This window comes from Odocoileus virginianus, chromosome 14 (assembly GCF_023699985.2).
Source record: "Odocoileus virginianus isolate 20LAN1187 ecotype Illinois chromosome 14, Ovbor_1.2, whole genome shotgun sequence".
In the NCBI taxonomy this organism is placed as follows: Eukaryota; Metazoa; Chordata; class Mammalia; order Artiodactyla; family Cervidae; genus Odocoileus; species Odocoileus virginianus.
In genome coordinates, this window is record NC_069687.1 from 43,288,924 (window position 1) to 43,433,102 (window position 144,179).

Sequence of the window (144,179 nt, forward strand, 5' to 3'; positions counted from 1 at the left end):
CATTACACACCTATTATTTATGTTAGCTGAACTGAAATTTAAAAATACCAAATATTGGTGGGGACATGGAGAATCTAGTTCTCATACAGGGCTAGTGGGAATGAAAAATGGTACAGCTTTTCTGGAAAATAATTTAGCAGTTTTATTTAAAAAAAAACAAAATATACATTACACATTTGAGCATTTATCCCAGAGAAATGAAAATTTTTGTCCACACAAAAACCTGCACATGATTGTTCATAGCAGTTTTATCTGTAATAGTCCTAACCAAAACAAAATGTTCTGCAGCAGGTGAATGGTTAATCAAACTGTGATAATCCAGATATATATATATATATATATATATATCCTATTCAGTTTGTTTTTCTAGAGAATCTAGACTAATAACCTACAGAATACTATCCAGCAATAAAAAGAGATGAACTATTGTTAAACACAGTAACTTGAATGGATCTCAAAGGCACAATGAAGAGTGAAAGAAGCCAATGTCAAAAAGTTATATATATGAATCTATTTACATGCATTCTTGAAATATGAAATTATACAAATGGAAACAGTAGTAGTGGCCAGGGGTTGGGAGGTGGGTATATAAAAGAGTAGCACCAGGGGAAATCTTTGGGGTGATGGAACAGTCCTGTATCTTGATTCTGTTAAGGGTTTCATGAATTGACACATGTGATAGAATGACAAAGGAATGCATAAACACTTTATATCAAACTCAGTTTCCTGGCTTCCATACTGTACAACAATTATATAAGACATAATCAATGGGGGAAACTGGGTTAAGTTTGTACAAGAGCTCTCTGTACTGTTTTTGCCACTTCCTGTGAAATCTATTTCAAAATTAAAAGTTTAAAAGAAAATTCTCTGTGGGATATCTCTTCCTCCATCTTTCTGTGCATTTCCTCTTTCCCTGGACAAGGCTTCCTCTCTGGTACTAGGTGCTGTGGGCTCAATCTTTTTTTAAAATTAATTTATTTTTAATTGAAGGATAATTGCTTTACAGCATTGTGTTGGTTTCTGCCAAACAGCAACATGAATCAGCCACAGGTATACCTATGTCCCCTTCCCTCTTAAACACCCATCCCATTTCCCTCCCCACTCAATCTCTTTCTTAACCCCTTTCCCTGATGTATTTCGTTTTCTTTTAATTGGCCTTAATGCAGAACCAAGGCATTCCCCATCCACCTGTTAATACTATTCTTTTAATAGATTGTTTTCACCTGCTTAATTTTAAAAGCAGGGCATTCTAGCTTAAAAGTTCTCTAAAATAGCACACCCCACCAAAGAACCTGCTTTTTATTTTATAATCCACAGTTAATCATTGTTCTTAAGGTTAGTAGCCCAAAATACAAACATGTTTCTAACAATTGCCTCAGAAGATAATTTTTGTTTTGGATGTCTAGTATCCATGGATTACGATTACAGGTTCAGGATCTACTGGGAAAAGACTGATATAAAATACTATGTTTCATAAGTTTTTCATATGAAAACACACATCAAAAAAAAAAATCTTTGCCAGGCCATGTGTCTAGATTTTTCATTTGGAAAATATGATCATTATAACTATCAACTGCAGAACATCAAACTGAATACAGTCCTTTCCTGAGGGCTTGCAAACTGAATCTGGCAACATTTTGGAAAAGTACTACTTTAGGTTCTCAAGAACCAACGGGCCCTCTGGCTCTTCTAGTGGGCTCAGCCCCTTATATTGAGTCCTTTGAAAAAATTATGAGTTGCAGGTGTTGAAATTCTCAAGCATTTTCTTTTGGTTTCTTCATTAACCGGTATGTAAACTAGTCCTAACAACAGACAAGGATTTTATTTTATGGGGCTGATATTTACACTTAATGCACTTCTTGCATTTTTCTTCCGTCCATTTTCCTTCTTATCTCTTGCAACCAGACGTTTCACCTCTTTAAAAAACTCCATTATTTAACAAAACACCTAACAAGAATCAAATTAACCCAACCCCCCGCCCCACCACTCTTTTGCGTTGCGGTTTCATGGGCTTGAAAACGAAGGAAGCTTGTCCCTTGCGGTGATCCGTCCTAGTGTCTGCCTGTAGCAAGATGGCGGCGGTCTCAATGTCAGTGGCGCTGAGGCAAGCGTTGTGGGGGAGAAGGGTAGCGACTGTAGCTGCCGTTTCCGTTTCCAAGGTTTCGACCAGGTAACAGGATTGTGAGGCTTCTTCTTCAAGCTTCTCGGGTCTCCCCACCTTTGCGGAGGTCTCTGCTAGCTGGGTCACGGAGAAGGCCTCGGGAAAACGTCCTTTGCTGACCCTTTCCTCGGGAAAGGGCGGGCGGATTTGGGGCGATCTAGGGGAGCTTGGCCAGACGAGTGGGGGCGTGCATGCGGGGAGAGGGGGAGGAGGACCCCTGGTTTCTTAGAACCTTGCAGTGCTGCTATGGGAGAGGGTCTGGGGTATGGGGTTGTCTCCGAAGCTGTGAACCGAGTCTGAGCCCCCAGAGAGGAGGCGGAGTCTCATTTTTCTTCCCCACTTTGCGAAACCGTCCATTTTTCACCTGTTTGCCCATCACTCCAGTTTTTACTGGAGGGTTGAATCTCTCTTTCCCTTACACGACTTTAAGTGGTAATTGACTGGGTTTCTGAACTGAAACATTTTATTTGTCAGGCTGCTTGGGAGGAAAACTTGGTTGGAATTCAATGTTAGTAAAAATACCGCTGCTAGTAATACTGGAAAGTAATTTTTTAAAGGCTGGTGGTAATGTCGAGAGGTTTCCCATCCAGAATTTTATTAAAGCCTCACTAATTCAGAGATTATTGTTCATTGTTTTGCACTGAAGCATTTTTGTGGTGGTGTTTTCTTTTTTGACTACATTACTTAATCCTCCATTTCCCCATTTTTCTGAATTTTCCTGATTTTAGTATAACACAACAGCGCACGTGCCCACACACATATTATCGAGCATTTTTATCTGCAAAAAATTTATTATTTTGTTCAATTGCTATTTTTATAGCTTGTTAGTATAAATATAAACCAAAGCTTTTGTTGATTGCTCTCTGCAGAAGTGCTTAGAACAGCGATGGAAAGACTGGATGGACAGAACTGAAGGGGGTGTGAGGAATGGGAGTGGTTAAAAATTGAAAAGAGTCTATTGAAATTAGTTTAGTGTTATATTAAATATAAAGGGAATACAGAGAGTTGGAAAGAGTTAATTAGAAAGGATTTTTGGAGATAAGTTTTATTTAGGTTTTGAATAGTGGATGATGGATGGGAAAGATGCCCTAGGTATGGTCAATGACTTATTAAAAGTCTTGAGCGGAATATATACATAGTACTGTTATTGTTGTTTAGTTGCTAAGTCGTGTCCAACTCTTGCGATCCCATGAACTGTAGGCCCCCAGCTCCTCTTTGCATGGAATTCTCCAGGCAAGAATACTGGAGTGGGTTGCCATTTCCTTCTCTGGGGATCTTCCCGACCCAGGGATGGAAACCGCATCTCTTGTGTTTCTACATTGGCAGGCGAATTCTTTACCTCTGAGCCATCAGAGAAGCTCATATAATATAGTGTCATTGAAAAATATAAATTTGTAATTAACTGGTCTACTTATGGGGAACTTAAAGAATGGAAAGTATTTCTCTAAGATACTCCACTGGTTAACCTAGGTCTAGAATAGAGGTGACCCAGGTTAGCTATTCTCTTAGATACTATGGAGATTAATTTTGCATTTCCAAGTAATTCACAGTAGCCCTAGAACTGAGAGCAAATTTGAAGGGTCCATGGCCAATCAAAACGTGGCTGTAGGGAATTCCCTGGTAGTCTAGGAGTTACAAGGATTTCCATGTAGCTCAAATGGTAAAGAATCTGCCTGCCATGCAGGAGACTAGGGTTCGATCCCTGGGTTGGGAAGATCTTCTGGCGAAGGGAACGGCAATCCACTCTAGTATTCTTGCCTGGAGAATCCCATGGACAGAGAAGCCTAGTGGGCTACAGTCTGTGGGGTCACAAAGAGTCGGACATGACTGAGCAGCTAGCACACACTAGTGCTTAGAACTCTGCCCTTTCACTGGGGAGGGCCCAGCTTCAATCCCAGGGGTGAACTAAGATCCCACAAGCTTCTGGGGCGTGGCCAAAGATAAACAAATGAAACATCGCTGTGCTATATGTCTAAGTCACAGCCATTTTATTAGCAATTTATAGTAGTTGAAGTTAAGATACTAGATTTTGGAGACTCTGGTAATTAGTCCTACTTATCCACATTTAAAGAGTTTCTGCTTGCAAATGTGTTTGTTGGAAGAGATTTGAAAATAAAACTTTAAATCATGTAAGATGAAATTTGTTTCAGGTGTTAAAATTCTTAAAAGTCAAAGCAAATTTTAAACACAAGTCAGATGATACATTTGTTTGCTTTCTTTAATTTTTTTTTCTTTTTTTTACCTAAAGAGCTTATGTTGTTAATTTCATCTTGAGGGAAATACATGGCACTTCTCTCTTACATACTATTTGCTTTTTATCCTTAAACTCTCTTTACATTATGACTTGAGAGTAAGGAAGAATTGGAAAGGTGGAGTGTGGAAAGAGACCCAATTAATGGGGAAATAGACATCTAAAATTCATCGTATTTTATTACTTCATTTGCAAATGATGTGACATTTCAGATCACTTGAGTAAAATGAGAGGGGAGAATCAGTAAGGCACTTGGTAAGGAAGGGAGCAGTGATCAAATACTGAAAAGAAAAAAAAAAGAACTGTTAGCAGAAGGAAAGAAGCAGTTAACTGCTACATTAACTTATTAATGTATGAATTTAACTGTAGTGTATCTGTAAAAAAAACCAAAGAGACCAAAAAACCAGACAACATGTACTCATAAGAAAGAGACAGAAACTAAATGGTGTAGTGGATTTCAGCTGATCCAGTTACTGAGCACCTACTCTAGAGAGAGTGTGTTTCCAGGTGCTTCTTATTTCCCTGTGCTGAACGAGAGGGGAGAAAACTCTGGATATATGGTCTACATTTTTCCTTACTTTCCCTGACTTTCCTAAGGAATTGTCCAGAGTAAGTTTAGCTATTTAGATATTACTTTTCTCCACAGGATCTTCCCAACTCAGGGATCGAACCCAGGTCTCTTGCATTGTGGGTGGATTCTTTACCAGCTGAGCCACCAGGGAACCCCAAGAATACTGGAGTGGGCAGCCTATCCCTTCTCCAGGGGATCTTCCTGACCCAGGAATCAAACCGGGGTCTCCTGTATTGCAGGCGGATTCTTTACCAGCTGAGCTATTAATCGGTTTATGTATACTTATCTCATCTGGCCCTGTTCTATCACTTCTCTCTATTGGACTGTCTTGTGTTTACCTCAAATATAGCTCCTTAGGTTCTTCAGAGGGTGTGCTGTTAATACTGGTGGGAGCTAAGTGTATGGGACCTTCCTTTTTGTGAGGCCTGTTTTGTATTGTATTCTTTTTCAGTGTTAGATAAGCCAGTATGAAATTGTGAGTTTGCAGGAACCTTCAATGAGTAAGAGGTACTAAGTTTGATGAGTTCTCTGTATACTACACTTTGCTGAGAAACTGTCTCAGCCCAAATTTGAGAAACACTTGTTGTTTTTCAGTTGCTGTCATATCTGATTCTTTGGGACCCATGGACTGCAGAACGCCAGGCTTCCCTGTCCTTCACTATCTTCTGGAGTTTGCTCAAACTCACGTGTATTGAGTCGGTGATGCCATCCAACCGTCTTATCCTCTGTCATCCCCTTCTCCTCCTGCTTTCAATCTTTCCCAGCATCTGGGTCTTTTCCAGTGAGTCAGCTCTTCGCATCGGTTAGCCAAAGTATTGGTGCTTCAGCTATCAGGACATTTAAAATCAGTAGATTGGCTTCTGCCTCAGATAAACTGGATAAACAAATTCCTCTCTGAAGGGCAGCTACTTTTTGCTGCTGGAACATATCAAAATCAAGTTTTGTGAGCTTGCAGTGTTTCTGATGTGTTTTCTAATAGGTTTCATTGTTTTGACTATTTTCCTCATTAAAAATACCCTTAATTAGTTGATCTGTTTTCATCAGTAGCAGACATATTTGTTGAATTCCTCTTAGGAGATTTAAACTCTAGTTAAATATTTTAACACTCTGAGCTCCTGCTCTAGAGTGAGTCTAGAGCACTCTCAGTTCAGTTCAGTCACTCAGTCGTGTCCAACTCTTTGTGACCCCATGGATAGCAGCACTCCAGGTTTCCCTGTCCATCACCAACTCCCAGAGCTTGCTCAAACTTGTGTCCATTGACTTGGTGATGCCATCCAACCATCTCATCCTTTGCTGTCCCCTTCTCCTCCTGCCTTTGCTCTTTCCCAGCATCAGGGTCTTTTCTAGTGAATCAGTTCTTCACATCAGGTGGCCAAAGTATTGGAGTTTCAGCTTCAGCATCAGTCCTTCCAATGAACACCCAAGACTGATCTCCTTTAGGATGGACTGGTTGGATCTCCTTGCAGTCCAAGGGTCTCTCAAGAGTCTTCTCCAACACCACAGTTCAAAAGCATCAATTTGTCAGCATTCAGCTTTCTTTATAGTCCAACTCTCACATCCATACATAACTACTGGAAAAATTATAGCTTTGACTACATGGACCTTTGTTGGCAAAGTAATGTCTCTGCTTTTTAATATGCTGTCTAGGTTGATCATAACTTTCCTTCCAAGGAATAAGCATCTTTTAATTTCATGGCTGCAGTCACCATCTGCAGTGATTTGGAGTCTAAAGTCTGCCACTCTTTCCACTGTTTCCCCATCTATTTGCCATGAAGTGATGGGACCGGGTGCCATCATCTTAGTTTTCTGAATGTTGAGTTTTAAGCCAGCTTTTTCACTCTCCTCTTTCATTTTCTTCAAGAGACTCTTTAGTTTTGCCATAGGGTGGTGTCATCTGCATATCTGAGGTTATCGATATTTCTCTCTGCAACCTTGATTCCAGTTTGTGCTTCATCCAGCTTAGCATTTCACATGATGTAGTCTGCATGTAAATTGAATAAGCAGGGTCACAATATGCAGCCTTGACGCACTCCTTTCCCAATTTGGAACCTGTCCATTGTTCCATGTCCAGTTCTAACTGTTGCTTCCTGACCTGCATACAGATTTCTCAGGAGGCAGGTAAGGTGGTCTGGTATTCCCATCTCTTTAGAATTTTCCACAGTTTGTTGTGATCAACACAGTCAAAGACTTTGGTGTAGTCAGTAAAGCAGAAGTATATGTTTTTCTGGAACTCTTTTGCTTTATTGATGATCCAGTGGATGTTGGCAATTTGATCTCTTGCTCCCTTGCCTTTTCTAAATCCAGCTTGAACATCTGGAAGTTCTTGGTTCATGTACTGTTGAAGCCTAGCTTGGAGAATTTTGAGCACTACTTTGCTAGGCTGAGATGAACGCAGTTGTGCAGAGACTAATTCTAATTAGTCTTAATATTAGAATTATGTCTTGGCACATAGTAAATTTTACCTAGATATATGCTGATTTTATTATTGGTTTGAATAGGCCAAATATTTTTCTTTTCTTTAATCTTATTGATGGATATCGTGGTAGATGATATTGTTATTTATAATATTTCCATTCCCTGTGACAGGATTATGCATCACTGCCCCGTTGGCCAAATGACTTGTTTTGACCAATGAAGTCTTAACCAGAAATGGCTAGGTCACGTCAGACACTAGCTCCAGGAACTTTCCCATGTTTTGCCATGTTGTTTTCTCCTCTGCTGTCCCAGGTGGGCTTTTTTCTTTCAGCCTAGATCCTGGAATAAAAATAACATGGGGGAAAGCAGAGCTGATTATTATAGGTTATATAAAATATAAACAGACTAAGAAATAAAGTTTGTTATAAGCCACATAGATGTTTGGATTGTTGACTACCTCAGCATAACAGCCTATAATGACTCTTACACATACACATGAAAATAAGCAGGTTTTGGTAGATGCACTGATATATCAGTAATTAGGCCACAGGCTTTTGGAGGGATGGATAAAGTTATAATTTATTTTTCTACACTTCATAGTACCTAGTGTAATGGGTCTTACAGTCACAAGTCAACGCTTATCACATAGATGAGTAAATACATATTCAGAGATGGTAAGGGAAAACAGGAAGCCATAGGTAGTGTTTCTGTTAATAGCCTCATCAGTGAAAGCCAGGTAGGCAATAACCTACATAAATGTGGATATAAAATATCTACAACACACATTCTTTTCTCATCATTTGCAGTGGTCTGAGTTTAGGATATTCACATAAAACCCTGTTAACTTCTGGATTGAAGTTGTCTCATGAATAGATCTTTTTTGTATTCATACATTTCTTTGAGAAGTGTCCTGATTCCTCTTTTGTTTTCAAATTTAAAAAAGACGTGGAAATAAATTTATTTGAGAAATTGTACTCACAGAACATCTGAGCTCTTTAGGAAAAATAGTAACTAAAGGTGATTATTAGACTTGCTATCTGCAAGCTACTTGAAGTTCTTAAAAGTTAATAATAATACATGGCACTTAGTGAAGAAAAATGAGACAACTTGGTTCCTGTATAATACATGTTAGAAGAAGTCTCTGTTTGGGAATAGGGTGAATACAGGATAAGAGCATTTCAAATGAAAAAGCTTCTAAAATATATCCTTTGGTGAACATTGAGAATCATTTTATGATGTTTATTCTGAGTACAAATTAATAATAGCAGCTAACATTTCTCACTTACTGTGTATTAGCCACTGTGCCAAGGACTTTACCTTCATTATCCCACTTCTCAAAGTAATCCTATGAATTTGGGTGTTTTTATTCTTATTTTTCAGATGAGGAAACATTTTTAAGTTTACATTACTAGGAAACAGTGACTTAGCTAAAGGAATATGTGACTTTTGCAGGAAGAAATATTATGTCTAATAATAGTAACTTACAACTTGTGTCTTCTCTGTTTTCTTCCTTTTAGCAAGATATATTTTTTATTTGAAAGACTATCTGATGCTCTTTACTTTCACTCCACTGTTCCTTTTATACTATGAGAGTCTCCAATTGAGGAATTGGGGCTTTTTTTTTTTTTGTGGTAAGGATCTTTCCCCTAAAGTTTGTTATCATTTTTGATAAGAGACTGTAGGTAACTTCATGACTATATTGTTTTTCCCTCTTAAAATACATGTAATGTATATTGAACATGGTATACTGAACATATTTTTCTTCCTTATCCTTGTGATCATTGGGGAAAAGTTATTGTATTCTGCTACCTTTAAAAACTATCAGGTGTCTGCTATGCTTTCTGAGTTCTTATGTTGGCTTTTTAATGGTGTTTTTATGTCCTTCCTTGACGGTCTGCTCCCCTTTAGCATTCCATTACTACTTTTCATTTATAATGGATTTGTATACCAAGCAAATAAACCTATTAGAATTTTGTATAAAATAAAATAGAATTAAAGCTTTGTTGGTGGCTGAAATTTACTTTATTGTGATTACAGCCTTGAACTTTTTAAAGGTTGACAGATAATACATATAATTGTTGTTGAGTCACTAAGTTTATCTGACTCTTTTGTGACCCTATGGACTGCAGCCCATCAGGCTCCTCTGTCCTATGTGAGCTCTTTATTATAACTTTTTTTTCAGTTTGCAGTATCCAGACACCCTGATGGGATCTTTGCAGTGATCATATTCTTCATAACAACTTTCATCTGAGTCTCTGGATAGTTTAGCAAACTATTCAAAGTCTTTTGTCCTTTAAGTAATGGCATGAGGACAATTCAGAATTTGTTTCAAATCTGTTACTGAGTATTTTAATAGGTTAAATATTAAACTTAAGTTATATTAAATATTTAAGTAAAATTAAATTGTATTAAATATTAAATAGTATTTAATAGATTAAAATACTAAGGTTCTTTAGAACCAGTTGCTCAAATGTGACCTTTTTTTCTTGACTTTACTGTCTAGACTTAAATTTTTTCCCTTATGGGATCATGCTCTAGTTCATTTGTTTTTAAACTAACTCTTGGTATGCATCAAAATCACCTGTTTTGTGCATAAATAATTCAGATGTCTTGGTCCCAATATATATTGGTTCACTGAGTTTAAGTTGAGATCTAGCTCTGTAGTGATTCTGAAGGGAAGGTAAGGCTGAAAACTGCTGTTTTTGTTTACAATTTCCATGCTATATCTTGAAGGACGTCAAAATGCATTTTACCTTAGGTGGAGATTTTTAAAAAACAGCAAAAATTCTTCTATTTTTGTATATTTTCCTGTTCTAAGTTTTATGTTTTCTACCCGTGTGTTTTATAGAGGCTTTTTCTAGGAGATACTTTCCTTTGAGGCAAAGCAGGCATTTTGATAATTTTGGAGAAAGCAGGCCATGTTACTCACTCTCCAGAGACTCTTGTTCTTCCTTTTGGAAGGGCTCAGGTTTAATATAGCGCAGCTGTTGAACTCTGCCCTTCAGAGTTTTAAGAAGAAAGTGTTTTATCCTTTAAAATGGAAATGACTTTTTTTGGGAGGTGGTCTTTGGCTGGATATCGTTCTCTAAGAAAGCTTTTCTAGAGTTCTTTTGTTTCAGTGATTTCTTAGAATTGTTTCAGATGTTTGAGAGCACTATCTCTGAGAGTAAAGATCTGCCTGCTTTTGTAATGTGTTTTGCTGTATCCTTAACAAAGCTAGATGAAGGATTTATTTCTTTGTGTTTTCTAGGACTCAAAAATATGTTCTTTTCTTTATTCAGCCACTCCATACATAAGTAAATGGTCCTTGAATAGCTTTACTAGACAAAAGATCCTGTTCTAGATGACTGTTCAGCAAGCCATATGCTTCTCCTAAAAATGTCAGTCTGTCCTGATGAGATTTAAAGTGAATACAGATGTTTTGGCTCTTTTGAGGACTACCACCCTTTGTGTGGAAAGAGTACTTTTTCAAGAAATTTCTTCACTATACTTATAGAAGTTTGCATGAAATTTATATTTGTAACTTTTGTCTTTTATGTCTAATGAAATTAGATTTAATTGGTCATTAATAATTTGAATTCAATGTCCTTAGTACAAATGAAATTTAGAGAAATAAAATAGGTCTTAATAAGGCTTTTGTTAAGGTTTTGTATTTATTTGGTCTTTTTAAAATTGGAAACTTAGAGTGCTATTAAGTATTTTTGTGCAATGAAAGGTGATATTTTGACACAAAGGAATACCTTTTTGATTGGGATACCTTTTTGATTTTCAGTGTCTTCTACTTTGGTAGGTTAACTGTAGAAGTTATAGTTCATAGATTCATAGAATGTTTGAGGTGGAAGAAAACTCTTGAATCATCCTGTCTGATCCTTTATTTAATGCAGGAATCCCCAGAACTTTCTGCTTCTTGATTATCTAGCACTTGAGGAATATATGGTGAATTTCTGGTAGTCTTAGAAAGCCCTCTGTACTTTTATTTAGACTTACTGGTAAATGAAGTTTCTCTTTAATACTATATGGAAAAATTGTAACCCTTATACATATGTCAGCCCTTCAGTTAATTGAAGACATTTGTCATCAGTCATTCTGCCTCTGAGTTTTTGCTCCAGGCTTAGCATGTCTAGTTTGTTTACCCCTAATTAATGACCAAGTTTCCTAATGCTTTACTACTTCTTGGTACTCCTTAGGATGTATTTCATTTTTCTGGTATCTATCTTTGAACTATATACTGTATTTTTAACTAAATGAAGTGATCAAATGTGGTAGTTTAGTTAATTGAAATCATAAAAGAGTTGACTCTTGATTGGATTTAACATTTTTTAATTTTTAAAATTATTAAGAAAAATTCACTGTTTTCCTTTGGTGAACAGTTTTTAGAATTTTAACACATGTATGGATTTGTGTGATTACCTTAGTCATCAGGATACAGAATAACAAAATATTTTACCCCAAAGACTTCTTCTCAACCGCTGTAATCTCTGGCAACAAATAATCTTTTCTTCATCTCCTTAGTTTTGTGATTTTGAGACTGTAATATTAATGGAACCATATGGTATACAGCCTTGTGAAAATTGGTTTCTTTCATTCACCATAATGCTTTCGAGAGTCTTCTAAGTTGTGTGTATCAATAACTCATTCTTCTTATTGCTAAATAATATTCCGTTGTTTGAATGTACCACAGTTTATCCATTTACCTCCGGAAGGTCTTTTGAATTAATTCTAGTTTTTGGCAGTTGTAAATAGAGCCACTTTCAAACATTTGTATACAAGATTTTGTGTACACATTCCATTTCTCTAGCATATATATCTAGGAGGGAGATTCCTGGGCCATAGGTAACACACTTTTTGGGGGGCTGTTCTGGGTCTTCATTGCTGTGCATAGGCTTTTTCTCATTGCAGTGAGTGGGGATTTCTCTCTAATTTTGGTGTGTGAGCTTCTCATTGAGGTGGCCTCCATCTGTGGGGTCACACAGAGTCGGACGCAAATGAAGCAACCTGGCAGCAGCTCTCATTGCGGAGCATGGGCTCTAGAGTGCAAGGGGGCGTCAGGGGCTGCAGTGCGTGGCCTCAGCAGTTGCAGTCCCTGGGCCTCAGAGCACAGGCTCCATAGTTGTGACAGATGGGCTTAGTTGTTCTGCAGCATGTGGGATCTTCCTGGACCAGGCATTGAATCAGCATCTCCTGCATTGACAGGTGGATTCTCTACCGCTGAGCCACTAGGGAAGCCTCAGGTAATATACTTTTACTTTATAAGATACTGCAAAACCATTTTAGTTGTACCATTTTGCTTTTCCAGCAGCAATGTATAAAATTTAGTTGCTTTGTATCCTTATTAACATTGGTATTATCAATATTTTTAAGATTTAACCATTTTAATTGGTGTATTTTAATTCATTGTATTTTTTTAAACAACTTTATTGAGACATAATTACCATATAATTCACTCATATAAAATGCACGATTTGATGGTTTGTACTATATTTACAGGTTTCCCTCATAGCTCAGTTGGTAAAGAATCTGCCTGCAGTGCAGGAGACCCAGGTTCGATTCCTGGATTGGGAAGGTCCCCTGGAGAAGGAAATGGCAACCCACTCCAATATTCTTGCCAGGAGAACGCCATGGACAAAGATGCCTAGCCGGCTACAGTCTGTGGATTTGCAAGAGTCAGACACAACTTAGCAGAGTTGTACAACTGTTCACTGTCAGTTTTAGAACATCATTCCAAGAAGAAATCCTGTGCTCATTAGCCATCACTATGTGTTTTTCCCTTTCCCTAGCCCTAGGCAGCCACGAGTCTGCTTTCTGTCTTTTAAGTTTGCCTACTCTGGGCATTTCATGCAAAGAGGATCACATGTTACTTTTTGTGACTGGCTTCTTTTAATGTTTTCAAGGTTTATCTGAATTGTAGCATGTATCAGTACTTTATTCCTTTTTATTGAGGGATGATATTCTTTTGAATGGACATACCATACTCTGTTTATCCACAAGTTGATGGACATCGGGAGTGTCTACCTTTTGGTTAGTATGAATAATGTTCTATGAACATTGGCTTCCCAGGTGGCCCAGTGGTAAAGAATCTGCCTACCAGTGCCGGAGACATGGGTTCAATCTTTGGCTCAGGAAAATTCCCCTAGAGGAGGAAGTGGCAACAACCTCCAGCATTCTTGCTGGGAAAACTGCATGGACAGAGAAGCCTGGTGGGCTACAGTCTATGGGGTTGCAAAGGCACACAGCAATACTGTGAACATTTGTGTACAGGTCTTTGTGTGGCACAGGTTTTCCTTCTTTTGGGTATATCCAGATTAGTTGAATTGCTGGATAATATGATAACTTTGTGTTTAGCCCTCTGAATAATTGCCAGACTCTTTCCAAGGACTGGCTGCACCACTTTACATCCCCACCAGCAGTGAATGGGGGTCTTCATAACCTTGCCAACACTTATTACCATTTTTATCATAACTGTCCTAGTGAGTATGAGGTGGTATCTGGTGGTTTTGATTTGCATTTCCATTATGGATAACTCATTGTGGTTTTATTTTTTTTATTTTTTATTTTTTTAGTTCAATATGATTTTATTTAAAAATCTGCAAAGCCAAAGGAGGGATCTGATGTTTTGTTAAAACAATTTTCACAGTATATATTTCAGCCTTTTTAGCTTTGTGTTGAATAACAACAGAAAAGGAAGTTTCTGTTCAAGACCCTCACTCCAGCACAGCACACTCAGCCAGGCACCCGGGATCAAGTGGCTGGGTGGGTCACCCTGGCCTGAGCTCACAGTGAATCCTCCCCCTTGAATGGAGCCCCAGTTCTTCCCCAGGCACACAGACTTATTTTCACTGATCTCCACAGGCCCTGAGAATCCTTCATCTTAAAGTTGAGAAAAGTGCGAAAGGATTCCTTAACTCATTACCTGTAACAAACCTAGCTACTGGTTAACTCCCGACAATTACAAGTATAAAATACTTGAAATGTATAAGATGTTCCACGTTGAATGGAACAACTTAAATTTTAAAAAATTAAGTCAAGTAACATGCTTTCATGTTTTAAAACGTTACTTTATAAAACTTACTGAGACAAGATATACAGCACTTTCTTGTATTTGGTATTACAAACTCCTACTGACGATAGCTACTTGATGGTTGAAAAAAATAAAAAAGAGAAGAAACCGTACATATTGTTTTATAAACGATGCCTGAAGGAATGTCATGTTGTAAATTTTGTTATTAAGATTAAGCCTGGGGAAAAAAAAGATCTACAAAAGCAATACCCATGTTCTTTTAAATGATGAGGTAGATTTTTTCCTATGCAGCAAATGGCAGATAACCGAAAATGCATACAACTCACAAATCTTCTTTAAAAAAAAAAACAACAGTTCAGGTTATAGTCACTTTCACAAATAAGACATTTATAAACCACGAGGTGGAGAGGTCATACTCGGGGAAGCTCCACACTTTATGTGTTACTCGGAGATTCGATAATCAGTCTTGGATCTATTAACTCTCTCCAACGGACGCTTATCTCTTGGGAGGCAGATACGGTCCAGAGGGTTATCACTAGACTGCTGACGCCCTTTCCTGCAGCTCTGTAGTTCTTTTCCTGTGCTGCCCTCTTCTCCTGCGTCACAGCATACTCCACTACCTCAGCTCCATTTTCGTTGTGATAAACCAAATCAAATTTCCCAGGTTCTTTCATGGCAGGTAAGGATGAAAGAATTTCTATGTCTACTTGCTCGGTCTCCGGGTTATGGCTTAATATTCTTCCTTCCTTGTAGTCAGAGACATCAGGAGAATAATCGGATGTTAGTTCCAAAAGCTTAAATGCAATCTTTTCTCCAACTTGAGGGGCAGCTGCTAACAATGGTAAAAGACAGTAGTCCTTCTTGTGTGTCTCTATGGGATTCTGGATAATGGTAGATGAATTTGTCACCATTTCATTCAACTGTTGTTGCTTCTGATAGTCGGCGTTTCTATTTAAAACATAGGGAAGAGCATGCCCTCGACCTCTGCCTCTCCCCTGCATACCCCGCCCCCTCGCTCCTTTCCAGGAAAGAAGGTCCTCTCCTTTACCCCAACCTCTTCCCAAACTGGCGGGGAGAGTCACGTTGGGAGGAGGACAGAGGACCTGTCTGCCACTGTTTGGGTCCGACTGCTTCCATCCAGCAGCGTTTGGAACCTGTGATGATGGCCCTGGACAATTTCTTCCTACAAAGAGGCCTACAGTCTTTAAGAACTCTGCAGTACACTCAGGGGTGCTCTTTGGCATCATGCATTGATCGTCTGACTCTGAACTAGAGTCTGAACTAGAAGATGATGTTCTGGAGGTCTTGCCCTTGAAAGGGGCGGAGGTAAAACCAGTTTTTGGAGCCACTTTGTTTGCAGCTGTGGTTTTCACAGAGGATCCGTCCTTTGACATGTCAGTCGAGATTTTCTGTGAGGAATGTCTGACCTCCAAGACGACGTTGCTGACACCATCACTAGTTGACTCATGATAAGACTCAGACTCCGAGGAGGAATCTGAACTGTCTTTTGTACGGACAACCGTGCCACCTTTCCGGTTGGCTTTCACAAGGCTGTTTCTAGCAGGAAGAGCTTTAGGGCTGCACTTCTGGATGGTCCACTCTTTCACAGACTGTGCTTTAGAAGACTTGGGAGTCTTGGCATGCTTTTTATATTCACGTTTCTCCTTCTTCTTTGGCAATTTCAGTCTCTCCATCATCAACCTCCACCACATCACACGTGGCTTTGTTCTTCCTCTTGTTTTTTTTAATCACACTCTGCTCTGTGGCGGCTTTGGGGTCTAGATCCAAGGTCTTCTCACTGTTACTGTTCTCATGCCTCTTCCAATGCTTCTTTGAATTTCTGTAATCTGGTTCAGTTTCTTCATCTTCGTCCAACTTAAATGCCCGCTTCTTTGCTTTTCTAGGTAATAAACGAGTACTATCCCCATTACTAACTGTTACAGGACTCTCAGCAACTCCTCTGTCTTCTAATTTAACTCTGAGGCAGTCGTTGTCTCATACCAGGCGCGCGCTCTTGGCTGGGGGCAAGAGTGCCCCCTCCAAGTAGAGGCCCAGGAGGGCCCCGGAACTGAAGCTGAAGCGCTGGCGGATCAGACTGATGAGGTCCGTGACGACTCGGCATCCGTTCAGGTCGATGAGAAGCCAGAAAGACGTGCAGTGCGGGGCGCCGGGCGGCGGGTAATCGAATTCTCATTGTGGTTTTAATTTGTCTTTCCTGATAGCTGATAATATTGAGGCCAAGTGTCTGTTATATCTTTTGCCCATTTTAAAGTTTTGTCTATTTTCTTATTGTTGAGTTTTGAGAGTTCTTAAAATACTCTGGCTATAAGTCCTTTGCTGGATATGTGGTTTGCAAATATTTTCTGCTCATCTGCAGCTTTTCTTTTCATTCTTTTTAACAGTATTTTTTAGAGATTAAAAGTTCTTAATACTGATAAAGTCCAGTTCACCAGCTTTTTTCTCTTATTTATTGTACTTTTGTTGTCGTATTTAAGAACTCTTGGCCTAACCCTAGGGCATGATTATTTTTTACTTTGTTTTCTTATTGAGGCTTTGAAATATTTTTATTCAGATCTATGATCATATTGAGTGAATTTTTATATAAAATGTGAGATTTAAGTTGAGGTTAACTTTTTTTCATACAGATGTATGTTTGTTCCAACACCATTTATTGTAAAGACTATTCTTTTATAATTGAATTGTTTTTGGACCTTTGTCAGTGTTCAGTAATATTTGTCAGGGTTTATTCCATTGATCTAAATCCCTTTGCCAATACCACACAGACTTTGATTACTGTAGCTTTATGGTTAATGTATTATAATTGAGGAGTTGTGATTCTTCCAGTTTCATTCTTCTTTTTCAAAAACTTTTTAGCTATTTGAGTTCCTTTGCTTGTCCTTCTAAAATTTAGAATCATTTTATCCATATCTCTGAAAATTCCAGCTGGGATTTTGATTGGTATTGTTTTAAATCTATAGATTAATTTGAGGAGAGTTGGACCAAAAGAAGGCTGAGCGCCAAATAATTGATGCTTTTGAATTGTGGTGCTGGAGAAGATTCTTGAGAGTCCCTCAAGATCCCTCCAGCAAGGAGATCAAACCATTCAGTCCTAAAGGAAGTCAGTCCTGAATATTCATTGGAAGGACTGATGTGAAAGTTGAAGCTCCAATACTTTGGCTGCTTGATGTGAAGAGCTGACTCACTGGAAAAGACCCTGATCCTGGGAGAGATTGAAGGCAAAAGGAGAAGTGGGTGGCAGAGGATGAGATTGTTAGCATCACTGTCTCAACGGACATGAGTTTGAGCAAACTTTGGGAGACAGTGGAGGACAGGGAAGCCTGGTGTGCTACGGTCCATGGGGTTATAAAGAATCAGACATGACTTAGCAACTGTACAACAACAAAATTGGAGAATAGTTGTCATTTCTAAAAATAAAATATTTATTTGGCTGTACTGGGTCTTGGTTGCCTGCAAATTCTTAGTTGTGGTATGTAGGATCTAGTTCTCTGACCAGAGAACGAACCAGAGCGCCATGCATTATGAAGTTGGAATCTTAACCACTGGGCCACCAGGGAAGTCTTGAGTTGTCATTTTTATTATGTTGGACCCTCCAATTCATATTCATGGATGTGTCTTCATGTATTTATTGATTTCTTTCATTGGTGTTTCATAGTTTTGAATGTGCAGATCCTATATGTTCTATTTATGCCTACATATCTCAGTTTTGGGGAGCTGTGGTAAATAGCCTTGTTTTTAAGATTTCAGTTTCTTATTGAATGTTGATATGTATAGAAATAGGATTCATTTTTGTGTATTTGACTTTGCAGGCAACCTTGCTAAATTCATTTGTTAGTTCTCTATGTATTTTGTAGATTCTTTGGGATTTTTTAAAGTAGGTAATCATGCATTCTATGAATAGGGACAGTTTATTTCTTCTGTCCAATCTCTGTACCTCATTGAGGTTGTGATTCTGTTAATAAGAACGTAGGACCAACATCTCAATGAATGGAGAAAAAGATTTCCTTGCTTCTAGTTTTTGGCTCTTTTAGGTTTCCATGTATACCACTTGGTACACGAGAAAACAAAGTAAATAGAAAAAAAATGGATGATTTACACACTCACACATTTCTGTTAGTTCTCTTTCTAGCTTCTTGGGACAGAATGCTTCTCCCGAAGTGCTCATTTCTGTTTGCAGTTCCATTAGGTTTAGGCAAGGGATCAGTCAGTTCAGTTCAGTCGCTCAGTAATGTCCAACTCTTTGCAACCCCATGGACTGCATGCAGTACACCAGGCTTCCATGTCCATCACCAACTTCCAGAGCTTGCCCAAATTCGTGTCCATCGAGTTGGTGATGCCATCCAACCATCTCATCCTCTGTTGTCCCCTTCTCCTGCCTTCAGTCTTTCCCAGCATCAAGATCTTTTCCAATGAGTCAGTTCTTTGCATCAGGTGGATAAATTATTGGAGCTTCAGCTTTCATATCAGTCCTTCCAATGAATATTCAGGACTGATTTCCTTTAGGATTGACTGGTTTGATCTCCTTGCAGTCCAAGGGATTCTCAAGAGTCTTCTCCAACACCATAGTTCAAAAGCATCAATTCTTCAGCATTCAGCTTTCTTTATGGTCCAACTCTCACGTCCATACATGACTACTGGAAAAACCATAGCTTTGACTGTATGGATCTTTGTTGGCAAAGTAATGTCTCTGCTTTTTAATATGCTGTCTAGGTTGCTTATAGCTTTTCTTCCAAGGAGCAAGCATCTTTTAATTTCATGGCTGCCATCACTATTTGCAGTGATTTTGGAGCCCATGAAAATCCTTGTTTTTTCATTGTTGAATTTTAAGCCAACTTTTCACTCTCCTCTTTCGCCCTCACCAAGCGGCTCTTTAGTTCCTCTTTGCTTTCTGCCATAAAGGTGGTGTCATTTCCATATCTGGGGTTATTGATATTTCTCCCTGCCAATCTTGATTCCAGCTTGTGCTTCATTCGGCCTGGCATTTCACATCATGTAATCTGCATATAAGTTAAAGAAGCAGTGTGACGATATACAGCCTTGATTTACTCCTTTCCCAGTTTGGAACCAGTGTATTGTTCCATGTCCAGTTCTAACTATTGCTTCTTGACCTGCATACAGATTTCTCAGGAGGCAGGTAAGGTGGTCTGATATTCCCATCTCTTTAAGAATTTTCCACAGTTTGTTGTGATCCACACAGTCAAAGGCTTTAGCGTAATCAGTGAAGCAGAAGGCAAGGGATACTAGAGGGAAAAATAATATGGCAAACTCGTCTCTGGTTGAGTGATACTTTGAATTCTGATAATCTTTCCCTAATCTGCTTGCTATTTACTTTACAGTGTTAAAATAACTTTTCCGTGTATCATGTCCAGAGATTATGATTGCATTCAGTGGGAGAGACAGAATAGAGTGTGCTTATTACATTTTACCACAGCCAGCCAGCCAGCCTAGAATGAATTATCTAGTTCTAATATTGCTCACATTTTAGCACATCTAAATAAAAAATCCTGTGGACAGAGGAGCCTGGTAGGCTACGGTCCGTGGAGTCACAGAGTCAGATGTGACTGAGTGACTTCACTTTCACTTTCGCTTTCCGCACATCTGAATGAATTTAAAAGATCTAAAGTGACTCCCAACAGTTCTTCATACAATCATACTCTAAACCAGTGTTTCTTAACTGTGGTGGGAGAAGGAACCTTAGAAATGGGCCAGAGAAAGGGTTTCAAAGAAAATACATGTTCCCTTAGTAGAAAATTATGACATTTAATAAACGATGGAAGATTGTTGCCCATGTTAATTGGCAGAAAAATACCTCAAGTCCTTGGTTTAGACCACCAACCAATAGATCTTAATTACTTTGAGAGGGTATAGAAGTCAGAGTTTTATTTTGAGTAACTGATGGAAGTTTTGCTGACTTTCTTCTAGAGATGTGTATATCTCTAGAAATACATAAAATTGAGAGTTGAGATTTCTAGGGGATTCATGGGTCCCAGGCTTTGTAGCCCTCCATAGAGAGCATTAGATCTTATGCAACATTTTCTTTATACTAGCTCTTGTTTTAGACTGTTCTCGGTTACAAGTTACAGAAACCTAGAAACTCAACAAACTAGCACAGTCAGGAAAAGGCAATTGACTTAGATCATCAAGCAATGGAAGGGTCAGGGTAACTAACTGGTCCCAGGGATCAGAGCTCTCTAATTTGTCTCTGTCATTTATCAACTACTATGTCAGGTTGTTTTTTCCTGATGTGGCAGATATAGCTGATGGAAGTGTTTTCAGGCTTATATCTCATAGTTTTATCATTAGAGAGGGACTAAAAATCCCTTTCTTTGGTACCAAGTTTAAAAATCTTGGGAATATTCAACTGAGTCAGATTAAACAGACTACGGGTTTACTATAATATAGCCATTGTAATTTTACTTATCCTGTTGTCAGGATACATGTTGGTTATCCTACATGTATCATGCATGTAAATTATAGGAACTCTGAAAGTCAGTTGTAATGAAAGCTGGGCCTCTTGAAGAAAAATTAAAAACCAGTAATATTTTATAGTATCCTTAGAGAACAAATAATGTCTGTATATATTGTGTAGACTGACCTCTTACCTTTTTCTTAAAGAAATCTGACACTTTGCTTGCTAAAAGTTTGTTCACTCATTCAATAAATATCTGTAATTATTTTCTAGTCTCCAAGATTGCATTTCTGCACTTTGCTAGAATGTGTACCCTTAGAACATCTGCTTTGAGGATGAACATATTATTATAGAAGTGTTCAAGCAGAGGCTAGATGATCATTTCTTAGGGTCTTATGGGTGGGCTTTGTCTTAGATTGGCATTTCCCAAAGAAGAGTATGAAACAAAAACATGGATATAGGTGGTTTATTTGAAAACTGACCTAGGAACTAGAAGTGAGGAGCTTTGGAGTGAGACAGGGAAGGAGGAAAAAAGGGTGATAAATGAGATTGCTTGCAGTGAGCAGTAAGAGGTTCAATTTCAATGGAATCATACAGAATGCCTTTCAGTATTCTCCATTTGAAAGCTGGAAAGCTCGGACATTTACCCACTGGTTCTTGGTCGCTTTTGGTTGAAGGTGTTAGCTTTTTTTGTGCTTTTGAGATATTATAGTGCTCCTTAAGACCCTGAGGCATAATGGGTTCACTTCAGTTGGAATACTGGAAGATGACATGAGTCTGAGCTTCTGGGGCTGTGGTTGAAATGAAAAATAGGTCAAGGAAATGTAATGTGAACACCAAAAGTATTGGTTATAGGCTTCCTTATAATTCTTTTTTTTTGTTTTTTTTTTGTTTTTGTTTTTTTTTTTCCATTTATTTTTATTAGTTGGAGGCTAATTACTTTACATCATTACAGTAGTTTTTGTTATACATTGAAATGAATTAGCCATGGATTTACATGTATTCCCCATCCCAGTCCCCCCTCCCACCTCCCTCTCCACCCGATCCCTCTGGGTCTTCCCAGTGCACCAGGCCCGAGCACTTGTCTCATGTACCCAACCTGGGCTGGTTATCTGTTTCACCCTAGATAATATACATGTTTCAATGCTGTTCTCTTGAAACATCCCACCCTCGCCTTCTCTCAGAGTCCACAAGTCTGTTCTATACATCTGAGTCTCTTTTTCTGTTTTGCATATAGGGTTATCATTACCATCTTTCTAAAGTCCATATATATGTATTAGTATACTGTAATGGTCTTTATCTTTCTGGCTTACTTCGCTCTGTATAATGGGCTCCAGTTTCATCCATCTCATTAGAACTGATTCAAATGAGTTCTTTTTAATGGCTGAGTAATATTCCATGGTGTATATGTACCACAGCTTCCTCATCCATTCGTCTGCTGATGGGGATCTGGGTTGCTTCCATGTCCTGGCTATTATAAACAGTGCTGCGATGAACATTGGGGTGCACGTGTCTCTTTCAGATCTGGTTTCCTTGGTGTGTATGCCCAGAAGTGGGATTGCTGGGTCATATGGCAGTTCTATTTCCAGCTTTTTAAGAAATCTCCACACTGTTTTCCATAGTGGCTGTACTAATTTGCATTCCCACCAACAGTGTAAGAGGGTTCCCTTTTCTCCACACCCTCTCCAGCATTTATTGCTTGTAGACTTTTGGATAGCAGCCATCCTGACTGGCGTGTAATGGTACCTCATTGTGGTTTTGATTTACATTTCTCTGATAATGAGTGATGTTGAGCATCTTTTCATGTGTTTGTTAGCCATCTGTATGTCTTCCTTGGAGAAATGTCTGTTGAGTTCTTTGGCCCATTTTTTGATTGGGTCATTTATTTTTCTGGAGTTGAGCTGGAGGAGTTGCTTGTATATTTTTGAGATTAATCCTTTGTCTGTTGCTTTGTTTGCTATTATTTTCTCCCAATCTGAGGGCTGTCTTTTCACCTTGCTTATAGTTTCCTTTGTTGTGCAAAAGCTTTTAAGTTTCATTAGGTCCCATTTGTTTATTTTTGCTTTTATTTCTGAAATTCTGGGATGTGGGTCATAGAGGATCCTGCTGTGATTTATGTCGGAGAGTGTTTTGCCTATGTTCTCCTCTAGGAGTTTTATAGTTTCTGGTCTTACATTTAGATCTTTAATCCATTTTGAGTTTATTTTTGTGTATGGTGTTAGAAAGTGTTCTAGTTTCATTCTTTTACAGGTGGTTGACCAGTTTTCCCAGCACCACTTGTTAAAGAGGTTATCTTTTTTCCATTGTATATCCTTGCCTCCTTTGTCGAAGATAAGGTGACCATAGGTTCGTGGATTTATCTCTGGGCTTTCTATTCTGTTCCGTTGATCTATATTTCTGTCTTTGTGCCAGTACCATACTGTCTTGATGACTGTGGCTTTGTAGTAGAGTCTGAAGTCAGGCAGATTGATACCTCCAGTTCCATTCTTCTTTCTCAGCATTACTTTGGCTATTCGAGGTTTTTTGTATTTCCATACAAATTGTGAAATTATTTGTTCTAGTTCTGTGAAAAATACCGTTGGTAGTTTGATAGGGATTGCATTGAATCTATAGATTCCTTTGGGTAGTATAGCCATTTTGACAGTATTGATTCTTCCAATCCATGAACACAGTATATTTCTCCATCTGTTTGTGTCCTCTTTGATTTCTTTCATCAGTGTTTTATAGTTTTCTATGTATAGGTCTTTTGTTTCTTTAGGTAGATATACTCCTAAGTATTTTATTCTTTTTGTTGCAATGGTAAATGGTATTGTTTCCTTAATTTCTCTTTCTGTTTTCTCATTGTTAGTGTATAGGAATGCGAGAGATTTCTGTGTGTTAATTTTATATCCTGCAACTTTACTGTATTAATTGATTAGCTCTAGTAATTTTCTGGTAGAGTCTTTAGGGTTTTCTATGTAGAGGATCATGTCATCTGCAAACAGAGAGAGTTTCACTTCTTCTTTTCCTATCTGGATTCCTTTTACTTCTTTTTCTGATAGGCTTCCTTATAATTCAAAAGAGTCTTTGTAACCTGTTATTTTGAGGGTGCTAATAATAATTTTAATAGCTATAATTTATTGAACACTTAGACACTGTGGTAATTTCTTTATGTATGTTATTTCATAAAAGTGAGTGATCTCATTTTAGGTGATCTATTGATAATTATTTTACAGTTTAATCTATTCCTGGGCTTCCCTGGTGACTCAGAAGATAAGGAATCTGCCTGCAGAGCTAGAGACCTGGGTTTGATCCCTGTGTTGGGAAGATCCCCTGGAGGAGGACATGGCAACCCACTCCAGTACCCTTGCCTGGAGATTCCCCGTGGATAGAGGATCCTGGTGGGCTACAGTCCACAGGGTCGCAAAGAGTTGGACATGACTGAGTGAATAAGCACAGCACAGGCTATTCCTAGGGTTGTAAATAACTCATATTTTTTAGAATTTGCTTTATTCACCAGTGTTTTGAAGGACATGACAAAGGATCAGGAAACTGAAGTCTTACAACTCACTTAACTGTAAATAATAATAGAAGTTCTCCAGAGGCGAGGACAATTTCATGCTTAAAGAATTCATGATGGCACAATACTCCTGTATTAGGTACCAGTTGACCAGTGACTGTATAACATCCCAGCAGACAAAGATAAACCTATAGAATTTTCTTCGAATTTGAGAATGTAACAGATACAGCTAGTGACCAGTAACCTGGGTGAATGAGCATATATTTTCCCTTCACTGATACTACCTAAATGATTTAATGATAGTTTTGAGAACTTTTTTCTGCTGCTACCTCTTAGGCTTGTGTTCCTATCCCACTGTTGTCTGTGGCTGATTACTATGGTAATAGCCTTGTTGCCCATCTTATTAACTTGTTTTAGCGTACCATCTTCGTGCATAGTTAGCTCTGGGATGCATACAGTGCAGCGGGGGTTATTTCACAAATTCCTTTTCCTTTAGTTGAGACTTAGAACATTGGTATTCTGCTGCTATTGAAGTTACTAGTTTAAGTATTAATGCATCTTAATTACTGCTTGTAAAAGGCCCCTTTTAGGACTCAAGTTTTTATTTTGGTCCCAAATTTAATCTTTTGGCTTTAAGTTCAAACTGTTGATGTGGCCAACTCTCTAAATAGTCTCTTTGCTAAGTGTCCTTGATTCTAGATTTGGGAAAAACTGCTTTCTAGAGATTTTCTGTTAACTGCTGATAGTAGCCATGCTGCCAGGCTATATTTTTAGCTTTTTCATACTTGAACTACTCTATTGGAGCCATCGCATCAGTTAATACAGTGTTTAGAAGCACACGTTTTAGAGTCAACTCGACCTACATTTGAATTCCAACTCTGACACTGGTTAGCTCTGTCTTTGTGCTTGTTTTCTTTTCTGTAAATTGGACATAAAAACCTCTGTTTCATAAAGTATATGAAGTATTTAGGGCAGTGCCTGGCATATGCTAAGGCCTAATAATTTGTAACAACAGAATCATCATCGTCATTATTCTTATAGCTTCTTTTAGTGTTTATTATTTTCTTCTCCTTTTCATCCCCTCCTTTTGTAAATCTTACTTAGATTCTAGTTCCTCTTCTTAGATTATCGGAGCATCTTGGATTTTGTGTTTATTTAGTTTTTTATTCACGAGTTTATAAAAGATGCATCTGCACCTGGCTTTTTCCAGATTGTGACCTCCCATGCACCCCTCAGCTCAGTGTAATCTATTTTTGGTATCCATCATTCCACTGAAATAGCTTTTGTCAAGGTCGATAGTGAACCTGCTGCTAAATGAAGAGACCTTTCTCCGTCCTTATCTTACATGGCCTTTGCAGTCCAAAAGGATGGCTTTCTCATTCTTGAAAGAGTCTTCCTTTCACTTCTATTTTGGTTTTTCTCACTTTGACTGCCCATCATCTTTTGCCCTTTCCTTGAACTGGCAGTGTTTCTCAGAGTTTGATTTATAGTTCTTTACTGTTTTAAAAGTGTTTTATATTATGTAATACTTTATATACACATGAATATATACATGTATGTATATGTTTAGAAAGCACAATGGCAAAATGAATTGATGTGAACTCACCATTCAATTTAAAAATTACCAATACCTTGTTTCTTTGCATACTCTGTGATAGGCTGAATAATACCCTTTCACTCTAAAATGTCCATGTGTTAACCCCCAGAACATACGAATATTACCTTGAATGCAAAAGTGACTTTATATGTATGATTAAATTGAGGCTTATTTTAGAGGTGGGAACTTATCCTTTTGGGCCTGATGTAATAAAAACGGTTCTTATAAGAAGGATACAGGAAGAGTCGGAGGAGAAGGAAATACCACCAACAGAAGCAGAGACTAGAGTGATGTGACCACATGGTAAGGCAGACTGAAAGCTGGAAAAGACTAGGAAGGGCTTTTCCCTTGGTGCCTCCAGAAGGAACCAGCCTTGTGACACATTGATTGTTATTAGCCTGTGAGACTCATTTTGGATTTCTGACCTCCAGAACTGTAAGAGAGTAAATTTATATTGTTTTACTGCACCAACTTTGTGGTAATTTGTTATGGCAGCAATTGGAAACCAGTATACTCTTCTTCTATCTCATTATCTGCTGTGACCTCAGTTACCATATGTTTACACTAAAGCTTAAATGTATGTAGTTCATTTGTACCATATACACTTTTTACTCAAGGAATTCAACCTAAGTTCATGGCAAATAAGAGTAGAAAATGTTTTAGTAACATTTAAAAATTCAAGTTGGATCTTTGATGTTTTACCTAAGTGATTGCTTACTTTTCAACCAAAGAAACAATATATTGTTCTACTGCTAGAGGATTGGCTTATTAAGATAAAACTGTATCTTTTTCTTGAATTCTAGACCCTTAGAACTAACCACTTGATTTTCCACAGGCATCTTAATTACAGTATGTCTGAAACAATTTGATAATGATCATCTCTTCCACTGCTTTCTCATTTTTCCCTTAGTTATTGTTACCAGTACCCAGCCAGTTATCTGAGCCAGACACCTATGTATCATTCCTATCTTCTCCCTCTCTTAGGCCTCCTATCAGTGTCATTCAGTTCTAGTATTCATTTTCCTAATTCTCATTCAATTTCCATCCTTACTGCAACTGTAGTTACTTTCATCCTACCTCCTAACTGGTCTACTTGTCTTTGGTCTTAATTTGTTCTCTGTATTGCCTATAGGATAAAGTCCAAACTTCTCAACATGTCAGAAGGCCCTTCATATTCCCTGCCTGCATCTTCTTTTCATTCTTTGACATTCATCCTCTTCTCAGTTCCATTCTGGCCCAATCTCCAGCCATATGCAAACTATATTTTGGCTGTTGTGAACTACTTACTGTCCCTGACTGCTGGCACCTGTATGCTCTCTCTCCTGTGTAATTAAGATTCTATCTGCTTAGACTGTTTCTTCTGCTTTCTCCTCTGTCCTTCCTGTCTCTTACCCCACCTCAACACTCTTTGCATACTTAAGTACTATTTATCCTTCAAGTGGCACATTACCATCACTTTCTCTAAGGAGCATTATTTGAATTCACAAGCTTAGGTTAAATCCCAGTTCTGTGTGGTCTTAGAGTGCCTTATTCTTATGTCTTACCTCTTTCTGGTACTAGCTGTACTTCATTGTGATTGCCTATTTCTTTGTCTCTGTTTCCCATTAGTCAAAAGTTCTTTGAGAGATGGAACTGTTTTCTTCACCTTTTGCCTTTCATAGCATAACACAGTACTTAACTACGGTAACATCTGTGGGCTTATATGATTATACAATAGTATAGAAAATTTTAAATATTTCACAGCAGCATCTCCTTAAGCAAGATAGTATTTTAGATTTTTGTTTTCCTTATGAAATAAATGTTTGGGTTTTAAATGTGTCATGGACAATGATGCTATAGATTACTGGAAAGTGACTTTTTTCCTTGTTAGGTTGTGTCCTGCTTCTTCCTTATATTGAATAATAGTATTGCATGTTGCAGACTTCATATTTTTAAAAAATTCTTTAAAAAAAAAGACTTGATTTACAGCATTTCAGGTGTACAGCAAAGTGAATCATTTTTATATATATTCATATAGCTCTATAGTAGGTCCTTGTTATCTGTTTTATATATAGTAGTGCATATATGTTGATCCCAAATTCCTAATTTATCCCTCCTTCCTTTTCCCCTTTGGCGACCATAAGTTTATTTTCTGTGTTTATTTCTATTTTGTATAAGTGATGTCATGTGATATTTGTCTTTCTTTCTTTGACTTACTTAATATGATAATATCTAAGTCCATCCATGTTGTATTATTTCTTTCTTTTTTATGACTGAGTAATATTCCATAATATATATTCTGTAATAAATTAGTAATATTTCATTTTCTTTATCCATTCATCTGTTTGTAGACATTTAGATTGATTCTATTTTTGCTGTTGTAAACAATGCTACTCTGAACGTTAGAGTGCATGTATCCTTTTGAATTAGAGTTTTCTTCAGATACATGCCCCAAAATGGGATTGCTGGATAATATGGTAACTCTGTTTTCAGCTTTTTAAGGAACCTCCATAATGTTCTTTGGTTTAGGAAGGTTCTCATTTCTCCACATCCTCTCCAGTGTTTATTATTTGTAGACTTTTTTTTTTTTGGCCACTTAATTTTTTTAATTGAAGGATAATTGCTTTACAGAATTTTGTGGTTTTATTTCCTGAAAATAAAATTCATCTTTTTAGTCCATATGTATGCATTAGTATACGATATTTATATTTCTCTTTCTGACTTGCTTCACTCTGTATAATAAGCCCTAGGTTCATCCACCTCGTTAGAACTGTCTCAAATGCATTCCTCTTTATGACTGAGTAGTATTCCACTGTATATATGTAACAGCTTCTTTATCCATTCAACTACTGATGGACATCTAGGTTGCTTCCATATTCTTGCTATTGTAAATAGTGCTGCAGTGAACATTGGGGGTACATGTGTCTTTCAGTTTTTGTTTCCTCAGGGTATATGCCTAGTAGTAGGATTGCTGGATCATATGGTGGCTTTATTCCTAGTTTTTAAGGAATCTCCTTACCATCTTCCATAGTGGCTGTATCAATTTACATTCCCACCAGCAATGCACGAGGGTTCCCTTTTCTCCACACCCTCTCCAGCATTTATTGTTTGTAGATTTTTTAATGATGGCCATTCTGACTGGTGTGAGGTGGTATCTCATTGTAGTTTTGATTTGCATTTCTCTAATAATTAGCAGTGTTGAACATCTTTTCATGTGCCTGTTGGCCATCTGTATGTCTTCTCTGGAGAAATATTTAGGTCTTCTGTCCATTTTGTGGATTGCTTTTTGTTTGTTTTTTGATATTAAGCTGTATGAGCTGTTTCTATATTTTGGAATTAGTCCCTTGTTGATGCATTGTTTGCAGATATTTTCTCACATTCTATAGGTTGTCTTTTCATTTTGTTTATGGTTTCCTTTGGTGTGCAAAAGCATTTAATTAGGTTTCATTTGTTTATTTTTGCTTTTGTTTCCATTACTCTAGGAGACCAATCCAAAAAAATATTGCTGTGGTTTATGTCAAAGAGTGTTCTGCTTATGTTTTCCCCTGTGAGTTTTATAATATCCAGTCTTGCATGTAGGTCTTTAACCCATTTTGAATTTTATTTTTGTATTTGCTGTTAGGGAATGTTCTTACTCTTTTACAAATAGCTGTCCAGTTTTCCCAGCACCATTTATTGAAGAGACTGTCTTTCCTCCATTGTGTATTCTTGCCTCCTCTGTTGTGGATTAATTGACCATAAGTGCATGGGTATATCTCTGGGCTTTCTATCTTATTCCATTAATCTATATTTCTGTTTTTGTGCTGGTACCATACTGTTTTGATTACTGTAGATTTGTATTGATAATATAGTCTGATGTCAGGGAGTGTGATTCCTTCAGCTCCATTCTTCTTTCTCAAGATTGTTTTGGCTATTTGGGGTCTTTTGTATTTCCATACATATGCCATTCGAAATTTGATAGGGGTTGCACTGAATCTGTAGATTGCCTTGGGTAGAATGGTCATTTTAATGATACTGAGTCTTCCAGTCCAAGAATGTAGGTGTATCTTTCCATCTGTCTGTCATTTTCAATTTCTTTCATCAGGGTCTTACAGTTTTGGGAATACAAATCATTTGTCTCCTTAGGAAGGTTTATTGCTAGATATTTTATTCTTTTTGATGCAATCTTAAATGAGATTGTTTTCTTAATTTCTCTTTCCGATATTTTGTTGTTAGTGTATAGAAATGCAACAGACTTATGTATTTTAATTTTCTGTTTAGCAACTTTTCACTAATGGGCTCTAGTAGTTTTCTGGTGGCATCTTTAGGATTTTCTCTGTATAGTATTTTTAGCCATTTGCAAACAGTGACAGTTTTACTTCTTCCTTTCCAATTAAGATTCCTTTTGTTTTTATTCTCTGATTGCTGCTAGGATCCAAAACTATGTTGAATAAAAGTGGCAAGATTAGGCATTCTTGTCTTTTTCCTGATTTTAGAGGAAATGCTTTCAGCTTTTCACCGTTGGGTGTGATATTAGCTGCAGATTTGTCCTATGTGACCTTTATTATACTGAGGTATGTTCCCCTCTGTGCCCATATTTCTGGAGAGTGTTTATCATAATGGATGTTGAATTTTATCAAAAACTTTTCCTGTATCTGTTGAGATGATCATATGTTTTTTTTTCTCTTTAGTTTGTTAATGTGGTGTATCACAACTGATTGATTTGCAGATATTGAAAAATCCTTGTATCTATGGGATGATTCCCACTTGATCAAGGTGTATGAGCCTTTTAATGTATTGTTGGATTCAGTTTGCTAGTGTTTTGCTGATGATTTTTGCACCTGTATTCATTGCTGATACTGACCTGTAATTTTCTTGGGTGTGTGTGTGTGGTATCCATGTTCTAAAGCTTTCTCTTATGGCAGTATTTACTAAAATGAATAGGTATAATTCTGTCAGTCAGCTTTTTTTGGTGAATTGAGTCTTCACTATGACTCCAAAGTTTTCCATCAAAGACAGAATGGATAAGATGGAAATGTATTGCAAATTTAAATAATTGCCATTTTTTTCTATAATGATAGCTCTGTAGCTATTATACTATAGATTTTGTAATTACGGAGTGCTCAATACACAGAATAAATCCTGATTTGAGATTGAGAATTACTTTCTGCTGTTACAGTCTGCATTAAGCAAACCATATGATTTTACTTAGTTCTATTCATTCAGTTTTGTTTATTTTAGAAGTAAAAGCAAGTAAAAATGGAATCTATTAGTTTTTAAAGGATTTTAGAGTATTGTATATATTGTTAAATGTTACCATTTCATTCAATTTACTGGGAGGAAGTTGGGAGGAGGTAAAATAAGAAGCATTGGAGGAAAAATAAGCATTTTTTTGAAAATAAAGAATTCTTGATCTTTCAACCACAATTTAAACTCCTGACTTTGTGGGATTATACCTAATTTAAAAATAAACCATGAATTTACTTGTCAAGATTGTACATCACACAACAGGCACTAGATGTGTGAATAAATTAAAGTAACATGCTAAACCTTTTGTAGTTCCCTTCTCAATCCTATAGCATTGGATGCTCAATAAAAGCAAATGTATCTAGACAGCATGGGCAACATTGTTGTTTTTCTTGACAGTCCTGCCATATCCTACTACATCTTCCACTCCACAATGTATAGTTTTTCCTTCTATATCAAGAAAAGCACCATGATATAGCTTTATTATAGAAATTACCACTAGCATTCAGAACAGTGACATTAAAATTACTGTTTACATGTTTGCTTTCCTACCAATAAAACCTTTAAAGCCAATTACTGGATCTAGTATTGTGCATAAGACAGTAGATGTTTCGGTATATGTTTGATGAATTGAGAATAAGAGTTAGAATTTTGGTATACTTTCTTAAGTATATATGGTCAATAGAGTTCAACTGAACACAGATACACTATTTTGTAGTTGACAAGTATTAACTCTTAGGTGATGTTTAAGCTTCTCTCCAAAGTATTTTATTGTCTGGATATTGGTCAGTGCAACCAAAAATATTTAAAGTTAAAAACCTCTTTGGGAATTCCCTGGCAGTCCAGTGGTTAGGACTCTGCACTTTCGTTGCTAGGGGCCCAGGTTCGGTCCAGAGTCAGGGAACTAAGATCCTGCAAGCCTTGGGCCATAGCAGTGTGACTATAGTCTGTGACTGTAGTCTATGACTGTAGTTGATACTGTATTGCATATTTGAAAGCTAAGAGAGTAAAACTTAAAAAGTTACTATAAGAAAAAGAATTTATAACTATGCTGATGGCATTGACTTATTTCTGCTGATCATTTTGTAACATATGCTGATCATTTTGTAATATATGCAAATAGTGAATCATGTACATCTGAGACTAATACACGGTTCACTTCAAAAAATTTTAGGTAAATGTTTATTGTTGTTCAATTACTAAAACATGTGGAAGTGAAATCTATGTCAACATTAACACTGAAGACTAAAGTGACAGATGGAAGCACTGTTTCAAGAATCTTTTGTAAAATGATATATTATTATTTGTTGTTGTTTTTTAGTCGCTAAGTCACATCTGACTCTTTGTGACCCCGTGGACTGCATGCATCACGCTAGGTGCCCCTGTTCTTCACTGTGTCCCACAGTTTGCTCAAATTCATGTTCATTTAGTTGATGTTGTTATCCTACGATCTCATCCTCTGGTGCTCCCTTCTCCTTTTGCCTTTGATCTTTCCTAGCATCAGGACTTTTCCATTGAACTGACTCTTTGCATCAGGTGGCCAAAGTATTGGAGCCTCCTCTTCAGTCCTTCCGATAAGTATTCAGGATTGGTTTCCTTTAGGATTGACTGTTTTGATCTCTTTACTGTCCAAGAGGTTCTCAAGAGTCTTCTCCAACACTACAGTTCAAAAGCATCAATTCTTCAGTGCTCATCCTTCATTATGGTTCAACCCTCATATCCATACATGACTCCTGGAAAAAACATAGCTTTGACTAGACAGACCTTTGTCGGCAGAGTGATGTCTCTGTCTTTTAATATGTTGTCTAGGTCTGTCATAGCTTTCTTTCCAAAGAGCAAATGTCTTTTAATTTCATGGCTGCAGTCACCATCTGTGGTGATTTTGGAGCCCAAGAAAATAAAATCTGTCAGTGTTTGCACTTTTTCCTTATCTGTTTGCCATGAAGTGATGGGACCGGATGGCATGATGTTTGTTTCTGAATGTTGTTTTAAGCCAGCTTTTTCACCATCCTGTTTCACTCCCATCAAGAGGCTCTTTAGTTCCTCTTCACTTTCTGCAATTAGAGTGACATTATCTACCTATCTGAGGTTGTTGATATTTCTCCCTGCAATCTTGATTCCAGCTTGTGCTTCATCCAGCCCAACATTTCACATGATATACTCTGCACAGAAGTTAAATAAGCAGGTGACGACAAACAGCTTTGTCATACTCCTTTCCCAGTTTTGAACTAACCAGTTGTTCCATTTAAGGTTTTAACTGTTGTTTCTTGACCTGCATACAAGTTTCTCAGGAGGCAGGAAGGATGATATGGTATTCCCATCCCTTGGCTTCCCTGGTGACTCAGATAGTACAGAATTCGCCTGCAATGTGGGAGACCTGGGTTCGATTCCTAGCTTGGGAAGATCCCCTGGAAGAGGGCATGGCAACCCATTCCAGGATTCTTGCCTGAAGAATCCCCATGGACAGAGGAGCCTGGCGGGCTATAGTCAATGGAGTCACAAAGAGTCAGACACGACTGAGTGACTAAGCACAAAAATTTTCCATAATTTGTTGTGATCCACACAATCAAAGGCTTTAGCATAGTCAGTGAAGCAGAAATAGATGTTTTTCTGAAATTCCCTTGCTTTCTCTATTTAAAAGAGAGACTATTATTATGAAAAGTCAGTAGAAAAGTTCATGTCTCATTTTCTTACTGATTATTATAGTTTTTTGATTGAAATCAAATTTTGAAAATACTTATTTGAAAGTCGCTTAACATATTTAGTTAAGTAATTTACTTAGGAAAGTCTAATTATTCTATTCATGTCTAGTCAACCGTTTTACTGGATTTGGATAAATTAAAATTTTTTTCTTTTTTTTAACTGAAGTATAATTGACTTACAATATTATATTTCAGATGTACACTATAGTGACTTCAATATTTTTATACATTACAAAATGGTTAGTACAGTAAATCTAGTTGTCTGTCATCATACAAAGTTATTACAGTATTACTGACTATGCTCCCTAAACTGAACATTATGTCCCTATGACTTGTTTATTTTATAACTGATACTTGTACCTCTTAAGTCTCCCTTACCTAATTAACTCATCCTCCCTATCCTTTCCCCTTTGGAAACCACTCTTGTTTTCTTTGTCTATTAATCTCTTTCTGTTATGTTTGTTCATTTGTTTTATTTTTTAGATTCTACATACAAGTAAAATCATACATTATTTGTCTTTCTCTTTCTTAGCATAGTACCCTCTAGATTCATCTATATTGTCACAATGGCCAGATTTGATTCTTATTTATGGTTGAGTCATATTCCATATACCACATCTTTTATACACACACACACACCTTTTTTTATTCATTCATCTATGAATGGGTACTTAGTTTGTTTCCATATCTCAGCTGTTGTAAATATTGCTGTGGTGAACATGGGAGTTTATATATCCTTTTTGAATTAGTGTTTTTGTTTTCTTCAGAAAATTATCCAGAAGTGGAATTCCTGGATCATATGGTAGTTCTGTTTTTTAAATTTGTGGGGGAACCTCCATACTGTTCTCTATAGTGACTCACAGTTTACCTTCCCCTAACAGTGTGCAAGCATTCCCTTTTCTCAACATCCTCCTGAACACTTGTTATTTGTTATCTTTTTGATAATAGGTATTCTGAAATTTGTGAGGTGATTTCTCATTGTGGTTTTGATTTGCATTTCCCTGATGATTAGTGATATTGGAGCATGCTTCCATGTGTCATTTGACCATCCATGTATCTTTAGAAAAATGCCTATTTAGGCCCTCTGTCCACTTTTTAATTGGGTCGTTTGTTTGATGTTGAGTTGTGTGAGTTCTTTGTATATAGTTGGATATTAACCCCTTATCAGATATGTTGTAGCAAATATCTTCTCCCATTCAGGAGGCTGCCTCCTCAGTTTGTTGACAGTATCCTTTTCTGTGCAGAAGCTTTTTGGCTTAATTCCATTTGTTTATTTTTGCTTTTGTTTTCCTTGCCTGAGGGGAGATACCCCCCAAAATATTGCTAAGACCAGTGTTAAACAACATACTGCTTATGTTTTCTTTGAGGGTTTTTATGGTGTCTGGTTTTACATTTAAACCTTTAATTTATTTTGAGTTTATTTTTGTATATGGTGTGAGAAAGTAGTACAGTTTGGTTATTTCGAATGTGGCTGTCCAGTTTTCCCAACATCATTTATTGAAGAGGCTGTCTTTCCTCCATTGTATATTCTTGCCTCTTTTTTTTGTAGAATCCAGTCCAATCCTTGTGCTCAGTGATGTCTGACTCTTTGCAGCCCTGTGGACTGTAGGCCGTCAGGCTCCACTGTCCCTGGGATTTTCCAGGCAATAATACTGGAGTGGGTTGCCATTTCCTACTCCAGGAGATTTTTCCAATCCATGGATCAGACCCATGTCTCCCGTGTAGGCAGACAGATGCTTTACTAATGTGCTTCCTGGCCATAAAAATGTCATTTTCTTTCTGGGCCCTCTATTCTGTTCCATTGATCTGTTTTTATGCCAGTACCATACTGTTTTGATTACTATAGCTTTGTAATGTGGTTAAATCTAACTTTGTTCTTTTTCAAGACTGTTTTGGATTTTTGTGGTCTTTTATGTTTCCCTATGAATTTTAGGATTATTTGTTCTAGTTCTGTGAAAAATGTCATTAGTATTTTGATAGAGATTGCATTGAATCTGTATTGTTTTTTAAATATCTTTTTCTGATTGCTTTTAGGGTATAGAAACAGAGCAGATTACTATATAATAATTTTGTATCCAACTTTATTCATTCATTTATTAGTGTTTGGTATTATCTTTAGGATTGTCTATTTACAGTATCATGTCATTTTCAAAAAGTGTCAGTTCTACACTTCCTTTCTGATTTGGATTCCTTTTATTCTTTTTGTTGCCTGATGGGTATAGCTAGGACGTCCAGAACTCTGTTGAATTATAGTGGCAAGAGTTGGCATCTTTTTCATGTTTCTGATTTTAGAGAAAATGCTTTCAGGTTTTCACTGTTGAGTATGTTATGGGCAGAAGGTTTATCAAATATGGCTTTTATTATGTTGAGGAATATTCCCTCTACACCCAATTTGTTGAGGAGTCTTATCATAAATGTATGTTGATTTTGTCAAATGCTTTTTTCTCCAGTTTTTCTTCTTCAGTTTGTTAATACGGTATATCATGCTGATTGACTTTCAGATACTGAACCATTCTTGCTTCCCTGGAGTAAGTCCCACTTGATTATGGTATATGATACTTCTAATGTATCATTGAATTCTGTTTGCTAATATTCTGCTAAGGATTTTTTCCATCTATTTTATCAATGAGTTGGGCCTGTAGTTCTCCTTTTTTGTGATGTTTCTGTTGGTTTTGATAGTAGGGTGATTTTGCTTAATGAATGGGTTTGGCTGTATTCCCTTCTCTATTTTTAAAATAGTTTCAAAAGTTCGAGTGTTAACTTTGCTTTAAATGTCTGGTAGGATTCACTTGTGAAGTTGTCTGGTCATGCGCTTTGTTGAGAATGTTTTTTACTGATTCAGTTCCATTATTGTTACTTGGCTTGTCTGTATTTTCTTTCTCATTCAGTTTTGGAAGACTGTATGTTTGCAGGTATTTATTCATTTCTTCCAGGTTATTCATTTTATTGGAGTTCAGTTGTTCATAGTAATCTTTTATGATCCTTTTTTAACTTTTGTGGTGTCAGTTGTAGCTTCTCTTTCATTTGATTTTCTTTATTTGTGCCTAGTCTTTTTTTTTTTTTTTTTTGATGAGTCTAGCTATAGGTTTATCAAATTTACTTATATTTTCAAAGAAGCATTTTAGTTTCAGTGATCTATTTGTTTTTTAAAGTCTTTATTTCCTTTATTCCTGCCCTGATTTTTATTCTTTCTTTCCTTCTACTAACTTTGGATTTTGTTTGGTTTGTTTTTTCTAGTTCATTTATGTATAAAGTTAGATTGTTTATTTGAAGTGTTTTTTTCTTGTGGTAGGTTTGTGTTGCTGTAAATTTCCCTCTTAGTATTGCTTTTGCTGCATTCCATAGACTTTGGATCATTGTGCTTCATTTTTCACATCTTTTTTTATTTTCTCTTTGATTCTTTCATGAACCTTTTGTTGTTTAGTGACATGATTATTTGTCATCCATGTATTTCTATTTTTTTTGCAGGGTTTTTTGCTGCAGTGGATTTCTAATCTCATAGCATTGTGGTCGGAAATGATGCTTGATATTGATATGATTTATGTCTTCTTACATTCATTGAGGTGGCAAGAATACAAAGGTCCAACAAAGGTCCATCTAATCAAGGTTTTGGTTTTTCCCATAGTCATGTACAGATGTGAGAGTTGGACTATAAAGAAAGCTGAGCACCAAAGAATTGATGCTTTTGAATCGTGGTGTTGGAGAAGACTCTTGAGAGTCCCTTGGACTGCAAGGAGATCCAACCAGTCCATCCTAAAGGAAATAAGTCTTGAATAGTCATTGGAAGGACTGATGCTGAAGCTGAAACTCCAGTATGTTGGCCATCTGATGCAAAGAACTGACTCATTTGAAAAAACCCTGATGCTGGGAAAGATTGAAGACAGGAGGAGAAGGGGACAACAGAAGATGAGATGGTTGGATGACATCACCAACTCAATGGACATGAGTTTGAGCAAGCTTGGGGAGTTGGTGATGGACAGGGAAGCCTGGTGTGCTGCAGCCATGGGGTCCCAAAGAGTCAGACACGACTGAACGACTGAATAGAACTGAACTGAAATTTATTGAAACTTGTTTTGTGGCCTAGTATGTGAAAGTTCCATGTGTACTTGAAAAGAATGTGTATCCTGCCTCTTGGATGGAGTGTGTTAAGTCCATCTGTCTCAAGAGTTGTTTAAGACCATTGTTTCTTTATTGATTTTTCTGTCTGGATTTTCTCTCCATTGATGTAAGTGTGGTGTTTAAGTCACCTACTACTATTGCATTACTGTCAGTTTCTTTATGATTGTTAACATTTTCTTTATATACTTGTGTGTACCTGTCTTAGATGTGTGTGTGTGTGTGTGTATATATATATTTAAAATAGTTTTATCTTCTTGCTGCATTGATTTCTTGATCATTGTACACAAATGTCCTTTTTTGTCTCTTGTAACAGTTTTTCTTTTACAGTCTGTTTTGTCTGATGCAAGTATTGCTACCCTAGCTTTCTTTTCACTTTTGTTCACATGGAATATGTTTTCCATCCATCTTTCCATCCTTTAACACTTATTATGAAGTCAGTTTGTTGGTGCTGAAACCTTTAGCTTTTCTTTGTCTGTAAAACTCTTTGTCTCTGTTTCATATCAGAATGATAGCCTTGCTATGTAGAGTATTCTTGGTTGTAGATTCTTTTCTTTCATCAGTTTGAATTATCATGCTGTTCTTTCTAGCCTATAAAGTTTCTGCTGAAAAGTTAGCTCATAGTCTTATGGGAATTCTATTGTACCTACCTACTTTTCTCTTGCTGCTTTTAAGATTCCTTAGTTTTAGTTTTTGCTATTCAATTATAAGGTGTTTTGGTGTACATTTTGGGGGGTTTATCTTGTTTGGGACTTTTTGTGCTTCCTGGACCTGCACGTCTGTTTCCTTTTCCAGCTTAGGGAATGTTTCTTTTATTTCTTCAAATACATTCTCAGCCCATTACTCTCTCTTCTTGCTCTGGGACCCCTGTAGTGTGAGGATGCTTGATATTGTCCCTGAGGTCTCAAACTATCTCTTTTTTAAAATTCTTTTTTCCTGGTTTGCTTGGGTTAATTTTAATTCTCTTTCATTTCCATGCTGTGTTCTTCTGTATCATCTGTTAATTCTTTCTAGTGATTTTTAATTTCAGGTACTGTATTCTTCAGCTCTATTTGGGTTGTTCTTTATGTTATCTCTTTGTTAAGCATTTCACTCTTTTCTTTCATTCTTTTCATACATTTGTTGAACAGCTTTACGATCAATACCTTGAACTCGAGGTAGATTGCTGATCTCTACTTCATTTAGTTCTTCTGGGGTTTTGTTGTTCTTTTGTTTGAAATGCATTCACCTTCCTCCTCATTTTGTCTAAAAACTTCTGTGTTTATTTCTGTGTGTTAGATAGGTTGAGTACATTTCCTGAGCTTTGAGAACTAAGCTTATAGGACACATCCTATGGGGCCCAGTAGCACACCCCACTCTGGTCATGAGATGTGAACTCTAGGGCTGCCTTCTGTGTGGGTGGTGTGGGCCCTTCTGTTGTGGTAGGACAACTACTATGCATGCACTGGTAGGTAGGGTTTGCCCCCAGCCTCGTTGGCTGCCAGGTCCTGGGTTTTGTGATGGCTACTGGCCTGCTGATGGCCTGGGCTGTGCTGAGTTCCAGTCATTGGCTGTATGACTTACTGGGGGCTTCCAGAGCTGATGCTAGCAGCTCCCAGGACTAAATCGCTAGAGGGACAACTCCAAAATTTTACTTGAAGACATCAGTGTCCTTGTGGTAGAATGAGCTTCTCAAAATGACTGCTGCCAGCCTCTCTATTCTCCAGGGAGGAAATCTCAGTGCTTCCTGCCTTTCTAGAAGGATCTCCAAAATTAGTAAGCATGTCTGACCCATGCTTCTTTCAAATTATTGCCTCTGCGTTTGGACTTGTGCGTGGGATTTTCTTTGTGCCACTAAAAAAAAGAAAAAAAGAGTGGAATCTGTTTCCTAGAGCCCTCTTGTCTCCTTTATGGAAGCCCTTGTGGCCGTCACAGCCTGCTGTTCTGGGAGCTCCTATTCCTGGTATAAAACCTCTCGGCTGGGGAGTACCACATGAGGCTTGGACCCATTGCTCCTTGGGGGAACCTCTGCAGTTGTGATTGTCCTCCCATTTGTAGGTTGCCTATCTGTGAGTGTAGGTCTTGACTATTCAGTATCTCTACCCTTCTTACCCATCTTATTGTATTTTTAGCTATGGAAAATCTTTTCTGCTAGTCTTCAACCATCAATAGATGGTTGCTGTGATCATGGGAGGAAGTGGTTCAACATCATCCTACTTTGCCATCTTGACCACACCAAAATTTATACCAGGTCTTTTGAGTGAATATTATAGTGAATGCTGAATCTTTCTTAAATGGTATGGAGTCCTGTAAACCTATTAATTGAGTACTAGACAGGCTATTTATTTTCATTAAGCTAACCACTATGAAGTTTAGTGTCTCTGTGTGTATCTTTTATGTGACCTTTTGTGTTCTTGTGCATATATATTTTGCTGTGTTATGTTTATGAGGTGATAAAGTCTAGATTATATAATATTTTTAAAAATTCTATGAATTTTTAAACAAGTTAGTAGGTCTATTAAAATTACAGACATGCATTATTTTAAAAATGTATGTGTGTTTCAAACTATTATGACATTGCTAAAAAGATATTTTCAGGTTTTCTTTTATCAACAACTCACCTTTTATTATTAATACAATATTTTATTACTAAATTTTTCCTTGGTTTGTGCCTGATCTCAAAAAATGATTGCTCTGAAACAGGTCATGGGAAGCATGTAGCAGTTTAGGACAATGTACTGTTGTTAATTTTAAATCTGAACTTTTTTGGTAGTTGAGTCTATATCTTAGAATTAGCCTGGATTTCAGGGTTGAGCTAATTAAAATTTCTAACAGGAATTTAATTTTTTTTAATTGAAAAACTTTAGTTCAAAAACAGTAGTATTGATTGTGAATAGTTTTTCTTGGAATATATCAGTAACTGCTGTGTTTATATCATTTATATCTTATTGAATCTTTTTAGTATCTCTGTGAGGTTGTGCATTGGTTGACTTAAGGTAGATGGTAACAAAGTTTTATCATAGGAATGGTCTGCAGTCCAGTCAGCTTAGGTAGTAGGATCCTCCATCAAGAGGTAATCCACAGGCCTTATGATGAGCATCTTGGTTTACTGAAGATAAGCAATAGCAGAAGTCTGATGGCAAGACTTGTCAGGTAGGCAGTAGTGAGAGATCCTAGACCCAAATGGAGCTCTAGACCTTGAGTGGTGTTCTAAAATTCTAGACTACCAAGCTTGCTAAATTGCTATTCGTATTCAGTGGTATACATGCAGTTTTTCTAGACAGTTATATATTTCAAGTACCACTCATTTCATCAAGGAAAAATAAATTCAGTCTTGATTAATGCCCACCAAAAATTCCTGTTATGAATTTTTATAATCATTTTTTAAATTCATGTCTATAAGAAGATACTTCTGGAGAATGTAACTAACCAAGCGTAGGGTGTAGATTGTGAGCAAAATGCACACACACATATTTTTATTACCTAAGCTATTTGAAAATAAACTATAAATATCATGGTACTCCATCTCTAAATACTTCCATTTTTAAAAGTAAACACTTACCAGTAGTAAACTGCTAGTAGTAAACACCAGTAAACTACCAGTGAATGACAGCTTTTAAATAAAGGAGTGAATTGATAGGATGTAATTGACTGATGGGGAAGATGCATTTGAGGGAGAAAAGATTAATTATTTAAAATGTTACTTAATTCTGATGGTCATCCTGTGAGGTATTATTATCCTTATTTTTGCAGATGAGAAAATTGAAGTGCAGAGTTGTGAAGTAATTTGTTCAAGATTGTATTGCTCTTAAGTGGCAGATATGAAATTTTAACATGGCTCTGGTCAACTCTGAAGTCACTGCTTGACCATTTTCCAAACTGTTTCATGAAGTTAAAAAATTGAAGCAAATGTGAATGTTAGTGATTCTTCCCTTCTCATTGTATCTGTAATTATTCTTAATAATGTAATCATCAACTTTTAAGAAATAGTATTTCCAAGAATGCCAAATTTCTTGATGGACATATGCTTCATCTTTGAAAAATCAGAGTAAGCAATACCCATGAACTAGCTCTCTCTTTTTTATTTTATTTTATTTTAGCCTTCTCTTTTTTTAAAAAAAAAATTTATTTATTTGGCTGTGCCAGGTTAGTTGCAGCATGCCAGATCTTTACTTGTGGCATTTGGGATCTAGTTTCCTGACCAGAGAGTGAACCTGGGTCCCCTGCATTGGGAGCATGGAGTCAGCCACTGGACTACCAGTGAAGTCCCCCAAGAAGCTTTTTTTGTTGTCAGATTACTAGATAATGAATGCTGTTTGTTTAGCTGTTATATCTTATAAAATTTCAGCATATTTTCTCTGATTGAATTTATTTTATTTTGAATATGTTCTCTATCAAATATAGTCCTGGTGGTTTTATGGCAGTTAAAAGTTTTAAAGTAAAAGATTCTTAAAGCAAATAAGCAACAGACTGCGATAGTTAAAAGTGAAGATAAATGAAGATTAAATACATTGTTGTTCTTCAATTGATCAGTTGTGTCCAACTCTTTGCGACCCCATGGGCTGCAGCACCCCAGGCTTCCCTGTCCTTCACCATCTCCCAAAGTTTGCTTAAACTCATGTCCATTGAGTTGATGATGCCATCCAACCATCTCATCCTCTGTCATCCCCTTTTTCTCCTGCCTTCAATCTTTCCCAGCATCAGGGTCTTTTCTGATGAGTTAGTTCTTCACATCAGGTGGCCAAAGTATTGGAGCTTCAGCATCAGTCCTTCCAATGAGTATTCAGGGTTGATTTCCTTTAGGATTGTCTGGTTTGATCCCCTTGCAATCCAAGGGACTCTCAAGAGTCTTCTCCAACACCACAGTTCAAAACCATTACTACTTCGGTGCTCAGCCTTCTTTATGGTCCAACTCTCACATCCCTACATGACTACTGGAAAAACTGTAGCTTTGACTAGACAGACATTTGTCAGCAAAGTAATGTCTCTGCTTTTTAATACGTGGTCTAGGTTTGTCATAGCTTTTCTTCCAAGGAAGTAAGTGTCTTTTAATTTCATGGCTGCAGTCACCATCTGTAGTGATTTTGGAGCCCAAGAAAATAAAGTCTTGTCAGTTTCCATTGTTTCCCCATCTATCTGTCATGAAATGATGGAACTGGATTCCATGATCTTTGTTTTTTTGCATGTTGAGCTTTAAGCCATTTTTTTCACTCTCTTCTTTACCCTCATCAAGAGGCTCTTTAGTTCCTCTTCACTTTCTGCCATAAGGGTGGTATTATCTGCATATCTGAGGTTATTGATATTTCTCCCAGCAGTCTTGATTCCAGCTAGAGCTTTATCCAGCCTGGCATTTCTCATGATGTACTCTGCATATAAGTTAAATAAGTAGGGTGACATACAGCCTTGACATACTCCTTTTCCAATTTTGAACCAGTCTGTTGTTCCGTGTCTGGTTTGAACTGTTGTTTCTTGACCTGCATTCAGGTTTCTCAGGAGGCAGGTAAGGTGGTCTGGTATTCCCATCTCTAAGAATTTTTGATAGTTTTGTGATCCACACAGTTAAGGACTGGATGCCATGATCTTTATTTTTTGAATATTGAGTTTTAAGCCAGCTTTTTCACTCTCCTCTTTTACCTTCATCAAGAGACTTTAGTTCCTCTTCGCTTTCTGCCATTAGAGTGGTGTCATCTGCATACCTGAGGTTATTGATAAAATACATAGCCTTTTTAAAAATAAGGTGAACTGTTCATGATTAAACAGCATTAAAGCTGGTGTGAAGCAAATCATATAGTGATATTTTTTGACCCCTTCTGAGCTTTGGAGGCACAAGAAAATAAATCATGCTGCCCTGAAACACCAAAAATGTAGTTTTTAAAGTGACATCTTGATTCAGTTGAAAATAGTAAAGTCTTCTTCTATAACACTTCTAACCTCAAACAGGCAATGTAAGAAGACACCCTATAATTTAAGTTCTCATATGGCATTCCTTAGGAAATTATTTGACTAGAGAATTTCTTATCAAGCTGTCAGTATCCTAAACCCTAACATTTCTGTGGCTTATAATGATAAAGATTGGTTTCTTATTCATGGTGCATGTCCCTAGTGGGACAGCTGGGAACTCTGTTCCTCCATTTGTCCTCACTTGGGGACCCAGACTCACCATCATTCTGACAGAAAAGAGATAGGTAATAACACACCAATTTTTAAAGCTTTTGCAGGATACTGCTCCTTTCAGTCTGATGGCTAAAGTAAGTCACATGCCTGTATCAAGTTCAGAGATGGCTGTGAAGTGTACTCTCACCATGTGTTTGGATGGAGAACTGGAATATTGGTGCACTGCCATGATAGCTAACACAGTCTTTAGAGGAACATAGAGAATTATGCATGGTCGATTCTTAGAATCCATTTTTCTCCCCCTCAAAGGATACTAAGTACCTTCGAAGTAACATTACTGTGATTAAATTAAGGATCTTGATGCTAAAAGATGAGCAAGGTAAATAACTGAAAATGTTCAGTAGTTTACTTACTTTGGTGGAGGAGTCAGGGAGTTCATCTGGGCTTGCTTTTCCTTGTATTTTGCCCATTAAATTTTCATAAATATATTTTAAAACATTTGCTATTATTTGCTTATTTGTAACATAAATCTATTAATGAAATAATTCTAAACTACCAACTATTTTAATGGAAAACATGTTGAATAGTGGTGCCAGTGCAATGGGCTGAAAAATCACAAAGATGGTTATTATAATTAAGTATGGCACCAGAATATTACTTAATTTGTATTCTGTAGACCCAAGCTAGAAGTTTTTAAAAACTTTAATTTTGGAAAATACATTATGTGAGGCAGTATCAATATTGAGACTAAAGTTCAGCAGCTTCAATTTGGTCTTCTAAGCATTTGTGAAGACACAAGTGATTGTTATATACAGAGTACTTTGGCATACATAACACGAAGAGGCTTGCTTTCTCTAGACAAAGCTATAAATCTTTGGTGTTGACACACTTTGTCTGTGTTTCTCTTTATTGGTAGCATAAACCAGGGTTCAGCAGTTTCTTCACAAGGCATGTATAGTTTTTTAATTATTAAAATATATATAACATAAAATTTACCATTTGAACCATTTTACAGTGTAGTTTGCCCCCTGGAGGAGGGCGTGGCAACCCACTCCAGTATTCTCATCTGGAAAATGCCATGGACAGAGGAGCCTGGTGGGCTACAGTCCATGGGGTCACAAAGAGTCGGGCACGACTGAAGCACCTTAGCAGCAACAGTGACATTAAGTACATTCATATTGTTGTGAAACCATCACCATCATAAAGCTCTAGAACTGTTTTTCATCTTACAGAACTGAAACTTTTTACCCATTGAATAACTCTCCATTATTCCTCCCACTAACCCCTGGCACTCACCATTCTATTTTCTGTCTGTGCATTTGACTACTTGGATAATTTGTATGAATGGAACCATGCACCATTTGTCCTTCTCTGACTTAATTTCACTTAGCATTTCTTCAGGTTTCATAATCCTGTTGTAGCATATGTCAGAACTTTCTTGCTTTTCAAGGCTGAATAAAAATTTTTTTGTACATACATACCACATTACTTTTAATCCACCTATCCACCAATGGACACCGGATTTTTTTTTTTTTTCCCCTTGTTGTCAGTAATGCTTCTATTAACATTTGGTGAACAAATACCAAGTTGTGTACCTGCTTTCAGTTATTTTGGATAAATATCCAAAGTAGAATTGTTGGATGATCTGGTAATTCTGTTTTAAATTTTTTGAGGAATTGTCATACTGTTTTCCATAACACCTGCACCATTTTACATTCTAACCAGTGGTTCCAGTTTCTCTGTATCCTTGCCAACCCTTGCTCCTTCCCTTCCTCTGCTTTGTCATCCTAATGAGTATGATACAGTATCTTTTGGTTTTAATTTGCATTTTCTAATAACTAGTTATGTTGAAGATCTTTTCATGTGCTTATTGGCCATTTGTATACGTCCTTTGGAGAAATGTCTATTTAAGTCTGTTCATTTTCGGATTGAGTTGGTGGTTGTTTTGTTGTTGAGTTTAAGTAGTTTTCTTTATGTTCTGCATAAAGGTTGTCATATAAGTGATTTGTAAATGTTTTCTCCAGCCCATTTCTTTTTCTTCCCCCACTAAATTACATTCCATTGTGTGGCTCCACCAGAGTTTACCAGTTTACCTATTTGAGGACATTTGGTTGCTTCCAATTTGGGGCAATTATGAGTAAAGCTGTGATAAACATTATTGTGCAGATTTTGTGTGGACATATAATTTCAGTTCATTTAGGTAAACCCTAGTAGCACAGTTGCTGATTGTATGTGAGACTTTGTTTAGCTTTGTACAGATCTGCCAGACTATCTTTTAAAGTGATTATACCATTTTGCATTTCTACCACTGTGAATGAGACTTCCTGCTCCACATGCTCAACAGTATTTGGTGGTCAGTTTTTTTGGATTTTAGTCTTTCTAATAAGTGAAGTGGAAGTGTTAGTTACTCAGTAGTGTCTTTTTGTGACTCTGTGGACTGTAACCCACCAGGCTCCTCTGTCCATGGAATTCTCCAAGCAATAATACAGGAATGGGTAGCCATTCCCTTCTTCCCAACCCAGGAATTGAACCTGGGTCTCCTGCCTTGCAGGCAGATTCTTTTTGAGCCACCAGGGAAGCCCATTCTAATTCATGTATGTAGTAGCATCTCATTGTTAGCATAACTTTCAATTCCCAAATGACATATGATGTTGAAACACCTTTCATATATCTTTTTTGGTGAGGTGTCTGTTCAGATCTTTTGTCCACTTAAAAAAAAAATTTTTTTTTTGGCTGCACTAGGTCTTCGTTTCTGCATGAACTTTCTCTAGTTACCCCAAACAGGGGCTGCTGTCTAGTTGTGGTATGTGGCTTTCTCATTGTGGTGGCTTCTCTTGTGGAGCATGGGCTCTAGGGCATATGGGCTTCAGGAGCTGTGGCTCATGGGCTTAGTTGCCCTGTGTCATATGGGATCTTCCTGGACCAGGGATTGAACCCATGTCCTCTGCATTGGCAGTCAGATTCTTAACCACTGGACCACTACAAAAGTCCCCTTTTGCCCATTTTTTAATTGGGTTGTTTTCTTACTGTTGGACTTTTAAGGCTTTTTATATTGTAAATAAAAGTTCTTTATCAGATATGTGTTTTGCAAATATTTTCTCCTACACTGTGCTTTTCATTCTCTTATTTTTCACAAAGCAAAAGCTTTTAATTTTGGTAAAGTCAAACTCATCTAGTTTTTTCTTTAATGTGTGCTTTCTTTATGGTGTCTAAAAACTCAGCACCAACCCAAAGTCACCTAGACTTTTACGTTATGTTCTAGAAATTTGATAGGTTTGTTTCTTACAGTCAGAGCTATGATCTGTTTTTGAATTAATTTTTGTAAAAGGTGTAAGGTCAGTATGTAGACTCATTCTTTTGCAGGAGCTCTGTTCTAGTTCCTCATATTAAATAGATTATCTTTTTCCCTTGCCTTTGCTTCTTTCCCAAAGATCAGTTGACTCTATTTGAGTAGTATGTTTCTTGGCTATCAATTGTATGTCATTGATCTATCTGTCTATTCTTTTATCAGTGCTACGTTGTCTTAATTACTGATGTGTAGTGAGTCTGAAGTCAGTGTTAGTCCTCTGATTTCGTTATTCTTTCATGAAAGGGAAAGTGAAGTCGCTCAGTCATGTCCGACTCTTTGCGACCCCATGGACTGTAGCCTGCCAGGCTCCTTCCTCTGTGGGATTCTCCAGGCAAGAATACTGGAGTGGGTTGCCATTTCCTTCTCCAGGGGATCTTCCTGACCCAGGAATCAAACCCAAGTCTCCTGCATTGCAGGTAGACGCTTTAACCTCTGAGCTGCCAGGGAAGCCCTTCTTTCATAGTATCATGCTATTTTGGATCTTTTGTACTTCTATTTGAATTTGGAATCAGTTTGCTGATATCCACAAAATAACTTCTTGGAATCTTGATTTGGATGTGATGGTCTATAGAGAAACTTGGGGAGGGCTGGCACCTTAACAATATTAAGTCAGGAAGACTATGGGTGAACATGGAATAGCCCCTTCATTTTATTAGATGTTTGTGATTTCTTTCATCAGAGTTTTCTAGTATTCTTCATATAGATGCTTTCTTAGGCTTACTCCTAAATATTATTTATTTTTTGGTGATAATGTAAATGATACTGTATGTTTTGCTGGTTATATGGTGTAGTATCAATTTACATTCCCACCAACAGTGTTCCCTTTTCTCCACACCCTCTCCAGAACTCATTGCTTGTAGATTTTTTGATGATGGTCATTCTTATTAGTGTAAGTTATTTCTCTAATAATTATTGATATTGAGCATCTTTTCATGTGTTTGTTGTCCCTCTACATGTATTCTTTAGAGAAATGTCTATTTAGATCTTCTGCCTACTTAGGTCTTCTGCCATTTGTTGATTGGGTTGTTTTTTTAATTTTGAGGTACATGAGCTTTTATATATTTTGGAGATTAATCTTTATGCTAGTTGCTTCATTTGCAAATACTTTTCTTTCACATTCTCAGGATTGTCTTTTCACCTGGTTTATGGTTTCCTTTAGTGTGCAAAAGCTTTTGAATATAAGTAGGTTTCATTGGTTTAATTTTGGTTTTATTTTCATTACTCTAGGAGGTGAGTCAGAAAAGATCTTGCTGAGATTTATGTCAGAGTGTTCTGCCTATGTTTTTGTCTGACAGTTTTATAATGTCTAGCCTTACATTTAGGTCTTTAATGCATTTTGAGGCTTTGGGGTTTTTTTGTATGTGGCATTAGGGGGTGTTCTAATTTCATCCTTAAAAGAGTTTTTCTAGCACCACATATTGGAAAAAAATGTCTGCACTGTATATTTTTGCCTCCTTTGTCATAGATTAGGAGTTCATAGGTACATGGGTATATCACTGGGCTTTCTATTCTGTTTCATTGATCTGTATTTCTTTTTTTGTTCCAGTACTGTAATGTTTTGATGACTGTAGGTTTTTAGTATAGTCTGAAGTCAGGAAGCCTGATTCCTCCAGCTCAGTTTTTCTTTTTTAAGGTTGCTTTGGCTGTTTGAGCCGCGAAGGAATCCCCTTTCAACGTATTGTTGGATTCAGTTTGCTGGTATTTTGTGTGTTGATGACTTTCTGCATCTATGTTCATTGGTGATATTGTCCTGTAATTTTCTTTTTTTGTGATACTTTGGTTTTGGTATCAGAGTAATGGTGGCTTCATAGATTGAGCTTAGGAGTATTCTTCCCTCTAATTTTTTTGGATAAATTTGAAAAGTTTAGCTCTTAGTTAAATGTTGGATAGAATTCACCTGTGAAGCCACCTGGTCCTGGACTTTTGTTTTTTGGAAGACTTATTAAAGCCAGAGTTTCAGTTTCATTACTGGTCATTGCTCTGTTCATATTTTGTACTTCTCCGTGGTTCAGTCTTAGAAGGTTATACTTTTTTAAGAATTTGTCTATTTTTGCCAGATTGTCCATTTCATTGGCATATAGTTGCTTGTGATAGTCTATTATGATCCTTTGGTTTCTGCATTGTCCATTGTAACTTATCCTTTTCCATTTCTAATTTTATTGATTTGAATCCTCTACCTTTTTTCCTTGATGGAAGCTAAACGTTTATCTGGTGGCTCAGATGGTAAAGAATCCGCTTGCAACATGGAGACCTGGGTTCGATCCCTGGGTTCCAAAGATCCCCTGAAGATGGGAGCAGCTACCCACTCCAGTATTCTGGCCTGGAGAATTCCATGGAGAGAAGCCTGGTGTGCTACAGTCCATGGGTCACAAAGAGTCAGACATGACTGAACAACTTTCACTTCACTTTATCTGGTTCTCAAACAACCCATTTTTAATTTCACTGATCTTTGCTATTGTTTTCTTCATTTCTATTTCATTTATTTCTCCTCTAATCTATATGATTTCTTTAACTAACTTTGGTTTTATTTGTTCTTCTTTCTCTAGTTGCTCTAGGTGAAAAGTTAGGTTCGTTGTTTGAGATTTTTCTTGTTCCTCGAGGTAGAATTATATTGCTATAAATTTCCCTCTGAGATTTGCTTTTGCTGTGTCTCGAAGGTTTTGGGTTGTTGTGTTTTCATTGTCATTTGTTTCTAAGTATTTTTTAAATTTCTTCTTTGATTTCTTCACTGTGATGTCTTTGTTATGTAGCAATGTATTTTTTAGCCTTCATGTTTGTGTTTTTTACAGTTTTCTTTTTTCTATAATTGATTTCTAACCTCATAGTATTGTGGTCACAAAAGATGCTTGATAAGATTTCAATTTTCATAAATTTATCATGGCTTGCTTTATGACCCAAAATGTGATCTATCATAGGAATGTTCTGTGTACACTTGAGAAAAAGTGTATTTTGCTTTTCTTGGATGGAATGACCTATAAATGTTAAGTCTATCTAGTTTAATGTGTCATTTAAGGGCTGTGTTTCCTTATCACTTTTCTGTCTGGATAATCTATCTATTGGTACAAAAGTAGTGTTAGAGTACCCTACTATTGTTGTGTTATTTCTGATTCTCCCTTTAATGGCTGTTAGCATTTGCTTTATACACTGAAGTGCTCATGTTGGGCACATAAATATTTACAATTAATATCTTCTTGAAATGATCCTTAGATCATTATGTAGTATCCTTCATTGTCTCTTGTAATAGTCTTTATTTTAAAGTCTGTTTTGTCTGATAAAGTCTATTTTGTCTGATATGAGTATTTCTACTCCAGCTTTCTTTTGATTTCTGTTTGCATAGAACTTATTTTTCATCCCCTCACTTTCAGTCTATATGTCTTCTTAGACCTGAAGTGGGTCTCCTATAGAAAGCATCTATACAAGCCTTATTTTTGTATCCATTCAGCCAGTCAGTGTCATTTGGTTGGAACACTTAATGCATTTCCATTTAAGGTAATTATTGATAATCTGTGTTACCATTACCATTTTCTTAATTTTGTTTGGGTTTCTTTTTGTATGTTTTTTTCTTTTTTATGTTTTTCTTCTCATGTTTCTCACCTAGATAAGTTCTTGTAGTGTTTTTTGTAAAGCTAGTTTGGTAGAGCTGAATTCTCTTAGCTTTTGCTTGTCTGTAAGACGTTTGATTTCTCAGTTGAATTTGATTGAGATCCTTGCTGGGTAGAGTTATCTCAGTTGTTGGTTTTTCCCTTTCATCACTTTAAATGTATCCTGCCACTGCCTCTGGCCTGCAGAGTTTCTGCTGAAAAAGCAGCCAATATATTTATGGGAATCCCCTTGTATGTTGTTTGTTGCTTTTCTCTTTCTGCTTTTAATATTTTTTCTTTGAATTTAATTTTTGCTACTTGGACAGATGTGTTGTGGTGCGTTTCTCCTTGGGTTTACCCTGTATGGGACTCTCTGTGCTTCCTGGACTTGGGTGAGAGATTTCCTTTCCTATACTCTTGTTATTTCAGTCACTAAGTCATGTCTGACTCTTTCCAGCTTCATCAACTACAGCATGCCAGGCTTCCTGTCCTTCACCATCTCCCTGAGTTTACTTAGACTCATGTTCATTGAGTCAGTGATACCATCCAACCATCTCATCTTCTGTTGCCCCCTTCTCCTCCTGCCCTCAATCTTTCCCAGCATCAGGGTCTTTTCCAGTGAGTCAGCTCTTCACATCTGGTGGCCTAAGTATTGGAGCTTCAGCTTCAGCATCAGTTGTTTCAGTGAATGTTCAAGGTTGATTTCCTTTAAGATTGACAGGTGTGATTCTCCTTGCATTCCAAGGGACTCTCAAGAGTCTTCTCTAGCACCACAGTTTGAAAACATCAGTTCTTTGGCACTCAGCCTTCTTTATTGTCCAACTGTCACATTTGTACATGACTGCTGGTAACATGTTAGGGAAGTTTTCAACTATAATGTCTTCAAATATTTTCTCAAACCCTTTTTCTTCTTGTGGGACCCATATAGTTTGACTGTTGGTACATTTCAGTCAGTTCAGTTAAGTTACTCAGTCGTGTCCAACTCTTTCCGACCCCATGGACTGCAGCATGCCAGGTTTCCCTGTCCATCACCAACTCTTGAAGCTTGCTCAAACTCATGTCCATCAAGTCAGTGATGCCATCCAACCATCTCATCCTCTGTCGTCCCCTTCTCCTCCTACCTTCAGTCTGTCTCATCATTGGGTCTTTTCCAGTGAGTCAGTTCTTCGCATCAGGTGGCCAAAGGATTGGAGTTTCAGCTTCAGTGTCAGTCCTTCCACGGAATATTCAGGACTAATTTCCTTTAGGATGGACTGATTGGATCTCCTTACAGTCCAAGGGACTCAAGAGTCTTCTTTAAAACCAGTTCAAAAGCATCAGTTCTTCGATGCTCAGCTTTCTTTATAGTCCAACTCTCCCATCCATACATGACCACTGGAAAAACCATAGTTTGACTAGATGGACCTTTGGTGGCAAAGTAATGTCTCTGCTTTTTAATATGCTGTCTAGGTTTGTCAGTGCTTTTCTTCCAAGGAGCAAGCGTCTTTTAATTTCATGGCTGCAGTCACCATCTGCAGTGATTTAGGAGCCCAAGAAAATAAAGTCTGTCACTGTTTCCATTGGTACACTTAATGTTGTCCTAAAAGTTTCTGAGACTGTCCTCATTTCCTTTTGTTCTTTATTCTGCTCCACAGCAGTTATTTTCACCATTTTATCTTCTAACTCACTTATCTGTTCTTCTTCCTCAGTTATTCTGTTATTGATTCCATCTAGTGTGTTTTCCACTTTAGTTGTGTTTATCACTGATTGTTTTTTAGTTCTGCTAGGTCTTTGTTAAACATTTCTTATATCTTGTTGATCTGTGCCTCCATTCTGAGTCTTTGAGTCATCTTTACTGTCATTACTGTGAATTATTTTCAAGTAGATTGCCTATTTTCTCTTCATTTATTTGATCTTGTGGGGTTTTACCTTGCTTCTTCATCTGCAGCATATTTCTCTTTTGTATCATTTTGTTTAACTTAGTTTGTTTATGATCTCCTTTCTATCGACTGCAGGCTCCTTTCCACTTGCTTCTGTTGTTTGCCCCTTGGTTGATGAGGTTGGTCCAGGGGATTGTATAGCCTTCCTGGTGGGAGGGATAGTAATCTACACTCTGGTGGGTGATGCTAAGTGTTCCTCTTATGGGAAGGATGGTGTCAGGTGGTATGGTTTGAGGTGTCTGTGAGCTTCGTATTGCTATAGGCATCCACTCTTTTGATGAGGGGGGCTGTGTTACTGTCCTGCTGGTTGTTTGGTATGAGGTGTCCAGCACTCGGGCCTGCAGACAGTTGGGTGTACCTCGGTCTTAGCGTTGAGATGGTTACCTGCCCTGGGGATACAAGAGGAGAAGCCTTCTGCAGGGGCTGTTTGAAGGGGTTTCGTGTCCACAGTTCAGAGTGACGACTGGGAGGAACAGCCAGTCATTCGGGTGAGGAGGTTCTTCAGGCACGGAGGGGCTTTGGTCCAGTCCACACCATGGCAGGCCTTTGAGGGCCCGAGCGGAGAATCTGACAGGAAGAGGTGGTGGTTTAGGTTCCTGTTGCTGTGGGAACAGCCTGTGGCCCACACCCAGAATATAGAACAAAGCCCCAGTGGAAATGCCTGAGGTTTATATTGATTGCTCTCGTCTATAGTTTCTTATAGTGGAAACTTAGGTGGTTGAATTTTTTTTTTCTAATATATACATTCAGTGTTATAAATTTCTAAACACTGCATTTGGTGTATCCCACAAAATTTTGAAATGTATTTTCATTTTGTTCAAAATATTTTAAAATTTCTCTTGAGAATTCCTCTTTTGACTCGTAAGTTATTTAGAAGTATGTTGTTTAGTCTCCAAATACAAGTACCTCTTAAGTATCATGGAGGTTAGGGGTGCTTCCCTGTGACTTTGAAAATTTATGTATAATTTTGACTCCCTCCAAACTTGATATCTTACAAATAGCATACTGTTGGCCAAAAGCCTTACTGATGACATGAATAAGTTGATTAAATTATTTTGTATGTTGTATATATTATATACTATATTCTTACAATAAAGTAAGCTAGAGAAAAGAAAATGTTGAGGAAATCACAAGGAAGAGAAAATGCATTTATAGTGCATGTATGTACTTAAAGAAAAATCTATGTGTAAGTGGACCTGTGCAGCTCAAATGCATGTCATTAGAGGGTCAACTGTAATTAGGGATTTTCTGGTTTTCTATTGCTCATTTCTAGTTTAATTCCATTGTTGACTGAGCGTATACATGGTGTGTTTTTTATTTTTTTTTAATTTGTTAATGTGTATTATGGCCTAGAAGGTGGTTTATCTTTGTGACTGTTCCATGTATATTCCATGTATATATATTAATGTATATTCTGCTGTTGTTGGATGAAGCAAGCATTCCATAAATGTCCATTAAATTCAGTTGATTGAATGGGCTTTTCAGTTCAACTCTATCCTTACTGATATTCTGCCTAGTGGCTCTGTCAAATTACTATTAAAAGAGTAGTGAAGTCTCCAAAAATAACAACAAATGGGACCTAATTAAACTTAAAAGCTTTTGCACAACAAAGGAAACTATAAGCAAGGTGAAAAGACAGCCCTCAGATTGGGAGAAAATAATAGCAAACGAAGCAACAAAGGATTAATCTCAAAAATATACAAGCAGCTCCTGCAGCTCAATTCCAGAAAAATAAATGACCCAATCAAAAAATGGGCCAAAGAACTAAACAGACATTTCTCCAAAGAAGACATACAGATGGCTAACAAACACATGAAAAGATGTTCAACATCACTCATTATCAGAGAAATGCAAATCAAAACCACAACGAGGTACCATTACACTCCAGTCAGGATGGCTGCTATCCAAAAGTCTACAGGCAATAAATGCTGGAGAGGGTGTGGAGAAAAGGGAACTCTCTTACACTGTTGGTGGGAATGCAAACCAGTACAGCCACTATGGAGAACAGTGTGGAGATTCCTTAAAAAACTGGAAATAGAACTGCCATATGACCCAGCAATCCCACTCCGGGGCATATACACCGAGGAAACCAGATCTGAAAGAGACACGTGCACCCCAATGTTCATCGCAGCACTGTTTATAATAGTCAGGACATGGAAGCAACCTAGATGCCCATCAGCAGACGAATGGATAAGGAAGCTGTGGTACATATACACTATGGAATATTACTCAGCCATTAAAAAGAATTCATTTGAATCAGTTCTAATGAGATGGATGAAACTGGAGCCCATTATACAGAGTGAAGTAAGCGAGAAAGATAAACACCAATACAGTATACTAACACATATGTATGGAATTTAAAAAGATGGTAACGATAACCCAATATGCAAAACAGAAAAAGAGACACAGATGTACAGAACAGACTTTGGGACTCAGTGGGAGAAGGCGAGGGTGGGATGTTCTGAGAGAACAGCATTGAAACGAGTATACTATCAAGGGTGAAACAGATCACCAGCCCAGGCTGGATACATGAGACAAGTGCTCAGGGCTGGTGCACTGGGAAGACCCAGAGGGATGGGATGGGGAGGGAGGTGGGAGGGGGGATCGGGATGGGGAACACATGTAAATCCATGGCTGATTCATGTCAATGTATGGCAAAAACCACTATAATACTGTAAAGTAATTAGCCTCCAACTAATAAAAATAAATGAACAAAAAGAAAAGAAATTTAATAAAAAAAAAAGAGTAGTGAAGTCTCCAGCTATACTAATGGATTTCTTTGTTTCTCCTCGCAGTTCTTTTAGTTTTCTTCCTCACATATTTTGACATGCTCTAAAGGCGGCATATACTTTAGAACTGTTAATGTTTTCTTGGAGAATTGACTCCTTTATGATGATGTAATGCCCTTCTTTGTTTGTGATAATGTTCTTTTTGCTCAGATTTGCTTAGAGATTAATATAGCTACAGAAGTGAGATTTGATTTGCATAAGCATGGTGTGTCTTTCTCCATCTCTTTACTTTTTTGTTGTTGTTCATCTCTTTACTTTTAATGTCTGTGTCTGTATTTAAAATGGGGTTCTTTCAGGAAACATCACTGGGTCCTGGGTTTTTGTTTCCATCACTTGACACATTTTCTCTTCCCATTGGTGTAGTCTTTTCTCATTTAACACATTGACTGGGGCATTATTGCAGAAACTAATGCCTGTGACTGGTGATTTATTATGTAAGTGAATATGGAAACATCTCTGGTTAGTAATATAGGGGTAACAAAAGACATATTAATATGTCTCTGGTCAATAAGTTGTTAAGGTGATTAGCAACATAGTTGGCATTAATGTCTACTGTGTTCATACCCTGCTTTATTCCTCTAATTTTGAGGATGATTTTTTTCTTGACTCCCGAGTCCTTTATATATTCTAGGTATTAGTCTTTTATCTACTCTGTGTACCATACTTATTATCTCTGATATTTAATTTATCCTGCTGTGCCTTCTATTGTTCAGAAGTTATTTTGCTTTGTGGATAGTCTACAGTTCACGGATAGCCTTTTTTAAAAATTAATTAATTATTTTTGTCTGTGCTGGGTCTTTGCTGCGCATGGGCTTTCTTTAGTTGGGCAAACGAGGTCTACTCTTCATTGTAGTGCACAGTCTCATTGCAATGGCTTCTCTTATTGTGGAACACAGGCTCTAGGTGTGTGAGCTCAGCAGTTGCAGTTCACAGGCTCTAGACCACAGGCTTAGTAATTGTGCACAAGCTTAGTTGCTCTGTGGCATGTGGGACCTTGCTGGACCAGGGATTGAATCCGTGTCTTTTGCATTGGCAGGTGGATTCTTAACCATTGAACCACCAAGAAAGTCCAGGGATATTGTATTTTGATTTTAAAAACTATTATGTTTTATCCCAGTAGTTTATACAAACAATACAGTGTGTATATGTATTACTCTATCTGGAATTCCTTGGTATATGATGTAACTATTTTATAAGAGGATTTAAATATTTTTCTTCCATGGAAGGATAGCTAGTTGTCTCACTATCATTTACTGACTATTCTAGCTTTTCACCACAGATTTGAAATTGCACTTTTATCATATAATAAATTTACAGATCTAAGTAATTTGTTTCTGTACTTTGAACTATTTATTTGATTTATATGTGTGTGCCTGTGCTAACACCATGATATTTTAATTGCTATAGCATATTAATTGGTAAGGCAAATCATGCTTTATACAGGCATACCTTATTTTAGTGTGCTTCGCAGATAGAGTAATTGAAGGTTTGTGGAAACCCTGCATTGAGCGAGTCTGTCAGCGCCATTTCCCAACAGCATTTGGTCACTTGTATCTGTCATATTTTGGGAATTCTCATTTTATTTCAAACTCTTTCATTATTATTACCACCTTTTTTTAAGACAGTGATCACTGATCCTTGATTTACTATTTCAGAAAGATTGTGACTTGTTAAAGTCTCAGTTGATGCTTTGCATTTTTTAGCAATAAAGTATTTTAAAATTAAAGAACATTTTTTCAAAAAAGATACAATGCTATTGCACACTTAATAGACCATAGTATAGTACAAATATAACTATTATATGCTCCAGCAAACCAAAACATTTGTGACTTTCTTTATAGCTATATTTCCTTTATTGCAGTAGTTTGAAAGTGAACCTGCAACATCTCTGAAATATGCCCCTGATTGTTTTTCAAAATTTTCTTGGCTGTTTTTGTGAGTTACTTTTCCCTCATGAGAATCATCTAACTTTATAAAAATTCTGTTAGAGGTTTCATAATTATTTAATTTGTAGATTAATAACTGACATCTTTATGGCAAACTAGCTTCCATTATTTACAAGACATGCCAAAAGTATGTGTGTGTTCAATTCCTTTCTTTAAGGCATTCCAAACCAGTAAAGTTATTGCCTAATGACCAGTATAGCTCAATGACTTGGCCTTCATAAATATGAACTTTTCATATATTTGCTGTGTTTTGTAATATTATTACTGTCATCACCACAACATCTATATTTGTTGTTCCCTTTGTTAAACTCATATATATTTATTTTGATATCCTGTTGGTATAAACTTAAGCATATTTCTTTCTCCTTTATAATTTCCATTATGCCCTTCAGATTCTTTGTTACTACCTTCCAAAATTATCCTTGCCCACATTCTCCTCCTTACACTCTTCAGTTCCATTCCAAAGTCTGGTATGTGAGCATAATTACTCTTATCCCTCTTACACAGATATTTCCTTATTCTGTTGGATGACTCTCAAAGAATTAGTTTAAGGTTTTAGCTTGGGTTGTTCCCCCAGGCACAACAGCTGTTAGTTCCTGCTATAAGTTCTACCTGGCTCAGAAAAGCATAAGATATCTACTAGCAAGGTATTGTAATTTTCACTTGATCAGTTGAACATTTTAAGATAATATTAATTGCTTAGGTGAAGATTAGACATTATTGGAATAAATTTAAACTAGAATTAAATAACTTATTTATGAATATATTATAAATTATATTCTCTGTTGTTTCCACTGAATTTAACCAAATCTTTTGTAGATCTTTGCCTTTCCTTTTACTCTGCATATTTTCCCAGAATATTAAAATGATCTCTTGACCTCTGGTGTTTATTTTCCCTGTTAATAATTAGATCATTCTTGCTTCTGTCCGGTGAGTACAGTATGATGAAGACAGTTTAAATTTTCTCTATAAGCTTGTTTAGGTGCTCAGTCATGTCTGACTCTGCGGTCCTTTGTTGCCCACCAGGCTCCTCTGTCCTTGGGATTTTTCAGGCAAAAAAGATTGCCTTTTAAAACAAACTAGAACTATGATCTGTTCCACTTATTAGAATAACACAGACTCATCATTAGAAAGAAAATAGAGCAACCAGCTTCATGTTACAAATATACAAAAATGAAATTGAGATGCAGAGGGGTTAAATGATTTGTTCATAGACACAATAGTAAGTAGTAAAATCAGAGTTAGAAATAGTATCTCTTAATATCCATTTCCAGGATACCTCATTTTCTTTCAGGAAATTTATACAAAAAACTAAATAAAATTGATCATCTATACACTTTAATAATAACTGATAATATCACAGCCCTCATGGTTTATCCTTTGAGCTCAGAATTTAGATTGACACTTAAGAAACTTAGAAATGTAAACAGGTCAGTTAATAAAAGAAATGAATAGATAGCAAGGCAGGTTCATGGAGCAAATTAAATTTCTAAGTTTCTCAAAAATAAGTACAATAGCAAAATAAAATTGCCATTTGTTTACTAATCATTGCATATTAGTTATTTCTACATGTATACTTCCTAGTATTATAATACATGGTCAACTTTATTAATATTTGACAATTTTTGCTTTTTGATCATTGCTAATAATGCTGCTATGAATATTTCTGCACAAGTATCTATTTGAGTCTCTGTTTTCAGTTATTTTGGGGATGTACCCATAAGTGGAATTGCTGGACCATATGTTAATTCTGAGTTTAATTTCTTTTAGAAACTGCCATGCTGTTTTCCACAGCAACTGCATTTTACATTCTTACTAGCAGTGCACAAGGATTCTTATTTCTCCATATTCTACCAATACTTATTATTATTTTTGTAACTATTCTCATGAGTATGAGGGCTTCCCTGGTAACTTTAGGTTTGATCCTTGGGTTGGGAAGATCCCCTGGAGAAGGAAATGGCAACCCACTCTGGAATTCTTGCCTGGTGAATTCAGTGGACATTGAAACCTGGCATGCTACAGTCCATGGGGTTGCAAGAATCGCTTGCCACTGAGTGGCTAATACTTTCTAATGGGCATGACCTGATAGAGTGCCTGAAGAAACTTTGGACGGAGGTTCATAATATTGTATAGGAAGTGGTGATCAAAACCATCTCCAAGAAAAAGAAATGCAAAAAAGGCAAAATGGTTGTCTGAGGAGGACTTACAAATAGCTAAGAAAAGAACAGAGCAAAACGCAAAGGAGAAAAGGAAAGATATACCCATCTGAAGGCAGAGTTCCAAAGAATATCAGGTAGAGATAAGAAAGCCTTCTTAAGTTAACAGTGCTAAGAAATAGAGAAAACAATAGAATGGGAAAGACTAGAGATCTCTTCCAGAAGATTAGAGATACTAAGGAAACATTTCATGCAAAGATGGGCACAATAAAGGACAGAAATGGTATAGACCTAACAGAAGCAGAGGATATTAAGAAGAGGTGACAAGAATACACAGAACTATACAAAAAAGATTTTAATGACTTTGGATAACTACGATGGTGTGATCACTCAGGTAGAGCCAGATATCCTGCAGCGCAAAGTCAAGTGGGCCTTAGGAAGCATCATTACAAAGAAAGCTAGTGGAGGTGATGGAATTCCAGCTGAGCTATTTCAAATCCTGAAAGCTGATGCTGTTAAAGTGATGCATTCAGTATGCCAGCAAATTTGGAAAACTCAGCAGTGGCCACAGGACCGGAAAAGTTCAGTTTTCCTTCCAATCCCAAAGAAAGACAATGCCAAAGAATGTTCAAACTACTGCACAGTTGCACTCATTTCACATGCTAGCATGGTAACGCTCAAAATCCCTCAAGTTAGGCTTCTACAGTACATGAACTGAGAACTTCCATGTGTATAAGCTGGAATTAGAAAAGGCAGAGGAACCAGAGATCAAATTTCCAACATCTGTTGGATCATAGAAAAAGCAAGAAAGTTCCAGAAAAACGTCTACTTCTGCTTCATTGACTATCCTAAAGCCCTTGATTGTGTGGATCACAACAAACTGGAAAATTCTTAGATAGGAATACCAGATCACCTTACCTGCCTCCTGAGAAACCTGTTATGCGGATCAAGAAGCAACAGTTAGAACTGGACATGGAACAGCAGACTGGTTCATAATTGGGAAAGTGAAGTGGCTCAGTTGTGTCCGACTCTTTGCAACCCCATGGACTGTATCCTGCCAGGCTCCTCCATCCATGGGATTTTCCAGGCAAGAGTACTGGAGTGGGTTGCCATTTACTTCTTTAAAGAATCTTCCTGACCCCGGGATTGAACCTGGGTCTCCGGCGCTGCAGGCCGATTTTTTGCTATCTGAGCCACCAGGGAAGCCCTATACATCAAGGCTGTATATTGTCACCCTGCTTATTTAACTTATATGCAGAGTACATCTTGAGAAACGCTGGGATGGATGAAGCACACGCTGGAATCAAGATTGCCGGGAGAAATATCAATAACCTCAGATATGCAGATGACACCACCCTAATGGCAGAAAGGGAAGAGGAACTAAGGAGCTTCTTGATGAAGGTGAAAGAGGAGAGTGGAAAAAGCTAGCTTAAAACTTAACATTCAGAAAACAAAGATCTTGGCATCCAGTCCCATGACTTCATGGCAGATAGATGGGAAACAATGGAAACAGTGACAGACTTTGTTTTCTTGGGCTTCAGAATCACTGCACACGATGATTATAGTCATGAAATTAAAAGACGCTTTCTCCTTGAAAGAAAAACTATGACAAACTAGATAGTGTATTAAAAAGCAGAGACATCACTTTGCCAAGAAAAGTCCATCTAGTCAAAGCTATGGTTTTTCCAGTAGTCATGTAAAGGTGTGAGAGTTGGATCATAAGGAAAGCTGAGCGTTGAAGAATTGATGCTTTCAAACTGGTGTTGGAGAAGACCCTTGAGAGTCCCTTGAACTGCAAGGAGATCAAACCAGTCAATCCTAAAGAAAATCCATGCTGAATATTCATTGGAAGGACTAATGCTGAAGCTGAAGCTCCAGTGTTTTGGCCACCTGGCACAAAGTTTCAACTCACTGGAAAAGACACTGATGCTGGGAACAATTGAAAGAGGAGAAGGGGTCAACAGAAGATGAGTTGGTTGGACGGCATCACCAATTCAATGGACATGAGTTTGAGCAGACTCCGGGAGATAGTGAAGGACAGAGAAGCCTTGCATGCTGCAGTACATAGGGTTGCAGAGTCAGACACTATTTAGTGCCTGAACAACAAATCCTTAAAGTATGTATACTTTAGAAGTTTTTAAAAATTTATTTCGTGTTTTGACTAATTTACAATAAGATTTTATCATACAATTTAAAATTCTTTAAATCAGTCAAATCTACTGCACAGTTTAAAATTGCACAGTTCATGGATTATAGTTTTAATCTATCTAATTTGCACTATTTTGATCTAATACTTCTGTTCATTAGAGGAATTATGTAGTTTCATTTCCTTGTAATATAGCTACATTTTCTAATACTTCTAATATTTCAAGTTTTCCTGAGTACCCTTTTCATTGCCTCTTTTTTTTTTCTTTGCAGTATATGGATTTGGTTAAAAGTATTCAAAATGTGGTTATTGATCTTAGTGATTTCCAGAGTAAATAGATTTCAGAGGTGCTTAATTATACTTCTTTAGTATATTCTTTTGTGTGGATACATTTCTGAGCAGGGTATTTGCAGTGGAAATGAATGGTGTTAATTTGGGAAAATAATGAACCCTTTTTAGAAAATATATGTTCATGAAATAAAGCCTTTTGTATTATGAGTCATCTTTATATTGTTAGTAAGTAGATTTTTTTTATAAAGCCATGTAGCTATTGAAAATTAAACATTGGCCTGAAGTTTTGCATCAATTATTGGTGGTTATGTTGTATCGTAAAACAGTTGGACATTACTTAGTGGCTGAACAACAACATCAAAATTATGTTGGTGATTATATTGCATTAAGTGAAATAATTGAATTTGAATACAGCATATTGGGCTGGTTTAGGTCAATTTTATATATTAACTTACTTTCAAAGAAGAAATCTACATAGGATGGCTTAATATTTTGCAAAATTTTAAAAAGCTAAATTGTCATAATCATTGATGGCTATTACATTCATTGGTGTAAACTACAATGTGTACATGAAATTTAAAAATCTGTTAGTAGTAGTATTTGTTAGTCGCTTAGTCGTGTCCAACTCTTTGTGATTGCATGGACTGTAGCCCACCAGGCTCCTCTGTCCATAGGATTTTCCAGGCAAGAATACTAGAGTGGGCTGCTATTTCCTCCTCCAGAGGATCTTCCCAACCCAGGGATGGAACACACTTCTCTTACATCTCCTGCATTGGTAGGCATGTTCTTTACCACTAGCGCCAGGCTTCTTTGGGTTGAGGGTGAGACCATACTAATGTAAAAGAGTTAGATTCTGTCCTGATTTTATTGCTGACTTAATGTTTCTATTTTAACTATTCAGACTTTCTTCAATTCTGTGAGTGGGATCCAGGATTAAAACAATAATATTAAATGATCATACAAATCATTCCTATTTAAGCTACTTTTGATTTGAAATTAGAGCAAAGAAACTTTTTGTTAATCTTGTGTTAATTGCACAGCTTTTTTTTTATTCCACTAAGAATTTGATTGAGATATTTGTTTCTTTCTGATGGCATCCTTTAGGAATCAGCCTTCTAGAAGGGTTGATACAGCTCTGCATTTTTCCTCCTCATAATGACAAACTAGCCAGTGTACATTTATAGAGAGCAGAACAGTTCTTGTTATTGGGGGCCTTCTATGACTGAGAGCCTATAGACTGCCATAAAGTACAGCCTTTTGTGAACTGTCTAGTGAGACTCTGCCAAAATCTCAGCAGACAGAGCTAATTGTGGAGAAAAAGGATTTTTTGTGCCCTCTTTCCTTCTGTTCTTTTTGTTTTATAAGACTGATACTGTTAAAGTAGCTGGTTTATGTAAGATTTGTCTGCCTCTCTTTTCTCATTGCATGGATCATTTTTTAACTTAAAGTCTCGCACTGCAGGTCGTTGAGCACTTCCACATGGAGGCTGGCACAGGACCAAACTCGAGACACGCAACTCATAACAGTTGATGAAAAATTGGTAAGAATTTTCTACTATACACTGTTAGGATTCTGCCTTCAGGGTTATTTTTGTACAACAGATTTTTCAGTATGGTGGTCAGGGTTCTTCTAGGATAGTGATTTCTTGATTGTATATAAATTTTAAGAAGAAATAATCATTATAAAAAGATAATTTGTGTTAAGCATTTTACACAAATATTAAGTCATACACAAACATCAAATTACACTTGATCTTAGCCAAAGGGCCGAGAAGCGATAACAAACATCAAATTAAAATTACAAAAGGCTTCCGTTTTTGTGATGTTTATAAGTAGACACCAGAATTTTTTTTTTTTGGTTTTGTAATGAATATATTATTTGTGATTTTCTCAGTTAAATTGTAAGACACACTAGGACCAGCTAAAATTAAGTATATTGGGTTTTTCTGGAACCAATGATTGTTACTGTTACTGTGCATATATATGTGTGTATACACACATACACATCCTATTTCTGCATTATGTATGAGTAATTACAACTATCAACAAATGAATAATGTTTTTCTGTTAATCAGTAGCAGATTGAATTTTGGTACTCATATTTTTCTGTATGTAGTGTTACTTTAGATGCAACTTGTTATTATGTTTATATTGTACAACAGTGTATATTTTGTAAAAAGTTTCTAAGACTTCTAGTAAAAACATGCAATTGTATAGATATATTTTTCATTCTATATTTGGTTTACAATTATCAGATATATGGGTATGTTTCTTAGCTACTCTCCTTCTGATTGTACATTCTTTTGCCACTTCATTTTGAACCTGTATAATAGGTCACATTTAAGTTTCAATTTGCACCTTAAAGATATAAACAGATAAAAAATAAATAGAGAAGTAAATGGACAGTTTGGAAGTCTGCTTATGCTTAAGACTGGTTGGTTTTGTCTTTAAATTCTCTATTAGATCTGTGTACTGGCCTTGCCATCATCCTAGTTAAGGCTACCATCATTTTTCGCCTGGATTGCTGCGGTGTTTCTTAATTGATCTCCATAAATACTTTAATCTTCCTCTAATTCATTTCCCACAGGATGACCAGAAGAGTCTTTCTAAAGTGCTGGTTGTGTCATCCTCTCGTCTAAAATTCTCTGGTGTTTCTTACTGACCTGAGAGTAAACATTAAAATCCTATCATGGCCTTAGATTTAACTCCTGCATTTCTAAGTTTATCTTGTATCTCTGTCTTTTATTTAACTCTGTGCTTCAGCCGCACCAAGCCTGGCCCTTGCTGTTCTTCACTGCTTCAGGGCATTCAGATTTCAGTTAATTATGCCTAGCTGCTTTTTACCAATTCACTAGCTCTTCATTCAAGTACCATCTACCTATTCATCAAATGTTAATCAAATATCACTTGCTGGGAATTCTCTGATGGTCCAGTAGTAAAGACTTCAAGCTTCCACCGCAGGGGAGCCCCGGGTTCCATCCATAGTTTGGAGAACTAAGATCTTGCACACTGTGAGGCGTAGTGAAAAAACAAACAAAAACTCCCCAAATATCATTTGCTTAGTCAAGGATAAAAGCAATGAGGCAGATATGTGTGTGAGAGGAAGAGGATTTACACATGCCACGTGTTCATTAATTAATGAGGATATACTATTATTATACTTTTTCCAATGACTATCTCTTTTAAACCTCAAGAGATTACTGTCTCATTCCAGTATTATGAGGTTTACTGTCTACAGTAAAGTTTCAAATTTTAGAGTTTGTCAGTAGTGTTTCTTACTAGTTCATAAAATGAGTAAGACCGACAACAATCTATTGCTCTAAAAAGGTGCTGTGAAGCATACCAGAGATATACAAACTGCTTTGAGTTTTGTGTTTTTAATTATATTCCCTAAAATCAGTTGTATACTTTTTAATGAGTTTTGTTCTTCTTTTTAGATTTTCCCCAGCTTTGTTATGTTTTTCTTAAAGTATAGTGGTCAATATATCAATATGATATTCCAGTTGAAATCAATTGAAGTCTTATGTATAATTATTCATAGTTCTTGAATTGATACTTAATATGGAAAACTAAAACCCACAGGTAATTCTCAAACCAAAGTTTTACCCATTCATTTAGCTTTATATTAAAATGGAAGTATTAAGTAATCGAATAGGTAAGGTAATGCCAATAGGGGTTTTATGTCTTCTTGTTCCTACACACTGTTGAGTGGCAAACATGATAAGTAGCAAAATGATAAGACCAGGGGCTAAAGAGTACATCCAGAAATACTGAGCAGTTGAAGTTGATTATGTTTGCATTTTGAACAAAAACGATTCTAAAAATATGTATCATTAATTATAAAAAATATTTCAAAATGTGAAGTAAATCCTCATGAGTGTCTTAAAAGATGTAGAAAGAAACAGCATTTTAATGTCACTGTTACATAAGGTAAACCCATTTATTAACAATATACCATTTTTATTACTCAACACTAGACTACTATTGTATTTGTATCTGAAATTAGATAGAAGCTAGAATCTTAATTGGAAGGTAAGGGAAATAGTCATTATTATGATTTCTATTGAATATTGTTACATAATGTATTTTTAAAATTAATATAGGTGATGCTGTTTAAAGCCCAGTGATTAAGCATACAAACTAAACTTAGTTGGGGATCAATTTCAGTGGTTATTCTAGTTTTAGGAAATGTATCTTAAGAATTTAAGACCAAAGGATAACTTCAGATGCTACCTAGTTTGTTACTGCATCAGGTTTTTTTTCATCTAAAAAATTATTTAACCTCTCATGCAAGAGAAATTTTATGTGAGAATTCAATTAATAATAAACGATGAAAGCTGAACTGTTGGAGGGTGAGGATTAAGAGCATGAGGGAAGACGACCTGCAAGTCTTTCCTTAAGACATCCCCCTCTGGGGACTTCATAGAGGGAGAGTTGGAAAGGTAATTTGGACAGAACGACTGACTCTCATTTTTTTTCATGCTGCTCTTTATGTTACTGATCAGTCATAATTACTAGAAGGCTTTTTCTTATTGAGAAAAATAGTCTTTAAATCAAGATAAAATAATTGTATATTGAAATGCAGGGGGGAAAAAAACCCCTTCATTCATGCCTGTGCCATACTTAAAAATTAACTCAAAGCCCTAGATGTAAACTCATAGTCAAAAATGTAAAACTGAAAATTGTTAAATTTTTAGAACAAAATGTAGGAGAAAATCTTGGTAACTTTGGATTGGATAAATATTTTTTAGCTATAACACTAGAGCATAATTCATTTAAAAAAATTATAGTTAGACTTCCTCACAAATAAAATTTTCAACAAAATTTGAAAGACATTGTTAAAAGAATGGAAATATAAGCCATAGTTTGGGAGAAAATATTTGCAAAACATGTTTCTGATAAAGGAATTGTATCCAGAAAATAAAAACCACTTTAAATAATAAGATATTAACTGAAAAACAAGCAGGCCATACCCAGAAGATATTCAGATGGGATATAAACACATGAAAAGATGCTTAACATCATTAGTGATTATGAAATTGCATATTAAAACTACAGTGAGATACCACTACATACTTATTTGAATGGCTTAAAAAAATTGACCATAACAGGGCTTCCCTGGTGGTACAGTGGATAAGAATCTGCCTGCCAGTGCCAGGGACATGGTTTGATCCCTGGTTTGGGAAGATTGCACATGCCCAGGAGCAACTAAGCTGGTACACCACTACTGAGTCCGCTGTTCTAGAGCCCGTATGCTGCAACTACCGAAGCCCATGTGCCTAGAAGCTGTGCTTTGTAACTAGAGAAAGCCCATGCATTGCAAGGAAGACCTGGCACAACCAAAAATAAAATAAACAAGTTATTAAAAAAATAAACTAACCATACCAAATGCTAGTGAGGATACAGAGCTACTAGAACTCTTACAGGAGGAATCCAGAATGGTACAGCTGTTAGCTGCTTTGGAAAATAGTGTGGCAGTTTCTTATAAAGTTAAACATATGTTTACCGTATAATCCTGTAGTCTTCACTTCTAAATATTTACCCAAGTGAAATGAAATCTATGTTTACACAAAATCCTGCATGTAAATGTTTTTAATAGCTTTATTAATAATTCCAAAATCTGGAAACAACCTGTCAGTCGTTTTATGCACACTGATTAGGAACCACCATGGATGAACCTCAAGTGCTTTATGCTGATAAGCCAGACCCAGAGACTTTGTACATCCGGTGTGATTTCATTTATTTGACATTTTAGAATAGGCAAAACTAACAGGACAGAAAAACTGATCAGTGGTTTTCAGTGTTGGATGTAGGAGGAGTTAACTATAAAGGGCATTAGAAAATTTTAGGGGGTGATCAAACTGTTCTGTAGTTTGACTCTGGTGTTCATTTTTTTGGGTCAGAACCAAGGTTGGATTTTACTGTTCATAAATTATTAATCAATTTTTTTAATGGAAAAGATTATTTCCAGATTTGGTGCTAAGATACTTTTTTAAAAAATAATTTTATTCTTTTGGCTGTACTGTGTCTTAGCTGCTGCACAGGCTTCTCTCTAGTTGCAGTGAGCGGGGGCTGCTCTAGCTCCCTAGGGCACGTGGGCTTCAGTCGTGTTGATGTTCCTGGTTCCTGTGCCCTAGAGCCCAGCTTCAGTAGCTGTGGCTCACAGGCTTAGTTGCTCTGAGGCCTGTGGGGTCCTCTGGGACCAGTCATCAAACTGGTGTCTCCTGCATTGGTAGGCAGATTTCTTTACCACTGAGCCACTAAGGAAGCCCCAAGCCACTTCTTTATAAATAATATCCAGTGGTTCAAGATATGGCCTAATAGTATACATGGCTTGCCATTTTCTACATGATAGCCTTCTATATATTTGAAAACAGTTCTTTGGTCTTAAATCAGTGGTTCTCAAAAGAATAGTGGGGTGGGGCTGAGGGAGCACGACTTTTGTAGAAGCCATACAAAGTCAAGCTATTTTCATAATTATACAAAGACTTAATTTGCCCTTTCACTGTGTTGACATTGACACTTGTTATAAAAACAATTGTGGCAAAACTGTTCGCACCTTAGTCTAAATCAAGGCAGTGGCCCTGTGTATCCTGTCTTTCCTTCACTTCCTTGCATTTGAGACTTTAAAAAAAAAAGGAAAAAAGCTAGTTTCACTTAATGTCTTTGATAAAGCAGTGAAAATTATTAACTTTTCAAAAAAATATCAATTGTGCATATGCTTTTTTTATTGTTCAATGTAGCAGAACAGAAGTATGCATAAACCTCTTCTGCATACAGGACAGTTGTCTCAAGGAAAAGCACTTGTTTGACTGAGTTGCTGTTGCAAACTGAATCTAGTTCTTTTTTCATGGAAGAACTTTTAGGTGAAAAAACAGACAACAGGCAAATTATGATTGCTATTCCGTTTTTGGTACATGGTAACCAAGCCATTTTTTCCAAAATAAACTTGTCATTTCCAAGAAGTGTTTTCCATGATAAACTTTAAGCTTTTAAGTGAAAATGAAAATTTTTGTAGAACTTAACTTTGTCGCTGATCTGAATGAGCTTGACAGCTTCCCAGTACTTAAAGACTGTTCTAATGGGATTGGTAGTGATATTAATGAATGTGACTTTTAAAATATTGTGTAATGAAATATTTTAACATTTGGAAGATCTTCATACTTGTGTGAACCACTTTTCCATGTGACTTAACGTATGTTATAAAATCATAAATGGATAAAACTTTCAATTAAAGTGCAAGAGCAAACAATAAATTTAACGTGAGAATGAGAATATTAAGTTATTGCTCCCTTTTCTAATTACATATCTGTGTAATCAATTCTCTTCACATATTGCAAACAAAACAACTTGGCCAAACAGTTTGAATGTAAGAACAGAAGTTAGAATTCAGCTGTCTTCTATTAAACTAGACATTAGAGATTTTCAAAAGTGCTACTCTTCTCAATTTTTTAGTTTTTGAAACTGTATTTTTATAATATTATTTATGTTAGTATATAATCGGTTTATTATTATTTTAAGCTAAGTCTATATCTAAGTTTCTCTCCATTTTAATTTCTTACATGATAAAATACCTATAGGTATATGAGATTTTGTATTATAGGTATAAAATCTCATAGGGGTCCCAATTGTATTTGAGAGTGTAAAGGAATCCTAAGACCAAAATCTTAGAGAATCATTCTCCCAAGTCTTCTCTTTTCTGGCTTATATATCCCCAGGGCTTTGATTCATTTTATGAGTTTCAGTTAATTCGTCATCTTGATTACCTTCTAGTTTGACTGAATTTGTTTTAAAACATTATTGCCAAAAAAAAAAAAAAAAAACATTATTGCCAGGATTTCTCATGATACTCCAGATGTATGGTGCAGGATAAGGTGGGGATTATTACCTCTGTTCCTTTTAATCTTAGCTGTCTAGTAAGGCAACTTAAAATTAGGTCCTCATACTTCTTCCTTATGTGGATTTCACAGAGAGGTAGAACCTCAGACCCTTTTTTATTTGTACGGTCGTGTTTCATTTCTTTCATCTTAGGTATATGCTGCTTATTATTCAAAACTGTTACTAGATTAGCTCAAAGGGCATGTCACCAAGTAAATTTCTTTCTTTTTTTTTTTTTAACTGTTACTTCTGACAGGCTGAATTTAATATGTGTAACAATTTTAAAAATTAAAAGAATTTTTATAGCATTTTGTGGATGTCAATACCATACAAAGAAAAACTGTTTTATTCTGGGCATCAGTTGTATATTGATAACTTGTATCCTATCCTTTTCTTTTTTAAGGTATAGAATGTAGAGGGGTAAAGTCCACTTGGCATTTTCTAATGTAATGAATTCTTTTCTGTCATTTTAGAACTATACACAATGTTGACATTGTTAGAAGACAGATCTCCAGAGAATAAAGTTGTAGTCATTCCTGGATTACTGCTAATAACGAATTTTATATTGTGCACATGGCAAATTTTTAATCATTCTTAAAATCGTCTCTGTTGTGTATAAACTGCTATCCTTTTCATTTACTCTTGCAACTAATAAAATGTTAAATATTAAAAGAGTAGATGACAGTGTCTTAATCTTGTTGATGTATATAGAAGCACAGTGTTTAAAAAGAAAAAACTTTTTGGGGTTGTACCATTATTATTTCCAAATATATCCCACAGATAATAAGGAAAGCTTACAAATGGTTGTTTGCTAGGCCCTTGTGCTTCTGTTGCAGGAGGTGCTGTGCCATGGAGGTTGGGTGAAGAATGTCTTTGTCTTTGTGCTTTATTAAGAGAGTAACTTTTTTTCTTCATGCCACCCCACCCCAATCTCCTTTCAGTACATTTGATGAATACCCAAGTCCAGTGAACACATTGTCTTTTTATATTCACTTGTATTATACAAAAGAGAGAAGTTAAATTTTCAGTACTCTTTGAAGATTTTGAGTAAAGGCTCCCCACAAAACAAAGCATAAATTAGACCTGCATAGGTGTATTTTTTATTTACTTTTTAAACATTTGTATTAAGTATTTTAAAAATACTGATTCCTTGTTTTTCACAATTACCTATTTAAGTATCAACTGCTATAGTTAATATTTTAACACAAAAGATAAAAAAACTACCATGATAAAATACAAGAATTATTTCAGTTTATTAATAAAAATAATGTGAAGCAAGTCTCAGTGGTTTGACATTAGTGTATTACTTCCATAAAATTATTATATGCCATCTTTCCTTCATGTATTTATTTAATAAATACTTACCAAGCACTTAAGTGTATCAGGCACTAGCCTTCAGTGTTTATATTGATACTTTCAGTGGCTTGTTTTCATTTAGGTACTTATTTTGTCTAAAAACTATTAAGCACCACCTGTTTTGTATCTTATAAAGGTGTTATGCTTAGTAATACATGTGTTGTCAACATACATGCATGTGAGAAAAGAAATTTTCTCTTATCTGTGGCTTGGGTTGTGAAGGATAGCTTTAATTTCTAAGCCTTTTCTTTTTTTTTAATTACTTGATAGCATATAGTATTAATCTAAAATCCTAATATTTTGGACATTTTAAATAGTCTGTATTAATATCTTTATTTAAAAGTTAGGTGTGTGTGTAAAATTTCAGTAATTTGAATGTTGCCTATTTGTTCTGTTTTACTGTTTGACAATTACTTCCAAATAGCAATAACACAGTAATTAAAGCTTTGTGACTTGTTGATACTTACAATATGTAATTGCTATTTGATTAAGCACATGTTATTAACACATTCAGCCAATAGGGTGATAATATTGCTGTTTTAGAATGTCTGCAAACAAGTTATTTAATAGGAATTTATTGTCACTTATTATTAATAGGTTTTACATTTCTTCCTTGCTTGAATTTGCTCTAAGAACTTTATAAAAATGAATGATTTTTGCAAGTCTTCAAAATAAAATATTTGCAACACCTGTATTTTATGCTATTTTTGCCTGCCACAATATTAAAAGTTTAGAGATGAAAACTTTTTATAAGTCTGCAAACTTGAATTAAAAATCGGTCATTAAGAGGTGACCTGCACAAAAAGATAAACCTAAGTTAAAAGCTTACATTTGCTTTGACTGCTTGCTTTTTTTGTTTTTTTTTAAGGGGTCAGTTTTCTTTTGGTGAGATTACTTTCTTTTGGTGTGTGGCAGCGCTATCTCTGCTAGATTATTAGAAGGAGTAGTGTCTGCAATTGGGGTTATACAGCCTTCTAGCATCTCAAGTGTCTGTTTTGTCTGGACTTTGCTCACGCAGCATTCTTGTGCAAAAATTTCAAGGCTTTAGTCTGGAGCACTGGGTCAAAGGATATGTCTCTTTGAAGGGTAGACAGGAGTTTTTTATGTTTTATTCACTAAGTAGTATTTCATTTTACATCAAAGAATAGCAGCCTTTGAGAACCTTTCATGGTGGCAGTTTAGCATGAAAGTTTTTTTCTTAAAGACTCACTAAATATGAAATAATGTTTTTTACTTTACAGTTGCTTATTTATATTCTTATATTTAGATGAGACTACTAAAAAGAGAGAAGTGTTGACTAAATGTAAGTGTTAGGTTGCAGTATAGTTTTAGGTTTTAAAAACAGCAATAGTTTTTTTTTTTTTTAACAATGTATTATTGCTCCCTGTTGGTTTTACATTACCCATAAACTTCTGAAAAAAATTGGTGAGTAGCTTTTAAGATTGCAGAAAATTGTAGCAATGCGATTGCTTAAAATTGTAAAGAAGAAGTAATGACTGATAATTTTGGTAGTGTAAATTTTATACTGAAATGGCCATTCTTTAATTGGCCTTTTTTCAAGAACTTTGTGGGGGCAGGGTACAGGAGGCAGTGTGTTGATTTTGGAAAACAAAAAATCCAAGTAATGAAAAATGCTAAAGACTTAGTATAGCTAGAAATAAATCTTTTTCTTTCTATACTTTTGATATAGGTTAATCAGTAAATGTATTATGTACCAGTAGCATTAATCACATAGTTAGTGATTGCTTATGTTTAGAAGATCATTCAATTGCATATAATATTCCTATTACATGATGTAATATACCTCAGCATATGAACTAATATTAACATAGCTTGTTTTATGTTTATGGCAAAAACATGCTCTTAAGTTACTGAATTCTATTAAATTAATAGTATTAATTGATCATTTAAATAGAAATATTTCTCCTCTTATTAATGACATGTCATTAGTTTTAACACAACTTCAGTTAACTCTTACCTATAACACTGATTAAAACAAGTCAAATCAATTATCATATAGTTATTTTAAATAAAATTATATTGATAAATATAGAGCAGTGTGTTCTAAAATATACTCCCAGTTAAAATAAATTATTTTCACAGAGTTGAACTATATAAAAACTTGTACTAAATATAGAGAAAATGAATGTTATAATAGTTTTAATATGCAGACAAGAACCATTTAAACATAAAATAGAGAATGATCTTTATTAAAATTGTTTAAGAAACAAAAGGTCTTTCCTCTACAGTATTCAGCCATCTCTATTTGTGATTCTTCAGCAATTAAAGCAGATTTATTTTCCTCTTTGTTCCTACTTGCAATACTTGAACAATGCTAGAGAATTGAACTGACTGGAATGTTTTATCTTTCAAAAGCTTTAAAGTTCTATGTACCAATTAGCAAAATACAGTAAAGGTTTAAACTGTTAATAGCCACAACATCTTTAATGCATAGATCTGTAGTATGTTAGCGCTGTATAACAGTTCTCCATTGTATGTCTCTCTTAAGGAGAGTAACTGTGTCAGTTCTTTTCTTGCTTTACTACCTGCTGTGTATGGAAATTGTGTATAGTACTTGACACTTGCTTTCAAGAATTTAAAATTCTTGCATGTTATTATGTAGGCACTTTGGTTCTCAATAAAGTAGAATTGATAATATTTTATTTGTTTGGATTTTATATCAGATTTTTTGGTCATATTTTAGAGATTATTTTAGGTCATATTTTAGAGATTTATCTGTAAAAATACATCATCTTTTTAATGAAATCAAAGTACATAAGCTGCATATTATCTCCTTGGAAATTGGTTGTCTAACTTTATTTAACTGAATATAATTATAAACTAATCATAAAGGTTTATATCAGTATGTAGATATATAATACTTCATTTTATACTATATTTGAATGTAGGTGGGATTTTGTTGTTGTTTCTTTGGTAGTAGAAAGAGGATAATTTTGTTTTTAGAGTTATATAGCTTTTTTGATTGGCCAGCTTGTCAGATAATTTCAAAAATTAATTCCAGATACCCACATTAAACTTGTTAAAAGCCTCATGTCCATCATCTGATAGTAAGTTCTTAATGAAGGTAGGGGTGAGAGGAAGTGAAGAAAACAGTTAACATCTTTTGGTGGCAATTATATCACCAAATATTTGGTGATATAGAAAGAAAATTGACAATTTTTCTTTATATTGTGTATTTCTGGGACTAGAGTTGGAGTAAAGGAAAGGAAAATGCAGACCTCAGAATTTGAGACTAGCAGTCATTGAATCTGTTTCTGGGTTCAGGCTTTCTGATCTTATTTGACTTAGTCTGTGCTCTGATTTTATTCTTCAGGATGCCACTTGCAAGCTTACAAGTATCACTTGCATTATACAAGATAAGGAGGCTTAAAACATAGGGTAGTGATATGGAAGCTTTGCTGCTTGCAGTGTACTATGTGTTCATAAAACTCTTTCTCTTTATAAGGCATACTTTTCAAGATATGTATGAATAGGCATTTTGTTCAGTTCCTGTTTCATGTTAAATGTTTTATTTGTTTCAACTTTGAATTTATTGCATATTATTTGGTGAAGGTCTTTTTTTTTAATTTTTAATGCTTCCAATAAAATAGGTATTAAAAATGATCTTGGCTTTCTCTAAGCAATACATAGGACACAAATAAACTAAAATCTTGGGCTGAGAATGCTAATTTAAATTCAAGAGCTGAGGATTCAATTAGCGTACTGATTTGCATCTGTTATTTACAGTGACTACTGAATATGTATTGTTAGTTAAAATTTATCAATTAAAAGACATTTAAGCATAGTTCACTAGTTAGAAATTTACATCCAAAAAATTAAAGTTCCTGTTTTAGTAAGCTTTATAATATACTAAACATTCACATGGTGACTGGAGTGGCATGTGCCTAGACTGAGGACTAAAGCTCCTCTCTGGCTAGGAGTTTTCCACTACAACAATCTGTAACTACAAGTCTATAACTGTTTGCAAAGGTTCTGCAAGAAAATTTTTTTAAACTCATATTTTATTTATAATATAAAAATCATATTGTACTTTTTCATTTGTTTATTCAGTTATTCAAACACCCACTATGTACCATATTCTTGGCCTTGGGGATATACCAGTAAATAAAGAACAGCATTGTTGCCCTTAGAGCTTATATTTTCATGTGTAAGCATATGGCAACTTTATTTCTAAATGATTAAGATACTTTCATAGATTAATGAATGTTAGAGAAAAAATCAAGCAAGGTGATAGGATAGAGAATAGCTGGGGATTTAGGTAAAGTAGGTGTTATTAATAAGGCGATCAAAGAAAGACACTTTGAGAAGATATGAAATATGAACTAAGGTTTGAATGATGAAGGAGCCAGCTGTGTGAGAAGCCAAGGTAATAGCATGCCAGGTAGAGGAAAAAGGTAAAGCCTTCAAGTGTAAACTAGCTGGTGACAGTAGTCAGAGAAGAGAAAAGAAGCTGTGACATAGTGAGGAAGAGGGAGAGTGATGATACAACGCAAGGTCAGACAGACAGGAAGGAGGTGGGTTAGGTAAGATTTCAGGTCTGTGGTAACAAGTTTAAATTGTTACCTTTTGTCCTGATTTTAATGGGAAACCATTATAGGGTTTTAAGTAGGAAGGTGATTTGATCTGATTTACTTCCCAAAAAAGCTTGAGAATTACTTAGTTAATTATGGTTAAAGGTCATTCAAAGAAGTTCAGAGGAAGTGATTTGTTTGTTGGCATTTTTGTTAACTCGTATGCCTTTTTTTGACATTTCATGAAATTTTAATAGTTTTCATCGTTTTCTACAAGTGATTGAATTTTTAACAACTACTTTTTTTTTAAAGGACCCTATTTTTTAAATCTTTGTATTTTAGATTTTATATATGGTATAACAATTCACTGATTCTTATATTAAAGAATCTTCTGAATTTGAAATTGCTTTTTTAATAAAGATTTTATTGGGACCTGGAATAATAAATTCATCTTCCCCGAATTTTCTACTCTCTGTGGCCCTCCTGTACTGATCCTGCTCCACCCCCAAATCAACACCCCACCCACCCCCACCCCCCCATCAAAAAAATAGTTGAGATTTGTCCTCAGGGTACAAGAAGGTAAGCCTGTCTGAGGTGCTGTCCACCGTGGAGGTGCTGACAAAGCCCCAGATCCCAGATATGTTTGTATTGCCCACAGTTTGTATGTCTTTTTTCCCTCTGTCTTTGTGACTCTTCCTCTTTTGCTGACTGTGTGGCTGATAATCATCTCTCTTTATCTTCCTGGCTACTTGTATGTTCTCTTAACCTCCTTTCAGTTTCCCTTTTCAAATGGCTGGCTATTTCTTTCTCCTCCTCTGCTTTTTTCCACCCCTGTCTCTGTCTGGTTTTGACTCTCTGGCCAGTTCCTTGCCTAAAGTTGTTCTTTTCTTTTTTTCATTCTTCTGTGTCTCTTCTACCCTCTTTGTTGTTCTGCCTGTCTTCATACTTTTGTTCCTTTTGCCCTTTTTCTTCAATCTTTGCTTCTTTTTTCCTCTTTTTTTAAAATGATAGGAGAGCTACATCAGATCCATAGAGGAGAGACAAAGATGACACCTATGACACCTTTAATTACATTTTTCCTCTTTGTCTCATTTCCCCCTTTGGGAATATATGGGACTTGAAGACATTTACAAACTATACAAACTATTTACTAATAGTAAGAAACTATTGTAACTTGTACATTGTATTACTTGAAATTTTCAAACTAATGAGACACTTGCGATACTAGCAAGACCACGAGCTTATTTATAGATATAGCATTAGGTCTTTAAATCCCTTCTTTTAGTTGTGTGACCTTGAGTATGTTATTTAACCTCTGAGTATCCTCATAAAATGAAAACATTTTTTAGAGTTGTTTTGAAAGTTAATTTAGAATACCCACATTAAACAACAGAACACAATATCTTGTTTATTTCATCATTCAAGAAAAATCTTCCCCTGCCCCCTTGCACTTTTTTCCTATTTAGAATTGTTAATCTGAAAAGAAAGTCAAATGGATATTATAACCCTAGAATCTGAGTTAATTGAGACTGCCGTTCCAAGTCTGTTTGCTACTCAGATATTGAGTTCCTTGGGCATCTTGGAGTAAAATATTGATCTCAGTTACAATGGTCTTATATTTGTGAAGTTTATTCATTTGTGTATGTCAGTGTATGTCAAGTTGGTATTCAGTGATTTTGTCATGTAACTTGCCTTTTCTTACAGCCTATGGCACTTTACTAAATAATCTGTGATATTACTGCCTTTCTTTACATGGTTTCTGCCAATCAGTTGTGTGGATATATTACTATATAATTATCATTCTCATGATAAATTTCTTTAGTCATTTTTAACTTGTTTTTCATGGTGTGAATTTTAAACTGTATTACTCTGAAGAAGTTTTTGAAGGCCTTATTCATGTTATTAAACTTAATATTTGGTCATTAAACTGTATGTAACTTAAAAAAATTTTTTTTACTTATTTAATAGTAAAACATATACATTGTAGAAACATTAACATGGAAATATTATATCACCTTCAATGTCATAGTCTTGGTGAATTTACTTATTTTTTGTATGAATATTTAAAAACAGAAAAAAAATAAAAACAGCAACATCCAACATCTTTATATGCAACACAAATTATGCTTTGTAGTTTGATGTCCTAGGTTTTTTTTTCTTTTACTTTATTTGCATTATGTTGTGACTATCTTTAAATTTATTCAAAAGAATGATTGTAAATTGATATACAATCTCCCATTATATGGCTATCCCGTAATAATATCTTTTGTTATAATGCTAGTTGTTTCCAATTTTTTGCAGTTGTACACAATGCTAGAATGAACATCTGTATTTCTAAGTCTAATCTTTGATAAAAGTGAAAGTGTTAGTTGCTCCGTTGTGTCCAACTCTTTGTGACCCTGTGGTCTATAGCACTTGAGGCACCCCCATTCGTGGAATTCTCCAGGCAAGAATGCTGAAGTGGGTAGCCATTCCCTTCTCCAGAGGATCTTCCCAGCCCAGGAATTGAACCCAGGTCTCCTGCATTGCAGGCAGATTCTTTACCATCTGAGCCACCAGGGAAGCCCAATCTTTTTGTTAACGTTTCAGTTTTAGGATTGATTCTTACAAGTGGGACTACTAATTTAAATGACTTATTTATTGTAAATATTTTAATTTTTTGATACCTAAACATGATTAATAACGTTCTTGAGGTTTTTCTTTTCTTTCTTTTTTTTTTTTTTTTTACTTTTTTAGCTATAATTTTAGAGCTATGGCTCTTCATGGCCTGTATTTTTTTCTAGTATACATTATCCAGTTCTAAAGATGCCTTTCAGATGCTGACACATAGGGTATTACATGTTCTATCTAATGGGTAAATACTGTACATCTAAAAATTAAAAAACAATAAAAACACAGAGTACCTAAATGACATATAGCATTGAATTAGAAAGTACTTCAAAGCTTTAGTATATCCTGAGGATCAGCATTATGAACTTAGCTATCATTGTACTATCAAGTTGTGTGTGTGTAGTTGATATAGTTACATCATAAATAAATGTAAAATATTAGGCCACTGCATAGCAATAGTACTACTATTGCTATTACTATTCTTTTATAATGCATTATAACAGAGTTTGATATGTAAAGAATGTATCTGAGCGATATTCTGCATATCTTATGTGTCAGTTTGTATTCTTTACTATAGAGCCTTTCCAGAACAATGCAAGGTGATCATCCACTAATATATCTATAGTACTTACCTTCATCATTTATTGGTGAACTACATTATTTTTTATTTCTAATTTAATTTTATTGTAATCAACAACACAGTATTTATTATTTCAGTTTTGAAATTTTCCTAGACTTTTTTATGGCTCAGAATATAATGTATTTTTATTAATGTTTCATGTACATTTGGAAAGAATGTGCATTTTTTCTTTTGGGGATTGGTGATCTATAAATTTCAATTAAGTTTTTGGTTGGTTAATAGCATTGTTCAGGTTTTCCTTATCCTTACTACTATTTTTGTCTGTCTTTTGTCAGTTACTGAGAGAGAAGTGTTAACATCTCAGAAAATAATTTGTTTCTTCTGTTGGATCACTTTTTTGCTTCAGTTATTTTGAAGCTCTACTTTTGGATACATAGACATTGATTGAAGAGTCTTACATGTTCATGATGAATTGATGTTTTATCCTTATGAAACATCTCTCTTTATCCTGGTGCTAGTCCTTGTTCTGAAGTCTACTTTGATGATGTTAATATAGCTTCCATTTTCTTATTCTTAGTTTTACGTGGTGCATCTTATTCTACCTTTTACTTTTAACCTATTTGTGAGCTTACATTTAAAGTTTGTACCTTGTACATATATTTTGCTCTTGCTTTATTTTATGTAGTTTGACAGTCTCTGCCTTTTAATTTCCATTTGATTTGTTTTCTCCTCCTCCTTACCTTTCTCATTTTCATTTTGGATTGAGTACATTTTTGGAAACCCATTTTTTCTTCTCTATTAATGTCTTAGCTCTACATCCTTTTTTTAGTGGTTGCTTTATGGATTACAACATGCGTTCTTTGTATAGTCTACTGTGAACTGTTAGGTTGATGCAAATGTAATTGTGGTTCAGACTGTAAATTTTAAATCATTATAACAAGGGTCAAACACATCTTTATTCATCAAAGTAGGAACGATTACAATCAACACATTTTTGCCAACGAGAAATAAGTTTGTTTATTCCTGTAGTGTAAAAATCCAAGCTTCAGGATTCAGCGAACTCTTGGAAAGCCTTTTCTGCCTCCTGCTGGTTGGGGAAGCATTTACCTTACAAAAAGTTGTTGAAGATGCTTGAAGAAGTGGTAGTTGGTTGGTGAGAGGTCAGGTGAATATGGTAGATGAGGCAAAACTTTGTAGTCCAATTTGTTCAAGGTTTGAAGCTTTGGTTGTGCGATATTCAGTCAGGTGTTGTCATGAAGAAGTTGACCAGTCTTGGCTGCAGGCATGGCACTTTTTGGTGCATCTCATCAGTTTGCCAAGCATGCTTCTCAGATATACTGGTTTCACTGGGATGCAGAGAGCTGCAGAGGATCAGACAGGCAGCAGACCACCGAACAGTGAGCATGACCTCTCTTTCATGCAAGCTTGGCTTTGGGAACTGCTTTGGAACTTCTTCTTGGTCTACCCACTGAGCTGGTTTCGCCAGTTTTATAAGGTCCACTTTGTGTTGCACGTCACAATCCATTGTTTTTGCGTAGAATAAGAGATGACACTTCATAATGTTAATTTTTTTTGTTTGCGGTCAGCTCACAAGGTACCCACTTATCGAGCTTTTTCACCTTTTCACTTTGCTTCAAATGCCAAATGACCATAGAATGGTCAACATTGAGTTCTTCAGCAACTTCTTGTGTAGTTGTAAGAGGATCAGCTTTAGTGATCCTCTCGGTTGGTCTTCGTCAACTTCTGAGGGCTGGCCATTATCATCTTCAAGGCTCTTGTCTCCTTTGCGAAACTTTTTGAACCACCACCGTACACTGTACATTCATTAGAAGTTCCTGGGTCAAATGCAGTGTTGATGCTATGGGCTCTCTCTGCTGCTTTACAACCCATTTTTAACTCAAATAAGAAAATCATTCGAATTTGCTTTTTGTCTAAACTAACATCATTCCCCTAGTCTAAAATAAATATAAAATAAGTAGCAAGTGATGAGTCCTTAACAAAAAACATAAAGTAAGAAATGTGCATTAACATGACCATATTTATTTAAGAATATATTCCAATATCAAATGGCAAAGTTGAACAGTGCAAAACTGCAATTACTTTTGCACCAACCAAGTGGTTGTCTGAGGAGGAGAAAAGGAAAGATATACCCAAATGAATGCAGCCTTTCCAGAGAATAGCAGGGAGAGATAAGAAGGCCTTCTTCAAATGAACAATGCAAAGAAGTAGAGGAAAACAATAAATTTGGAAAGACTAGAGATCTTTTCAAGAAAATTGGCGCTATCAAGGCAACATTTTCATGTAGGGATGTGCATGATAAATAACAGAAATTGTAAGGACCTAACAGAGGCAGAAGAGATTAAGAAGTAGCAAAAATACATAAAAGAAGTATACAAAAAAGATCTTAATGACCCAGATAACCATGATGGTGTGGTCACTCATCTAGAGTCAGACATCCTGGAGTGTGAAGTCCAGTGGGTCTTAGGAAAAATTACTACAAACAGAGCTGGCAGAGGTGATGGAATTCCAGCTGAGTTATTTCAGATCCTAAAAGATGATGCTGTGAAAGTGCTGCACTCAATATGCCAGTATATTTGGAAAACTCAGCAGTGACCACAGGGCTGGAAAAGGTTGGTTTTCATTCTGATCTCAAAGAAGGGCAGTGCTAAAGAATGTTCAAACTACCATACAATTGCAGTCATTTCACATGGTAGTAAGGTAGTGCTCAAAATCCTTCAAGCTAGGCTTCTACAGTACATGAACTGAGAACTTCCAGATGTACAAGCTGAATTTTAAAAAGGCAGAGGAACCAGAGATCAAATTTCCAACATCTGTTGGATCATAGAAAAAGCAAGAGAATTCCAGAAAAACATGTACTTCTGCCTCATTGACTATGCTAAAGCCTTTGACTTTGTGGATCTCAACAATCTGTGGAAAATTCTTCAAGGGATGAGAATACCAGACCACCTTACCTGCTTCCTGAGAAGCCTGTATGCAGGTTAAGAAGCAGCACTTAAAATCAGATATGAAACAATGGACTGGTTCCAGATTGGGAAAGGAGTACAAGGCTATATATTGTCACCTTTCTTATTTAAGCAGAAAAAATTTTATATTTACTCAGAAATTTACCATTTCTGATGTTCTTTCCATCTGGTATCTTTCCTTCAGCCTGCAGAACTTTATTTAACATTCCTTATTGTGCAGATCTTTTAGGACAAAATCTCAGCTTTTGTTTATTTGGAAATGCCTTTATTTTGCCTCTGCTTTTGAAAGATTTTTTCTTTACTCAGGCTACCATAACAAAATACCATAGACTGAATGGCTTAAACAACAGAAATTTATTTTCCCATAGTCCTAGAGGCTAGAAGTTCAAGATTCTGGTGCCTCTATGGTTAGTTTCTGATTAGGTCTGTCTCTCTGGCTTGTAGGTGGCTGTATCTCACATGGCATAGAAAAGAAAGCAAGCACCCTGCAGTCTCTTTTTACAAAGGCACTAATCCCATCATAAGGACGCCACATCATGACCCATCTAACCCTAATTACCTCCCAAAGTCCCTGTCTCCAAATATCTCATATTTGGGCTTAAGGGTTCAATCTATGCATTTGACAGGGCAGGGGGACTCTGAATGTTATGGGTATTCAGTCCATAACCACCTCTTCATTGGATATAGAATTCTAGATTGAAAGTTTTTAGCACTTTAAAGATGTCATCCCACTTTCTTTTTAAAAAAATTGTAAATATGCATAACACAGAATTTACAATTTTAACCACTTTAAAGTGTATAATTCAGGGGCACTACGCACACTCACAGTGTTGGGCAGCCATCACCACTGTCCGTTTCCAGAATGTTTCTGTGATCCCAGACAGAAACTCTGAGCCCTTTATAAACAGTAACTTCAGAGGGATGGGATGGGGAGGGGGTGGGAGGGGGGATCGGGATGGGGAACACATGTAAATCCATGGCTGATTCATGTCAATGTATGGCAGAAACCACTACAATATTGTAATTAGCCTCCAACTAATAAAAATAAATGAAAAAAAAAATTTTTTAAATAAACAGTAACTTCCCATTATCACCTTCTTTTAGTGTCTAGTAACCTTTTTTATGCCTTCTGGCTATATTAATTTGCCAGATAATATATGATATAAGCAGAAACCATATAATATTTGTCCTTTTGTGACTGGCTTATTTCATTTAGCATGATGTTTTCAAGGTTCATCCATGTTATATAGCATGTGTCAGAATTTCATTCCTTTTTGAGCTTATGTTGTATATATGTGCTGTATTGTTTATCCATTCATCTGTTGATGGACATTTAGATAGTTTCCATCTTTGCCTGTTGTAAATAATGCTGCTATATGCATGGATGTACAAATATCTGTTGTATAGTCCCTGCTTTAAGTGGAGTTGTTTGGATTATACAGTAATTCTATGTTCAACAGTTTGAAGAACTACCAGACTGTTTTCCACAGTGGCTGTACCATTTTCACATTCCCACCAGCAACACACAAGGGTTCCAATTTCTCTAAATCCTTCCTCATCAGCAACTTACTTTCCGTGGTTTTAGATAATAGCCATCCTAATGGGTGTCAAAAGGTACTCACTGTGGTTTTGATATGCATTTTCTTAATGACTAATGATATTGAGCATTTTTTCATGTGCTGGTTGGTCATTTGCATCTCTTTGGAGAAATGTCTATTCAAGTACTTTGCACATTTTTTATGTGGTTTGTTTTTTGTTGAGTTGTAGGAGTTCTTTATATGTTCTGGGCTTCCCTGGTAGCTCAGCTGGTAAGGAATCTGCCTGCAATGTGGGAGACCTGGGTTCAGTCCCTGGGTTGGGAAGATCCCCTGGAGAAGGGAAAGGCTACCCACTCCAGTATTCTTGCCTGGAGAATTCCATGAATGGGGTTGCCTTGAACGCTACAGAATAGTGTCTCAAAGAGCCAGACACGACTGAGCGACTTTCACTTCACTTCACTTTATATATTCTGGATATTTATCCATTATCATGTATATGTCCTTTGGTGCACAAAACTTAGGAGTTTTATAGTTTTAAGTATTTACATTTAGGTTTTTGATCCATTTTGAGCTAACTTTTGTGTATGATATCAGGTAAAGAATTCAGTTTTATTCTTTGGCATTTGGGTATGCAGTTTTCCCAGCACCTTTTGTTGGTGCTTTCCCCATTGAAATGGTCTTGGCATTTTTTATCATGCTTTTTTTTTATCACGATAAATCTAGTTACTGTTTGTTGAAAAAAGTGGTAAGTGAAAAAAATGTTAGTTGCTCAGCTGTGTCTGACTCTTTCCAAACCCATGGACTGTAGCCTGCTAGGCTACCATGTCCATGGAATTCTCCAGGAAAGAATACTGGAGTGAGTAACCATTCCCTTCTCTCGGGGATCATCCCAACCCAGGGATTGAACCCAGGTCTCCTGCATTGCAGACAGATTCTTGACCATCTGAACCACCAGGGAAGCCCTTACAGTTATAGAAATATTATTGATTATATTTCATATGGTATATTAATACATTACATCCCCATGACCTATTTATTTTATATGTGGGAGTTTGTACCTCTTAATCCTCTTCACCTATTTTGTTAACCTTCCAACCACTCCTCCCTCTGTTAACCACCAGTTTATTTCCTGTATCTATAAATATGTTTTGTTTTTTAGATTCTACGTGTAAGTGAAATCATAGGTTTGTCTTTTCTGACTTACTTCACTTTGTGTAACACCCCCTAGGTCTGTCCATATTGTTGCAAATGGCAAGATTTCTTTTTTAGGGCCAAGTAATATTCCATTGTACTTATACATACATCTTGTTTATCCATTCATCCATCAGTAGGTGCTTAGGTTGTTTTTATAACCTGGCTATTATAAATAATGCTGCAGTGAACATAGAGGTGCATCTATCTTTTAAATTGGAATTGTTCTCTTAATTTCCTTTTCCTGTTGTTCATTGTTAGTGTATAGAAGCACAACTGGTGGTGGTGTGTGTTGAGGTGGTCCAGTGGCAAAGAATCTGTCTGCCAATGCAGGAGGCACGGGTGATGTAGGTTCTATCCGTGGGTTAGGAAGATACCTGGAGAAGGAAATGGCAACCCACTCCAATAATCTTGCCAGGGAAACCCCATGGACAGAGGAGCATCCATGGGGTCACAAAGAGCCAGATACGACTTAGCGGTAGAGCATGCATGATTTTTTTTTTTTATCCTGCCACTTTTGTTGAACTTGTTCGTTAGCTCTAATAGGTTTTGTGATTGTGTGTAGTAGCCTATAAATCTGTGAGCAGAGATAATTTTACGACTTCCTTTTCAATTTGGATGCCTTTAATTTCTTTTCTTCAGGACTCTGCCTCACAGCAAATGTCAGTAGCCCTGTGCTCTAATCACCATACTGTCTCTGCTCCTTGAGGCTGTGTTGTTCTGCTTGGGCTCTGTCATGGTCTGCAAGTGTGCCTCGAGATAAAACTGGGACAATTGTAAGACTTCATCATGAGTTTTCCTTCTTTCAGGGATAACAGTATGATGCTGCCTGTTACCCAGTTGTCTAATGTCTGAAAAAAATTGCTTTCCCAATTTTATAATTTTACAAGGCCACAATGGTAGTGTGATATGTTACTCTATCATGTATCCAAATAAAAATCCATATACTGCATTGTGACAACCTTTTACAATAATGGCTTTAATGAATCTTTAATTTTTTAAACCAGCCTTTTAACAATTTGCTCCATTATTGATGCTCTCAGTTATTTCTGTAAAACATCCTTACCAACGCACTGCATATTACGTCTTAATTTAAATACACTACCAGACTCCAGCGCTCAGTAATGAGTCATGTTTACCAGGACTCAGCTGTGCTTGTTTCCATATCTTTCTATGCCAGTTTTACTTGCCATTGTAATTACATAATTTAATTGGATACTACAGTCTGAATGCTGCTATATGGGGGACAAAGAGTTCTTTATATGATCATTCTTTTGAATACTTTGAAAAGATAATAAAGGTGAATTTCTGACATGATTTTTGTCAAATTAGGTGGTGGTGAAACAGTTATATAAAAGGTTGTGCTACAAAAGGAAATCTAGACTGATTTTGGACTTAATGTTTCACAAATCTCTTTGTATTCTTCACATTTTTAAAAAACAAAACTGTAAATTGTAGATATGCATTATCTTGGTAGTTTCTGGCAGAAACAACACTTGGAATTCTAACCACTGTACCTAAACTCAAAGGAAGGGTACTGGCCCTATATCCTAAAATTATTGAAAGGATGTACATGTGTACCTTTTAAGTTATAATACAATATTTAAAGTGTGGCTGTGTATGCATAAATGTGTGTATTCACTTAATGATCTTCTATTTTCACCAATATTTTCAATTAACAATGATCTGTTCCTAAGTCAGAAAAGAGACTTCTATCCATAGCTTAACTTTTATTTTTATGCTAAATTAATGAGGGATTGTCTTATACTTTTATGTCTCCTTGAAGCTTGACTTTCACACATTGCCTCTTGAATGTTGTTTTACTAAACTAGAAACATTCAGCTTTAGATTATTTTCAGTTCCTTTTCAGATATAACTAATTTCATTTACTGTTTAAACCACCACTTGTTTTTCAGTTGTTTATTCACCTTCTGTCCCTTTGCCCTGATGTTTGTTTATTTAGAGGTTATTTCATATTTAGTTCTCTGCTGGTGTGGCTTTTGTTTTCGTAATTCTTAATTTACGTGTGTGTATGTCAGCTTTTTAACTTATTACCACTATTTGATTATGAAATAACAGATTGGATCTTTTAAAAATGTAATGTGTTATAGAAGTTCCAAGTGTTTTGTGGCCATTTTTTCCCCCTTTATTTCAGCTTCTGAAAAAACTATTATGTGACCTACTGTAGCTACATGAATTAGTAATTTAAAAATCAAAAAAATTCTGGATCATTGGATTAAAAAGCAAACAAGGAGGGGTTTAGGTATTAAGTTGATCATTATTAATATGCTGTATCTTACAACTTTAAAACAGTTACTTAATAACTTTCAGAATGCTTCATTGAAGCATACTGGTTTTCACTGAGGCAGTATTGACCAATTTATTTATTAAGCATTTTTTTTCCTAAGTAACTTTCACTTCTTTCAAAGTTAATAGAAAATGATTGTTTCCAGTGTTTCCTTGTAAAAATGAAGTCTTCCAATGGATTTTCCTGATTGGGAGAGAAAGTTTATTTCTATATTATTTAAAACAATTACAGCTTTCCAGGGGAGTTCCCTTGTTCCCTAGTGATAAGGATTCCAGCTGGGCTTTCACTGCTGTGGCCTGGGTTCAATCCCTGGTGACGGAACTGAGAATTCCTCAAGCTGTGAAGTGTGGCCAAAAAAAAAAAAGTTACAGCATTCCGTCTTAAAATGCCTGTTTAGTAAACTTGATTTGACTATGCCATATGTCAGATCATATACTATGATATAACTGTACAGTAAGAATCTGAACATACATCCTTATATCATTACAAAAAAATTATGCATTTGTAGTATGTTCCAGAGTTACATTTTGAACAGTTAATTAGATTTTAGGTAAAGTGTTACCTTTTCCCACCTGTTTCTACTGGTAGCAGCTCCTATAAAGTAATATCATTTGAGTCAATTTTGAGGAAATTTTGTTAATTTTTAAAAATATTCTTAGAAGTCAAAAATCAAATTCATCTTCTCTTTTATAGGTTTGTAAGGAAGAATATACAATAAATAAATTTAGTCCAATTAATATATACTATTTCTCTGTGCCTTTAAAGCATAAATAGAAACTGACCCATATTGTGAGTAGCAATATAAAATTTTACCACTCCTTGAAAAGCAATTTGATAACATGTCAGAAACCATGAAAATTTATCATAACCTTGACCTAGTTAATATTACCCTCAGTGACTAACCTTAAAGAATTAGGGTACTGAGATTTTCATTGCAGTAACCTATACTGTAAAGGAAATAATTTGATTTTTCAGTAATAAGGGATTGGCTAAGAAATTGTGGCATATCAACTTCATAGATTATTAATGAGGCCATTAAAACAAGAAATATGAAAACAGGGTAACTACATGGGAAAAAAAAAGTGTGATACTTGAAAATAGTGCAAAATAACTATTATCATTGTATAAAGTGGATTTGTATATAGATCATTATTGTGTAATATACATAAGAAAAGCAGTTGCTAAGGTTTTAAATATTTGGATATATTTTTATTTTATTTATTTTTATATTTCTGTTGTTTGGTTGTACCAGGTCTTCACTGCTGCCCATGGGCTTTTGTTGGTTGCAGAGGGCAGGGCCAGTTGTGTCCTGCAGGCTTCTTACTGCAGTGGGTTCTCTTGTTGCTGAGCACAGACTCTAGGGTGCACGGACTTCAGCAGCTGCAGAACATGGGCTCAGTAGTTGGGGCTTGCAGGTCTTAGAGCACAAGTTCAGTAGCTATGGCCTGCAAACTCAGTTGCTCCTTGACATGTGGAGTCTTCCCAGACCAGGGATCAAACCCATGTCCCTTGCATCAGCAGGCTGATTCTTATCCACTATACCACTAGGGAAGTCCCAATATATGAATATATTTTTTAAATTTTTCATTAATTTTTTTATAATGTTTTAACAGTATCTTCTTAAAATCATAACTATCCTGAAAGAATCATCTTCTGTCTCCTTCTTCAGCTAGAAACAGTAACTGAAGAAGGAGATAGATACTTCTGCCCTTAAAATCAAATGCAATCTCTCTTTTATTTGACCCCATGGCATTTATCACATTTTACTTTGTATTTGACTTAATCCTTCCAAACATTACTATGAGGTATGTTTTGTAGCACGTGGATGGGGGCCGCTTACCACACAGCTTGCAGGATCTTAGTTCCCTGACTAGGAATTGAACCTGTGCTCTTGGCAGTGAAAGCATGGAGTCCTAACCACTGAAATACTAGGGAACTCTCTATAGTACAATCTTTAAAGGAGGAAACTGACAGAATTCAAGTAACTTGCCAGTATTGCATAGGTAGCAAATGGTGGGGCTTGGGTTCCTTGAGATTTATCTGAGTCTTAACTAATACTATATTTTATAGTAATGATTATTTAGTTATCCCCCCTCCTTCTTATGGGTGCATAGATTATAGACTTTGTAAGTTCAGGAATAAAATCTTATTTTTATTTTGACACATACAAAAATGGAATATCTAGCCTTGAAGAAGAAAACTAGGCTTTTCTCTAGACTTGAAGCAACTTAATTGACTTTAATTACAAAATCTTTTGTTGTATTTTATTTACTAACTCATATTATCCCATCCCAAGAAGATGGGAATTTTTTTGCATCTCACCAGCAACCTCCCATTACTTGTTCACTCTGTCTTTTTTAAGAAGTCAGATAGTAATTTTCATGAGAATAGAGATCATGTCTTTACCTTTGAGTGTTGTGTCTACGTTCTAATACATAACATGCACTAAAAATACATGGGACATTTTTTATTGCCCAGGCACTTTATATACATTATTTATTCCTCATTTTACCTTGTTTAATTGATCCTTATACATAATATTTTAGGAGAAATCTATTAATTTGCCCAACAAAAGCTGGGATTCTAACCCAGTTTTGACTCAGCCCTTTGCTTTCAGCCATTGCTGTACCTTACCCGGCTCAGAAGGATATAGGAGTAATGAAAATAGTTCGAGAATGAGACATAAATGTCTAATTCTTAGGATTTTTTTTTTTACTCATTGTATGATTAGGTATATCATTTGCTTGATCTATTGTTAGTATCGTAACAACATCCCATTTAAAATTTAACTTTTGGCTTCCTGATGTGCGCCAAGTCTCTTCAGTCAGGTTTGACTCTGCGACCCCATGAACTGTAGCCTAGCAGGCTCCTCTGTCCATGGGATTCTCCAGGCAAGAACACTGGAGTGGGTTGCCACTTCCTTCTGCAGGGGATCTTCCTGACCCAGGGATTGAACCTGTGTTTCTTATGGCTCCTGCATTGGTAGGCAAGTTCTTTATCACTAGTGCCACCGCCCAGGTTTGGTTTCATGATAGCTTTGCTCGATATGCAAGATAAAATGGATGATAATGTTTCAACGCTTGTTTCATTACCTGGTTAGACTCCTACATCAATGTCTTGCTTTAGCAAACAAAAATGGTTCTACTGGCACACTTCTCATTTGTAGTTTTGATTGTATCTTGAATCGCTATGGCCACTAACTTTTTAGAAGTGTTTCAAGTTCTTCCATGATAAATAAAATACATAATGGTTATGCTACTGCCAAATCTATTATTTTTCAAACTAGTATTTATTTAGTATAGTGTCCTTCATTATTTATTAGACCACTTAATGAGTTTCTTGTATTAAGTATCTGTAGAATATTTGAAAGGAAGTTTTTATTATAGATCCAAGATTGTTTTCCTTTTAACATCTTTCATTGTTGAAGTAGGATATAAACAGAATCATCAAATTTAGATGGATTTTAGTCCCTAAATTTAAACACATAATTGGTAACTAATAGCCTACAGTAGAACAAGTTTCTGTAAGCAGTATTTGTACTTTATGTTCCAATATGTACTGTATTAAAACTTTTCAACATTGATCCACAAATAACATTCAATGTTAGTGAACTTATTACCAAAAAGCCTGTTAAAAATTTTGACTCTTTTGTGTGTACTGGGAGATCTATCAGAAATTCATCCAAAGTGGTGAAAGCCCTTTTCATTAATTTCTCTTTATGACAGGTGTAAAGTATTAAGGTTAAGTGGGTGGGGCAACCGGAAGTAATTACTAAGGCCAGTGGCATTTTTGTGGTTTAATAAAGGCAGAAGCTAATTATTCAGTTTTTATTTAAGTGAAATGGTGCCAAAAAGGAGGTTCCTGCAGAGCAGCTGCACTCCTTCAGTGTTACCCTAATTTACCAAAGACACAACTGTCACAAACAAAACTTTTAAACTTGATATATAGCCACAAAAGTAAGGAGGCTTTTGTTTGGAGTGCATGCAGAAGAAGTCCTTTATACAAATCAACCGGCAGATGACAGACAATGATGAAAATTTGATTCTTTGAAGTCATAATAGTCATTGAAATGTGTGAAATTCTGGTATTGAAAAGAGAGCGGCCAGCAAGACTCTAAATCCTGGGTGGTTGCAAGAAGCTTGCTGGGAGGTTTTTCTGCATTTTGACACCAACTTCCCATTGCTTGTTCCCTGCTTCCTTTGTTTAAAAAAAGTTGAATTCACACAAGATAAATGGGGACAGTTGATAACCGAATCATACATTTTTTATATGGAAAACTAATATTTTATAATGGAAATTGGTATTTGAAAGAGTAAAGTTCATTTACATATACTGGCATATACTTTCTTAATGATTTTTTAAAATTCCTCTTCAATTTAAACTAGACTTGTGAAATGGAAAGTCAGTGTATCAGCTCTTATAGAATTTAAAATTGTGAAAAAGATCGTACTGAAAGAGTAGAACTTTCAAATTACGATATGCTTGTTTTCAGTAGCAAATTTTTAAGTATGAACGCCCTTTAATCTATGAATCATGATTAGGTAACTAGTTACTATTTCTTAAATAGCATATTGTATACAAGTTCGTATTTATGAAACTTTATGAAGATACTTAGTTTAATAATATAAGATGTCATGCTTGATCCAATTGTTAAAAATTAAAAAGTTTTAAAATTCAGTAAGTGTATATATTATGTATAGGGTTACTTGTTTTATTAGAATTTATAAATACTAACTGGTGAGTCTTGAGATTCTTCAGGTGCCAACTTGCAGCCTTCTCCTATCTTACGTGTTTTAACTTTTTTGTAGACATAGAAAATCTATGAATTATTATTTATAAATAACCTATTTTACCAATCAAATGAGAAATCTGTGAAAGTCAACATTGACATCTTTTATGTTTTTTTAAAAAATCACATATGATCCATACTGCAGTAGAAAAGTAGAAATCTAAAAAGAGTATCATTAAAGAAATCTAAAGAGTATCATTAGTTCAGTATAGTTTCAGTAGTTTGCAGATCATTTATTTATTTTCAAAAGTTGAGTCACAGATAGGTCAGTGAGAACTTTGAGGAAAAGCAAAGCATTGAAGACACGCAAAAAGTTCATAGTGCCTCATAGTTCTTTTCAAGTATTACATTGTTTTAATGGAATCTTGGAATGAGAGCTTTAGCCCATTGAAATGTCGCTTAAAGGACATGTTCTTCTGTCACTTGCTGAAGCTGTGTGGATGAAATGATAACAATAGAGTGTTGTGATGCGTTTTAAAAGTGTGAGAAATCAGTTTGTCTAGACTGAGTGTGTGCCTACAAGGACTAGGAATTTTAGAGCTTCTGTGCCCTTTAGGTGTCAAGTATGTGAGAGATGCCAAGCCTTTTTATTCTGTCTTTGGCAGCAGTTCAACTCTCCAGTACCTTACATGTCTTCTGCAGGCAAAGGCAGGGATTCTATGTCAGAACAACTTGGACTTCAAAATTCAGAAACTCATTTGTTTGAATGCCAGTTTTATTGGAAGAAGATACCAAACAATTGCCATAATTTGAGAAGGCATGGAAGCACTTACAGCTAGGAGCTTAGCAACTTTTGTAGCCACTGATCTTAAAGTGGTTTTCCATCCTTAAAAAATCATGCTGTGCCTTTCTGCTTTGATAGTACAAATCAAGAAATACTCTTTCCATTTTACTAAAGTTTTATTGGTTTTTAAATTACTTTGGCATACGCATACAATATCGACATTTATTAAGAAAAAGTAAGTCTGTTTCCTGAACTGGTACTAAGAGATTAATATGCTGTCTTTTCTGTAAGTCTTAATTAAAAGAATAGCCAACTTATAGCTTCAGCTTTTAGGAGCTCAGCTCAGAATGGAGGTGTTGCTATGGAATTTGACAAGGATGCCTCATCCCGTAATTTTGTAATATACTTACTGTTCGTTTATACTTTGCTTCAGCTATAACTAAATAGATTTTTTAATATGAAAATATATAATATTAAATACTAAGTTAATGTGAAAGATTACCAACACTGTAGTGAATTCAAAGGGGGAAATAAACATTAAGGACTTTCCAGGAGCTGAGTTTCTTTCAAGCTCTTGAGTAGAGGAATATTCTTTAGAAAGTTATTGAATGTAATAATAACCTGAAATTACTTTTCTTTGAAGATGAACTTGACAGTTTGTAATAACTTGACATATTGATGCCTTTAAAAATCATGTATTAGTTGTGTTCATTTACCTTTTATTTTATCCTATCAACTCTAAAAATGTAGGCATATACTAGAAGTACATTTTTGTGTATATATTTATATGGATCATTTTAATAGTTTCTCCAAACAGATGAACTATGACAAAGTAACCACACCTAATTATTGGTATAGGTGAGAAGATATAGTTGTCAGCTAAAATAACTAAGGAATTGTTTCTTTAATCTGTGTGTAGAAAGATTAGTTGAGTCAGAAATATGTTTAGTTTTTTCCCAGTACATGTTGCAACTAAGAATTCCTGGTATTTCTTGGGTCTAAAGCATTGATTAGAGTGGAACTACAAATAAATATGAAATTAAAATTAACAAAATGTGCTAAGTTTTCTAGTTTTCACAAGTTTGATATAATCATTTACATGTTAAACCTGTTGTTTTTAACCAGTTTTTTAAAGTTTACCTTAGTAAGGAACCATAATGTTAAAATGCTTTATGAGCATAATATAGTTGACCGTAATATGATTTTACATTGCTAGAATTAAGTATTTTACCATTACTAAGTGGAAACTTAAACTCTAAATTACTTTGTTATTTGGTGTCCTGGTTGCTACTATAGTTTGAAATATATTTAATCAGGGAATCAAAATTGTATGTATTCATCAGTTGACCTTTTGTTATTGGGTAGAAATATAGAAAAAGATAGTCAAGTTATTGTTTTCCTCTAACATTTCCTCAAAAATTGTGCAGAATTTTTTATATCTTTGCAGAATAAGTTTGACACCTATTTGATATCATTTTCTCTTCAGTAGGTTTCATTAAGGGGAGATAAATCAAAATGGTAATTAAAGTTGTTAACTGATTTTAATTGTTTACAAAAGAGGTCAGGCCTTTCTCTGAAGAGAATGCCTTGTAAGCAGCATGACACAGAAACCACTGGTGATAGATATTTTTTTCTATTTAAAATTTAGTCACTTTTTATATTTGTTTACTTTTAATATCCTTTTACATTCTTTCTCTGCTAACTAATTATACCAGCTTATGACATCAGAGTCTACTTAGTACAGGCTTTTCTGCCAGCAGACTCTTCAAAAATTACCAGTACCTTGTTGTACAAAATGGGCCTAAATTTTTTTATGAGCCCTTTCCCACTATACTTTAACATTCCCCCAATATATCTTCTCCAAATATCAAAATAGTAGTTTACATGGTAAAGTAACAAAGACGTGAAATCTTAAAAAAAATTATAAATAAGTATGTATTGTAAGATACAGAAAGCAACAAAAATACATTAGGGTGTAAGTGGGCTGTTATCAACACATTTGCTTGTTTTTCTGTAGGATATTACTACTTTAACTGGTGTTCCCGAAGAGCATATCAAAACTAGAAAAGCTAGGATCTTTGTTCCTGCTCGCAATAACATGCAGTCTGGAGTAAACAACACAAAGAAATGGAAGATGGAGTTTAATACCAGAGAGAGATGGGAAAATCCTTTGATGGGTTGGGCATCAACGTGAGTATTTTGGTTTAATTTGAATATTATTTTTGGCTCTTTTTCTGTGTAGATTTTCCTTTTAAATGCACTGAATATCAGGCTCTTTTTTATACAGGATGCCTTATGACAATACTTTTTGAAACAGTTTTGCATAGATATCACTATGTTTAATGGTATAGACATACACATTCCACATAGGTGACATATATATATAATAATATTTATATAAATGTGGCTCAGCAAAATATACTATAAGAACAGTGTTTTTCAGAGTACTATTTATTGGATAAAAATGGCTGACATTGTGAGCACTCTTAACATGGTCCCTAAGCTATAGATATTAGTTTAAAATATACTGTGAATAGTGTTAATAATTTAATGACACTTATTTTTAAAATAAAACTTCTTTATATTTTTTATTAGAGGAGATTAGATGAGTTTAGAAATTTTGATAATCATTGTTAGTGTATACAAATGCAATAGATTTGTGTATCTTGCAGCTTTACCAGATTCGGCTGTTACAGTTTTCTGGTGGTATCTTGAGGATCTTCTGTAGATGGTATCATGTCATCTGCAAACAGCGACAGCTTTTCCTTTTCAGTTTGAATTCATTTTATTCCTCCTTCCAGTCTGATTGCTGTAGTTAGGAATTTCAGTACTATGTTGAATACAAGTGATGAGTGCTGGTGTCAGCCTCCTGGTGTGTTGGCTGGATGCTGATAAGGCAGGCTGTGGGGCTGCAGTGGTCCTGGGATTGGTGACCACCTGTTGGTGGACAGGGTCTGGTCCTGGAACATATTGAGGCTAATTCTTTCCACCCCTCCCAACTGTTGCAATGAAGCCAAGTCTCATGGCCTCTTGCTTCAGGGCCCAGGGGTTCTAGTTCAGTTCAGTTGCTCAGTCGTGTCCGACTCTTTGCGACCCCATGAACTGCAGCACGCCAGGCCTCCGTGTCCATCACAAACTCCCAGAGTTTACTCAAACTCATGTCCATCGAGTCGGTGATGTCATCCAACCATCTCATCCTCTGTCGTCCCCTTCTCCTCCTGCCCCAAATCCCTCCCAGCATCAGGGTCTTTTCCAGTGAGTCAACTCTTCGCATGAGGTGGCCAAAGTACTGGAGTTGCAGCTTCAGCATCAGTCCTTCCAATGAACACCCAGGACCTATCTCCTTCAGGATGGACTGGTTGGATCTCCTTGCAGTTCAAGGGACTCTCAAGAGTCTTCTCCAACACCACAGTTCAAAAGCATCAATTCTTCAGCGCTCAGCTTTCTTTTTAGTCCAACTCTTACATCCATACATGACCGCTGGAAAAACCATAGCCTTGACTAGATGGACCTTTGTTGGCAAAGTAATGTCTCTGCTTTTTAATATGCTGTCTAGGTTGGTCATAACTTTCCTTCCAAGGAGTAAGCATCTTTTAATTTCATGGCTGCAGCCACCATTTACAGTGATTTTGGAGCCCCAAAAAATAAAGTTTGACACTGTTTCCACTGTTTCCCCATCTATTTGCCATGAAGTGATGGGACCAGATGCCATGATCTTAGTTTTCTGACTGTTGAGCTTTAAGCCAACTTTTTCACTCTCCTCTTTCATTTTCATCAAAAGGCTTTTTAGTTCCTCTTCACTTTCTGCCATAAGGGTGGTGTCATCTACATATCTGAGGTTATTGATATTTCTCTGGCAATCTTGATTCCAGCTTGTGCTTCTTTCAGCCCAGCGTTTCTCATGATGTACACTGCATATAAGTTAAATAAGCAGGGTGTCAATATACAGCCTTGACGTACTCCTTTTCCTATTTGGAACCAGTCTGTTGTTCCATGTCCAGTTCCAACTGTTGCTTCCTTACCTGCACATAGGTTTCTCAAGAGGCAGGTCAGGTGGTCTGGTATTCCCATCTCTTTCAGAATTTTCCAGTTTATTGTGATCCACACAGTCAAAGGCTTTGGCATAGTCAATAAAGCAGAAATAGATGTTTTTCTGGAACTATCTTGCTTTTTTGATGATCCAGCAGATGTTGGCAATTTAATCTCTGGTTCCTCTCCCTTTTCTAAAACCAGCTTGAACATCTGGAAGTTCACGGTTCATGTATTGCTGAAGCCTGGCTTGGAGAATTTTGAGCATTACTTTACTAGCATGTTCTAGAGCTGGTGTCTAACCACTGGTGGGGTAGGGCCAAGGGGTTCTGGGCCTAGTGATGGTTCACTGCTTGGCAGAGGTAAATCCTGGGACCTCTGCCTACAGAACCCTGGTAGTTCTTGAGCTCCTGTGTTGGCCCACTGATTTGCGATGCCTGCAGTGTCTCAGAGCTGGTTTTGTTCAGCTGGTTGGCAGAGCCAGGGCCAACGGGGTCTTGGCTAGTGCTAGCGTGTTGGCAGGTAAGTTGGGTTCTCTGTGGCAGCCTGCCTTCTGGTGGGTAGAGCTGTGTTCCCATCCTGCTAATGGCTTAGCCTGAGATGTCTCAGGAATGGTGCTTATAACCTGGTTAGAAGCTATTGAGTAGATTCCAAAATGGCACCTCATGGTGGAATGAGCTCCCCCAAACGGCTCTTGCCAGTTTTCTGCATCCCTGGGCTTCACTTGTCTCCTGCCTTTCCAGGAGACTCTCAAAGATCAGAAGGTGCATCTGACCCATGCTTCCTTCAAATTACTGCTTCTGCTCTGGATCCTGAAGTACATGAGATTTTTTGTGAGCCTTTTAAGAGATGGTCTCTGTTTCCCACAGCCCTCTGGGTCTCCTGAAACTAAGCCCCATTGGCCTTTAAAGCCAAATATTCTGGGGGCTTCTCTTCCCAGTCCAGGATTTGGGGACTTGGGAGCTCAATGTGGGGCTTGAACATATTGCTTCTTGGGGATAACCTCTGCAGTTGTTGGAGAAAGAAATGGCAACCCACTCCAGTATTCTTGCCTGCAGAATCCCATGGACAGGGGAGCCTGGTGGGCTACAGTCCCTGGGGTCTCAAAGAGTCAGACACGACTGAGCAACTGACTTTCTGCAGTTGCACTTACCCTCCTGTTTGTGGGTTGCCCAACTTAGTATGGGTCTCTGCCCCATAAAACAAACCTAAGAGGATTCTCATTCATTTTGTTTTTTTTTTAAGCTTAATAAATGATTTTTATTAGAGACTAAAGATTGCTGGATGTCTTTATAAAGTTTTTAATTTGACATGTTAGAAAATCGCCCTAATTTAACACTGCTGCTAAGTCGCTTCAGTCGTGTCCGACTGTGCGACCCCATAGACGGCAGCCCACCAGGCTCCGCCGTCCCTGGGATTTTCCAGGCAAGAGTACTGGAGTGGGCATTGCCTTCTCCGTAATTTAACACAGAAAAACATTCAGATAGTGAACAGTTTTAAAGAAATTATTCAAAATAAGTAATTTTCAGTCACAGATTAATGTTAAATCCTGGGAAAAAAATTGTTTCTTACAGGGCTGATCCCTTATCCAACCTGGTTCTGACTTTCAGTACTAAAGAAGATGCAATTGCCTTTGCAGAAAAAAATGGTAAGTGTGATTTGCTTTTGTTTTGACAATAAGGTATGATTTTATGTTCTTAACCTATATTCTATAATTAAGTTGAACAAAATCAATGTATCCAGTCCAGTGGTTTTAGATTTTTTTCTTTTTACGCCATGAGAACATACCCCTCCCAAAAATAAAAAATCTGAAAAATAAATACACATGTAACATGTGAAAGTCAAACTGCCCTAAATTTGAAGTCGAGGCTTGGAATAAAACTACTTGTCTAACTCCTATCTTATTTATGAATGCCTCTGTAAAATCATTAAGTTTAAAACATTAAACATCTCATAAGGCAACCTATTCTAGTTTTGACATCTGTTTATTATTTTCTTACTTTGAAACAAAGTCTCATGTCTGTTACTCTACCTAACAGCTCTTCAATTATTACAAATTGGTTATCATGTTTCCTCTAAAATGTCATGTGAACATAAATGTATATGTTTACCACTTCTGTTGATATGTTGGGTCTGTAATTATATTAATACAACCTAAGAGTATATTAGTAGCTACCTAAAACTCTTGACCTATGTTAGGTTTTCAACTGAAACAGAGACTAGAATGTCTCCCCCCCCCCCCCCCCCCCCATTTTCTGCTGTTAAACCATGCAACACAGTAGTGAAAGGAGCCTTTGGAGGCAGATCATGATGGATTCTACTCCTTATTATGCCACTCAAAGCTACCTGATTTTGGATTAATTTCATCATGGACTTAATGTTTCTTCATTGTTCAAATAATGGTGCTTAACCTAAAGGTGTACCTAGGCAAGTACTTGAAACATAATGGGCTTCCCAGGTGGCACAGTGGTAAAGAATCCGCCTGTCAGTGCAAGAGGTGTAAGAGACTTAGGTTCAATCCCTGGGACAGGAAATGGCAGCCCACTCCAGTATCCTTGCCTGGGAAATTCCATGGACAGAGGAGCCTGGAGGGCTACAGTCCATGGGGTTGTAAAGAGTCAGACACGACTGAACATGCACACACAACTGGCCCCTTGGAAACTATTAGTCCTTTCCCTTACCTCCCTCCATCTGTTCTTTCTTCTGTTTCTCTCAGGTTTAAATGCAATACTGTGCATTTGTACCTGATGCATTCTATTGTTCTAGTTGATCAAATTGAATTTGAATCTAATTCAGCTGTCTATTTGAATGAGATCATGTCCATTTAAGTATGTTATTACTATAAGGCAATCTAAGTTTAAAAGATTATTAGTGTTTTTTCAACATATTTGACATAACTGTAAAAGCACCATAAAGATTATTATTATCTGAAATATTTGATTTTTCATCCTAAGTTCACATTATATTATACCTTAAGAATCTGAAGCCAGACTGTCAGATTTGAGTCCATGTCGGATCTCTATTTGTCTGGGTTTGTACAAGGAGAAAATGCAAATACAATGGGAATCGTTACGAGGATTGAATAAGTTTATAAAAGTAAAGTACTTAGGATGTAGCTAAGTATATAATAGTATATCAGTTTATCTTATTAGTAGACTTTAAAAATAAAAAAAATTTAAGTATTATATATTACCAAATTTCCAAATTATGTATTTGTTCTCAAAGTGGTCATAATCTTTAAAATATTATTTTGATGTAACATTCACATTGCTGTTTTTAAAATTAAACTGTAATATAGCTCATCAACAACAGTTCTGTTAATGTTTTTCATCTTTGTAGCCTACCATATTTCATGTCTGACACCTCAAATAGTCTATCATGTGAGTTTAATGACAGGAAGGCTAATTAAACTCTTAAACCTCTGACTACTTCCTGAGTAGGCACAAGGACTGTATGACTGTAGTTGCCATGTGAATTGCAGATATACAAACTAACCACTGCTACTCTTATTAATAAAATCAAGTGCCTTTCTGATCTGATTTCTACTCCCCACACCAGAATGAAAATTGAGGAGCATTACCAAAGTCAATAGACAGTATAATTTGAAAAAGCTTAGAGAATATTACCGTAAAAATCTGTAAGCTAACTGTGGATCTGGGGACTTACCTGGTGATCGAATAGTTAGGATTTGGCGCTTTCACTGCCATGGCCCGGATTCCTTCTCTGGTTGGGGAACTGAGATCTCAGAACCATCTGGCGCAGCCAAGATAAAACAAAAAACAGAGAAAAACAGTGAATCAGGAATTCTTACTTTTAAGTGCTTGCGTGCTAAGTTGCTTTAGTCATGACCCTGTGGACTGTATCCTGTCAGGCTCCTCTGTGGGCTTTTCCAGGCAAGAAAACTGGAGTGGGTTACCATGCTGCCCTCCAGGGGATCTTCCCAACCCAAGAATTGAACTCCAATCTCTTTCATCTCCTGCATTGGCACGTGGGTTCTTTACCACTGGCATCAACTAGGAAGCCCAAGGGACTTATGGAAGTATGGACAAGGTATAGGAAAACCACAGCGCATAGTGGGGCAGTGAGATGGTGTTACCAAATCTGCAAGACCTGCTTGGGAAGGATCGTGTGTTAGGATGAAGTATGACTTACAGGGAGAGAACAAACTGACCAGAAAACCTAGGTTATCTATTGTGCCCAGGCTTCTCGGTTCACGGGATTCTCCAGGCAAGCATACTGGAGTGAGTCACCATTTCCTTCTCCAGGGGATCCTCCCAACCCAGGGACCGAACTTATCTCCTGCATTGGCAGATGAGTTTTTTACTATTGTGCCGCCTGAGACGCCCTGACAGCCTTTAAGGCAGTAGGTATTCTGTTGCTCTGATTCACTGCTGTGTTTCTGGTTGTTGCTCAGCCGCTAAGTTGTGTCCAACTCTTTTTGTTTCCAGTGCCTGACACAAAACCTATATAGTGGACACTGGCTATCTGGTGAAATTATTGCCTTCCTAAAATATTTTCCCTACTCAGGAATTTGAAGTCACTTTCGTCTCCTAGGGAAGAGGTTATTTCTCATTCTTCACGTATTTAACATTTAGTATTATATATCTTGGCTCCTTGGTGGCCCAGTGGTTAAGAATTCACCTTCTAATGCAGGAGACACAAGTTCAATCCCTGTACAGTCAGTGATAACTTTGCAGCTCTAGTAGTAAAAGTAAATAGTTGTAATAGAGACAATATGTCCCCCAAAGTCTAAAAATATTTTATATTTGGCCATTTACAGTACATATTTACTGACCTCTGGTCTAACCAATTATGTACTCCCTCAATACTTGTGACCCTTTCTCCTCTGACATTTTTGTTAATCTGAAATGCTCTTTATTCAAACACTTCAAAAGGCCTATGCTTAATATACTCCTCAGCTGATAATTCAAGTTCTTCACAATGTAAGCACTAACCTATCACTCAAATAGTAACCTGTCACTCAAATAGTAACCTAACTTTATCTTACTGTGCCTCAGCATTTCCTCCTGCCCTTATCTCTGCTTTAGTTTCTTCCTTCTGCAATCTCTTCCTCATTATGTTCCCTTTCTCCTCTTTTTCCCTGCCTACGAACTCCAGCCTACTTTTCAGAATACATTTTAAATGTTATCTCCTTTCTGATCGCTTTTCTTATTTCCCTTTCCAATCTCCAAAAATAGATGTGCTCTCTCTTCCTTTTAGCTTCCACATTGATGTTTTCCTTTTTTATAACTCTTCTATCTGTGGTATTTTATTTTACTTCTTTTGTATTGCATTCAGTCATCCATATGTTGAACACCCTGTCATATGCCAACACTCCTGGCTGAGGTTCTGGGGGTCATTATTTAAATAAGACATAGTCCTCTTACTCAAACTATAATACTTTATTTGCTGAATTATAAGCTCCTCCCTGGTGGCTCAGATGATAAAGAATCTGCCTGCAGTGCGGGAGACCCAACTCTGATCCCTGGGTAGGTAAGATGATCTGGAAAAAGGAATGGCTACCCAATCCAGTATTCTTGCCTGGAGAACCCCATCGATAGAGAAGCCTGGCAGGCTGCAGTCCATGGGGTTGCGAAGAGTGCCAAATGATTGAGTGACTAACACTTTCATATTTTCACTTATACCAGGGAAACCACCCAGTCATCTTAATCTTTTTATATGCTCAATAAAAATTTGAACAGTACATTTAGTGATGCTGTAAATTATTCTCCAGGTTATGTTTTAAACTCTTCCTTGCTGCTGCTGCTGCTAAGTCGCTTTAGTCATGTCCGACTCTGTGCGACCCCACAGATGGCAGCCCACCAGGCTTCACCATCCCTGGGATTCTCCAGGCAAGAACGCTGGAGTGGGTTGCCATTTCCTTCTCCAGTTCATGAAAGTGAAAAGTGAAAGTGAAGTCGCTCAGTCGTGTCTGACTCTTCGTGACCCCATGGACGGCAGCCTACCAGGCTCCTCCGTCCATGGGATTTTCCAGGCAAGAGTACTGGAGTGGGCTGCCATTGCCTTCTCCAAACTTCCCCTTAAATCATTTTAAATTTATTTGGCTACTTGTTTTTTCTTTTAGAAGAACTGTTAACTCCTATATGACCAGTGTCAATCACATAGCTCCCAGCTGATAGGGCCCAAGTTTCTAGGTTCCAAGTCCAGTGTCTTTTCCCATGATACTACTGTGATGCTGTAGATGTTACATCCATCATCTCAATCCGCATGGTCCAGTATGGTAGGCACAGATGGCTGTGCAGCACTTGAAATGTATTTAGTTAGAATTGGGGTATGCTGTTAAGTGTGAAATATACACTGGGTTTCTGAGACTTAGTATTAAAAAAAAGAAGCATTAAATATCTCTAATACATTTTATATTGATTACATTTTAAAATGATAATATTTAAGATGTGTATTAGGCTAGGAATCTAAATGATTAAAGGCTTACTTTTTTGTTTTAGACATTTATAAAAATGTTGCTCCTAGATAACTTAAAAATATCTGATTCACATTATGTGTCTGTTGGGTAGCACTAATCTAGAATACTTCAAGCTATATAAGACATACATTACATACATATTCTAGATATATCATTTCTATATATTCTGTAGTGAATATAAGAAATAGGAAAACCTTACCTAACTTTGGAAAGTTACATTACTTAAGAAATGCAGAGAGTTCCTTGATAGTCCAGTGGTTAGGACTCTGCACATTCACTGCCAGGGGCCCCAAGTCAGTTCCTGGATGGGGAACTAGGATCCCACAAGCTGCGTTGCATGGCCAAAAAAATAAAAATAAATTTTTAAAAAAAGAAATGCAGTTCTATTCTTCAGACACTTACCTAGGATCAAGGATAAGTGTAAATTTTTATATTACATACAATAGTGAAATAAAATAGCTTAAAAATCTGTGTGTGTGCTTAGTCGCTCAGTTGTGTCTGACTCTTTGTGACCCCATGAACTGTATGTGGCACACCAGGCTTGTCTGCCCGTGAGGATTCTCCAGGCAAGCATGTTGGAGTGGATTGCCACTCCAGGGGATCTTCCCAATTCAGGGATCATTGCAGGCAGGTTCTTTACCATCTGAACCAACCTGGGAAGCCCAAAAGATCTACATTACATCACAAAATCCCTACTTAACACTTATTTTCAATTTCTTAAATAAGGCACTATGTAAATCCATATTTTTACATAAGAATGCCCTCACGGCTGAGACCGTTTTCTTCTTCCTGCTATTGATAATTTTGCTTCTGGTCTCTTCTCACCATACCTCACTTCCTGTGGAAGCCTGGTTCTATCCCCCTGAGTGGGATAGAAGAAAGACTGAATGCTCTTCCTTGGCTTCTTTTCCCCTGCTCACCTCTCACTTCTCCCTTGATTAGCATACACTAAGTAAGTTATAAATACCCTTGTGTCTTTTTATCACCAGAGCCTCATCTTAAAGATCTCCCTTTGAACTCAGCATATATTCCAGAAGAACTCTTCAAAGATGCTTTGTCTTTTTATAAAGAAAGTTTATCTGAGGTTTTCTCAAATGTTGATGAGCCTTACTTTTTTCTTTGTGTACAGGAAAGACCCACCTCTCACTCCTGTGGCTTTTGTCTTTTCTTGTAGTGGGCTAGGATCCCTACATTTACATGCTAATGAAACCAGAAATGGTTTTATCCTCTTTCCCTTTTGATCTGATTTGAGACTTTGTGACTTCCCTTTGGTATGTCATTTTACCCCTTGTGTTTTTCTCATTGCTGTTAGCTGTAACAACTTACTAAAATTCTCCAATAGAGGAGGGTTTTCTTCAGGAGTAAACAGGATGACAGAGAATAAGTAGTGAAGCTGCTATAGAGATGTAGTGGGGAGGAAAACCCACCTCTAAAGTTACAGAAGGTGGAAGCACTGATTCAGGAAAATAGAGAGATAATTGGGAGTTGCAAACCAGAACTTAGAATTATCTCAGAAGTGGACACCATCATCAAGGTCTGGATTTCCACCTATCCTAAACCTTCTCATGAGGGTCTCAACCTTATATCCATCTATCTATTAAACAACTTTCAGAAACTAAAATGAACAAAGACAAATTTCAAATCAAAAGTATGTTATGACTTAATATATATAAAATTCTTCTTAAAGAATTTATTTTACTCTGTAGGGGAGCAGAATTTTCCACCACAAAATGTTTCTTTGGCATATTAGTTAAGCTGATTTTTTTTTCCTAAGAAACTGCAGACTTGGGGAAAACTCAAAACAAAGTAGGAGTTCCCCTTTTGTAAGAAACATCTACATACATAAGGGAAATTTCCATTTGTAAGGGTATCTCTGGAAGTACCTGAAAGAGGAGGATGACCTTATCTCTAGAAACTTTTATCAGCTGAAAAGGAAGTGACTTAAATCTGCCTAATAATCTCACCCTTGTTTACTGTTCTTTTCCTGGTAATCTCACAGAATTGACTCCCTATCCTCAGTGTTCTCTCTTGTTTTTAGCTAAGGATAGTATTGGATACTATTTCAGATGAGGGCTTTGGCAATTTTGGTGAATTACTTAGTTCTCCTGGGTGTCTCTCATGTATTTGGAGGAGGCAAAAATCAAAATCAGCCTCTTGGTGAAAGTGAAAGAGGACAGTGAAAAAGTTGGCTTAAAACTCAACCTTCAAAAAATGAAGATCATGGCATTCAGTCCCATCACGTCGTGGCACATAGACAGGGAAACAATGGAAACACTGACTTTATTTTCTTGGGCTCCAAAATCACTGCAGATGGTGACTGCAGCCAAGCTACGACCAAACTAGACAGCATATTAAAAAGCAGAAGACATTACTTTGCCAACAAGGTCTGTCTATAGTCAAAGCTATGGTTTTTCCAGTAGACTTGTGTGGGTGTGAGAGTTGGACCATAAAGAAAGCAGAGCACCGAAGAATTGATGCTTTTGAATTGTGGTGTTGGAGAAAACTCTTGAGAGTCCCTTGGACTACAGGGAGACCCAACCAGTCCATCCTAAAGGAAATCAGTCCTGAATATTCATTGGAACAACTGATGCTGAAGCTGAAACTCCAATACTTTGGCCACCTGACGCAAAGAATTGACTCATTGGAAAAGACCCTGATGCTGGTACAGATTGAGGGCAGGAGGAGAAGGGGATGACAGAGGATGAGATGGTTGGATGGCATCACCGACTCAATGGACATGAGTTTGAGCAAGCTCCGGGAGTTGGTGGTGGACAGGGAAGCCTGGTGTGCTGCAGCCAGTGGAATTGCAAAGAGTCAGAGACGACTGACCAACTGAACTGAACTTCCATGTATAACATTAGGTAAATTTCAAAAGTGAAATATGATTAGGAGTTCATAACAATAACAATGCAACTTAAAGACATTCCAACAAGTGTTACAAAATATCTGTACTCATTAATAAGCCTATTTTCAAAGAGGATAGCAAATGTTCACCTAATTTATAAAAATAAACATACTCTTTACAGAGGAAAAAAAAATCTTACAGTAATCCTGAGACATAATACACTGTGAATATACCAAACATATAGTTAAGAATATACCCCAAAAAAATCAAGTTAAAAGATTCAGTTTTCTATTGTAGGTCCTGTATGTCTATATATTAATAAACCTTCATAGATATGTAATATGAATTTCTAGTTGACATATACTGGCCTAGAAGATACAAGATACAAACTAAAGAACTAAAGATGTAACCAAGTTAATATTTTTTAAAATAACTGAAATTCTGAAAGATAAACTATACTATTTTCTGATATCAGGCACCAGAGCTGAGATAAATAAAACCTATCATAAACAGTGAAGGTATTGACAAATCTCTAAGCTTAGCATATAGCTTGTAATTTGAGAAATATTATTAACATTTTATCCAAACAAAACAAACTCAGGATGGTTAAGCATCTATTCCAAATTGACAGCTCTTCCCATGTAGCTCATCAGTTGTAACACATCAATTAATCTATTTCTAGCACTTATTTTTACAAAGTTGAAAGAATATATCTTTAAGATTTCCCAGCGGGCCTGCGGAATATCACAAAGATAGTTTTAGGTGCACAGATACTCTGTTTTATTTTACATTTAAGATTTGATTTGGAGGAGGCAAAAATCAAAATTTTTCAAAAGATTTGAACATTTAGGAAAGAATAGGATCAGAAGTGACTGATAAACAGTATTTGACTGCTCAGCTTGGTGATACAACATACAAACTAACTTTAGCCTAACTAAAGAACTTGAGCTCTTAGATAAGTTATCAAATACTTAAAGTCAACATAAAGCATGTAAAGTTATTCTGCTAAGCCTCAAAATCTTTGTAGTCTAGGCAGATTAGATGGAAAGTAGAACCCTTCTTATTGTAGGTAAAGGCAATAAACAGTAACCTAATGAAACAAGCCCATCAAAATGGAACAAACTTTGGTAAGATTTTAACACATTTCATAGCTTCTCAGATGATGCTGTTAAAGTGCTGCACTCAATATGCCAGCAAATTTGGGAAACTCAGCAGTGGCAATAGAACTGGAAAAGGTCAGTTTTCATTCCAATCCCCATGAAGGGCAGTGGCAAAGAATGTTCAAACTACTGCACAATTGCCCTTGTTTCACATGCTAGCAAAGTAATGCTCAAAATCCTTCAAGCTAGGCGTCTATAGTACATAACTGAGAACTTCCAGATATACAAGCTGGATTTAGAAAAGGCAGAGGAACCAAAAAACAAATTGCCAGCATCCATCCCATCATAGAAAAAGCAAAAGAATTCCAGAAAAACATCTGCTTAATTGACTACGCTAAAGCCTTTGTGTGGATCACAACAAACTATGGAAAATTCTTCAAGAGATGGGAACACCAAACCACCTTAACCTTCCTCCTGTGAAACCTGTATGCAGGTCAACGAGCAGCAGACTGGACATGGAACAACGGACTGGTTCCAAATTGGGAAAGGAGTACATCAAGGCTGTATATTGTCACCCTGCTTATTTAACTTATATGCAGAGTACATCATACAGAATGCCAGGCTGGATGAAGCACAAGTTGTCAAGATTGCAAGGAGAATTATCAGTAACCTCAGATATGCCGATGATACCACCCTTATGGCAGAAAGTGAAGAGGAAGTAAAGAGCCTCTTGATGAAGGTGAAAGAGGAGAGTTTAAAAGCTGGCTTAAAACTCAATATTCAAAACACTAAGAGCATGTCATCCAGTCCCATCACTTCATGGCAAATAGATGGAACAATGGAAAGAATGACAGACTTTATTTTCTTGGTCTCCAAAATCACTGTGGACAAAGACTGCAGCCATGAAATTAAAAGACCTTTGCTCCTTCAAAGAAAAGCAGTGACAGACCTTGACAGTGTATTAAAAAGCAGAGACATTACTTTGCTGACAAAGCTCTGTATAGTCAGCTATGGTTTTTCCAGGAGCCATGTATCGGATGTGAGAGCTAGACAGTAAAAAAAGGCTAAGGACTGAAGATGGCTTTTGAATTGTGGTGCTAGAGAAGACCCTTGAGTCTCCCTTGAATGGCAAGTAGATCAAACCAGTCACTCCTAAAGGAAATCAACCTTAAATTGGAAGGAGTGATGCTGAAGCTCCAATACTTTGGCCACCTGATGTGAAGAGCTGACTCATTGGAAAAGACCCTGCTCTTTAGAAAAATTGAAGGCAGGAGAAGGAGGGAACAACAGAGGATGAAATGGTTGGATGGCTTCACCAACACTATGGGCATGAGTTTGAACAAACTCTGGGAGATGGTGAAGTATTGGGGAGCCTGGCATGTTACAGTCCATGAGTCGCAAAGAGTCGGACACGACTGAGTGACTTTGAACAACAGCAACATATCTTTTCAGACTTATTTTCCAGATACACTGTAATCTAAGGCACATAAAGTTTCCTTTTTATAAATCTTACATAACTTTCTGTACCCATTCAGATTTTGTCCTTCACCATTCCCTTTCTCATTCTGGAACAGACTTTTTACTTTAGAACTATTCTCTTTTCTCCTTCTTCTGAGTATGCTAAGTTGCTTCAGTCCTGTTCAACTCTTTTGTGACCCTATTGACTGTAGCCCACCAGGCTCCTCTGTCCATGGGATTTCTCAGGCAAAAATACTGGAGTGGGTTGCCATGCCCTCCTCCAGGGGATCTTCTGGACCTAGGGATCGAACTGACAACTTTTATGTCACCTGCATTGGCAGGCAGGTTCTTTACCACTATCACCACCTTTAGTAAACCAAAAACACAACACATTACTTTGTATACAAGGTTACACCCCTTTTCCACCGTCACTCCCAGTAGTGTTTCATATATGTACGTTATATCTTTTGGCCAAAGTTACTTTGATTTCATAGAAAAAGTAGAGATGAAAACTGTTACACACTAGCATTTTAGTAAACTGGCAAAGTTCATAAATATATAAAACAAAACTTGCCACAACTGTGTGTATTCTCTATAGTCCAGCTTATCTAAATGGCAAAAATGAACATGTCCATTAACAGACCCAAAGATGCAGCCTCCCTGTAGCATTTAAAAAAAAAAAAAGGCAAAAGTAAGTTTAAATTTTTGCTTAGTAATCAATGGTTCAGTATTTTATTGTAAAAATTTTTAGGTATTAAGTATCCATTAATACCATTTAGGGTTTTAAGTTACCTAAAGATCATGGAAATTAATTTTCAAGGTGACATATTACAAAATGTAATTAGTATTGAAATAAAATTGTCAAAACAGGGAATCATTGTGGATAAACAAAAATTTGCATCTTGCAGGATTGTAAAAACATTAAACAGAAGTAATGTTAGCTCATTTGATCAGAAAACGTACTAATTTAGAAGGAACATGGCCATGTAGAATAAAAATCTATGCTTGTGTTTTAACACTGATAAATTAGAGAAAATGTAATTGTTTTTGTTAAAAAAAAAGTAAATTTTCCATTTGCCAAACATTTACCTATACTACCTGAATTTAAATTCTTAAATGTTTGTTAGATCCTATAAGAATACTTTTTAAATTTAGCATATTCAAAGTATTAGAAACTCCATTTTCCTGTTTTAGGAATATTCCACTTATACAAGCATGTATTTTCTCTATAAGAGAATCAAAACAGAACCCATTCAAAGTATTTTATAATCTAATTCATTAGTTATACTTGGAGGTAGAAAAAAAATTACCTATACACAGAATGAGCAGTAAACGCATTTCTGAATTAATAGGTATGTAGACAGACAGAATTGTCACAGTGGTAAAGAATCTGCATGCTTGTGTAGGAGACACAAGCTATGCGAGTTTTATCTTTGGGTCAGGAAGATCCCCTGGAGTGGGGCATGGCAACCCACTCCACTATCTCTTGCCTGCAAAATCCCATGGACAGGATCCTGGTGGGCCACAGTCTGTGGGGTAAGTCGGATTTGACTGAGCATACATGCAAACAGACAGGAACTTATTTCACTTCTACAATTTAAGCCATGGGTTAATGGTCACAGAATTGTAACATTCACTGGCCCATACCATACTAAAGAGCTGTTTTCTACTCAGGAAGTACTTTATTAGACCTTAAATACAGAAAAAGACAAACCAGATTTTCTGTCTTTTTTTCCTCTGAGAATTTATTTCTAAAACCATTAATCCATTTTAAATGAATCTTAAATGATCAGACCTTAAAAAATCAATTCCCCATATTGGTGAAGAACAAAATTGAAATTTTATAAACAAGAGATTCAGCAACGTTCTGACATTCAGAAGCCAAGAAAAGATAATCTTGGGCTTAAAATAACATAAACCATTTCTGGTAAGGAAGTTTTCCTGACTTCAGTTGCTGAACTTATTAGCCATCTCAGTAGCACCTCCAAAATTATTAAAGGAACATCCTGAAAAAGATAAGATCATGACTTAATATAGATATAAATGAACACATATTGAAGAATTAATTTTACTAAAGAAACAAGGGACCCATGCTGGTGTTATAACCAGTTCAAAGGAAAAGTCAGTACAGCCCAAAATTATATAAAGTGAAAGAATGTTGAGATGAATTGCAAATTGAAGACAAACAGGTTTTTCTGAGGCCTGGGGAGTCACCAGGCAGGTCAGAATTTCTGTACCCCTCAAGTACAGTTGATTCTCATTACTCATGGTAGTTATGTTCTGTTTGCTCCTAGGGAAAAAGATTCCTGTGGGCCTCTGATCACAAAATTTTGTCAGTTGATCAGTACATCATCTTGTTTTTTATGTGTATTTCTGTTTAAAGCGCCTTATTTAATGTATATTGTTGATTCATGAACATTGAACTCTTGGCCAGCAGTGTTATACTTTATTCTGGATGATGCTTATCTAACCCAAGTTGGCATATCACAGCCTTCTTGAACTAGGAACACTAAACAGTACTAAACCACTACTCTTGGGGGTCACTTCAAACAGTGAAATTACCAACAAAAGGCCAAAAAATGAAAAAAATGTGCTGTTAATAGACTACAAAAAGGACACTTGTTGGCAGTGTGAGAGCTGAAACAAGAAGGCATAGCATTACCTTGTTTGACCTCAGCTGGAGCATGTGTGCTGGTGACTCAGAATTCACGGCTTTGTGCGTGTCATGGATGACCATGGAAGCATCACCCACAGGCACCGTTGCAGCCCCCGAAGAGGCTGAAAGAGATGCCAGCTTCAGAGTTCCTAGGTTGGAGGAACCCTTGGAGAATTTTGGATTTACAAATGAATTTTAGTGAGTAGGCGAATCAGAAATACAGAATCAGCAAATAAGATTATTTTGTGCATACAACTTTTGGAATTGCAAAATAACTCAAAGAAAACAAACAGGCCTATGATCTGGTGTTCTGTAAATACTGCATAGTCTCTATTGAAGCAGAAAATTTTTTTTCTACATAACTGTCTTCCCAGTCCCTAGTCCTGGTACGGCCTGTTTTTTGGCTGGGGAAATGTTCAACTTGACTACTAAGGAGACAGACATGAATTCCTTAGATTCTCAGTCAGAAGTCTGAAATAATTTTTCTCATAGTGTTATATATACATGGCGGCTTAGAAGGCTTCTAATATATTATGGGTTACATAGGATTGTGGAAATCCCTATGCACAGACCACACCCAGCTCAATTATGTCAAAATCTCAGTGATTTTTGGATCTCTACCATTTTCGTTTTCTAGAAAAATGTGTTCTAAATTTCTATGACTAATTTTCAATTGTACTTTTGGAACACAAACCAGTTTGTTTTGTGGCAAATTCTGAATAATGTGCAGGTGTGGCAGGTATAGGGTGTTACTAATCCATTTTACATAATTTTCATGGGAAGAATTGCTTTGCCAATGTTTCCAAAATACATCTACCCTCCATAATGTTTTCTATAAGATGATATATTTTTTAATTATTCTGATCTGAACCTCTTCTCTCTCCCAAAATGAAATACATGAGAATTTCAAATAGAAGTACTTTTTTAAAATGAATGGTTATAAAGCTACTTTTCTTCATCACCTTTCCTCCTTAAAATATAACTTGTGTTTATGCTATGTTTTCACCTAGGCATATTATGAGCACATAGCCTGGTGAGGAATCTTGAAACTTTGCAAGTGCTAACAAACATCAGTGTGGCCTCCCAAAGCCTTTGCTATCCTTAGCAGTGCCTGCCAGTTATGTCAGTCTGTGCCAAATTATGTGGTCGTTCTTGCTTTGTACATAAATGCACTGTAGGAAAAATCATTAAACTGTTCATTTCTGAGTATTATCAGAGCTTGCCATTAGGTTACTGGAGGGGACAGACCTTTAACAGGACTTGAACCAAGTTTACTAAAGGTAACATATTTCACAAGCAGTAAAAATACCGATGAATGTTTCTCTGTATTTCAGCATTATTGAACATAAGTGAAATGATTCTGAATTAAAATGAATGGGATTTTCTTTTATCTCATACAATACTTGGAATTCATAAATTATTGGGATCTAGTTTTGTTCAGGGGCTTTTGTTTTTGTATTTTAGTATTATTTGAAGAGATTACACCAGACATTCATGTTATAGGAAGTAGAATATCCCAGCCACAGTCTGGAGAACAGCAAAATAAATGGGTGAATTTCTGAAAAAGAAATTGAGCATGGGATATTACAGATCACATTTTAACTTTATTGGCACATTTGCCAGAGGTATTTCTCTGATACTAGGGCTTAAAATTCAAAATATCTTTGTGAAAGCATTCCAATGTGTGAAACAGCCAAGGGAGTCAGCTTCTCATCATGTAGGTGCCGGTGGTTGGATTTGTGGCTAATCCATGCCATATGGCTGCTCTCCTCAGTGGGAAGTGACGGCAGCCCTAGGAGCTTTACCCCATCCCTGGGGCAGCTGCTTGGGACTCAGTTGCTTTGATCATCTTCTGTTGCACAGCTGGGAGGAGCATGGGCTGGTTTTCAGTATCGCAGAAGAACAACACATGAAACCATTGTCATAGACTACACCTTGATTTTATACAAGCATTCTTCAGAGGATGTGTTTTTCACTTTCCTAATCTCATTCAAAAGCTCTCAAGTTGGAGTTATTTCTTTAAAAAAAAAAAAAAACTTTCAGGCTGAAAAAGAAATTCCTATGGAAATTTAAACATTTCACAAATAAGATTGCATTCTTAAATGTCTGTGTTTTATTCCCTGCAAGTTATATTATCTATCTTTTTAAGAAGTTTCAAATAGGATATAGAAACGATGAGTACAATTCATGTAACATGCTCATTAAGTACAAATGTTTGATGTCCTTTCAAGTACTATTACTCTTAACAATCATTTTGTCTTTTTAGCTAAAGCTCACCACTTCTTCCAATAGCCTTTATATTGCCACAATATCACAAAAAAATGTGGGGGAAACTGGTAGAAAATTTTTAGTGGGACCAGTAAATTTGTTCATCCAGGCACTATAAGGTAAACACTTTGGAGCAAGATGATTGGAAATGTGGTCAGATTCTTAACAGGGTTCCAGAAAAGAGCAAATTTGCATTGTAACATCAGTCCTATATAGTAGAAAATTTTGCTAAAAAATCCAAAGGGAGATTTATGTAGACTCTGACTTGAGTTTCAGTCTCTATTATGAATTGTTATTAGACTTCCTCATACCCTTCTTTGCTTTTACTTAATCAGAGAAACACAGGTGCATGTCTAGTTTTGGGAACACAGTTGTTTTCCACAGAAAAATGTGAGGGAAAGAAACTTTCCCCCCATACGTCCTTAAAATCATGGATGGCTGTGGTAAAGTAATACAGAGATGGATACTATTAGCAAATGCCGGTTTCGTCTATGTGTGTTTTTGTTTGCTTTCACTGGGTGTTTTGCCCATCCACATTCCAATCCCTATAATGATACTTCTATTTATTGTTGTTATCACCATCAACAGCAACTATAATCTGGCTCACAATTCCCAAGTCAGTTCACTCCTTAGCTACCAGGAGAAAACTCAAACCAGTTGTTCTTTTATGTGTACAAAACCCCGGTCTTCTCACATTGCAGTGACCCCGACAACATTTTTAGACTTTCACAGACAGAAGAGATAATAGAGCTAATGTCTGCATTCTGATGCAGTTTAAAAAACTGCTTTTTCTCCCTTGTGATTGAAAGATTAACTGTGTAAATGAGTGATTACCAGGTATGTGTGTGTTATAATAGCAATTCCTAAATATTTCTCATTTCTTCTTCAGTTCCTCTTACGATGTCTTTCTTGTCTGGAGAGTTTGGGGTGGGAGGCTGAGGGGGAGGGAAGATAAGTTATCTCACCCATCATTTGGCAATAAAAGTTTACAGAGATCTCAGGTAACTTACCAGTAACCATTGTAGCCAGACATAGAATTGACACTAGAAACCATTTACCTGCTTCATAACTAGGGGAGGAACATATGGAAGGATTCTTAAAACAGTCTTTTCAACTCATTTACAAAAATGAACAGGAAAAATGGTTAGGAAATCACACAGATTGAAAGGACATGGGTGAAATAGATTTTTTTTTTTAATGCAGTTACGGGACTTTTTAAAATAAATGCAGTTTTATTATGATGTGGTTATGTGCATAGACTTAACCTGAGTTAAAATCCAAGCTTTGCCACTTATTAACAATGTGGCTTTAGGCTGCTTATCTCCTCTATTTTTCCTTATACTTAGATATAAAATAAGGATATTTATAATGCCTAACCCATAAACCAAGAAACCTATGAGCTTAATTTTAAAACTCAGTGCAGTTACATTTAAAGCACTTAGCACAGGACCTAGAACGTGGAATACCAGGCACATTCTTGACTGGAGGTCTTTGTACTTGTGTTCTCTGCCTGCAAGCTCTCTTTCCAGACATCCACATGACTAACTCTGACCTTTACATCTTCACTCAAATGTGATCTTTTCAGATGCAAGATGCCCCGTCTGCCCTCTCTAAGTGTGTGTATATGTGTGTGTGTGTTTAATTGGATGTTTTACTATGTGTGGGTGCCAGGTCGCTTCAGTCATGTCTGACTCTGTGAACCTATGGACTGTAGGTTGCCAGGCTCCTCTGTCCATGGGATTCTCCAGGCAAGAATACTAGAGTGGATCTAGAATACTAGATCACCATGACCTCCTCCATGTGATCTTCCCAAGCCAGGGATGGAACTCACATCTCTTATGTCTCCTGCATTGGAAGGCAGGTTCTTTACCACTAGTGCCACCTGGGAAGCCCTGTTTTACTATAACAACACCTAATATACTATTTACTAGTTAACTTCTCCTTCCCATAAATACTTGAAGAAACTTGGGGATTTTTTGTTTACCGCTTCACCTCTGGTTTCCATAGAGTTCCTAACACAGAGAAAGTAATTGATAATATTTATTAAATGTATAACAAATGTACAGTAAATAGTTATATCTGCTTTATTGAATTGAACGTTTTTTATAATTATCAGCACCATTTGCTGATTAATGTAGAAAATGCTTGAGGAGTTTATAGTGTAAAAATTATACTCAGTTCATAGTATTAGTTTGCTTACCAAAACCTCTTTCTGTAGTAAATAGCTAGACCAACTTATACCTAACAATATTCAAAGCATCATAAATTTAAAACTAATGGGTTACAATATGACAAATTTTATTTACATTAATACTTTTGAAGTTAAGTAAGTAAAGTATAGAAAGTAAGCTGCTAGTAAGTTGAAAATCAAACGAGGGAAAAATAATAGCTTTAACATTTATCAAGAGCTTACTATAATCCACAAGAAACAATATAGTGTACTTAAGGCGCAGGCTCCAGAATTAGGCTGTGTGTATTCAGATTCTGCTTGTGCCCTTTCCTAGAGTGACCTTGTGCTAGGTAGTTCCCTAGTCATTCTGGGCCACAGTTTCCTCAGTTATATAAAGGAACTCATATAAATTCATATAAAGGTTTTAGAAAAATGCTTGTCTCATAGAACTTAAATACCAGGTGCTAAGCACTTTAATGAATTAGTTTGTTTAATCCTCATGACAACCTCTAAAGGAGGTACTATTCTTATGCTCTTTAGTAAATTTTTTGAAATTCAAATAACTACTTGTTAATATCTTATATTAAGTTCAGGGTCTGTGGAAGGTATTTTAAGACATTTGTTTCATTTTCTTTCCTCCTCTATTTCCTTATAGCAAATGGGCTTTCTTCAAAGAGTTCCAGCAGTGGAGTTATTGTTTTCCCTTTTTAAACACTGAATTAGGCACACTAGCAGTATACTTTGAATTGAGTTTCTTAAGTTTCATGTTTATGGCAAAGTTGAATTCTAACTAAGAAGCTTGTTGAAACGTAAGCTTCGTGGTAGCAAATACTATACTCACCTAGAGGCACTAGAATTCATGACAACTCCTAAGATCAAGAAAGTTACTTAATTAGACTATGATTTTCAGTTTGGACATTTTATATTTGACTACATGATTCAGCCATGAATCAAATGTCCCAAGATGAGTTATTTGAAGAAAGTTCTGGGAGAGAAGAATGATAAATTACAGGGATGGAAAATTGATCTAATGAAGAAAAGTGAGTTATATAGATAGGTTGCTTGGACTGGGGAATAGAAGGATGATGTAATTATACTTTCGAGGAGGAGTGTTTATTTGGTTTATAGAATAAGGTATACTTCTGCTTTAAGTATAGTTCTTCAAAGATATGGAGAAAAACCCAAAGCAGAAGGTATAGACATATATGGGGCTTCCCAGATGGCACTAGTAGTAAAGAACCCACCTGCCAATACAGGAGATAAATGAGATGTTTGATCCCTGGGTCAGGAAGATTCCCTGGAGGAGGGCATGGCAACCCACTGCAGTATTCTTGCCTGGAGAATCCCATAGAAAGAGGAGCCTGGCGGGCTACAGTCCATAGGGTCACAAAGAGTTGTATATGACTGAAGCCACTTAGCATAGCATAGACATATATAAATCCAGTTTTCAAAATTGTAAAACACTGAGAAGGACTTTGCAGAGAAGGTATGATTCTCAGAAGAGAGTGAACAGATTATACTAGAGTAGGGCTTCCCAGGTGGCTCAGTGGTAAAGAATTCACCTGCCAGTGCAGGAGATGCATGTTCGATCCCTGGGTCAGGTAGATCCCCTGGAGAAGGAAATGGCAACCCACTCCAGTATTCTCACCTGGTAAGTCCCACGACAAAGGAGCCTGGCAGACTACGGTACACGGGGTCACTGAAGAGTTGGACACAAGTTAGGGACTAAGCAGAAACAACTCAAATATCTATGCGTAACAATCTCCTGGAATCAATTAAGTGCAGATTCCCAGGTCCCCTCAAGAGCTGATCCAGTGGACCTCCGGTCAGGCCTAAGAATTTGTATTGTTACCAGACACTTGAATGGGATTCTAATGTTGACAGCCCTTGAAACAAATGTTGAAAAACTTCTTGAGTTTAATCAGTAGCCTATCATAGTCCAGGGAGCTAACCAAGTAATCTCTTATGGTCTCTTCCAACTCTGATTTATATAGTTGTGTACATGTTTTTCTATAATCACTTCAAGTGAGCTCCAAACTGTCTTCAAGGCACCGGCTCTTAGAAAGCATGAGATGGGTTGTGTGGTTCAGTGCTCCTCATTTCAGTTACTGAAGTCACATATTAAACCACAGGAGGAATGTGAATTTTTACATAATATATAACCATTAATGTTTGAACAGTATCCAGCAGAGAGAAATTAAGTCATGGCTTGCACCTTTAAGATATGGTAAATCACCTTCAGGCAATAGTTAAGACCCTCTTGTCACATAGGATTAGAAAGGAACACATTACTAAGTATTTATACTTAAGATGTGTTGACACATACTCCTGATAAATGAACGTTAAATTTATGAAAGTTAGCCTCTGCTTGCTGTGTTCTTCAGGGATCCTCTTTAATTGTGTTTTTGTGGGTTTATTATTGTCTTTGTTTTCTAGGATGGAGCTATGACGTTGAGGAGAGAAAGGTTCCGAAACCTAAGTCCAAGTCTTATGGCGCAAACTTTTCTTGGAATAAAAGAACAAGAGTATCCACAAAATAGGTTGGCATGGACTGTATCTCTGTGCTTGACTGTGAATAAAGTCAGCTGTGCAGTATTTATAGTCTGTGTATAATACACCTCTTAATCTCCTAATAAATTTGACCTTTAAACTACAGAAACATTTTTATGGTGTCTATTTTAAATGTTTTTTGATGTCCCAAATTAAACATGTTATAATTTCCTTTACAGGTGATCATACCTCTAGGAAATTTCAGCACTTAAAAAATCTATTAAAAGAAATGTTTGAAATCAGCTGCAACATTGAAGTTTTACACTTGTTTTTTATGGCCATCCTCAAGTTCATAGTGTTTGTAAACTGCCAGCCATCATTATCAAAATACTGTCTTACAAATTTTCCTGTTATCATAGGTAAAGAAATTCATGATTACATTGCAGTCTGATAAACCTAAGCCCAAATCTCCTTTTTATTGAAATTTGCTTCTTTATTTAGAACTATTTCTCTAAACTTCTTTGAACCTGAATGAATTGTGTTCCATACTAAACTTTGCCCACTAATCAGTACTTCATGCTTCTGATGGTTCAGGTAAAGATTTTATATTCTCGTGAATTAAAAGACTCAGAAAATACAAACCAATTCTTTGTTAGATATGTCTAGTGTTCACTGTTTTTAGAAAATGTATGTAAATACATGTTTTTGTTATGTGCTAATCATTTAGATACACAGTATGAGTTACCAAGCACATACTCTTGTCAGGTACTCAGTAAACACTCAGTAAACACTATATACTAACTATATAAAACTCAGTAAACACTATATACTAACCTTCATAATAATTCAGTTTTCCCCATTTTGCAAACACATAAATTAAGGCTTAAAATGACTAGATAACATGCTCAAAATCACACAAGTAAATAGCATGTGAACCCATTTCTGTCTGTCTTCAAAGCACATACTATTAATTACTTTAGTTACAGAGAAATAGGTTTGATTAATGGCAGATAATTTCTTTGGATTGCTAATACATTCTTTGATGTGTCAAAAATTATATAGTAAATATACAGTTTCTTACAATCGCATTTCATAAAAACACTAATAGCACATTGACCTAGCCCAACAAAGAAAACATGTCAGAGTATAAATTTTTACGATATTGTTTTGAAGAGCCTATTGGAAGTCTCTTCTTCAGAATGTTAACTGCATATTCCATTTTAATTCTAAAAATTATCTTCCAGACAAATAGCCTGTGCATGTACACAGAAGTGAATGTACCAAGGATATTACAGAATTGTTTCTAATAGCTAGTAAGTGGAAATAATCTAAATGTCTATTAAAATGGAATAAAGTTAAATGGAGAGTTAATACAGCTATTGTAAAGAACAAGAAATAATCTGTATGAGCTGTCTGGAATGATATTCAAGATACAGTGCTAAGTGAAAGAAAAGAGTAGTAAATAATATCTGGGGTGAGGTGGGCAGCACATGCTGTTATATATGCACCTAGAATATTTTAGGAAAAATATATAAGAAACTGGTAACTTGATTTTACTGGTTACCACTGGTTGTGGGAGAAGGGAGTCATGGGTCTTTCACATTTAACTTTCAATATGCTTTTTAAATACACTAAGGATGTATTATATGTATAAGTATACATAATTATAAATATCTTTTATACTACAGTTCATATCATGCCATCTTAACCTTTACTTGAAAAATTATATATTTTAATTACTACCAATTTAGGATTTTAAATAAGAGGTAAACTCTACAAAATGATAAAATATAGCTGTTAAGTTCCACAGATATTTCAGTGAATATAAGGTTAAATTTCAGTTTTTAAAAAAACTACTTATATCCCATACAATAAGGCAATCCAAGCAAGTTTTCTTCAAAAAAATAATTTAGTATTCTACCTTAAGTTTGGTTTTTAACAAAATATAACACTTTTTATTTCTGTTGTTACTCTGGTAGAACTAACTTCAAGGGCCACCTTGTGCATCTGCTGAAAATTCAGTATACTTTTGTAATATCTGGTCCTTATTTACATAATAAGTCAATGCCCAACTCTTTCTGGGTTGTTTCCATCTTTCATCCTATATTAGCTGCTGATACAGTGATTGTATGTTCATATTTCATATAAATTATAATTTATTTAAGACTAGCATAAAGGAGTCCCCTTTTGTTTTGGGGGGTGTTAAGTATGACAGGTCCTAAAAGAAAGAAAATAAACTAGACAGCTCTCATTTTTATAGAATCTGTCTTATGCAATGCTAAGGGATCCTGTGATGTAAATTTTCTAAGTCAAAAAGCAGGTACTTTGCCAATAATCCTGAAATAGATGTTTTAGTGACTTTTAACATTATTTATTAATATCTTGTTCTTTTACACTATTTTAATTTAAAAATTTTAGTGCTATCATTTTGATTGCAGATACAAAGTTATTATCTTTATTGACTGATTCTGATCCAGTTTTAAGTTATCCAGTTACTTATAAACCATAATGACAAGACTGACAAGGTCCCCCTGCCCCTGTGTTACAGACCTACAGAGGGGGTTTATATTCTGCTAGCAATTGCCAATTTAATATGAGTAAAGACTGAGTTAGACAACTTGGACTTGAATTCTGGTTCAGCCATTTACTAGCTCGGTGATCTTTACAAAGTCAATTAAATTTCTGTTTCCTCATCTCCAGAATGGGGGTTATCAACTTAATGGGGTAGGTAAATATAGTCTGAGTGACTTTATTAAGCACTCACTCTGTCATGCACAGGGCACTGTTAGACTTGTGTGGGCATTCTGTCTCTTCTAGGAAGATATCCTGGGGCACCCCAGCCCTATGAAGCTGATGTTGCAGAACTAACTTTTTAGGACAATCAGGTGCTTATAGTGTTTATTACTTTGTATTTTTAATGATGTCTTTAAATTATTTCTTTAAAATATTTGTGCTTTGGTTATAAAAGTGTTGCAAAAATATTTGATATAGAAATCAAAAAATATTTGATATAGAAATCAAAGAATCATAAATTCCACCACTCTTAAGATAACCATAGTTATATACCTGGTGTGTGTGTTTCTGGTATTATTTTTCTTCATAACACATGTTGCTTTTATAAAACTAAAGTTCATTTAAAAAAAAAAAACTGCACTGTTTTCACACTTTCCACCAACTATATTGTGTTTTCCCATGACATTTTTTATATGTTGAAAAACAGAAGTTTAAATTGTGTATTAATTTGATTTTCTGGCTTTTTGCTTTTATATTTAAAAACATAACTGTTACCTCCCCAGCCAGACTGCAAATGTCTAGAAGTGTAAGTTCTGAAATTTCTTTCTCAGTGTCTTCTTCGAAGCCTCACTCATGGAAAAGCTGGATAAACAACGGTTAGTTTGATTGTTTAAATGATTCTGAATACAAACCAAACCTAATCTGTCCCAATCTCCTCTGATTTTCAGTTGATATCTCTTTGAAACTGTTAGTGGATATTTACTGGAACTCTATTCAATAGCTGCTCAAGTGTTGACTTTATTTATACTCATCTAAGAATTATACTGACCACTCAAGAGTTAATTTTATTTTAAATGGATTTTTAAAATTTTAGGTCTCAAGATTTTTAATTATTTAAATCTTGTTTTATGTTAATGTTAAAACGATAGAAAAGTTAATTACATTGAGTTTCATTGCAGTGGGTTTCTTTGGAAAACAAATATTAATCCTATATGGGTAATGAAGATTAAATCACGAAATTGGGAAAAATAGATTTTGAATTGTAATTTAATTGATTACCTATAGATATATAGACATGATTACACCTGTACTTTGGACTCTGGGAACCTAATAAGGAGCTTCAGTGTCTCTCCAGTTTAACAAGAATAAGTCCAGGAGATTTCATTACTTACTGCAGGAAACTCATGATGCTAATTTTTGTGATCAAAGCCTGCCAGCAGTGGTATGTGATGATAATTATCATAATGTAATAGATTTTCTCCTAAAGATCAGTGATTATATTTTTAAGCTTTTTTTTCTCTTCACTGGGATTTTCTGTAAATTTCTACTATAAGAAAAAAATTTTTTAAATACTCATATACCCTTCACTTAAGTTTACTAGTTAATATTTTGTCACATGCATTTTCCTTCCTCCCTGCAGTCTTCATTTAAAAGTAAGGTTCAGGCATCACATCTCTAAATACTTTAGAAAAAGACATTCTATATTCTACAACAGCATTGTCACAATTTTTAAAAATTCAGCTGTTAATAGTTTAACAATTGTCCATATTCAGACTTCACCAGATTGCCCCAATATTGTTCTTTACACTGATTTATTTCAATCCCATATCTAGTCAGTAATTGTATATTAAATTTAGTTTCCTTTTATTTTGCACAGTTTACTTGCTTTTTTGTTTCTTCTGTAGCATTTGGGTGTTTTTGAAGAATTCAGGCTGTACTTTAAAAACTGTTCCACAATTTGGGTTTCTCTCATTGTTTTCTCATGTTGAGATTTGAGTTAAATATTTCCTGTAATAATCCAAAGAATGCTAACACAATGGTGAAATTCTGTTGGGAAACAGATTTATGCAATCTCAAATGTGCCAACCCATACATTATGTACTAACAGAGACAAGAGTACTTATGATGGAGAAATTGGGCATGTACTACCTCAACCAAGTGTTCAAACTTAAAGTCACCAACTAATAGTAATTTTTTGTTTTTCTCAAAGAATCAATCCTGGCAGCACGTAAAATCACTGTCCAGTTATTGGTAATGTCAATGTGATCACTTGGTTAAAGTGGTACATGCCAGGGTTTCCATCATAGAGTACTTTTATCTCTTACTTAGTAATCTGTGGGTTGATACTTCAAGATTACATAAATCCTGTTTCCCAAGAAAATTTTACCAAATTGTGTAAGGATTTTTGGACTATCCTTACCCAAATCAGGTACTATACCAGAGATTGCAAATGGTAATTTTTTAGTTCTTTCAATTCTCCATTTACTGGATGACCCCCACCAATTTATTATTACTGACTTATGGATTCTTTTTTATTTAGTATTCATTATTGTCCTTATGGGACTTCCCTGTAGCTCAGATGGTAAAGAATCTGCCTGCAATAAAGAATAAAGAATCTGGAACAATATATGTTAGGTTTACCTTGTACATTCCCCACTTAGACCTGGAATCAGTTATTTCTTTAAGAAGTTCTGTTTCCTTTTAGTAGAAAGTAATATTTTGAAATCAATGTTAGGGTGTTATCCCTGCATCCGTAGCACTATTTAAGATAGACAAGACATGGAGACAACCTAAATGTCCATCAGTAGATGAATGGATAAAGAAGATGTGGTGTATACAATGGAATATTACTCAGCCATAAAAAGAATGAGATAATGCCATTTGCATATGGATGAAACTAGAGATTATCATACTAAGCAAAGTAAGTCAGAAGGAGACAGATACCGTATGATATCACTTACATGTGGAAGCTAAAATATGACACAAATGAACATATTTATGAAACAGAAACAGACTCACAGAGAACAAACTTCTAGTTGCCGAAGGGGAGGGAAGGACTGAGAGTTTGGGATCAACAGATGCAAACTAGTATATATAGGATAGGACAGATAAACAAGGTCCTACTGAATAGCACAGGGAACTATTTTCAATATTCTGTGATAAATCATAATGGGAAAGAATTTGAAAAAATATATATATATGTATAACTGAATCACTTTGCTATGTAGTAAAAAGCAACATAAGATTATAAATCAACTATACTTAAAAAAATTTTTTTTAATTGGGGTGCTATATAGGCCCATGTAAGTGGGCAAAGTTTACACACATACACACATTTTATAATATCTTGATAACCCAATTCCAGTCCAGTGGCTCAGACTTCCTTCTCTGCACCTTTCCCTTCCACTCCTCCCACCCCCACTTAATATTTTAACACCTTTCTGTCACAATGACAATCCTGGTTCCTAACATCAGTGTATTACTCTTTTATTCTCAAAATACACACAAAATGGTTTTAAAATCACTAATACCACCGGTCACGAGGTAAAGTACAAGATATCGCCAACAATTTCTTCAGAAAAACTGTTTCCTGGGTTATTGAATTAACTCTATGTTATCTATTTTCATATACAACTAGGTTCATTTGTTCTTTGTATTCATCTATAGGATGTTTTCTTTCTTGTTCATTTATTGTTTAAACATGTAAAATTTTAACATGGTCAAAAGTCAAAATTGTACTAAAAAGTTGAAGGAGCCCTATTCTTACCCACCCTCTATAGTGGAACCAAGTTTATTTCTGATTTATATTTCATTTTGCAAATTAAGGAAATGTACATATTCATATCCTTTCATATGCAAAGCAGACTGTATACTCTTGTACTTTGCTGTGTTTTTTTCTTAGTATATATCATATCAGCTCTATGCTTAAATTTTGTACATCCTAGTGAATGTAAAACCCCAATAAATTTGACAACCATAAAAACAAACCTCAGTGTGGATGTCAGAGCAACACTTAAAATGTTCATGATCTATGAGCATTTGTTATGGCTTATAATGGTTAAACAGGAAAACAACTGTATGTAAGGTTTTTGATACTTGATTGATAAGATCAAAGTGTTAAAATCCACATACAGAATAATCTAAAAGTCAGATTTTCCATTCCTGCAGCATTTGCACCATGACTAGGATGGTGCATATGGAACAAAGCAACATGAAGAAATATTGGAAGAAATATTACTCAAAACTGACATCTGCAAAAACCAAAAAATTAGATACCTCTCTAGTTTTCCATCATTGTGTAAAACAAAACAAAATTCTTAACATGCCTTATTTGGTGAAACATTCATTTTTGGTGTGATCTGGTTTTCTGTTTATAAATCTACTTGTGGGAAGATGAATTCAATTTTAGTTATAGTGACTGCAGGATACCTATGAGCTATCAGTTAAAGATTCATAGCCCTCCATTGGAAATGTGAGTCTGGAGCTTAGCATATAGACCAAGAGCATTGGCTGTACTGTAATAATAAAAGCTCTGGAGATGAACAGAGTAGTGACTATAAGATTATAAAAAACAGGAGGGTCCATGACAATGCCTTAGGGAAATTACTTTCAGTAAACAAAGAGGAAGAGGTGGTAAGTAAGGAATGCATGCATGCATGCTAAGTCATTTTAGTCATGTCAGGCTCTGTGCAACCCTATGGACTATAGCCCACCAGGCTCCTCTGTCCGGGATTTCCCAGGCAAGGTTACTGTAGTGGATTGCCATGTCATCCTCCAGGGAATCTTCTTAGCCCAGAACCACCGTATTCTTTAAACTGTTAAGTTTGTTTGGCAGTACATAGTTATGGCTGTTTGCAAGAAATTTAGTTTAGAAGAGCCTTCAAAGATAACAGTAATATAAAGTTGTGGAACAAGGAGTAACTTACACAAGTTGACAAAACCAGTCTTTTAATCACAATGAGGCTTCATAACTGTCTCTCGTTTTGAATAGTTACCTAGAACAGTCATGTGCCAACTATGACCTATGAATAAAATCATGCCTGCTTGAGCCAAAAAAAGTTTAAGTAAATAAAACTTGTAATAAATAAATAAACTTAATGGATTCAATACCCGCTTTGAAAGAGAAACTAAAGCACAGTATTCTTTAGTAAGACAACTATTAGGTCAAATGTCAGATATGCCACTTGCACTTGACCTCTCTCATGCCTTAGTGCCCTTATCAAGTGTCATTGAATCAATCAGCACTTAGTAGATACTTGATAAATATTAGACACTTTTCCTTCATGAAAATTCACATCATTCATTAAATATTATTTGTGGCCAGGCATTTGGCTAAATTGACATGTACTTGCTAGGATCTCTACTTAAGTAATTTTTTAAAACCTTAACCATAATGTAAGATAGATAAAGCAGGATGCCTACAGATATAAATAGAACTTATAAAATAATGTACAGTTTCATTTTTAAAGTTGTACTTGTAATCAAGAATAAACAGGACTTAGCAGACCTGTTGTGACTACTTGAACTAATGAATGGTTTTATGAGTAAGCAATGAAAATAATGTATTTGAATACAGAGTGATTAAGCATATGTTACTATCTAACTTGAATTTACTCTTTAATGAATATTTCATGACAAAATCAATAATAGTAGGTTATACTGTAATATCTGCTGATATTTTGCTTTATGAATACATACACCCTGATCATTATCAGTAACCCTGCCCTTGAACCACTGCTGTAAACCTCCTCACCAAACACTCTTGGGTTGTGATACACAGTTTTTGAGACATGAGCCTGCTGTGTCCCACTTTGTCTGGTAAAGCAACAAAACTATTCTTTTCTATTTCACCCAAAACTCTTTCTCTAAGATTCAATTCAGCATCAGTGCACAGAGGCTGGGTTTTCAGCATTAATACAAATTTACAATTCTTAAAATGGAGGAAATATTTTGGACATAATATGATTTTTACAAAGGGATTTCCATGTGAGTCTCAAGTAATATACACCACAATTAAAGCATGCTTTACTCTTTTAAAAATGGCAGCTAACTTAAGGGGACAAGTGTAGTACACTTGTGAAATATAGATTATAAATTTGCAAGATACATAATAATTGATCTTTAAATTAAAAAATCACTAACAATGAGGAGATGAACTATAGAGAACCATAAGATGAATAGGAATCAAGTAAGTATGATAGTGAAGGACAGGGAAGCCTTGCATGCTGCAGTCCATGGGGTCGCTAAGAGTTAGACACAATTGAGTGACTGAACAACAAAGTATGTAAAAGTGTGGAAGGACCCGGGAGTAGACATACTACAATTTTGCCGTATATTAAAGGATCACTCACCTAGAGCCAGACATCCTGGAATGTGAAGTCAAGTGGGTCTTAGGAAGCATCACTATGAACAAAGCTAGTGGAGGTAATGGAATTCCACCTGAGCTATTTCAAATCCTAAAAGATGATGCTGTGAAAGTGCTGCACTCAATATGCCAGCAAATTCAGAAAACTCAGCAGTGGCCACGGGACTGGAAAATGTCAGTTTTCATTCCAATCCCAAAGAAAGGCAATGCCAAAGAATGTTCAGACTACCACACAATTGCACTCATCTCACACGCTAGCAAAGGAATGCTCAAAATTCTTCAAGCCAGGCTTCAACAGTACATGAACTTCCAGATGTTCAAGCTGGATTTAGAAAAGGCAGAGGAATCAGAGATTAAATTGCCAACATCCATCAGAACACAAAAAAGCAAGAGAGTGTCCAGAGAAACATCTACTACTGCTTTATTCACTATGCTAAAGCCTTTGGTTGTGTGGATCACAACAAACTGGAAAATTTCTAAAGAGATGGGAATACCAGACCACCTTACCTGCCTCCTGAGAAATCTGTATGCAGGTTAAGAAGCAACAGTTAGAATTGGATGTTCAATAACAGACAGATTCCAAATCGGGAAAGGAGTATATCAAGGCTGTATATTGTTACCCTGCTTGTTTAACTTAAATACAGAGTACATCATGTGAAATGCTGGGCTGGATGAAGCACAAGCTGGAATCAAGATTGCAGGGAGAAATATCAATAAACAGAGATATGCAGATGACATCAACCATATGGCAGAAAGCGAAGAGGAACTGAAGAGCCTCGATGAAAGAGGAGAGTGAAAAAGCTGGCTTAAAACTCAACATTCAGAAAACTAAGATCATTCAGAAAACATCATCTAGTCCCATCACTTCATGGCAAATAGATGGGGAAACTATGGGAACAGTGACAGACTTTATTTTCTTGGGCTCCAAAATCACTGCAGATGGTGACTCCAGATATGAAATTAAAAGATGCTTGCTCCTTGAAAGAAAAGCTATGACAAACCTATACAGCATATTAAAAAGCAGACACATTACTTTGCCAACAAAGGCCCCTCTCAGCAAGGCTATAGTTTTTCCAGTAGTCATGTATGGATGTGAGAGTTGAACTATAAAGAAAGCTGAGCGCTGAAGAATTGATGCCTTTGAACTGTCCTGTTGGAAAAGACTCTTGAGAGTCCCTTAGCAAGGAGATCCAACCAGTCCATACTAAAGGAAATCAGTCCTGAATATTTATTGGAAGGACTGATACTGAAGCTGAAATTCCAATACTCTGGCCACCTGATGTGAAGAATTGACTCATTTGAAAAGACCTTGATGCTGGGAAAGATTGAAGGCAGGAGGAGAAAGGGACGAAAGAGGGTGAGATGGTTGGATGGCATCACCAACTCGATGGACATGAGTTTGAGTAAGCTCCAGGAGTTGGTGATGGACAGGGAATACTGGAATGTTGCAGTCCATGTGGTTGCAGAGTCCGACAGGACTGAGTGACTGAACTGAACTGATGCAAAGGATAAACGGAGGTAAGTGAAGAATTGTTTCAGTTAAATTTCCAAAGGATTAAATACACAATCCATTTTGCTTTAAGTTATACCACTTAAAGAAATATATGGAGAGAATTCCAGAGAAGAAAACAACATCCAAATGTCAAAAGGTGCATCATATTAAAAAACAAAAAGTCTTAGCACATGTCAATTACTGGGAACCATTCAAAATAAAATAGCTTGGACAATCACAAAGGTTTCAGAGACAACCAAGAGCTGAGGCAAGGTTAAACAATGAGAGTAATCTACTACACAAGGTCAGTTCCTTCAGGACTAGGAGAGGTGGCTACTTTATTTAATGCATAAAAACCAACATGGAGAAAATGAAGAAATAGAGGGTATGTTACAAACAGAAGAACAAGATTAAACCTTAGAAAAACTCCTTAATAAAACAGAGATAAGTGATTTACCAGATAAAAGAGATCAGAATAATGGCTGTAAATGATAATGAACAAACTTGGGAAAAGAACAGATAAACACAGTGAGAACTTCTACAAAAAAATGGAAAATATTTTTAAAGTGCCAATAGAAGTAACACACATGAAAATACAGTAACTGAAAATCACAGGAGAGGGGTTCAACATTAGACTGCATAAAACAGGAAAAAAGATCCATAACCTCCAGGCCAGAGTAAAAGAAATTTACACAGTCAGTGCAGCAAAAAGGAAGAAAAAAGAATGAAAAAAATAGAAGACAGCTTAAGGGACTTACAGGGCAACATTAAGCAAGATAATACTCACATTAAGTCCTAGAAGGAGAAGATGGAAAGAAAAGGGAAAAAAGCTTACATGAAAAAAAATAATGGCTGAAAATTTCCCCCACCTGGGGCAGAAACAGACATCTGGATCCAGGAAACCCAGAGAGTTACAAATAAGATGAACCCAAAGAGACTTACATCAAGACACATAAGTAAAATGTCAAAAGTTTAAGACAGGCGAGAGAACAAGATGGTGGAGGAGTAGGTGGACGTGGAGTACATCTCTCTCCACGGATACATCAGGAACACACCTTCAGACACAGACGTGCATGCAGAATGCCAGCAGAGAGCAGACAGGAGGACCTGACTAGAGGAAAAGAATATAAAGAGCCACGCAAAACTCAGCAGGAGGAAGAAACTAGGGGGAAAAACAGGAGTGTCAGTAGGACTGGACCCACCCTCAGCGGGTGGCGGAACTGAAGCAGGGGTCCAATCCCCACATCAGGGCAATTGTCTGAGTCAGAGGAGAAACATTTAAGGCTGAGAGTGAAACAGCTGGTCTGTGGCGGCCTAAATGGAATGGGAATCAGACAGTCCTTGCCACGGCCCTACATACCAGGGACAGGGACAAGGGTCACCTGGAAGGGGCAGGGCCTGGGAGGCAGTTTGGGGACTTTGGAGGTGAGGGCTGCTGCTGACTGCAGAGAGACGGATCGAGGCGGGTGAGGGAGGAGGCTGTGATGGGAGATGCCTGTGGAAAAAGCTGGGTAGCCATGGAGGCAAGGCGGTACTCCTGAGTCACCCAGAGTGGGTGGAGCCATCACTATAGCCTCTCTCCCCACACACCAGCATGGGCAGCTGAGCAATAGAGAGGCTGGCCCATCAAATGCCTGATACACTGAACTACGCAGTAGGACCCCACCCAGGCTGCCCCTTTAAGTGCCTGCCACGCCAAATCTACAGAGTAGGACCCCAGCCAGGGGGGCCCCTCTATGTGCCTGACATGTCAAACAACAGAGAAGGACCCCAGGCAAGAGAGCCCTCTAAGAGTCTGAAGTGGCAGAGCTATGGAGAAAGACTGGCTAAAGAGGCCTTCTGATCACCAGCTACAAGAGGCTCAAAAAAAGACTTTGATAGGGCCATAACTCCTATGGCGGAGGCAGTCTGTGTCACTGCACAGACTTGTCACTTGCACACTTGGCGCTGCCTGGGTCCCTGCAAGTCAAGCAGCTGACCACCTTCACGCTCAACTCTCACCAGGGCAGAGCTGCCACAGGCAAAAAGTCTGGCCTCTATGCGTGCAGGGTCACTTCGGTAGCGTCCGACTCTGTGACCCTGTAGACTGTGGCCAGCCAGGCTTCCCTGTCAGGGAGGGGGGTTCTCCAGGCAAGAATACTGGAGCGTATTGCCCATTACTGGTTGCCCTGCCCTTCTAGAATGCTACATTTCCTACTGCCCTAGTCGCCAACTCCCCTGAATACCTGATGCTGTCAGAACCCCTGTGACCCAAACAGCTGCACCATCTCCACACTGGCCCTCACAGGGGCAAAACCAAGTGCTCCAAGGCAGCCTCAGGAGCAAACCCCAGTGGATGACCCACATGCACAGGTGGAAATAAAACCACAATTGAAACCCAGGGGCAGTGTGGCTAAGGAAGAAGACCCAAAACCTTCCCAGCAGCATACAAGCTGAAGATTAAATCCACACGATCAACTAGGCAGACTCTGTGTCTATGGAATATATAAAAGGTCACTGAGAGCTCCCACAAAGGAAAACACACCAGTTCTGACAGCTGTGGGTTGGGGGCAAGAACACACAGGAGTAGGACTGGGTTAGAATCTGAGCTGCCCCCGCAGCAGGTCCAGAGATCAGCACAGTGTGGGAGGGCATCCCAGGGAGGTGAGGTGGACTGCGACTCCCAGCGAGGGAAAGGACTCTGACAGCAGTGACTCAAGAAAAACATTTATTATTCTTATGTTTTGACTTGCTCTGTAGATTCTTTTGGATTTTGTTTCTTTTCTCACCACTCTGTTGTAGTCATTTTTATTGGCACTATGAAATCCAATTAAGATTCTGAGCTTTTTCTTTTCCTCAGTCACATTTTTTATTTCTGTTATAAACCTCTGCCTCTATGTTGGGCTTTTGCAGTTCTGTGGAGTTTCCCTTTTTTTCCCCTCTTTTTCATAACTTTAATTGTTAATTGTTTAAAAAAATCTAATATAGTTTTTCTACATTTCCTTTCCTACTGTTTGCCTTTCCTACTGTTCTTTTCCCCTACAGTTAATCTTTAATGTATGTAATTCTTCATCTACCTCTATTTAACTTTGCATATCTATTCTTTCTTTTCTTTCTTACCTTTCTGCTCAACATATTTGTTTGGAGAAGGCAATGGCACCCCACTCCAGTACTCTTACCTGGAAAATCCCATGGACAGAGGAACCTGGTAGGTTGTGGTCCATGGGGTCACTAAGAGTTAGACACAACTGAGCTACTTCCCTTTCACTTTTCACTTTCATGCATTGGAGAAGAAATGGCAACCCACTCCAGTGTTCTTGCCTGAAGAATCCCAGGGACGGGGGAGCCTGGTGGCTGACGTCTGTGGGGTCGCACAGAGTCGGACACGACTGAAGTGACATCAACAGCAGCAGCAACATATTTGTTAGTTTTGTTTTCATTGCTTTATTCCCCACTTGGCACCTTGCTTTAGTTTTGTTTTCCAGTTTGTGCTTTAGTTTTGTTCTTAACTGGTAAATATAATTTTTGATGTACTTTTGTTTGCCAGGTCAATCTACTGTACTTTATTTTTGTTGAACTGTTTTCACTTTGCTCGTGGATGTATATGTATATGCATATATTCCATTATTTTAATTATTATTTGTCTGATTCTGTAACTACCATTGTCTGGGGTTCATCTTTGGTTTCTCATTTTGGATATTTGTTTTAATCTCACTTAATGCCATAAAAAACCACTTGTGGAATCTTTGTTCCTGACAAGAGATCAAGCCCTGAGCCTTCGGAGTGGAAGCACTGACTCCAAGGCCCTAGATACCAGAGAACTAACCCTATGGAGCAGCAAATAGTAAGAACTCACACAAAGGAAACCACTTGAATACAAGATGCAGCATCACCCAACCACCAGTAGCACCCTGTGCAGGATGCCTCATCTAAACAACAAACAAAACAAAAATGCAAACCCAATCATCAGCAGAACAGGAGGACCACCTCACTCAGCTGTGCCCATCAGAGAAAAAAGAAACAAACAAAAACTCAGCACAAATCTCACCCTATAGGAAGCTTACACAAACCACTGGACCAACCTCAGGGGGGCAGAAACCCAAATGAAGAAAGAATTCAACCTTGAAGCCTGGGAAAAGGAGACCTCAAACACAAAAAAGTTTAAAAAAAGAATGAAAAGGCAGAGAAATACTACACTAATGAAGGAACAAACTATAAACACAGAAGTCCAAATAAATGAAGAGGAAATAGACAAAATACCTGAAAAATAATTCAGAATCATAGTGAAAATGATCAAAAACCTTGAAAACAAAATGGAGAAAATGCAAGACTCAATTAACATAGAACTTGAAGAATTAAAGAATGAACATACAGAGACAAACAACACAATTAGTGAAATGAAAAGTACTCTGAAAGGAATCAATAGCAGAATATCTGAAGCAGAAAAACAAATCAGTGAGCTGGAAGATAAAATGGTGGAAATAACTTCTGAAGAGCGGACAAAAGTAAAAAGAATGAAAAAGGATAGTCTCAGAGACCTTCAGGACAATATCAAACACACCAACATTCTAATTATAGGGGTCTCAGAAGAAGAAGAGAAAAAGAAAGGGTATAAGAAATGTTTGAAGAAATTATAGTTGAAAATTTCTGCAACATGGAAAAAGAAAGTCAATCAAGTCCAAGAGGCACAAAGAGTTCCATACAGAATAAACCCAAGGAGAAACGTGACAAGGCACATACTACAAAGATTAAACACAAAGAAAGAATATTAAAAGCAGCAAGGGAAAAGCAACAAGTAACATACAAGGGAAACCCCATATGCTTAACAGCTGATTTTTTTTTTTAGCAGAAACTCTGCAGGCCAGAAAGGAATGGCAGGATAAATTTAAAGTACTGAAAGGGAAAAAATCTACAACCAAAGAGTACTGTACCCAGCAAGGATCTCATTCAAAATTGATGCAGAAATAAAAAGCTTTTCAGACAAGCAAAAGTTAAGAGAATTCAGTACCATCAAACCAACTTTACAACAAATGTTAAAAGGACTTATATAGTCAAGAAATACAAGAGAATAAAAAAGATCTACAAAAAATCAACCAAAAACAATTAAGAAAAAGACGATAGGAACATATATATCAATAATTACTTTAAATGTAAATAGATTAAATGCTCCAACCAAAAGATACATGCTGGCTGCATGGATACAAAAACAAGGCCCATATATATGCTGTCTACAAGAAACCCACTTCAGACCTCCATACACATATAGACTGAGAGTGAGAGGATGGAAAAATATATTCCATGCAAGTGGGATGCAAAAGAGAGCTGGAGTAGCAATCCTCATATCAGATAAAATAGACCTTAAAATAAAAGAATGTTACAATAGATAAGGAAGGACACTACATAATGATCAAGGGATCAATCCAAGAGGAAGACATAACAAATTCTAAATATCTATGCACCCAACATAGAAACAGCTCAATACATAAGACAAACACTAACAGACATAAAAGGAGAAATTGATGGCAACATAATAATAGTAGGAGACTTTAACACCCCATTCACACCAATGGACAGATCATCAAAACAGAAAATTAATAAGGAAACACAAGTCTTATATGATACATTAGATGAGATGGATCTCATTGATATCTTCAGGACATTCCATCCAAATGCAGAATAATACACATTCTTCTCAAGTGTACATACAACATTCTTCAGGATAGACCACATCTTGGGTCACAAATCAAACCTCAGTATATTTAAGAAAATTGAAATTGTATCAAGAATCTTCTCCAACCACAATGCTATGAGACTAGATATCAGTTACAAGGAAAAAATGGTAAGAAACACAAACACATGGAGCTTAAACAACATGTTTCTAAACAATCAACAGGTTACTGAAGAAATCAAAAGGGAAATAAAAAATTTTATAGAAACAAATGACAATGAAAACAAGACAACTCAAAACCTATGGGATGCAGCAAAAGCAGTTCTAAGAGGGAAGTTTATAGCAATACAATCCTACCTGAAGAAACAAAAACATCGAATAGACAACCTAATTTTACACCTAAAACAACTGAAAAAGAAGAGCAAAAAACCCCAAAATTAGTAGAAGGAAGGAAATCATAAAGATCTGAGCAGAAATAAATGAAAAAGAAATGAAAGAAACAATAGTAAAGATTAATAAAACTAAAAGCTGGTTCTTCAAGAAGATAAACAAAATTGACAAGTTTTAGCCAGACTCATCAAGAAAAAAAGAGGGAAGAATCAAATCAACAAAATTAGAAATGAAAAAGAAGAGGTTACAACAGACAATGCAGAAATATAAAGGATTATAAGAGACTATTATGAACAACTATATGGCAATAAAATGGATAACCTGGAAAAAATGGACAGATTCTTAGAAAAGTTCAATCTTTCAAAACTGAACCAGCAAGAAATAGAAATTATGAACAACCCAATTACAAGCACTGAAATTGAAGCTGTGATCAAAAATCTCCCAAAAAACAAAAGCCCAGGATCAGATGGCTTCACAGGAGAAATCTATCAAATATTTAGAGAAGAGCTAATGCCTATCCTTCTAAAACTCTTTCAAAAAATTGCAGAGGAAGGAACACTTCCAAACTCATTCTATGAGGCCACCATCACCCTGATACCAAAACCAGACAAAGACAACAAAAGAAAAGAAAACTACAGGCCAATATCACTGATGAACATGGATGCAAAAATCCTCAACAAAATTTTAGCAAACATAATTCAGCAACACATCAAAAAGCTCATATATCATGATCAAGTTCGGTTTATTCCAGGGAATGCAAGGATTCTTCAATATACGCAAATCAATCAATGTGATATACTATATTAACAAATTGAAAGATAAAAACTATATGATCATCTCAATAGATGCAGAAAAAGCCTTTGACAAAATTCAGCACCCAACTGGGCATAGAAGGAATCTACCTCAACATAGTAAAGGCCATATATGATAAGCCTACAGCAAACATTATTCTCAATGGTGAAAAACTGAAAGCATTCTCCCTAAGATCATGAACAAGACAAGGGTGTCCACTTTTACCACTATTATTCAACATAGTTCTGGAAGCCCTAGCTACAGCAATCAGAGAAGAGAAAGAAATAAACGGAATCCAGATCGGAAAAGAAGTAAAACTCTCACTGTTTGCAGATGACATGATACTGTACATAGAAAAGCCTACAGATAGTATCAGAAAATTGCTAGAGCTAGTCAGTGAATTTAGCAAAGTTGCAGGATACAAGATCAATACACACAAATCACTTGCATTTCTGTATACTAACAATGAAATATCAGAAAGAGCAATTAAGGAATCAATCCCATTCACCATTGCAACAAAAATAATTAAATATCTAGGAATAAACTTACCTAAGGAGACAAAAGAACTGCACACAGAAAATTATAAGACACTAATGAAAGAAATCAAAGACTACATAAACAGATGGAGAGATATTCCATGTTCCTGGGTAGGAAGAATCAATATTGTGAAAATGATTATATTACCAAATGCAATCTACAGATTCAATGCAATTCCTATCAAATTACCAATGACATTCTTCACAGAACTAAAACAAAAAATTTCACAATTCATATGGAAACACAAAAGACCCCAAATAGCCAAAGCAGTCCTGAGAAAGAAGATTGGAGCTGAAGCAATCAAGCTTCCTGACTTCAGATTATACTACAAAGCTACAGTCATCAAGATAGTATGATACTGGCACAAAAACAGAAATATAGACCAATGGAACAAGATAGAAAGTCCGGAAATAAAACTATGCACCTATGGTACCTCAATTTTGACAAAGGAGGCAAGAATATAACAATGAGGCAAAGAAAGTGAAAGTGAAGTCGCTCAGTCATGTCCGACTCTTTGCGACCCCATGGACTGTAGCCTACCAAGCTCCTCCGTCCATGGGATTCTCCAGGCAAGAATACTAGAGTGGGTTGCCATTTCCTTCTCCAGGGGATATTCCAAACCAAGGGATTGAACCCTGGTCTCCAGCATTGCAGGCAGATGCTTTAACCTCTGAGCCACCAGGGAAGCCCAACTAACATGAGCATGATGCATTGGCCGGGCAAAATAGCCTCTTCAATAAGTGGTGCTGGGAATACTGGACAGCTCTATGTAAAAGAATGAAATTAGAACACTTCCTAACACCATATACAAAGATAAATTCAAAATGGATTAAAGACCTTAATGTAAGACCAGAAACTATAAAACTCTTAGACAAAAACATAGGCGGAACACTTGACATAAAACAAAGAAAGATCCTCTGTGACCCACTTTCTAGAGTAACAGAAATAAAAAGAAAAGTAAACAAGTGAGACCTGATTAAACTTAAAAGCTTTTGCACAGCAAAGGAAACTATAAGCAAGATGGAAATACAACCCTCAGAATGGGAGAAAATAATAGCAAATGAAACAACTGACAAAGGATTAATTTACAAGCAGCTCATACAACTCAATGCCAGAAAAACAAACAACCCAATCAAAAAGTGGGAAAAAGGCTTAAACAGACATTTCTCCAAAGAAGACATACAGATGGCTAACAAATACATGAAAAGATGCTCAACATAGCTCATTATTAGAGAAATGCAAATCAAAACTACAATGCAATATCACCTCACACTGGTCAGAATGGCCATCATCAAAAGTCTACAAGCAATAAATGCTGGAGAGGGTGTGGAGAAAGGGGAACACTCTTGCACTGTTGGTGGGAATGCAAATTGATACAGCCACTATGGAAGACAGTATGGAGGTTCCTTAAAAACCTAGGAATAAAACCACCATATGACCCATCAATCCCACTCCTAGGCATATACCCTGAGGAAAACATAACTGAAAAAGACACATGTATCCCATTGTTCACTGCAGCACTATTTACAATAGCTAGAACATGGAAGCAACCTAGATGTCCATTGACAGATGAATGGATAAAGAAGTTGTGGTACATATACACAATGGAATATTACTCAGCCATAAAAAGGAATGCATTTGAGTCAGTTCTGATGAGGTGGATGAACCTAGAACCTATTATATAGAGTGAAGTGAATCAGCGAAAGATAAATATCATATTCTAATGCATATATATGGAGTCTAGGAAAGTGGTACTGAAGAATTTATTTACAGGGCAGCAATGGAGAAGCAGACATGGAGAAGAGACTTATGGACATGGGGAAAGGGGAGGAGAGGTTGAGATACATGGAGACAGTAACATGAAAACTTATATTACCATATGTAAAATAGATAGCCAACAGGAATTTACTGTATGGCTCAGGAAACTCAAACAGGGGCTCTGTATCAACCTAGAGGAGTGGGATATGGTGGGAGATGGGAGGGAGTTTCAAAAGGGAGGGGATATATGTATACCTATGGCTGATTCATGTTGAGGTTTGACAGAAAACAACAGAATTCTGTAAAGCAATTATCCTTCAATAAAAAATAAATTTAAAAAAAGTTTAAGACAAAGAGAGAAAGCAACAAGAGAAAAACAATCATGTGTGACATTCAAGGGAACCCCCATAAAATTAGCAGCAGGTTTTTCAGCAGAAATTTTGCAAGTCAGAAGGAAGTGCATGATATAGTCATAGTGCTGAGAGAAAAACAAAAACTTCCAACCAAGTCATCCAGAATTGAAACAGAGATAAAGAGTTTTTCACACAAGCAAAAGTCAATTGAGTTTATCACTACTAAATAAATCTTAAAAGAAATGATAAGAAAGACTTCTTCAAGCTGAAATAAAGGGTGCTAATTAGTAACAGGAAAAGATATGAAAGTTTAAGTCCCACTGGTAAAAGTATAGTAAAGGTGGTAGATTAATCACTTATGAGCTAGTGTGAAGGTTAAAAGGCAAAGCAGTGAAAATAAGTATAAATACAATAATTATGGAATAAAAAAGATAAAAAGATGTAAAATGTGATATCAAGCATATATAGTATGAAGGAGGAAGAGTAAAAATGAACCATTTAGAATGTGATCAAACAAGTTGTTATCAACTTAAAATAGACTTTATAAGTTATTATATGTAAGTCTGATGGTAACCATAAAACAAAAATTCATGATAGATACCCATTAAGAGAAAGGAATCTATGCATTCCACTAAAAAAGGGATTAAATACCTCAAAGGAAGAAAGCAACAGGAAAGAGCAAAGGAAATACAGAACACAGCAGGAAGGTAATGAACAAAATGGCAATGGTTCATACCTGTCAATAATTATTTTAAATGTGAATGGACTAAACTCTCCAACCAAAAGACAGATGAAAATCATACATCTTTTCTGAACACAATGGTATGAGAATGGAAATTAACTACAAGAAGAAAACTAGAAAATTCACATATGTGTGGAGATTGAACATTCTACTGAAAATAAATGTGTCAAAAAGAAATCAAATGAGAATTAAAAAATACATTGAGAAGTGAGAATGGAAATACAATCTGTCAAACTTATGAGATGGAACAAAAGCAACTCTAAGAGGGCAGTTCATGGTGATAAATGCCAACATTAAGAAACACACAAAAAAGAGAAATAAAAAGTACAGTGGAAAAAAAAAAAAGGACAGTGGAAACTGACACACACCCTTTTAAAGCAATAATACCCTAATGAGAAAAGAGAAACAAAAAGGAATCTCAAAAACCAACCTAACTTTATACCTCAAGCAATAAGAAAAAAAATCCAATAGTCATTAGAATGAAAAGAAATAAAGATCAGAATAGAAATGAATGAAATAGAGACTAAGAAGACATAGAAAAGAATAATGAAACTAAGAGCTGGTTTTTGAAAAGATAAACTTGATAAACCTTTAGCTAGACTCACCAACAAAAAAAGAGAGGACTCAAATAATAAAAATAAAAGAGGAGATGTTATAATTGATGTCACAGAAATGCAAAGGGTCATAAGAGACCTCTGTGAACAATTATATGTCAACAAATCGGACAACCTTGAAGAAATGGATACATTCCTAGAATCATACCACCAACCAAGACTGATTCAAGAAGAAACAGAAAATCTGAATGGACTGACTACTAGTAAGGAGATTGAATCAGCAATCAAGAACCTCCAAACAAAACCTAGTTTCTGGTGATCTGTACTAGACACTCAGAGAAAAATGAATACCAATCCTTCTCAAACTTCTCCAAAAGTATAAAAAATGTGCAAACACTTCCCAATTCACTTTACAATCTAGAATTACCCTGATACCAAAACCAGACAGTGATGACACAAGACAAGAAGATTATAGGCCAATATCTCTGATGAACATAGATGCAAAAATCCTCAACAGAACATTAGCAAACTGAACTCCACAATACATTAAAAGGATCAAATTAATAATAAAGAGCAATTGATTCTAGTGGTATAGGGACAGTTCAACATCCATGACTCATTAACATAATGAAGAATAAAAATCATGTGATCATTTCAATAAATGCAGTAAAAGCATTTGTTAAAATTCAACAGCCATGCATGATTAAAAGCTCTCAAAAAAAGTGGGTATATAGAGAATGCACCTCAATATTAAAAAGTAGCCATGTCAAAAGTAGACAAGTTCACAGCTAGCTTTATACTTAACACTCAACGCTGAAATCTTTTCCTCTAAGATCGGGAAAAGACACGCATTATAGTTTATTTAACAGTGTTTTGTAAGTTCTAGGCAGAGTGATTAGGCAAGAAAGAGAAATAAAGGCATCCATATCCAGAATGAAAGAAGCAAATTATCACTATTTGCAGATAACATGGTATCATACATAGAAAACGCTAAGTATGTTAGTCACTCAGTCCTGTCCGACTCTTTGTGACCCCATGGTCTGTAGCCTGCCAGGCTCCTCTGTCCATGGAATTCTCTAGGCAAGAATACTGGAGTGGGTTGCCATTTTCTTCTCCAGGGGATCTTCCCGACCCAGGGATAGAACCTGGGTCTCCTGCATTATTTATCATCTGAGCCACCAGGAAAAACCCGAAGGCTACCAAAAAACAAAAAAAAAAACTGTTAGAACTAATAAATTCAGTAAAGCAAGACCAAGAAAAGCAAAAAATAAACAAGTGGGATTACATCAAGCTAAAATACTTTTCCATAGCAAAGGAAACCATCAACAAAATGAAAAGACAAGCTACCAAATGGGAGAAAATATGTGCAAATCATGTATCTGATAAGGGATTGCATATGTGTGTGCATACTAAGTCACTTCAGTCGTGTCCAATTCTTTGAGACCCTCTGGACTGTAGCTCTCCAGGCTCCTCTGTCCATGGGATTCTTCAGACAAGAATACTGGAGTGGACTGCCATGCCCTCGTCCAGGGAATCTTTAAACCCAGGGATTTAACCCAAGTCTCTCACGTCTCCTGCATTGGCAGGTGAGTTCCTTACCCCTAGCACAACCCAAATATTTAAAGAATTGATACAACACAGTATATTAAAAAAAAAAAAAATGGGCACAAGATCTGAATAACCATTTTCCCAAAGGAACATAGAGATGGCCAAAAGGCACATGAAAGGATGATCAACTTCACTAATCGTTAAAATGTAAATCAAAAAAACAGTGAGATATCACCTCACACCTGTTAGAATGGCTATTATCAAACTGTCAAGAAATAATAAGTGTTAATGATACCATGGAGAAAAGGGAACCATTGCCTCCTCCTAGTTGGAATGCTAATTGGTGCATCCACTGTTGAAAACAGTGGAGTTTCCTCAAAAAGTTAAAAAAAGAAAAAAATTGGACTTCCATATGATCTAGCTATTCCACTGTTGGTATTTATCCAAAGGATACAAAAACACAAACTGGAAATGATATATGTTCCCTCAAGCTCACTGAAGCATAATTAACAATAGCCAAGATATAGAAACAACATTTTTCCATCTACAGATAAATGGGTTAAAAAATGTGGTATATAAAAGTGTGGCATATATAATGGGATATCATTTAGCCATTAAAAGAAGGAAATTTTACCATTTGTGACAACATGAATTGACCTTATAACCAATAGCACTTATATACATAAATAATAACCAGTTATAATAGTTGAGAGAATTTCATTTATAATAGCAATAAAGGACCTAAAAGATAAAGTACTTAGGAATAATGTTAGTAAGAACTGACCAAAATGTCTGTGCTTAGTCACTCGGTCATGTCTGACTCTTTGTGACCCCATGGACTATAGCCCGTCAGGCCCCTCTGTCCATGGGATTTTCTAGGCAAGAATTCTGGAGTGGGTAGCCACTGCCTTCTCCAGGGGATCTTCCTGACCCAGAGATCAAATCCGGGTCTCCTCCTCTGTAAGCAGATTCTTTACCACCTGAGCCACCTGGGAAGCCCAAAGAGTAGTTTTGTTCTTTTTCTTTTTATAATTTCTATAAAGAAATTTCTATAGAGAAATTTATACAACATTCCTGAAAGACAAAATACCACACTTGAACAAATGAGAAAATATCCTTTGTTCTAAGAGGATATCTCAGCATAATGAAAATGCCATTTTTGCTTAATTTATACATTTAATGCAATTCCTATATAAATTCCCATAAATTCTTATACAGATCTAGGTTACTTCACCCTGGTGGCTCAGATAGTAAAGAATCTGCCTGCAACACAGGAGACCTGAGTTTGATGCCTGGGTCGGAAGATCCCCTAAATGGTGTCTCACAGAGTCGGACACGACTTAGTGACTAAGACTTTCAATGTAAATTCCAGTCCCAAAGAAAGACAATGCCAAGGGATGTTCAACCTACCAAACAACTGCACTCATTTTACAGGCTAGCAAGTTCAGTTTAGTCACTCAGTTGTGTCCGACTCTTTCAGGCCCCATGGACTGCAGCATGCCAGGCTTCCCTATCCATTACCAAATCCAGAGCTTGCCCAAACTCATGTCCATCGACTTGGTGATGCCATCCAACCATCTCATCCTCTATTGTCCTCTTCTCCTCCGGCCTTCAATCTTTCCCAGCATCAAGGTCTTTTCAAATGAGTCAACTCTTTGCATCAGGTAGCCAAAGTATCAGAGCTTCAGCTTCGGCATCAGTCCTTCCAATGAATATTCAGGACTGATTTCCTTTAGGATAGACTGGTTGCATCTCCTTGCTGTCCAAGGGACTCTCAAGAGTCTTCTTCAACGCGACAGTTCAAAAGCATCAGTTCTTCGGTACTCAACTTTCTTTATGGTCCAACTCTCACATCCATACATGACTACTGGAAAAAACCATAGCTTTGACTAGATGAACCTCTATTGGCAAAGTAATGTCTCTGCTTTTTAATATGCTGTCTAGGTTGGTCATAGCTTTTCTTCCAAGGAGCAAGCATCTTTTAATTTTATGGCTGCAGTCACCATCTGCAGTGATTTTGGAGCCCCAAAAATAAAGTCTCTCACTGTTTCCATTGTTTTCGCATCTATTTGCCATGAAGTGATGGGACCAGATGCCATGATATTAGTTTTCTGAACATTGAGTTTTAAGCCAGTTTTTTCACTCTCCTCTTTCACTTTCATCAAGAGGCTCTTCAGCTCCTCTTCACTTTCTGCCATAAGGGCGGTGTCATCTGCATATCTGAGGTTATTGATATTTAATATCTAGCAAAGTAATTCTCAAAATTCTCCAAGCTAGGCTTCAACAGTGTGTGAACTGAGAACTTCCAGATGTTCAAGTTGGATTAAAAAAAGTCAGAGGAACCAGAGATCAAATTGCCAGCATCATTGGGTCATAGAAAAAGAGAATTCCAGAAAAACATCTACTTCTGCTTCATTGACTATGCTAAAGCCTTTGACTTTGTGGATAACAACAAACTGTAGAAAATTCTTTAAGAGATGGGAATAGCAAACAACCTTACCTGTCTCCTAAGAATCTTGTATGCAGGTCAAGAGCAACAGTTAGAACCAGACATGGAGCAATAGACTGGATCAGAATTGGGAAAGTAGTATGTAAAGGCTGTATATTGTCACCCTGCTTATTTAACTTATACACAGAGTACATCATGCAAAATGCCAGGCTGGATGAAGCACAAGCTGAAATCAACATTGCAGGGAGAAATATCGAAAATCTCAGATATGCATAGGACACCACCTTTATGGCAGAAAGTAAAGAGGAACTAAAGAGCCTCTTGATGAAGGTGAAAGAAGAGAGTGAAAAAGCTGGCTTAAAAGTCAACACTTAGAAAACTAAGATCATGGCATCTGGTCCCATCACTTCATGGAAAATAGATGGGGAAACAATGGAAACAGTGACAGACTTTATTTTCTTGGGCTCCAAAAATCACTGCAGATGGTGGCTACAGCCATAAAATTAAAAGATGCTTGCTCCTTGGAAGAAAAGCTATGGCCAACCTAGATAGCATATTAAAAAGCAGAGATATTACTTTGCCAACAAAGATCTGTACAGCCAAAGCTATGGTTTTTCCAGTAGTCATGTATGGATGTGAGAGTTGGACCATAAAGAATGCTGAGCACCGAAGGATTGATGCTTTTGAACTGTGATGTTGGAGAAGACTTTCGAGAGTCCCTTGGATAGCAAGGAGATTAAGCCAGTCAATCCTAAAAGAAATCAATCTTGAATATTCACTGGAAGGACTGATGCCAAAGCTGAAACTCCAATACGCTGGTCACCTGATGCGAAGTGCCGACTCATTAGAAAAGACGCTGA

At 36.4% G+C, this 144,179-nt stretch overlaps 1 protein-coding gene and 1 pseudogene across 1 annotated transcript; one reads left to right on the forward strand and one right to left on the reverse strand.

Moving 5' to 3' along the window:
• Positions 1 to 2,036: 2,036 nt before the first annotated feature.
• Positions 2,037 to 118,348, forward strand: NDUFS4 (NADH:ubiquinone oxidoreductase subunit S4). Its single transcript, XM_070476669.1, has 5 exons — positions 2,037 to 2,170; positions 63,694 to 63,772; positions 94,739 to 94,911; positions 98,325 to 98,398; positions 118,126 to 118,348. The coding sequence occupies exons 1-5, from the start codon at positions 2,073 to 2,075 to the stop codon at positions 118,227 to 118,229; spliced, it is 528 nt and encodes a 175-aa protein (XP_070332770.1). The 5' UTR covers positions 2,037 to 2,072; the 3' UTR covers positions 118,230 to 118,348.
• Positions 13,929 to 16,681, reverse strand: LOC110142526 (coilin-like; annotated as a pseudogene).
• Positions 118,349 to 144,179: the final 25,831 nt, after the last annotated feature.

What these genes read in the sequence shown, in the direction of transcription:
- NDUFS4 (XM_070476669.1), top strand. Translation starts at nt 2,073, where the DNA reads ATGGCGGCGGTCTCAATGTCAGTGGCGCTGAGGCAAGCGTTGTGGGGG. An exon ending in TAACAGTTGATGAAAAATTG is followed by an intron (nt 63,773 to 94,738) that starts GTAAGAATTTTC and finishes GTTTTTCTGTAG; the next exon opens with GATATTACTACTTTAACTGG. An exon ending in TTGATGGGTTGGGCATCAAC is followed by an intron (nt 94,912 to 98,324) that starts GTGAGTATTTTG and finishes TGTTTCTTACAG; the next exon opens with GGCTGATCCCTTATCCAACC.